The sequence below is a fragment of the Heterocephalus glaber genome, unplaced genomic scaffold (genome assembly GCF_053883595.1).
Source record: "Heterocephalus glaber isolate CG9 unplaced genomic scaffold, H.glaber_assembly_v1.0 deba00001428, whole genome shotgun sequence".
Taxonomy (NCBI): domain Eukaryota; kingdom Metazoa; phylum Chordata; class Mammalia; order Rodentia; family Bathyergidae; genus Heterocephalus; species Heterocephalus glaber.
In genome coordinates, this window is record NW_028258293.1 from 11799185 (window position 1) to 11906200 (window position 107016).

The window sequence follows — 107016 nt, forward strand, 5'->3', positions numbered from 1 at the left end:
AGTCAGAAAACACAAAAATGTGGTTGAGCTCATTTGGACATCCCATATTCATGTCTGCCTATGCACATTTTGCAGATGGAAGCTTCTGTTTTCTGCTTTTAGCTGAAAGAATTACCATTTCTTCATAAATGTGTTACCCCACAGGTGGAAATACAAGGGTGTGGCCTAAAAGAGAATAGTATAATGGAAAATCTGACAGTCTTGTATCTATGCTTAGCTGACCCTTGCTGATGGCAAAGAGCCATTCTCAGATTGAAGGACAGCAGAACACATCTTTCTTTGTTCTCTAAATTAGGGGATGACCACAGGAGCTAAAGTGAAAGCTGGTGGCTAAGAGAGGCTCAGGAAAATCCTGGATGGATCCTGTGATTTCTATTGGAAGGATTGGGAGAAAATCAAGAACAGAGTTATTTGAGATACTGTTCTCCTTTTACAAGATGTTTCATCTGCCTATTTCCACTCACACATGTCTGTCTCCCTTTCTACCCTATCTGGTCTACCTCCCTGTAAGCAATTGTTGTTCTGTCAGTTAATTTGCAACTCAAGCCTAGGTAGCAGAGTAAAAATGTTAGCTTTCTTAGTCAGGTTTTACATTAATGAATAATGTAAATCATCAGATCACTCAAGGCTCACCATGGCTTCACTCCACTTGGTTATTTGGGTACCTTCCTTATCATAGCAAGAACGCGTTCACATGCACACAGCAGTCCAGATGACAGAGAGGTCAGAGTCTCCCTGATTCCCATTTTGCTGGGCCTATGATTGTTACCCTTACTTTATATTTTATTATTATTAGCTGTCAATAGTTGTTTATATTCTTATATTTAATTTATTAATATGAAGAGCTGGATGTTTTGACTTCTTTTATAAATATCTTTTACTTTCCATAGCGTATTATCCTTTTCCTCTTTCCATTTCATGCATGCATAAAAATACCATATTCAAACCCAAATTTTTGTAAAACTATATATACTAACAAAAACTTATTAAAAACAAAACAAAGTTAAAATACCTATCTACGCTGAATTCCCTTTTTGTTTCTCATGCTTCAGTGAGTAGCAGTGCAGTACTGATAACTACTTGTTATTTTGAAAATCATAATTTCAACTAGAAGCAGAATTAAACATGAGCTCTGGGAGTCAGGAGTGAAATATTACAATTTTCATTTCATTTAAATATTTTACCCTAGGAATCCTGCCATTAGAGCTTGGGTCCTCTAGGTGAAAATTTTGAGAAAATCTGTTTAAAAATTTCAGAGATGGGACCTACTTGGAGTCCTTAGGTAATTAGAGACCTGCCCTTAGAAGTTTGTTCTCCTGTGACCCATTCAGTGCCAGGAAGAGGGAGGGTTAATATAAAGGTAGTAAGCCTGGCCGCACCCAGATCTCCATGCTTAATAGTAGGCGATTTTTCTGTTATTTCACTATAATGAAGAACACCTAACTAATATAGAGACCATTAAAAATATTCAGCAATAGTCTTTAATAGTTGAATGTGTCAAATATTTAGTAAGGAATATGCTATGGGTTGGATTGGGACCTCTCAATATTTATACGTGCAAGTACTAATCCCCCTTATCTCAGTATATCACAAGATTTGGAGGTGAAATGTTTATATGCAGACGAGGTCGTTGGATGAGCCTTAGTCCAACATGAATAGTTTCCCTATAAGTAGATAAGATTAGAATACACACATGGAAACATAGACAACATTGGAAGATAGAGAGTGAAGAAAATACCATGCAAACCAAGGATAGAAACTTCAAATAAAACCATGATGAGGTACAACCACATGACCCAGAAAATGGTTAAATTTTTTAAATTCATAGTTTCAAATTTTAGTAAACATTTGAAAAAACAATTTTTCATTCTTTCTTGATTGTAAAGTAAAATGATTCCCCTACTCTGAACTGTAAAATTTTATCAACCCTGGTAGATATCCCAGAAAATGAAAAATTACATTCCTTAAAAATCTCTAGACAGGTGTTTCCTGAAGGTTTATTTATAATAGCCTATCTGGAAACAAACAAATGTCCATCTATTTGTGAACAGCGAAGACAAGGCTTAGCACATCCACAAAACAGAATATTACTCTGCAGCTTTAAAAATCAACAAAGGAGATTCAAGATGGCTGAGTAGAGATGCTTCACACTTAACTCCTCCAGAAAGAAGAAAGGAAGAAACAGGTCTATAGCTGCACTTGGATGTGAAGGACCACAGGAGAACACTGGAAATTATCAAGAAAGAGACTATAGGAAGTGAGAGGGTGAAGGGAAAGGAAAAAATACAAGAAAAGGAAAAAATGGAAACAAAGTCTTTGTAAATAGGAAGGCATGGAGGGATTGAAGGGAGGTCAGTGGAATAGGGAAAAAATAAGACCCAAGATACATCATGTAAAGGTACAAATTCCCAAAGATGAATGTCTTCGCACTGTATACCTAAAATGTACCAATAAACTTACTGAAAAAAAAGAAAGAGACAATAAGTTTATAAGATTCAGAGACCTATGAAAACAGTGCAGTAAGTGAAATAAAATGCCTTGGTCCATTCACTCCTGTGTCCACAGCTAATAGAGCAAGAGATCCCTGTGCCAGGAATAAGGGTAAAAGTGATTCCCAGTAACACTTTCAGTAAGGATAATGATAATCTCAGCTAGGAGATATTTTGCAACCACAACAGGCCTGCATTCAACTTAGATAACCTGAAATCTGCACAATAGCCTGACTTTGAAGAAAGAATTTCCTAGCTTCTCTCAGGGTGCCATAGCCAAGAACTATCTTGAGATGTGAGCTATTATCTTAAGTTTGTTTTGCTCCATGGCTGATAAGCACATAGCTATTCCCATCTCTGGAGTTCCACTGATGCTCCACTGCTTGGGTTTGGTAGTAGCGGTCTCACAAATGCACCTTGGACAAGCAGAGTGACTGTGAACTAAGCCTGCTGGGTGCCTGCATTGTCAGGGACAGGTGTTGCAACATAGAGGGAAATGGAGGGTGCCACCCTCAAGAAGTAAGGATCAGATCACTTGCCTTCTACCGCCATGTCCAAGTGCCACATAGGGATGAAACCGTGCTGGCACTGAAGTCTGATGCTCACATGGTTTCTGCCACCCCTGCTGCCTATGCCAATTTAGGCAGAATTATTGAAGGGCTGAAGGTAACAGAAGTTTCCAATGTTACTCTGTCCACAGGAAGCTGAGGAAGCTCTGAGTCATTCTCTGTCTCCAACTCTTACAATGTGGTTAGGGGATTGGGAGAGAGAAGCTCTGGCTTTAACCTTCCCCCATCTGTGGGTCTGCAAGGCCAAAGAGAGCCAAGAGGAGCTTTGACTAGTCCTAGCTGCAGTCCTTCTTTGGGGAGTGCACTGCCTTCAACAGAAAGGAACATCTTGATTCCTGCTGCCACCCACAATCTAGTTCCTGGTTTTGATTTTACCACTTCTTATCCTTGCATTTGTCTAAATATCCAGTACTGTGAGGACTTGGTATGAGAGTACTACAGATGGATGACAAAAGATGAATTCTGCAAGGTCACCAGAGAGGTCGCTAAAGAAATCAAACCTTACATATCCTTCATCTCAGACTTCTATTCCAGAATTGTGAGAGTATACATTTCTATTGTTTAAATCACCTAATCTGAGGTATTTTGTCACAATAGACACAGCAAACTAAAACTGATCTACTGTGCCTCTGGAATTACTTCAGTTATAGTAAGATAAACTTAATTTATTATTATGTGATAGCCAACCTGACTCCATCTTGAGCCTCAATATCAACTTATACCTGTGCTTGGACGAAGTGCTTGTACTTGGACAAAGCACCCAAAACCCCCACATCCTGTTTGGCCATAAACTTGCTGTAGTTGCAGGACATTTTGTAGCTCACCTGGTGTGTGAAACTTCCTTGTGCCCCTCACTAACCTGGCATGGTTCTGCTTCTGTAAGATTCTGCTTGTTCTGCACTGAGCCCACCCTAACTGAAGGCATGATTTAAAAGGAGAAATCAAACTTCTTCCTGTTGCTGAGAAAACTTTCTGGGCACTAGCACCGCTCAGCTGCTGGCTTAATAAATGGGCTCAAATCTGTCACAGAGTGTGGCACACCTCCATTGTTCTAACTCACTTGTCCATAACAGCTGGAGGCCCCAGCGAGATGGCCACAATATGTGGACTGGCCTCACTGTGATCCCTCCCACCCGCAACAGCAAACTATATGGGAGGCGCCCCTGAGACATTCCAGGGCCCCATTGTAGTCTCACTGCCGAAACACGAGGGGACTGCAGAGATGCCTGTGACACCCTCCAAGTTTTCTGGAGTCCATCTGGTCTGGTCTGGTAAGGATCCTTCTGGTTCTGGTGGGGAACAATAGTTCTTGATGAAGCAATTCTCTGGGCCCCTGCTAAGGTCAGGATGCTGACTGAGGTGGCCCTTTGGTCTGGTCTGGTCTGGTTGCAAGTCAGCCAACCTGGTATGTCCCTGGGGATGTGTGTTTTTAGCCTCTGAATGATTGCTGTTTGAATGGGTGAATGAATGATAATGGACAGTCTAAACTATAGACTGTTCTGTCTGTGTCCCACGAGAAAGAGGGGGATTCCCCCTCAGAGTTACAGGATCTGAATGAGGTCATACTGCAATTCCATGGATGCACCTAAGAAAGTCCAAGTGGGTGCTCTTACAATGAGATAAATATACCATAAAGCCTGGATGGTCCTTAAAGTGGCTGAGAAGCCCGAGACCAGTCAACTGACTGAGTAGTTCCTCCTCACAGAGGAATACCCCCTTCCTTTGTCTGTCGAGACATCGTTGAAAGATGCACCACATGAATAGTAAGGCTTTTTTTCTCTATGTCCAGATGTCTTCTTCTCTTTTTATTTGTTCTTGCAGCTCCTGTTCTTGGGCATCTCCTGCCTGCCCTAAGTCTCTCTACCATGGCATTGTCATCTTCACAACCTGTTACAACCCTGGTCTGCATGCTTAGAAATTTTTCCTCAGGATTTTCTGATGATTATGGAGTGGAAATGTCAAAGAACAAGCCACACTTTTTGTGAGCTCGAGTGGTCCTCTTTTGGTATGGGCTGGCCCTCTGAGGGCTCCCTCGACCCTGCCTTGGTTCAAGCAGTTTGGAATGTTGTTGCTGGATCACCAGTACACCCCAGTCAGTTCCCTTACATCAACTCCTGATTTACTCTAGTGCAGCACCCACCTTCATGGCTAAAGACTTGCACTGCAAAGGTCTATTCAAAGTTGCTCGTTTCCAAAAGCTGTTGTCCTCCTTGTAGGCAAACTCCAGAGAGACAGACACCAATTCTGTAGCAATCAGATGCTGAGGAAATGCTCCCCTGTCCACCTCCATATAACCATAGTTCTTTCCAACAACTCCAGTAAATATTGGATATATTTTCCTCTATTGATTGGCTTAGCATGGTTTTTCTATTGATTGGCTTAGCATGGTTTATCATACATTGTCAGTCTCTAGAGAATAACTTCAAAAAGTAAGTGAAATAATTAAACCTGGGTTGACTTCAGTTCAGCTCTGATATGCAAGGCCCATGGGTCAACTTGTAACTTAAATAAATTTTAAGAGGAAGCATTTTCCCTAGGAAAGGAGAATGGTATGAGAATAAAGTGGAAAATGTGTGGAAATGTATTGAAATAAAAAATGATTTGGATAACCCCATAGAGACATACTTAGTCAAGGTTGCCAGCACCATTTTTAGAAGGAGGTTTCATGTCTCCTTCTTTTCCCTGAAGGAAACTTCTCAATCCTGAATGTAGCATCCAGTGTAGAAAATAGGCTTATGAACTTGGAATAAAATCTTTAACACACTCTGGTAATAAGATTGGTCTTGGTATGTACCCTTACCTTTTGTCCATTATTCTCTCTGGATGTGGAGAGTAGACCCTCATAGAAGAGGATGTGCTTTTCTGAGCATGAGTGACAGCTGAGTACCTACCTCTGTCCTCTCAAAGAAGAAAAGCCAATAGGCGCTGGAGTCAAAGTGGATGACCAAGCCAGACTTATCAAATGCTTAAATGGCCCTTGTGATTTCTTGCATAGGGACTCTGGGCAAATCAGAGACCAGAGCAGTTCGTGACACAATTCCTCATAGAGATGTTTCTGGATATCTGCCTAATTTGCACTCACATCTCACCTTAATTGGTTTATCTTCCTATAAGTAATTGCTATTCTGAAGCCTTTGATTGCAAATGATGAATCCGGACCAGAAGCAATGGCAGCAAATGAGAGCTTGCCTGTGAAGCTGTGTAATAAAAATAAAGCATTTTAAAATTTAGAATACATAAAGAATTTAATGAAGAATGTAGAAAGGGAATTCCATAAAAATAGGCAACAGTCTTGAACAGGCAATTCGTAAAATGGTACATATTGTCATGATGATGGCCAAAATGTATTACTTGTAGAGATAGTATGTTTTGAAGTATACACTGGACAGTTATACCAAAACAGAGAAAGCCTTGGCATTGTCTTTATTTGTAATTGTCTATGGTATAAAGAGGGTAAAAAGTCATCAAGTTGACAAGGAATAGGCTGGGATTATTTGAAAGTGTCAACTGACCTAGACTAACTACATTTCTGAGATTTCCTTTTTGTTAAATTTCTAGTTAGGTTGAGGATCAAGATTTCCTTATTGGACTGAAAACAGCAGCGATATAGTTTTCATTTGCTTTAGCTGGCGCAAACATACTAAGATGCTCGTGCATGTTGTTGCTTCTCTGTTGGCTGCCTCATTGGCATGAACCTACAGCTGGTCCCACAACCACTCTACTTACTCTTCGTCAGCCTCTGATTTTCTTTAACTGCTGGACATGGTGTGTGTTTAGCTCTTTCATGAAAGGAGCCAAATTCACCTAAAGAACCCTCATATTATCAAATCTGCAGGCAATGAGAGAGACTGGAAGGGGTTGTAGTTGGTTTTTCTGAGTCTTGGCTTATGTTTATTGGTACTAGCTTGCTGTAGATTAGAAGCTCCTGCCTGAGAGAAAGAGACAACATCCTTACCAGATAATGTATCCAGAACTTATGGTTGTGTTATAAAAAGCATTCATATGTGCCTTTGGGTGGGCATGCATGTGCACGAGCATGTACAGAGAGAGAGAGAGAGAGAGAGAGAGAGAGAGAGAGAGAGAGAGAGAGAGAGAGAGAGCACAGTTAGTAAATATTTTAATCATTGCAGTAATATGGCCTCTACTACTACCATTCAACTGCTGTTGCACGTGAAAGCTGCCACATACAATGCATAGATAAATGGGGAAATGCCTCTATTTGTATCTTTATAAATCTATATACTTTTTCTCTATATCAGAGTGTGACCTTTCACAGTTATATATGTAATCTTCTAGAGGGACTACTTCTCTGAGTGACTGATGGTAGATACAGAATCACTGCATTAAGGAGATCCTGACATCTCAGTATTTTCCTGGGGAAGATTTTCTCCAGTTTTCTCTCCCTCAGCCATATCCTCCAAGGCCTTCTGGAGAACCAGCTTTAGGGACTGCTGCTGCTGCCTCTGTTGCTGTTTCTGCCTAAAGGAGCCAACAAAGAAGTAAATGATGGGGTTGGCGCTGCTGTTAATACTAGACAGCAAAAAAGCAGCCCTTTCAAGGACCTTAAAGGTTGAAAAGTGAGTGTAAAAAGCAACTGTGCCTGCCAAAGCCCACATGATGCCCACAGGGAGGCCACAGAGGAGGAAGACCAGCACTGACAGCCCTATGGTCACATACAACCTGGTCAGTGGCAACCTGCTGAAGCCACAGAGAATCCTGACCAGCAAGGCCAGGTTGGACCCACAGAGAATAACAAATGGAAGGATCAGACATGGGGCTATGATGAAATGTATTCTCAAACATAGCTCATCGTTCTCAAACAGAGAGCTACATGAGATGTGTACAAGAATGGTGAGCAGTAGGGACAGAGCCCAGAGCAGGGCACATGTGACAGCTGACATGTGTCTTGGGTGGCCACAGCAGTACCAGATGGGGAACAGGACTGCAAGGCAATGCTTGACGCTAATGGCACTGAGCATGAACAGGCGCATGGTGTATGACAACATTCCCGCTGGATGTATGTAGATGTAGTACTTGAAGTCAGAGTGGTCAATGAGTTTCCATAGGTAGAATATAAGAAGGCAGCAGAGGTAAAGGAAGTCTGATGCAGCCAGGTTGAGGATGTAGACTGAAATGGGGTTCCTGCTCACACAGAAGCACAGGAGTCAGAGCACAACCATGTTTCCAGGCAGCCCTGCCATGGCACGGATGACTGTCACTATCTCTGGGATTATGTTCAGTAATGTAGAAGATCAAAGAAAAGTTGAGTGGCCTCTCAGGATGGTTTCATTCATGCTCAGAAGCTCTCCACTGGTGCCCTTGGGAACATAAACAAGTGCTGAGTACCCGCTGCATCATCTATAATTCTAGGACCATGACAGTATTGGGGAGGGACTATCCTTCTGTCACAGGGGAGGAAACAAGGGTCTGTAGAGATTAAGGGATCTACAAAGTCTGGGAGTCCTAAAATCTAGACCAACTCCAGTTTTTATTGACTATTTTTGATTTTTATTAATACATGTTTGAAGTTTATAAAGATTGCATTCACTGTAGAGGATTGGTACACATAAATAATACATTTCAATTCCCATTTTCCCCCACACTTGCCCTCTTTAATTTTTTAGCATCAGATTCATTTATTTATCTTTTAAGACCTTATAAATTTAATCATGAAATATACACATTGAAAACCAGACTAATAAGCCAAAGAACATATAAAACATGTAAGACAATTGTGCTAAATCAAGGTACACTTTTATATACATTATCTACAATGGATTAAAATGCATTTTTTCTTCTTTTTTCCTTATTAACTGTCATATATATATAGTTTTTTGTATAAGAGAAATGATGTGATATTCAAGATTGTGTGTATCAGTTTCTTCACTTAACTTTATGATCTCAATGTACATCCATTTTCTTACAAATGACTCATTTATCCTTTTTATGATAGAGTGGTACTTCTTTGTGTACATGTACTATATCACTTTCTATCCATTTGATATGTTGATGAACATATAGGCTGTTTCCTAGATTAGCTATTATGAACTGTGGTGCTATATACATGGGTATATACATATATATACATGTGCTATATACATGGGGTTGGCTCTATTGTTAACATAGGAGAAGGCAACTAACCATAGACAAGATAAAAGGAAGCATTTATCACGGGATCAGAAGTCCAAGGATTAAGAACAAATGGCTATCAAAATGCAGGCAACAAGGAGGGACACCAGCACCCTGGGCAGGATGGTCACACACAGCCTGTCAGCTGCCTCTATCAGGAGCCGTAGAAGAGTCTAAACAATAGGGCCAGGCGGGACACAAAGAAACCAATAAAACTAGACATAATGTTTTGATAAGAGCAACTGCCCTTCACCAATCATCTTCTAAATCCCAAGCAGGACATACAAATATTAGAACTATTCCAGTGTGGTCTGCACAGTGGCAGAGCCCACAGCAGATGCCCATGATAGCTGAGTGGTTTCTTACATGGAGGCAGCAGAAGCAGAGAGGGTACAGGCAGTATTTGGTGCTAATGGTGAGATATTGAATGATGTGGATAATGGATATAGATGGAATGGAAGAAGTTGATCTAATTCACAGAATGAATAATGTGTCTGCAGAGGACATAGTAAACCATGGCACATTTTAAAATTTAGACACAGAAGGCTTTCCTATGCAGGCAGAGCCAAGGAACTAGAGCATAAATACTGTATGCTTCCTATCACCCACCCCTAACCCCCATCAGGGCAGTCATGAGAATCAGCCAATCCAAGGCAGGATCTTCTTGACACCAGTTGGGGAGGGGCCAGGTTATTTCCATATGTGTGCTGTTCCCTAGGCAGGGATGGTTTGAGCCATGCTCAGAGCCCCTCTGCTGGAGCCCAAGGGAACAGAAACAAGACTTGAGATCTGCTTGATGATCTCTAATCTGCAGGGGCTCCCTGCTACATAGGAATTACTGTCTCCATTTGGAGGAGGAGGAACAAAGGAGTGGAGAGATGAAGTAACTTCAAGAGCTCAGGATTCTTGAAATATGGACTCAAATCCAGCTGTCTGCTGAATTTTGTCTTTTACTGCTACTAGTTTGGTCATTATGATTGCTGTATTATGTTGTGGTGAATTCCTCTATGATATCAATTTTATTGTAGAACTTTTTCACATTCCATAGCTTGATATAGCCTCTTTCCTCAGATTAGGAAATTTTTTCATTTATTACTTTTTGAAATATGCTTTGTGGTTATTTTTTGTCTTTCATCTCCTTTTTGGCTACATATTCTCCATATATTATGTCTCTGATGGTATCCTACAATTCCCATGTGTTTTATTCATTTTTTCATTATTTTATTCTAAGAGCCTCTGTGATAGATTATATCAAATATATTGTCTTTATTTTCACTATTTCTTCAACTTGATTAAAGGAACTGTTGAAAGATTCTATGTTTTGCTTTTTTATTGCATTAATGGTCATTTGAGTTTTTGTTGTCATAATTTCTTCTCAAATATCTTGTTTTGTTGTGTATTTTTCTTTGTATTGTTTATTAAAAAATCAACACAAAAATTAGACATATCTTAGAGTACTCTGTGATATTTTGATACATGTTTAGTTTTCATAAAGTCAAACTAGGATATGAATATCTATGTTCTAGGGTATCATTACTTCATGGTTAAACTTTCAAACTCTTCCAATTTTTGAAACATTTACAGTATATCATTATTATCTTCAGTCATCTTACTGTGCAATAGAATATCAGAGTGATTTCTCCTAACTTAGTGCACATTGTTCAAACGTTCCCTGTCCTTTTCTCCTCTCTAGTCTTCCTAGGCTCTGCTACCATTCTGCTCTTAAGTTCTGTAAGATCAGCTTTATTAGGTTCCACATATTAGTGACATCATGAAGCAATGGTCTTTCAGTTCTTTTCTTGACTTAATTCAAGTAATGCAAGTGTCCTCTGATTCCATTCATTTTATCAGAAATAACTACTTATTTTTCATTAGTCAGGATTGAGCACAGGAGTTTTACACTGCCTTATAACCACAGCCCCTTTTTTACTTTTTCCTCTGAGCCAGGGCCTTTCTAAGTCTCTAAATCGCCCAGGCTGGGCACAAGCTGAAATTTTCCTTTATTTTTAAAATTCTTATATTCTTGAAATTCACTGACCTTTTTAAAGAGGGTTATTCTGAATTATTTTTACATCAATTCATAGATTGCCCTTTGTTTATAGCCCATGTTGGGGCTTGCCTAGTTACTTTTGACAGTTTCTTGATTTCCCTAGTCTTTGTAATTCTTATGTCACTTGTTTGGGTTGTTGGGTATTTGTAGAAATAGTTATCCTTCTACACTGATGTTTTATAGTATTGCTGGAGTTCTGTGGAAGAGTAGACCTTCACTATGTGGTCTAAACTGTCATCACCAGTGAATAAGCTAATAATGACCCAGGAAAGGCAAATCATGTCTGCAGCTTGTGCAGATGGCTGGCCACTATCTTTGCTCTAAATTCGGGTTGGGCAGCTTATGGGCCTCTCTGACTTTGCAAAACTTGGCTCAGATCTGCAATTAGGCTGAGCTACCTGATGTGCACTACAATTGCCTTACATCTGGCTGAGCCAAAATGTCTAATTCCCTGAAGAGAAAGTACTATTCTTTGTGCTCAGCAGCTGGACAGAATTCCCAGAGAAACTATAAGATTAACTAGATCAGGATGGATCCTGATTGTCCATCTTGATTATCAGATTTGAATCCCTCACTGTCACCCTGTCAACAGTAAAATTACCAGGAGGGATCTTTCAGGTCTTCTGTCTATTCTTCCTGTAGGCCTTGTGGCTCACTGAATACTCCTCTCTAGTGAGGATTTATGTAAATTTTGCCTAAATAGAAAGTACCAAGTCTGGCTTTAAAAACTTGTACACAAACTCTTGCCTTTCCCACATTCTTCTTGCTGGATGTGGCAAGGTGGCCTGGATTGACTCCTGTGGAACTTTTCTTCTCTAAAGGACACAACTCTGCCCTTGAGATGTGCCTTCAGGGGCAGGAGAGATGTTTAGTACTTAAATGAGACTTATCAGGATACTGGACAGCCCTTTGTTTTCCTGTGCAGAGACTTGCTAGAAAATAAGTGCGTGGAGTGTGTTGCATCATGTTCCTCATGAGATACTTTTCATCATTTGGTTTAAAGTTGCTTCTGTATCTCAGATTCTGTCTATCTCCACCACATCCTGTCATCTGGCCTGTAAGCAGTTATTGTGCAGATTCTTGCTTGCCAGTAATGCCAAGGGATGAGAACTATGCTGGACACCTCTACTAACTAAGAACGAGCTCTTAGTTTTCACTCAAGGCCCTCCATGCATTGGCCTCCTTTTTTATGTTCGAGCAGCAATGTGGGCCAATTTAAAGTTTCTTTCTACATGGCACAGAGATGTGTCAAAATAAAGGTGAATGTTTCCAGAGATGCTATTCTCTAAAGAAACAATTTATTACAGAATTCCTTCTTAAATCTTTTTCTCTTAGTTAAGACTATAGCTGTGAACAGTAATTATTTCTCTTTTCAAATTTATCTGTGTTAAGAAATGGATAGTTTCCACCCAGGAGCTGAATGAATGCAGCACAACTCTGGCCACACAGACTCCAGGATACACAGGGGGTGAGTGAGAACTGGATTAAACCAGATGAGTTGTGTGTGTCAAATTGGCAGCAGGGAGTGAGACAAGTGGGTGGGGAGCTCGTGCAAGGTGGTGATTGTAACAGATGACAGAAGCTAAATGTGGCAAGGAAGCAAGTGGTGTCAAGTGAGCCATGTTGGGTCAAGAGACTTGATGGAATGTGGATGGATTAGGAAGGACCTCGGAGCTGAGGCTCAGGAGAAGGAGTTTTATGGGTGGGGGATGAGTGTCGGGCAGTGTGATCTCATATTTGAGACTCTGAGTCCATACCAGTGTGGGTGATGACAAGATGAAGACTCAGTGGTCAGAATGAATGGTCAGAATGGACTGGATGACAGGTTAAAGGAAGACAATGAAGATGATAGAGAAGTTTGATGTTGAATTAATCATCTAAGAGAATATTATACTTATTACAAATGTACATAGGGTTGATTGGGGGATGTCTATGAATTAGGCATTCAGGCCACAAAATAATATAGTAAACTTTTATGTTCTGCTAGAAACCTTAGGCATATATTGAAATTTTTGTTTGCTACTAGTTTCTCTTTACAAGTGAAGAAATAAGAGTACAAGGTACAAAGTAAGTGAAAAAATGTTCAACATCACTCATCATTTGAGAGATGCAGATGAAAAAAACACTGAGATTTCATCTCACCCCAGAAAGAATGGCTGCTATCAAGAAATCAACAAATAACTAATGCTGGCTGGTTTGTGGGGAGAAAGGAACCCTTCTTCATTGTTGGTGGGAGTACAGACTGGTGCAACCACTGTGGAAATCAGTATGGAGATATCTCAAAGAACTAGGACTAGAGGTTCCATTTGACCCAGCTATTCCCCTGCTGGGTATCTTCCCAAAAGAATTAAAAGAATCATACCACAGTGATATATGCGCATCCATGTTCATAGCAGCACAGTTTGTAATAGTTAAAGCTTGGAAGCAGCCCAAGTGCCCATCAACTGGAAACTGGATAAAGAAAATGTGGGGTTTTTTAATAAAATGGAGTACTACTCAGCCATAAAGAATGAAAAACTATAGTCATTTATAGCTAAATGGATGCATATCGAGGCCATACTCTTAAGTGAAATAAATAGGACACGTATAAATACCGAATAGTTTCACTAGTGTGAGAAACTGATAGTGTAAACAAGGGTTAAAATGATTAAAAGGAATAATTGATAATTTAAAATAGGAATAAAGGTCCAAAGATGAAGGAGTGAAGGGAGGGGAAGGGGAAAGGAAAAGAGGGAAAGGAAAAACTATGAGAAAAGAAAAAAAATGGAAATGAAATCTATGTAAATAGGAAAGGGCCGAGTGGGTGAAGGGTGGACAGGTAATGGGGAAAAAAATAAGGACCAAGATATATCATGTACAGGTACAAACACCCAATGATAAATGTGAGTGAATTGTATACCTAAAATGTACCAATAAAAGAACTAAAAAGAAAAAGAGTACAAGGCACAAGGCATGGCCCAGTCTGCATCTCCTCTCTCTTTGTGGTTCCTCCCAGATTCTGAAATTTGTGACTATTATATTTTCAAATGTGTAACATGATGTGAGAAATGCAAGGTTATCTATCTAAAAGTCAACGTACTATAGCCAACACATTTTGAAAGCTTTTCAACAAGACTCGCTAAATTTATTTCCTAAATTTCTAATTACTAGTTAGCACGAATGTGAATATATCCTCCCTATCAAAGTACAAAAGACTTAATGTTTAATTTTGGTAAGAAATATAATGTTGATTTACATTAGCAATGAATCATCTCTTTCTTCCTCTCCTACAATTCATGCACAGTGCTATTTATGAAGGAAAATTCTTTAGCCAAAGCTACATAAATGAGGAAGTCATAAGACTCCTATGACTTACTATGTAATAATCCTCAGACTGAGATAACCACATCAAGACAAAGCAGTCTGCCTGTGCATACACTGGAACTCCTATCATTTCTTTTTCTCAGATCTGGAGGATCCTTCACTTGTAGCTAAACTGTAGTGTGTGGATACTGTGTATGGTAGAGGTTACACATTGGTGGACTGGGGAGACCATTTTATCTGGATCTAGGGAAACAGAGTTCTGTATACTGTGCTGGGTTATAACAATGAATACATTTGGTTGGGAACATTGAAAACTACATGTGGTATTGTTTTTCAAAGCTACACATCACTGTCTCCTGGATTCTCAGAGTTTATTTTTCAACTCCCCTCTCTGAGGTGTATCTAGGGGCAGCCTCAAAGCTGTGATCTGCAGAGATTTGCTGAGTTTCTATACCATGTCACGTGGTTCTTTCTGTGTGCTTGAGAATGAGTAGCCACTGGTGCCTAATAATCCTAAACCCTATCTTGCACCTAAGTTTTATCAATATAATTTATATGATGATGGATAGATCAGCTGTTTTTAATTCTACCTTCCATGAGGCCTGAGAACTGGAGTTAAGGAAAGCCAGCCAAAACAACTGCTACTAAATCTTAAGACTTACTTCATCTTTTGAAACTTAATAGATCATTAAACTGTTGATAAATGTTATCCAAGACATTTCTCACTTTGACATAAACATTAAAAGTAAAATGTCAAACTGTGACTTATTCTGTTACTTCTAGACTTACATCACTCCGGGTCAGACCTAATTGAACATCATTTTCAATGATAAAGGACTTGGTTTTTATAACCAGATTCCAAGAACGGCTAGTCACCCTTTCAGGGACAAGTGACTCCAGATTTCTGGACAACCTACTGAACTGTTCAGATGCAGGCAAAAGTTATGGTTAAGTACATTGTTTCCCAAAAGACCTGATGATCTAGTGAGCCTTATAGACTCATTCACTCTGAATCAAGCTGTTTACTTCCATCAATGCCCCAGTCACAGGTTGGAATATGACTCACAAGAATAGAGTCTAGCAGAAATAAGGAATTATTTCTTTAAAACTATCATATATATGGCAATTATCAGTAGAGTTTTCTATCTGAGGAAGTGACTATTTCCACTGTAATGAAACTAAAAATGAAAAATTCTAAGAAAAGATTTAGAGAAGATAATGTATCTTTTAACAGAGAGCCACACACTATTCTACTTTTAAAGTAAAGTAGAGCTTTTTCTGAAGAAACTTGACATTCTATGTTAAAGTAATCAATTGAAGACACTGAGGAATCACTGAGATACTTCGGAGGCATGAGCCTGGGAGAAGAGGAGAGAACCATCAAGTGTGGCAGAGTAATATTCACATCTGGTCACATCCAGTGACCAGGAAGAGGCTCCTCAGCACTGCTCCCTGCTGCTTCCCAGGTGTCCAGGGTTCCCTGAGGAAGGCTTATTCACAGTCCTGCTCCCCAGGAGAGTCCGACAGATCCCCTGTGGAAGCAGATTGAGAGCTGCTCTTACAGTGAGTGCTTAAAGGAGCAAAAAAAAAGGGGGGGGGGCGGAGCTGGGGATTTAGCTCAGTGGTTCTGGCGCCTGCCTCACAAGTGCAAGGTCCTGAGTTCAATCCTCAGTACCAAAAAAAAAAAAGGGAAATGATGGATTTGTGCAGCCGTTAACATGGGCCAAAAATTTTCTCTCTATTGCAGAATTCAAAGAGAAGAAGTGATTTTGATAGCTTTGTGTCTAAGATGAGTGCATGCAGAATAGGGCAAATAGATCATGGTCTAGGAACAGGAGGACAGTATGGCTTCTTGCTATGACAGGTGTAAAGATGACAATTCCTAGGGGGGCTATAAATACCTCAGTAAGTCTCTGATTGAAGACTGAAGGCCTTTTAATATCCACGTTTTCAAGCTCCAGCTACTGCACATTCTGTATTCAGTAGTAATTCAGTGAATGAATTCATGAATGATATACGTGATACTTGTGAAAGATTTATTATACATGGCAAAATAAAAAGAAAAATACAATGAAAGCTATGAGAAAACATACTGTACTTGGAATGAAATGAAAGGAATTGTATTCATCATAATTCTTTTTGTGAACACTTCTGGATGTGCTTAGAATTATTATGTGGGCCCAAGTAACTTAGGATGACCATTGGGTATTGTGGTGTGTATGTGTGTGTGTGTGTGCATTCACATGCATATGTGTGTCACTAGAGACTGAATCCAGGAGGCATATCAGCTGTGTTAGAACTATTCAATTCTCTTGTTGTCCTGTGAAAAGAGCCACAGACAATATGTAAATAAAAGGTCCAGGCATGTGTATGTGTGTATGTATATGTTTACCTTTATATATATATATCTCTATCTGTATCTATCTATATCTGTGTCAGGGTTTGATCTTACACTATTATGTTGGTAATCTTGTAGAGGTTCAACTTCCAGGAGTGAACACTTGTAGAAACAAAAACACTAAAAGGAAGGAATCCTGACCTCTCCATGCTATCCTGAGGAAGTCTATTTTTGTTTACTTTTCTCCACCTCAGTTACACTCTCTAAGCCCTTCTTGAGAATCAACTTCAGGGACTTTCCCTGCTGCCACTGATGCTGATTCTGCTTAAAGGAGACAACAAAGAAGTAAATTAAGGGGTTGGTGCTGGTGTAGATACCAGACATGAACACAGCAATGATACTATAATAAAAAAAAGTCTCTGGTATTTGTAAATCAGGACAACAAAGACACAGGATACCTACAGGGAGGCCCCAGAAGAGGAAGACCAGCACTGCAAGCCTGATTTTCACATACAGCCTGGTCATTTGCAACCTCCTGGAGCCACAGAGCATCCTGACCAGCAAGGCCAGGATGGACCCACACAGAACCACAATTGAAAAGATCAGCCATGCAGCAGTGATGAAAGACATTGTAGGACATGGATAACAGGAAAACTTAAAGGAGAAGTAACAGTATACATGTACCAGGATGCTCAGTAGCAAGAACAAGGCCCAGAGCAGGGCACATATGACAGCTGACATGTGTCTTGGGTGGTGGAGTCTATGCCAGATGGGCCACAGGACAGACAGGCAGCGCTCAGCACTAATTGCACTGAGCATGCTCAGGCTGGTGATGTAGGAGCACATAATCACAGGGAATAAGAACTTGTAAATAGTGAGAGAGGTGAAATCGAAGGCATAGAAGAGGTCATTCACAGAACCTGTAATGTGGCAGCCCAGGAAGAAAAAGTCAGCTCCTGCCAGACTGAGACCATGTTCCTGTGCACACAGAAGCCCAAACCAGAGCACAACTGCATTTCCTGCCAGCCCAACCAGAGCAAAGATAACGTTCAGCAACTCTAAGATCAGTATTATCATGGCAAAGGGAAAATCCAGAACACTCCCATCCATTGGTGTGATTTCCTGTTGAATTCATGTTCAGAGACTCTCCACTGTTGTTCCTAGGAATACAAAAAAAAACAAACTGAGCACCTGTTGCATGGTCTCTTATTCTTGGGCCTCCTGCTATGTGAGAATTGCTGTCTTTGGGTTACAGAGGAAGAAACAGAGTCTTTCAGAGCTTAAGCATTTAATGATTGGGAGTCCTGGAACCAAAATGCAAACAAGTTCCAGGGATTCTTAATACTAGGCTTTCTCTACTCCAATATAGATACTCTAGGAGAGGCAAATATTCTATAATCTAATTGTACACAATGACCCAACCAATTCCTGCCAGTGGTTAGGACATGTCTCAGAAGTTCTTTCTAAGGAAGAGAACAGTCAAGAAAACTATCTCAAATATGAAAAAAGGATAGGGGACCCAGTTATTACTCTGTCCTGGGCCAGAAACTATCACTAGGTGAGGCATTGCAAAAAGACAGAGATGAACCAGAACATGCTCATGATGAGAATTGTCTAACCAAGTGGGAGAGGTCATAGAGGCATAAAAGGAATGTAACCTCTTACTAGTACAGTTGTGATGATGGCTGGTCATGGTGGGCTTGCAATGGCTCAGTGTGTCAGCCATTAAAGATGGAGGACTGCTGTTTCCCCAGGGTGTAAAGTAGTGTGTGACATACTGTGTTCTCAATAGTAACTCGGTGAAGGAATGCATGAAGGAAGAGTATCATGGCTGTAGAACATTTGGATTAAATGGAAAAAATTTTTAAAGGTAACCTAATTAAAGATATTAGAATGTTCAGTTAAAATAAGATGATCAAATTTTATATATCATGGTTATTTTTGAGGAAAGTATTGTCTTTAAAATAATTACTTAAGTGTGTGAAATTCAGTCAGTGAAGGCACAATCATCATCAACATCCCACCCATGACACTATCCCGAACATTCCAGTTCATTGGTGTGTGTTCTGTGTAACCACTGCAATGGTTACACTCATGTTCAGAAGCTCTTTTCTGGTACCCCTAGGCTCACAAACAAATGGTTGACCACTGATGCACATTCATATAGTGAGTTTATAAAGTGGCTTTGTGGAGGACATAGAAGCATTTTAATGTACAGTGTTGGGTAGGAGTTGAGTTCACACTGAAATTCCAATGATATATAGGATAAAAGAGTAACAGAGGTTGAGGTTGGACTTCCACTGAAAAGAAGTATTTCAAGTATAAAAGTATTCAAAGGAAGACTACTAAGTGTTGTGCTGTGAGGTGTGCAATGTAAATTGACACTGTATTGTGTCCTTGGAGATTTTCATGCTGTTTTGTACATAAACACTTTTGTGAGTGGAATCTTTGAAAGGAAAAAGAAATGCAGGGTATGAAATGTAAAAGATCATGCTCATGTGGATTTTATCTGGAACAAGAGGACCACTTTATATCTGAGTGACTATTAACAAGTGATTGAGAGATACAGTCTTTTGAATCCTCTGAAATACCTATAGGATGAGAGTAGTATTTCCATTTTACTGAAGATGGAACTAGAGCTCAGAGAATGAATGATTTGTCCTTGTCTCACACTATGAACGGAACCCAGCAGTGCTGCTCAGAATCCATCCATTGGACCAACAGACTCAGCACCAGAGAGCTGTTAATTACAAACACATGAGGGCAAATGCAGACCAATAAATTCTAAGTTAAATCCAAGTTAGTCCTCATCTTTATGAACTAAATAAAATCTAGAATTAATAAACACTAGAGAGAAAGGGAAGACATGAAATGGGGTTGGGGAAAATTGTGTGTGGAGGCTAAATAGGAATAGATATCAAAATCCAGAAACCCTTTCCTTCCTAACAAAGGCAGTCATGGTATTAGAATCCTGATGACTTGCTTAGAAGAGAGGCCTCTACAGGTGGAAAAAGGATACATCCTCCCCCTGTGCTGCAGAGGCATCAGAAGTGAGTGCATCTATCATGCTCTCTTTAACACAGCCAAGGTTCCATAGCCTTGGCTGGACCGAAGAAAATATGTTTGGAAAACTAGAAATTCTATTCCCACCCAGGACGGTTTATTTTGCATATGTGTTTTTCGAGCCACTGGGAAAAACTACCAGGACCATGGAGGGCATAAGGAGAAGGATTTTAGATCTATCTCAATATTTCTTATGATCAATCTTTTATTTTGCTCTTTATTTTCTCTCTGCTATTGTGATGGTGAGTTGGACAGAGGATTGCTTCCTCACCTGCCTGATCATCCTCTCCTATTGCTAAAACTGGTGCTATGGCTCTGGTCTCCTTCCAGAAACTACTCCATCCCTTGTCTTTATAATTGTAGGGCTGGATATCCTGCTTCACTGTTGCTTGCATTGATACTGTAGATTATCAATTTCCCTTAATCCTGTCTTTCTTTGCAAATAGTCAACTAGAGAAATACTTCTGAATTATTTCAGTTTGGGATAACCTTTTCCTTTGGGCACCTTCACAAGTATATGAAGGAGAATAACTTTAAAAGCAAATAAACTAATGAAAATTAGGTTTCAGAATCCTCAGCTCTTGAGTTAAATCCCTGGAGGTAACCTTGCTTTTTACATAAGGAAAAAGTAGGATTACTCCTATGACTGCAGATTTGAATGGTTGAAATAATGGGAAGGAGGAGGGAGATGGATCAAAATGGAGAATCATCTGGAGAACGCCATTATGAACACCCACATGTGATGCTCCCAGCACTCACTTTTCAAATGAAAGCCTCATGTCTTCTCCCTTTCTCTGAAGGAAGCTCTTTGACCCCCGTCTACAACACCCAAAAGTGGGACAGAGGATTATGAACCTAGGCAAAAATTGACATGCTTGGAAAATAGGAAATAGGATGTTATATGCACTTACCTTCGTTGTAGTCTTCTTTCTAGAGTTAGAAAGCTCATCTGTGCTGAAGAAGGAAAGTCTTTCTGGACTGACTGACACCAGAGGACTCTTCTCTGTCCTCTAATTCAGAGGCTGCCTGCAGGACCTGGAATACAACCTGGAGGACAAGTTGCCTTTATCACGAAGCTATATGGCTCATGTGATTTCCTACACAGGGACTGTGGGCAAATCAGAGAACACAGGATTTTGATACATGCACTCTTACAGAAGTATTTCTGGGCATCTGTCCAATTTCCACTCACAAATCAACTTCTCTCATTATATCTTATGTGGTTTATGTTCCTTTAAGTAATTGCTATCCTGAAGCCTTTAATTGCCAACTCTGAGCCTAGGCAGCAGCAATGTCCAGCAAAGTGAAATGGCTTGTGAAGCTTTATAAATAAAGAATGAGGTATATCCTAGGGTCATTGAAGTCACATTATGTCTTAATTTTTCTTTCATGTTTTCTTTATTTAGCAGTAATTCATTAATGTAAATGCTTTAAGTCTAAATGACACCTACGTAAAAGTCTACCTGAGTCCCATTCTACACAGACCACTTCTTCTATACTTTATATTTGTATTTGTTGTCTCTCAATATTAAATTTTTCTAATTCATTAATCTTATTGGTATGTTTTAGGTTACAATATGCTGACATTCATTATTGGGAATCTGTACCTTTATACTATATATCTTGGTTCTTATTTTTGCCCTTATTTCATTCCCCTGCCTTCCCTTCAACACCTTCATCCCTCCCTCTCAATATTAAATTTTATTTCTGGTTGTATTCTCCATATTAACAGAAGGATCAAATGCCTTCCATTGCAAAATGTAAACAGTTCAGATCACACAACATTTCCTTATTTCTGCCTCCTTCTTATCCTTGCGAAGAATTGGTACAGGTACATAATGCATATTAATTTTTTGGTATTTTTAATAAAGTTTACTGATACATTTTAGATATACATAATGATCACATTCATCATAGGGAATTTGTACCTGTGCATGATATATCTTCCTTTTTCCCCCATTCACCTACCTTCCCTTTAATCCCTCTTCCCCTCCTTATTTACAAAAATTTTATTTCCATTTTTCCTTCTTTTCTCATTTTCTTTTATTCTTTTTTTTTTTTTTGCATGTGAACAACTTTTTTTATTAAATTCTATTATTGGTACATTGTAGGTATACAACATAATTACATTTCTCATTGGGAATTGTACCTTTACATGATGCATCTTGGTTCTTATTTTTTCCCCATTCCTAGCCCTCCCTTCATCCCCTCCACTCTTCCCTATTTACAAAGACTTTATTTCCATTTTTTCCATTTCTCAGCATTTTTCCTTTCCCTTCTTTCCTTTCCCCTGCCCCTCCCAACAGCCCTACCCCTTTGGACCTTTTCTTCCTATTTTACATTTTCGATTATTCATTCTAATTATTGGTACACTTTAGGTATGCAATATAATGACATTCATCATTGGAAATTTGCACCTTTACATAGTCTCTCTTGGTTCTTATTTTTCACCCTTGCCCAGCCCTCCCTTCGACCCCTCCAGTCCGCCTTATTTACAAAGATTTTGTTCCTATTTTTCCATTTTCTCATATTAATCCCATTCCCTTCTATCCTTTCCCCTAGCCCTCCCACTTCCTTCCCCTTTGCCCCTTTCTTCCTATTTCACATTACCTGTTATACATTTCATCCTTATTTACACTTTCAGTTTCTCACACCAGAGAAACTCTTCAGAATTTATTCATGTGTGTCCTATTTATTTCACTTAAGAGTATTGCCTCAATGTGCATCCACTTAGCTATAAATGTCTCTAATTTCTCATTTTTTATGGCTGAGTTTTTTTATAAAAAACCCCACATTTTCTTTATCCAGTCTCCAGTTGATGGGCATTTGGGTTGTTTCCAAGTTTTAGCTGTCACAAACTGTGCTGCTATGAACATGGGTGCACATATGTCACTGTGGTATGATTCTTTTAATTCTTTGGGGAAGATCCCCAGCAGTGGAATAGCGGGGTCAAATGGGACTTCCAGTCCTAGTTCTTTGAGGTATCTCCATACTGATTTCCACAGTGGTTGCACCAGTCTATGCTCCCATCAGCAGTGGAGCAGGGTTCCTTTTTCCCCACATCCCTGCTAGCATTGGTTACTGGTTGATTTCGTGATAGCAGCCATTCTTTGTGGGGTGAGGTGGAATCTCAGCATTGTTTTCATTTGCATCTCTCAAATAACCAATGATGTTGAACATTTTTTCATATGTTCATTTGCTATTTCTACTTCTTTGTCTGAGAAATGTCTGTTCATTTCAGATGCCCATTTTTGGATTGAGTCTTGAAATTTGGGAGGTCTGATTTTTTTAAGTTCTTTATAGATTCTAGGTAGTACAACTTTGTCTGAGGAACAGCAGGTGAAAAATTTTTCCCACATTGTGGGTTGCTCTTCACTCTGTTGGTGGTTTCTCTTGCTGTGCAGAAGCTTTTTAATAAGAAGAGATCCCACTTGTTGATTGTTTGTACTAGTTCACGTGTAACTGAGGTTTTGTTTGTAAAATCTTTTCCTACACCCATGTCTTCAAGAGTTCTACCTAACTCCTTCCAGTCGGCTCAGCATTTCTGTTTTAATATTTAGATCTTTAATCCATTTCAATTTTAGTTTAGTGCATGGTGAGAGATATAGCTCTAGTTTTAATCTTTGGCACGTTTAAACCCAATTTTTCCAGCCCCATTTATTAAAGAGGCTATCTTTCCTCCATTGAGGGTGTTTGGCTCCTTTATCAAAGATAAGATGGCTGAGTGTGTCTGGAGTTGTTTCTGCATCTTTAATCTGTTCCACTGGTCCTCAGGTCTGTTTCTTTGCCAGCACCATGCTGTTTTTATCACAGTACTTTGTAGTATGGTTTCAAGTTGGGAGTTGTAATACCCCCTGCCATGTCTCTGTTACCTAGAATTGCTTTTGCAATTCTGGGTCTCTTCTTCTTTCAAATGAATTTTTGGATTTTTTTTCTCAAGATCTGTGAAATACGCTGCTGGGATTTCAATTGGGATTGCCTTGAATCTATATAGCAGTTTTGGAAGTATGGCCGTTTTCACTACATTGATCCTTCCTACCCAGGAGCAGGGGATGTTTTCCATTTCCTAATGTCATCTTCAATCTCTCTTTCCAGAGTGCTGCAGTTTTCAGAAAATAGACCTTTGATTTCTTTTGTTAGGTTGATTCCTAGGTATTTCAGTTTTTTGGATGCTATTGTGAAAGGAATCGTTTGCCCTATTTTTTCTCAGTGAGTCTGTTGTACATAATGTTTACTTTCTTCATGGGGAATTGGTACATGAACATAATCTATGTCAGTTCCTTATCATCCCCTTTCTCTTCCCTCTTTCTCCATCCTTGGATCCCATTCCTCTGAGAAAGATTTATCTCCCTGCTTCCTATTAGCTGTCTTTTATTTTACTCTAGAGACAAAAGTAATTCTTCCTAACAGGCAGATCTCTCCACAAAGAGAATTATAATCAATTACATTTTTTGTCAAATTATATGGGTTTCCTAGAAGCTTTAATTTTGTTTTCATTTTTATTTTTCCATTCAACCCAAGTAATAGCACTCTTTAGGATCTTTCTTATTCATGCATCCATTTGTTGAAGAGATATTGATAGAGATCACAGTGTAATGCACTGGGAGCAAGACACTGGGGATTTAAGAAGTGCTTCTGTCTTCAACTGGCAACACACTGATCCATTTGCTGCTCACCAAGCTCTTCATAATTATTTCAGAAGAGGACAAATTTCTCTCATCTCCCTTAATATTGTTTCCTTTATCCTCCGTGTATTGAAGATGTTTTAGGTACAAAGGAGCTGCAGCTAACCAATGAGTGTTTCTGACTTGTTTGGACTTCCCTTTTATAGTCACACCCATCATTGTCACACTTCTTATAGGTGTAGCAACTGTGTAACTTGCTTCTATATCTATAATTTTATCATGTGAAAAGATTTACAACCATGCAATTTTGCAGAATTGAATCTTTTAATGTTCTCCTTTCACTTAGTATGATGTCCTAAAGTTCCATCTACATTCTGGCAAGTATGAATATTTTTTGTTCATTTTTTTTAAACTGCTTAGTTGTAGTCCACTGTATAGATGTACTTAATTTTGTTTCTTTATTTACAAAGAAGAAGACTTTTGGTTGGTTTTCACTTTAGCTGTTATAAACAAAGCATGTATAAACTCAAGATTTACAAATGAATCTAATATTCCAATCTCCTGCATAAATGCAAAGAAGGATTGCTGTGTTGTGTGGCAAGTATTTTTTAATCATTTAAGAAAATCCAAGAATATTTTCCAGACTGGTTGTACAATTGTGCTAGCCCCCTGGAAATTTAGAAAAGTCCTAGTATTCCAAATTCTTGGCAACAACTGAAGCTACCTGTGTTTTTTATTTTAGCCATTCAAAGAGGTATACTGTATTTCATTGTGGTTCCTACCTGTGTCCCTAATGGTAGTGATATGGAACATTCATCATGAATGTTTCTTTTTTAGTGAAAATCACCTCATTGAATCCAACTCAGTCCACTCAATATCTATTTGTTTGGCACTAAGTGTGTCTGGAGAACACCCATAAAAACACCCAATTGTGGCATCTTAAATTTGTGACCAAAAAGCTCCAGTGCTGTCTTAGTTCTGTCAAGAATCACATAGGTTCAACATAATTACTCTACAAGGTAAATAGTTCAGAGTGTTTCCTCTCTCCTAAAACTGCTATCTTATACTTTTTTTACTCTCAGTGATACTCTCTTGAGAAGTTCCAGTTCTCTGTATACATAAGATACCCTCCAATCTTGCTCCAAGCCAATTTCTCACAAAAATCATCACTGCTCCAGCATTACTGAAAATTCCAAGTTTAAAGTCTCCTCTGAGATGCAAGGCAAATTTTTAACTGTGAACCGCTCTAAAAATCAGAAAGAAATTTAAATACTTCCAGCATAAAAAGGCACAAGTTAAGCATTCCCTTTCCCAAACAATTCCCAACAGAATTTTATTTTATCACTGTTCAGGATGGTAGAAATCTGAGATCATGGCATTGGCAGGGTTTTTTTCTTCTGAAATCTTTCTCTTTGTCATACAGATGGTGTCTCTTCCTTTTGTCTTCCCTCTATGTGTCTATGTCCTCCTCTCTTCTTATGAGGACATCAGTCATACTGCATTAGGACTCACCCTAATGAGCTCATCTTAACTTTATATATAGTCCCCACCTCTTTTCTAAATACCACCTTATTCTGATGTACATGTGCACTTGGAAAGAACTCAGTCCAGTTCATTACAAAATAGTTAAAAATATCTGCAGAATGAATGAATCCATGAAGAAATTTTCTCCATACTAGATTATAATGTGACTCACATTTCTACATTGTTGGTGGGAATGTAAAGTAGAACAATCACTACATATTTCTCAATACAACTAAAGGTAGAAATTCCACTATGTCCCTTCCAGGGATCTTCCTGAAAGACTTAAAGATATCACATAAGAGAGACTCATGTTTATAACAGCACAGTTTATAATAGCTAAATCTTGGAAGGATCCTATATATCCATCAACAAATAAATAGATAAAGAAAATGTGGTATTTGTACACAATGAAATACTATTCTCCTATATGAGAAACCCAAAATATAAATAAAGAGTAAAATAAAAGGCAGATACTAGGAAATAAGGAGATCAATCTTTTGCAGATGGGATAAGGATCAAGAGTTGGAGGGAAGGGTAAAGGAGGGGAGGGAAAAGGGTGAAAAAAATTAAGATGTATTATATAACTGTACTAATTCTCCAAAGATAAAAGGAAGGGAGCAGTAAAGATATCTTAAGTCATCCAAACTGTTTATAATCTGTAATGGAAGCCATTTGATCCACCTGTTAATATGGCGAATAGAAACAGAAATATAAATTTATTATTGAGAGATAATAATAATAAATAAAAATAGAAAGTATAGGAAGAGGTGGCTTGTGCAGAATGGGATTGGGGGGAGATTTTTGCCTAGCTGTCATTTAGACTTAAAGCATTTACATGAATGAATTACTGCTAGATAAAGAAAACATGAAGAAAAAATTATGACATAGCAAGACTTAAGTGACCCTAGAACATAGCTCATTCTTTATTTATAAAGCTTCATTAGCCATTTCACTCTGCTGGACATTGCTGATGCCTAGGCTCAGAGTTGGCAATTAAAGGCTTCAGGATAGCAATTACTTAAAGGAACATAAACCACATAAGATATAATGAGAGAAGTTGATTTGTGAGTGGAAATTGGACAGATGCCCAGAAATACTTCTGTAAGAGTGCATGTATCAAAATCCTCTGTTATTGATTTGCCCACAGTCCCTGTGTAGGAAATCACATGAGCCATATAGCTTCGTGATAAAGGCAACTTGTTCTCCAGGTTGTATTCCAGGTCCCGCAGGCAGCTCCTGAATTAGAGGACAGAGAAGAGTCCTCTGGTGTCAGTCAGTCCAGAAAGACTTTCCTTCTTCAGCACAGATCAGCTTTCTAACTCCAGATAGAAGACTGCAAGAAATGTAAGTGCATACAACAGCATATTTCTTATTTTCAAAGCTTGTAAATATTTTTTCTAGGTTTATAATCCTCTGTTTCCACTTGATGTGGTAGACAGGGCATCATGGAGCTCCCTTCAGAGAAAGGGAGAAGACATGAGGCTTTCATCTGAAAAGTGGATGCTGGGAGCATCCATCACATGTGGATGTTCATAATGGCGTTCTCCAGATGATTCTCCATTTTGATCCATCTCCCTCCTCCTTCCCATTATTTCAACCATTCAAATCTGCAGTCATAGGAGTAATCCTACTTTTTCCTTATGTAAAAAGCAAGGTTACCTCCAGGGATTTAACTCAAGAGCTGAGGATTCTGAAACCTAATTTTCATTAGTTTTTTTGCCTTCAAAGTTATTCTCCTTCATATACTTGTGAAGGTGCCCAAAGGAAAAGGTTATCCCAAACTGAAATAATTCAGAAGTATTTCTCTAGTTGACTATTTGCAAAGAAAGACAGGATTAAGGAAAATTGATAATCTATGGTATCAATGCAAGCAACCGTGAAGCAGGATATACAACCCTATGATTATAAAAACAAGGGATGAAGTAGTTTCTGGAAGGAGACCAGAGCCATAGCCCCAGTTTATCAGTCGGAGAGGGTGATCAGGCAGGCAAGAAAGCACTCCTTTGTCCAACTCACAACCACAAAGGCACAGAGCAAATAGAGCAAAATAAATGACAGATCATAGGAAATAGGGAGATTGATCTAAAATCCTCTCCTTATGTCCTCCAGGGTCCTGGTAGTATTTTCCAGGGGCTCTAAAAACATGTATGCAAAATACACTGTCCTGGGTGGGAATAGAATGTCTAGTTTTCCAAACATATTTTCTTTGGTTCAGTGAAGGCTATGGAATCTTGGCTCTGTAAGAGAGAGAATCATAGATGCATTCACTTCTGATGTCTCTGCAGCACAGGGGGAGGATTCATCCTCTTTCCACCTGGAGAGACTTTTCTTCTAAGTGGATCAGCAGGATTCCCATACCATGACTACCTCCATTAGGAAGGAGGGAGTTTCTGGATTTGTATATCTATTCCTATTTTACTTTCACATACGACTCTCCCCATTCACATTTCATTGTCTTCCCTTTCTCTCCAGTGTCTATTAATTCTATATTTTATGTAATCCATAATTTTGAGGGTCAACTTGGATTTAACTTGGAAATTATTGCTCTGCTTTTGCCCTCATGTGTTTGTAATTAACGGCTCTCTGGTGCTGAGTCTGTTGGTCAAACAGATGGATCCTGAGCAGCACTACTGGGTTCCGTTCACAGTGTGAGACCAGGACAAATCATTCATTCTCCAATTCTATCTTCAGTAAAATTGAAATAATACTGTCATTCTATAAGTATTTCAGAGGCTTCAAAAAGACAATATGTCTCTCAATCACTTGTTAATAGTCACTCAGATATAAAGTGGTCCTCTTGTTTCAGATAAAATCCACATGAGCATTTTCTTTTACATTTCCTGCCCTGCATTTCTATTTCCTTTCAAAGATTCCACTCACACAAAAGTGTTTATGTACAAACCAGAATTAAAATCTCCAGGGATATAATATGGAGTCAATTTACATTGCACACCTCACAGCACAACACTTAGTAGTCTTCCTTTGAATACTTTTATACTTCAAATACTTCTTTTCATTGACAGTCCAAGCCCAACCTCAGTTACTTTTATCCTATATATTACTCGGCATTTCAGTTTGAACTCCAATCCTACCCCAACTGTACATTAAAATGCTTATGTCCTCAACAAAGCCACCTTATAAACTCACTTAAGAATGCGCATCAGTGGTCAACCATTTGTTTGTGTGCCTAGGGACACCACAGAAGAGCTTCTGAACATGAGTGCAACCACTGCCGCTGGTCACACAGAACTCACCTCGATGGATTGGAGAGCTCCAGAGGTCCAGATAACAATGCCGATGTTTGTGGGGACGCTGACTGAAAGGACCAAACCTAAGTAATTCTTTTAAACACAATATTCTCCTCAAGAATAACTATGATAAATGAAATTTTCATCATCGTATTTTAACTGAGCATTCTAATACTTTTAATTAGGTTTCTATTTTTTGTTTTTCCATTTGATACAAATTATCTGCTACCGGAGACCCCTGCAGTTAGGTTCCAATTTCCTGCCCGGTATATGATGCAGGCCTGTGAAATCAAACTAAAAGACAGAACTAGGACAGAAAGTGGGGTGCCAGAACAACCATGCTGCTGCAACCAACAAAGGTGCTGGCCAACCAAAGCCACTGATTTTTATTAGCAATCAATTGGGGTAAAGGTGAGTTACATGAAAGGGCAGGAATACAAGAGAGGATGTGCAATCATAGGGTTTCTGTGGAAATTAATATAAGCAAGACTCATAAAGGACAAGATAAAGTACTCTCAAATTAGGAACAGAATAGACAAACTACATGGCTATAATTAGAACACTGTCCTTTTAGTAAGAAGATTTTAATTGTGGAAATGAAATTTAGGTGTGAGTTACTCTGACCTCGACACGTAGTCTTCGGCCAGACTCGCTACTCAAAACAAGATAATTACGGGACTAACACTTTACACCCTGCACTGCTTACAGGCTGCTTTGGGGCATAATAAATATTGCAGTCTCTCACAGTCTACTACCATTATCCTCTCCCTTCATAAATTTATTATTGGGAACACAATATGTCACACACCACATTACACTCTAGGGAAACGGAAGTCCTCCATCTTTAATGGCAGATACACTGAGCCATTTCAAGCCTACCATGACCAGCCATCATCACAACTGTACTATTAAGAGCTACATTCCTTTCAGATATCTATGACCTCTCCCACATGGATAGACAGCTCTGGTCATGAGCATGGTCTGGTCCGTCTTTGCGTTTTTACAATGCTTCATTTATTGATAGTTTCTGGCCCAGGACAGAATAATAACTGGGTTCACTGTCCTTTCTTTGTCTCTTATATCCTGTCCTTGACTATTCTCTTCCTTAGAAAGAAATTCTGGGACATGCCCTAACCACTGGCAGGAATTGGTTGGGTCATTGTGTACAATTAGACTATAGAATGTTTGCCTCTCTTAGGACACACACATGTATAAATACCGAATAGTTTCTCTGGTGTGAGAAACTGAAAGTGTAAATAAGGACTAAAATGTATAATAGGTAATGAGAAATAGGAAGAAAAGGGGCAAAGAGGAAGGAAGTGGGAGGGGTAGGGGAAAGGAAAGAAGGGAATGGAATTAATATGAGAAAATGGAAAAATTGGAACAAAATCTTTGTAAATATGGGGGAATGGAGGAGTTGAAGGGAGGGCTGGGCAAGGGTGAAAAATAAGAACCAAGAGAGATTATGTAAAGATGCAAATTTCCAATGCTGAATGCCATTATATTGTATACCTAAAATGTACCTATGATTAGAATGAATAATCGATAATGCAAAATAGGAAGAAAAGGTCCAAAGGGGTAGGGGTAGTGGGAGGGGCAGGAGAAAGGAAAGAAGGGAAAGGAAAAATGCTGAGAAATGGAAAAAATGGAAATAAAGTCTTTGTAAATAGGGAAGGGTAGAGGGGGTGGAGGGAGGGCTAGGAATGGGGAAAAAATAAGAACCAAGATGCATCATGTAAAGGTACAAGTTCCCAATGAGAAATGTAATTGTGTTGTATACCTACAATGTACCAATAAAAGAATTTAAGAAAAAAAAAACAGAATGTTTGCCTCTCCTAGAAGATCTATATTGGAGTAGAGAGAGCCTAGTATTCAGAATCCCCAGAACTGACTTGCATCTTGGTTCCAGGACTCCCATCCACTAATTACTTAATCTCTGCCAGACTTTGCTTCTTCCCCTGTAACACAAAGATAGCAATTCTCATATACTAGGGGCCTCAAGAATAAAAGAGCATACAGCAGGTGCTCAATTTTGGTTTGTATTCCTAGGGTCTGCAACGGAGACTCTCTGAACATGAATTCAACCATTCAACAGGAAATCATATCGATGGATGGGAGTGTTCTGGATTTTCCCTTTGACACGACAATGCTGATCCTGACTTGGCTGAATATTATCTTTTCTCTGGTTGGGCTGGCAGGTAATGCAGTTGTGCTCTGGCTCCTGGGCTTCTGCATGCACAGGAATGTGGTCTCCGTCTACATCCTCAACCTGGCAGGAGCTGACTTCCTCTTCCTGGGCTGCCACATTACAGGTTGTGTAAACGACCTTATCTATGCCTTCAATTTCACCTCTCTCGCTATTTACAAGTTCTTATTCCCTGTGATTATGTGCTCCTACATCACTGGCCTGAGCATGCTCAGTGCAATTAGTGCTGAGCGCTGCCTGTCTGTCCTGTGGCCCATCTGGCATAGACTCCACCGCCCAAGACACATGTCAGCTGTCATATGTGCCCTGCTCTGGGCCTTGTCCTTGCTACTGAGCATCCTGGCATATGTATACTGTTACTTATCACTTAGGTTTTCCTGTTATCCATGTCCTACAATGTCTTTCATCACTGCTGCCTGGCTGCTCTTTTTATTTGTGGTTCTGTGTGGATCCAGCCTGGCCTTGCTGGTCAGGATGCTCTGTGGCTCCACGAGGTTGCAACTAACCAGGCTGTATGTGACCATCGGGCTCACAGTGCTGGTCTTCCTCCTCTGTGGCCTCCCTGCAGGCATCCTTGTGTCTCTGTTGCCCTGGTTTACAAATACCAGAGACTATTTTTATTATGCTCTCATCGCTGTGTTCATGTCTGGTATCAACAGCAGCATTAACCCCTTCATTTACTTCTTTGTTGGCTCCTTTAAGCAGAATCAGCATCAGTGGCAGCAGGGAAAGTCCCTGAAGTTGATTCTCAAGAAAGCCTTAGAAAGCATAACTGAGGTTGACAAAAGTAGTGTAAAAATGTCAGGATTCCCTCCTTTTAGTGTTTCTGTTTCTACAAATGTTCATTCATAGAAGTGGAACCTCTACAAGATTACAAACATGATTGTGTAAGGTCAAACCCTGACACAGATATAGATAGATACAAATATGGATATAAATAAAGGTATCTGTATACATACACATATACATATGCCCGACCTTTTATTTACTTATTGTCCGTAGCTGTTTTAACATGACAACAACAGAATCGATTATTTGCGACACAGTCAAATGCCTGCTGGATTCAGTTCCCTATGACACACACATGCACACACACACACACACACACACGCCACAATACACAATGGTCAATTTAAGTTACTTGGGCCCACATAATAATTCTAAATGTACACAGAAATGTTCACAAAGAGAATGATGATGAATGTAATTCCCTTCATTTCATTCCAAGTACAGTATGGGTTGCGATAACTTTCATGGTATTTTTCTTTTTATTTTTCCATTTAAACCAAGTCTTTCACAACTATCAGGCATATCACACATGAACTCGTTCAATGAATTACTACTGAGGACAGGATGTGCAGTAGCTGGAGTTTGTAAATGTGGATATTAAAAGAGCTTAGTCTTCAATGACTTACTGAGGTATTTATAATAAAGCCCCCCAAGAACAGCCATCTTTACACCTGTCATAGCAAGAAGCCATACTCTCCTCACGTTCTATTTTAAAATAAACCATGATCTATTTTCCCTATTCTGCATGCACTCATCTTAGACACAAAGCTATCAAGATCACTTCTTCTCTTTGAATTCCTGCAATTAATAGATAATTTTGGGGCCATGTTAACAGCTGTGCAAATCCATCATTTCCCTTTTTATTGGTTCCTTTAAGCACTCACGGGAAGAGCAGGCCTCAATCTGCTTCCACAGGGGGCTCTATCGGACTCTCCTGAGGAGAATGGAGCCTTCCTCAGGGAACCCTGGACACCTGGGAAGCAGCAGGGAGCAATGATGAGGAGCCTCTTCCTGGTCACTGGATGTGGCTTTGGGAATGAACACTGCCCGGCCACACTTGATGGTTCTCTGCTCTTCTCCCAGCCTCACACTTCCAAAATACCTCAGTGATTCCTCAGTGTCTTCAACTGATTTATTTTATTGTGGAATGTCAGGTTTCTTCAGAGAAAGCTCTACTTTAGCGTGCTCTACTTTACTTTAAAACCAGAATACTGTGTACCTCTCTTTTAAAAAGTATGTTATCTTCTCTAAATTTTTTCTCATAATTTTTCTGTTTCAGTTTCATTGCAATAGAAATAATCACTCCCTCAAGATAGAAACCTCTACCGATAATTGCCATAGATACGATAGTTTAAAAGAAATAATTCCTTACTTCTGCTAGTCTCTATTTTTATGAGAACCCTATTCCATCCTGTGATTGGGGCATTGATGAAAGTAAATCCCTGGTTCAGAGTGAATGAGTTTATAAGGCTCACTAGATCATCAGGTCTTCTGGAAAACAATGTACTTAGTGAAAACCTTTGCCTGCATTTGAACAGTTCAGTAGGTTGGTGAGAAATCAGGAGTCATGAGTCCCTGATAGGGTGAAAAGCTACCTTTCGTTATAAAAGGTTATAAAAGACAAGTCTTTTATCTTTGAAAACAGGTGTTCAGTTAGGTGTTACCCAGAGGGATATCAGTCTAGAAGTGACAGAACAAGTTATAGTTTGACATTTTACTTTTTTACTAAGTTTATTGGTATATTTTGGGTATACATTATGATCACATTTATCACTGGTTATCTGTACCTGTACATATCTTGGTTCTTATTTTTTCCCATTCCCCTTTCCTCCCTTCCACCCCTCCCTATTTACATAGGCTTTGTTTCCATTTTTTCCTTCTTTTCTCATTTTTCTCTTTCCCTTCTTTCCTTTCCCCCGCCCCCTTAGTTCCCGTTACCTTTTGAACATTTTCTCCTATTTCCCAATATCCATTATACCTTTTAGTCCTCATTTACACCTTCAGTTTCTCATACCCGAGAAACAATTTGGTATTTACACATGTGTGTCCTTTTTATTTCACTTAAGAGTATGTTGACATTTTACTTTAATGTTTATGTCAATGGGAATAATATCTTGGAAAACATTTATTAACAGTTTAAAGACCGATTAATTTTCAAAAAATGAAGTAAGTCTCAAAATGTAGCAGCAGTTGTTTTGGCCAACTTTCCTTCAATCCAGTTCTCAGGCCTCATGGAGGGTAGAATTAAAGACAACTGATCTTCCCATAGTTATATAAGTTAAATTGACAGAACCTAGGTCCAGGACAGGGTTTAGAGTTGTTTGGCACCAGTGGCTACTCATTCTACCAAGAACTCCAGCACGAAAGAAAAGAACCACCGCGAACATGATAAATGCACACAGCAAAGCTCTGCATATCACAGCTTTGAGGCTGCCACTCAAACACACCTCGGAGAAGGGAGCTGAAAATGAACTCTGAGAATCCAGAAGAAAGTAAAATGTAGCTTTGACAATGACACTATGCATAGTTTTCAATGTTCCCAACCAAATGTATTCCTTGCTGTTATAACCCACCACAGCGCACAGAACTCAGGGTCCCTGGCTCCAGATCAAATGGTCTCCCCAGTCCAGCACTGTGTATCCTCCACATACTCTATTGTTTTCCACACAGCATAATACAGTTTGGCTATAAGTGAGGCATTCCTATAGATCTGAGCAAAAGAATTATAGTAGTTACAATGTATTCACAGGCAGACTGCTTTGTTTTGATGTGGTCAGCTCAGCCTGAGGATTATTAAATAGTAAGTCATTGTAGTCTTACAATTTCCTCATTTATATAGTTTGGTTAAAGAATTCTCCTTCATAAAGAGCACTGTGGTCGAACTACAGGAGAGGAGAAAGAGATGATGCATTGCTAATGTAAATCATCGTTACATTGCACACCAAAAAATACACATTAAGCCTTTTGTACTTGGGTAGGGAGGATATACTGACATTAGTGTAACTAGTAATTAGAAATTTAGGAATTAAATTCATTAAATCTTATTCAAACTTGTTTAAAATGTGTTTGCTATAGTACCTTGATTTTTAGATAACCTTGCATTTCTCACGTCACATTACACGTTTGAAAAAATAATAGGCACAAATTTCAGAATCTCTGAGGAGCCACAAAGAGAGACATGATGCAGACTGGGCCATTCCTTGTATTTTTGTCATCTTATTTCTTTACTTCTAAAGAGAAATTAGTGGCAAAAAAGTTTTTCAATGTATGCTTAATGTTACTGATGGAGCATAAATGTTTGCTATATTATTTGTGGCCTGAATGCCTAATTCACAGACTTCCCCACAATCAACCATGCGCACATTTGAAATAACTATAATATTCACTTAGATGGTTAATTCACCACCCAAGCTCCTCCATCATCTCCACCATCCTCCTTTAACCTGTCATCCAGTCCATTCTGACCATTCATTCTGACCACTGAGTCTTCATCTTGTCATCACCCACACTGGTATGAACTCAGAGTCTCAAATATGAGATCACACTGCCCGACACTCATCCCCCACCCATAAAACTCCTTCTCCTGAGCCTCAGCTCCGAGGTCCTTCCTAATCCATCCACATTCCATCAAGTCTCTTGACCCAACATGGCTCACTTGACACCACTTGCTTCCTTGCCACATTTAGCTTCTGTCATCTGTTACAATCACCACCTTGCACGAGTTCCCCACCCACTTGTCTCACTCCCTGCTGCCATTTGACACACACAACTCATCTGGTTTAATCCAGTTCTCACTCACCCCCTGTGTATCCTGGAGTCTGTGTGGCCAGAGTTGTGCTGCATTCATTCAGCTCCTGGGTGGAAACTATCCATTTCTTAACACAGATAAATTTGAAAAGAGAAATAATTACTGTTCACAGCTATAGTCTTAACTAATAAAAGATTTAAGAACAAAGTCTCTAACGAGTTGTTTCTTTAAAGAATAGCATTTTGGAAGACATTCACTTATTCTGATGCATCTCTGTGCCATTTGGAAAGAAACTTTAAATTGGCACACATTGCTGCTTTGACATAAAAGAGGAGGGCCCAGACAAAGAGAGCCTTGAGTGACAACCAAGAGCTTAGGCTTAGTTATTAGTTAGAAGGTTTCCCAGCACAGTTCATGCCTCTTGGTGTTACTGGCAAGCAAGAAGCTCCACAATAGCTGCTTACAGGATGGAAGACAGGACATGGTAGTAATGGACAGAAGTTGAGATATAGAAGCAAATTTAGACCAAATGTTGAAAGACATCTCATGAGGATCATGATGCAACAAATTCCACACACTTATTTTCTAGCAAGTCTCTGCACAGGAAACCAAAGGGCTGTCCAGTATCTTGATAAATCTCATTTAAGTATTAAACATCTCTCCACCCATGAAGGCATTTCTCAAGGGCAGAGTCATGGGCTTTAGAGATGAAAAGTTCCACAGGAGTCAACACAGGCCACCTTGCCATATCCAGTAAGAAGAATGGAGGAAAGGTAAGAGTTTGTGCACAATGTTTGGTTTTTCTTTTTTAAACCAGAGTTGTGATTTTCTACTTAGTCAAATTTACATAAATCCTCATTGGAGAGGAGTATTCAGGATGCCACAGGGCCTACAGGAGGAATAGACAGAAGACCTGAAAGCTCCCTCCTCGTACTTTTAGTGCCGATAGGATGACAGTGAAGGATTCAAATCTGATAGCCAACAAGGATTGAATCAGGATCCATCCTGATCCAATTAATCTTATATCTCCTCTGGCAAGCCCCAGCAATGGGCTATTCATAATGGGAAATCTATGAAATGATCTACAAATAATTCAGAATAACCTTCTTTAAAAAGGTCATTGAACTTCAAGAATATAACAGTTTTCTGGGCTGGGGATTTAGCTCAGTGGCTCTGCTGCCTGCCTCGCAAGCACAAGGTCCAGAGTTTGATTCCCAGTACCAAAAAAAAAAGAATATAACAATTTTTAAATAAAGGAAATTTTCAGGTTGTGCCTATCCTGATCAATTTAAAGACTTAGTGAAACCCTATCTCAAAGTAAAAAATGAAAAAGGTTCTGTGAAAACAGCACAGTGGAAAGGCCCTGGGTTCAATCCTGACTAATGCAAAAGGAAAATACTGTTATTTCTAATAAAATGGATGGAATCAGAGAACATTTATATTACTTGAATTAAGTCATGAACAGAAATACCATTGCTTCATGATTTCACTAATATGTGGAAGCTAAAAAAGTTGAAAAAGCTAAAAAATTTGATCTTACAGAAGTTAAGAGCTAAATGGTAGTCAGCAGAGTCTAGGCAGACTAGAAAGGAGAAAAGGACAGGGAAAGTTTGGTCAACATGTACTAAGTTAGATAGGAGAAATCACTCTGATATTCTATTGCACAGTAAGATGACTGCAGATAATAATGATGTGCTGTATATTTTTCAAAAACTCCAAGACAGGGCCCGGGATTTAGCTCAGTGGTTCTGTCACCTGCCTTGCAAGCACAAGCACCCGAGTTTGATCCACGGTACCAAAAAAAAAAAAAAAAAACTCCAAGAGTTTGAAAGCTTCACCGTAAAGTAATGATACTCTAGAATATAGATATTCTTAACCTAGTTTGACCTTATAAAAAGTATACCTGTATCAAAACATCACAGAGTCCCCCTCATATATGTATGATTTTTGTCAATTTTTTGAAAAATAAATATGAAGAACAATACACAAACAAAACAAGATATTTACAAAGAAATTAGGAAAATAAAAATCCAAGTGATCATTAATGCAACAAAAAAAGCAAAACATAAAATGGAATGTTACAACAGCTGGTTTAATCAAGTTGAAGAACTAATAAGTGAGACTAAAGACAGTACATTTGATGTAGTCTATCAGGAAAGTACCTAGAAAAAAGCAATGAAAAAATGAATAAAACACATGGGAAGTATGAGATACAATCAAGAGACATAATATATACCTAATATATAGCCACAAAAGGAGAAGAAAAACAAAAATGATCAGAAAGCACACTTTAAAAATAATGAAAAACTTTTCTAATCTGAGGAAAGAGGATGAGTCAAGGTACAGAATGTGCAGGTATGCAATAAAATTGATTTCCAAGAGGGGTTCGTCAAAACATAATACAGCAATCATAATGACCAAACTAGCAGCAATAACAGACAAAGACAAAACTCATCAGAGAGCTGGATTTGAGTCCATATTCCAAGAATCCTGAGCTCTTGAGGTTACTTCTTCTCTCCAATCTTTAAAATGGAGACAGTAATTCCTATGTAGCAGGAACCCCCTGAAGATTAGAGATAATCAAGCAGATCTCAAGTCTTGTTCCTATTCCTTTGGGCTCCAGCAGAGGGGCTCTGAGCATGGATCCACCCCTCCCTGCCTGAGAACAGCAAGCACATCAATGTATGGAAATAACCTGGCCCCTCCCCAACTGGTGTCAAGAAGATCCTGCCTTGGATTGGCTGATTCTCATGACTGCCCTGATTGGGGGTTAGGGGTGGGTGATATGAAGCATACAGTATTTGTGCTCTAGTTCCTGGGCTCTGCCTGCATAGAGCAGCCTTCTGGGTCTAAACTTTAAAATGTGCATGGCTTACTATGTCCTCTGCAAACACATTATTCATTCTGTGAATTAGATCAACTTCTTCCATGCCATCTATATCCATTATCCACATCATTCAATATCTCACCATTAGAACCAAATACCACCTGTCCACCCTGGACCCACTCTGCTTCTGCTGCCTCCACGTAAGAAACCACTCAGCTGTTATGGGTGTCTACTGTGGGCCCTGACACTGTGCACACCCTCCTGGAACAGTTCTAATACTAGCATGTCCTGCTTGGGAATTTTGAAGATGATTGGTGAAAGAAAAAAAGTTGCTTTTATTAAAACATTGTGACTCATTTTATTGGTGTTTCTCTGTGTCCAGTCTGGTCCTATTGGTCAGACTCTCCTATGGCTCCTGATAGAGACAGCTGACAGGCTGTGTGTGACCATCCTGCCCATGGTGCTGGGGTCCCTCCTTGCCTGCATTTTCATAGCCATTTGTTCTTAATCCTTGGACTTCTGATCCCGTGATATAAGCTCCCTTTTATCATTTTCTATGGTTAGTTGCCTTCTCCTATGTTAACAATGGAGCCCCTCCCTTCATATAATTTCTCCTTGTGACATTGAGGCAGTGGTTGCATCTGCATGACCTCAAGCTGGGGGCTCTGCAGGACACTCCTGAGATGGATGTATGTGGAGGATGTGAATGGAGGCAGCTGCCATCAGGGAACTCAGTAGACCTCAGAAAGATTAGCTCAGTGAGGAAGGCTTTGTCTTAGACAGGTGTGGATTTGTGGATCCAGGATTCAGCTCAGTGGCATAGTACCTGCCTCGAAAGCACAAGGTCCTAAGTTCAATTCCTGGTACTGGAAAGAATAATAATAGTAAAATATGAGTTTCCACCCTGCCCTGATAAATCCAACACTGAAGCCTGCAAAATGCCTCAGTGAGTCCCTGAAGTTATCAGACTTATTTTAACCTACACTTTCTTCTTTTTCTTGGAAAAAAACAGTCTGAAATGAGCACATCCTCATTCTTTTTGACATCAACAAACTTCTTTTTCCACAGAGATATTGATACTTCTCTTTGCAAATTTGGTTCCAGTGCAAAGAATTTCACTGCCTGTCTGTGTACTTACTGTTCCTTACTGTTCCTTACTGTGACTTTACTAATAGTATTGGATTAAGTCTCAAAATAGTAGCCTTATTTAAACTTACCTAATTATTTTTTTTCTTAAATTCTTTTATTGGTACATTGTAGGTATACAACACAATTACATTTCTCATTGGGAATTGTACCTTTACATAACGCATCTTGGTTCTTATTTTTTTCCCATTCCTAGCCCTCCCTTCATGCCCTCCACTCTTCCCTATTTACAAAGACTTTATTTCCATTTTTTCCATTTCTCAGCATTTTTCTTTTCCCTTCTTTCCTTTCTCCTGCCCCCCCGCCACTACCCCTACCCCTTTGGACCTTTTCTTCCTATTTTACATTTTCGATTATTCATTCTAATCATTGGTACATTTTAGGTATACAATATAATGGCATTCAGCATTGGAAATTTGCACCTTTACAGAGTCTCTCTTGGTTCTTATTTTTCACCCTTGCCCAGCCCTCCCTTCAACCCCTCCAGTCCTCCCTATTTACAAAGATTTTGTTCCTATTTTTCCATTTTCTCATATTAATCCCATTCCCCTCTATCCTTTCCTCTAGCCCTCCCACTTCCTTTCCCTTTGCCCCTTTTCTTCCTATTTCACATTACCTATTATACCTTTTAGTCCTTATTTACACTTTCAGTTTCTCACACCAGAGACACTACTCAGTATTTACACATGTGTGTCCTATTTATTTCACTTAAGAGTATTGCCTCAATGTGCATCCACTTAGCTATAAATGTCTCTAATTTCTCATTTTGTATGGCTGAGTAGTATTCCATTTTATAAAAAAACCACATTTTCTTTATCGAGCCTCCAGTTGACGGGCATTTGGGCTGTTTCCAAGTTTTAGCTATTACAAACTGCGCTGCTATGAACATGGGCACACATATATCACTGTGGTATGATACTTTTAATTCTTTGGGGAAGATCCCCAGCAGTGGAATAGCAGGGTCAAATGGGACTTCCAGTCCTAGTTCTTTGAGGTATCTCCATATTGATTTCCACAGTGCTTGCACCAGTCTACACTCCCACCAGCAGTGGAGCAGAGTTCCTCTTTCCCCACGGCCCCACCAGCATTTGTTATTGGTTGATTTCATGATAGCAGCCATTCTTTCTGGAGTGAAGTGGAATCTCAGCATTGTTTTCATTTGCATCTCTCGAATTACAAGTGAGGTTGAACATTTTTTCATATGTTTATTTGCTATTTCTACTTCTTTGTCTGAGAAATGTCTGTTCATTTCAGATGCCCATTTTTCGACTGGGTCTTTGAATTTGAGAGGTCTGATCTTTTTAAGTTCTTTATAGATTCAAGATAGTAGACCTTTGTCTGAGGAAGAGCAGGTGAAGATTTTTTCCCAGATTGTGGGTTGTCTCTTCACACTGCTGGTGGTTACTCTTGCTGTGCAGAAGCCTTTTAATAAGAAGAGATCCCACTTGTTGATTGTTTGTGCTAGTTCACAGGCAACTGAGGTTTTGTTCATAAAATCTTTTCCTACACCAATGTCTTCAAGGGTTCTACCTAAACCCTGTTCCAACTGGTTCAGAGTTTCTATTTTAATGTTTAGATCTTTAATCCATTTTGATTTTAGTTTAGTGCACAGTGAGAGATACAGGTCCAGTTTTAATCTTTGGCAAGTTGAAGCCCAATTTTTCCAGCACCATTTATTAAAGAGGCTATCTTTCCTCCAGTGAGGGTGTTTGGCTCCTTTATCGAAGATGAGATGGCTGAGTGTGTCTGGCATTGTTTCTGCATCTTCTAATCTGTTCCACTGGTCCTCAAGTCTGTTTCTTTGCCAGGACCATGCTGTTTTTATCACAGTAGATTTGTAGTATAGTTGCAGGTTGGGGATTATGATACCCCCTGCCATGTCTCTGTTACCTAGAATTGCTTTTGCTATTCTGGGTCTCTTCTTGTTCCAAATGAATTTTTGGATTGTTTTCTCAAGGTCCATGAAGTATGCTGCTGGGTTCTCAATTGGAATTGCATTAAATCTATATAGCAGTTTTGGAAGTATGGCCATTTTCACTATATTAATCCTTCCTACCCAGGAGCAGGGGATGTCTGTCCATTTTCTGATATCATCTTCAATCTCTCTTTTCAGAGTGCCATAGTTTTCAGAGAAGAGGTCTTTGCTTTCTTTTGTTAGGATGATTCCTAGGTATTTCAGTTTTTTGGATGCTATTGTGAAAGGAATTATTTGCCCTATTTCTGTCTCAGTGAGTCTGTCATTTGTGTAGAGGAAAGCTATTGATTTTTGTGTGTTGACCTTGTAAGCAGCTACTTGACTGAATTTGGTTATTAAGTCTAGAAGACTTTTGGTGGAGTTCTTGCAGTCTTCCATATAGAGGATCATGTCATCTGCAAATAATGACAATTTGACTTCTTCATTTCCTATCTTTATTCCCTTTATTTCTTTCTCTTGTCTAATTGCTGTGGCTAATGTTTCCAGAACTATATTGAACACGAGTGGTGACAGTGGACATCCTTGTCTTGTTCCTGATTTTAGTGTGAAGGATTTCAGTTTTTGACCATTTAGTATGATACTGGCTGTTGGTTTTTCATAGATGGCTTTTATCAGATTGAGGTAGAGACCATCTATTCCAATTTTTTGTAGGGTTTTTATCATAAATGCATGTTGGATTTTGTCAAACGCTTTTTCTGCATCTATGGAGATAATCATATGGTTTTTGTCTTTGGCTCTATTGATATAGTGTATTACATTGATTGATTTGCATATACTGAACCATCCCTGCATCCCTGGGATGAATCCCACTTGATCAGGGTGTATGATCTTCTTGATGATCTTCTGCATTCTGTTTGCCAGTATCTTATTAAGGATTTTTCCATCTATGTTCATTAGTGAGATTGGCCTATAGTTCTCTTTTTCAGTTGGGTCTTTCTCTGCTTTGGGGATCAAGGTGATGCTTGCTTCCAGGAATGAATTTAGGAGTATTGCTTCCCTTTCAATTTCATTGAAGAGTTTAAACAGTAGTGGCAGCAGTTCCTCTCTAAATGTCTTGTAGAATTCAGCAGTGAAGCCATCAGGGCCCGGCCTTTTCTTAGTTGATAAGTTTTTAATTACATTTTCAATTTCACTGGTTGATATTGGGTTGTTCAGAATTTTTAAGTCTTCTTCATTCAACTTTGGTAATTCATACGTATCTAGGAATCAGTCCATTTCTTCTGTGTTGTCCATCTTATTGGCGTATAGGTTCTGGAAGTAGATATTGATGATCCTCTGGATTTCTGCTGGGTCTGTTGTAATTTCACCCTTTTCATTGCTAATTAATGGATTTGGGCCTTTTCTTTCCTTTTTCTGACAAGGTTGGCTAAAGATTTATCAATTTTGTTGATTCTTTCAAAGAACCAACTCTTGGCTTCACTGATTTTTTGTATCATTCTCTTAGTCTCAATTGCATTGATTTCTCCTCTGATCTTTATAATTTCCTCCCTTGTATGAGCTTTGGGGTTGTCCTGCTCTTCTTTTTCTAGAAGCTTGAGGTTCAGCATCAGGTTGTTTAATTGGGCTCATTCTGTTTTCCTAATATGCATATTCACTGCTATGAATTTCCCTTGTAAGACTGCTTTCATTGTTTCCCATAGATTCCGATATGTTGTATTGTCATTGTCATTTAATTGAAGGAACTGTCTGATTTCTTCTTTAATTTCCTCTGTGACCCATTGGTTATTCAGAAGTGTGTTGTTCAATTTCCATGTGTTTATGAAATTTTTTGAGTTTCTTTTGCTATGGATCTCCAATTTGATTGCACTATGGTCTGATAATATACAGGGGATAACTTCAATTCTTTTGCACTTACTTAAACATGTTCTATGCACAAGTATGTGGTCTATTTTGGAGGATGAGCCATGTGCAGCTGAGAAGAATGTGTATTCTGATTTTGTGAGGCACAACACTCTGTAAACATCTGTTAAGTTCATTTGTTCAAGAGTTCAATTGAGTCCTAGTATTTCATTACTTATTTTTTGTCTAGTTGATCTATCTATTTGTGACAGTGGGGTACTGAGGTCCCCTACTACAATTATACTAGTGCATATATGACTTTTCATGTCCGTTAGTATTTGTATTATATAGTTGGGTGCACTAGAGTTTGGTGCATAGATATTTATGATTGTCATCTCTTCCTCTTGGATTCTTCCCTTTACAAGGATGTAGTGTCCTTCTTTGTCTCTCTTAATCAGTGTTGGTTTGAAATCTACTTGATCTGCAAAGAGGATAACTACTCCTGCTTTTTTGGGGGTTCCTGTCCCATAGAATATTGTTTTCCACCCTTTAACTTTCAGTCTATGAGTTTCCTTTTGAATTAAGTGTGTTTCTTGTATGCAGCATATTGTTGGATTTTGCTTCTTAACCCATTCTGCCAGTCTATTTCTTTTGATTGGTGAATTGAGACCATTAACATTGATGGTTATAACTGAAATGTATTGACTTGTCATTGCCATGAGTTTTTCTTTTCATTGGGTTCTCCCCCTTTCCATTTAATTTCTTGTCATGCCAGATGGGTTCATTCTGCTTTGCTTCCTGGGGTTGTGATCCTCAATGTCTGTTCCTAGGATATTGTGTAAAATTCTTTGGAGTGCTGGTTTGGTATTCACAAAGTTCCTAAGGTGCTCTTTGTCATGAAAGTATCTTATTTCTCCATCAGTTTTGAAAGATAGTTTTGCAGGGTACATCAATCTGGGTTGGAGGCTGTTTTCTTTTAGGGCTTGGAACATGTCACTCCAAGGTCTTCTTGCCTTGATGGTTTGTGTTGAGAAGTCTGCTGTGATTCTGATGGGCTTTCCTTTGTAGGTGATTTGTTTCTTTTCTCTGACTGCTTGTAGAACTTTGTTCTTCTGTTGAGTTTCTGGAATCTTAACAATTATATACCTATATGTAGATTTTTTTTGATCAAGGCTATTTGGAGTCCTATATGCCTCACTTATCTGTATGTCAAGCTCTTTTCCCCTGCTTGGGAAGTTTTCTGACATTACTTTTGTGAAGAGTTTTTTTTTATGTCATCTGCACTCTCTCCTTTTTTTTCATTGACTCCAATCAGTCTTATGTTATTCTTCTTTGCATCATCTAGCAGCTGCTGGATTGATTTCTCATGTTCCCTTACAATTTTGAAGCAATTTTTCTTTTCCTGGTCACTAATTGCAATCTTATCTTCTATATCTGAAATTCTGTCCTCACATTGGCTCATTCTGCTGTGTAGACTTTCAGTGGAGTTTTTCATCTCCTGGAAATCTATTTGCATCTGTTTTACGGATTCCATTTGTTTCCTATGTTGGGATTCCATCATGTTCCTCAGCTCCTCTCTAGATTTATTAATCATGTCTTGCACTAGGGGCACAATTTCTCCTGTTATCTGAGAAATTATTTCTGATTTTACTTTTTCCAGATCCCCTTTTGTTGCCAGTTCAGTGGGTCCAGATGGTTGAGTATCAGAGTGTTCCATCTCATTTCCCTTTGGGGTTGCTGCAGGTGATCTGGAAGTCTGGTTTTGAGACTTATTTATGTGTTTTCTCATTTTGACTGGGGTGGTGGGCTGTGAGTGCCTGCACGGATTACCTCCTCTGAGCTGGGTGAGGTGGGACAGGGGCCGGGAGCAACAGTAGGGATGGTGACCCAAAAGCCCTTTCCTGTGGACTGGGAGCAGCAGGAGGGATGGTGGCCAGGGAAGCCCCTTCCTCTGGACCAGGAGCAGTGGGATGGTGGCTCAGAAGCCCCTCCCTCTGGGCCGGGAACAGTGGGACTCAATACCTTGGTCTGGTGGTCTGGTGTCTTCTGTGTCTTTGTAGTGTAGAACCAAGTGGCTGCCTGTGTACAGCAGGGTGAATCGGTGTCTTCCGTGTGACTCAGGACCTCGGTAGGGCATGGGCAGACCTCCCTGTCTGCAGCAGGGTGATTCGGCGTCTTCTGTGCGACCCACTTACCTAATTATTTAAGCACATCATCTCCAAATATATTTACATTCAGAGATGCTTTGTAGTTAGGATTTTAACATCTGAATTCTATAGAAACAAAATCCTATGTATCAAAGGTCTTTAATATTTGCAAAATTAATCTGTTGTATAATTTTCTTATTAATTGAAAAAATGTAATTCAAATGTCATTACTAAAAATGATGATAAACGTGCTTGAAGCATAAAGCACAAAATGGGAAAGACACTGTTCTAAAAATCAATATGAAGTGAAAGTAAATAAGTAACAAATTTCATTAATTTCTGAGAAGAAAAAGATTACCTTATATATGCTAAATGCTACATTTCCTAAGGAGAATCAATTAATCCACTTTCCATATATTTTCCTTCTTTTTTTTTGGTACCAGGGATCAAACTCAGGTTCTTGTGCTTGTGCAGCAGGTGGCAAAACCACTGAGGTAAATCTCTGGCCCTTCCATATATTTTCTTAAAAATGGAAATGCAAGTTCACCATTCAGAACAAAGGTAATAAAAGAAACAACACTGACAAGGGAAGCAAGCATTGGCCTGTTGAGAAAGAGATTCAGGGAGAGTGTAACCTTGTATTCACATCGCTGAATGTTAAAACATGCATGTGAATTAATTACCATCATATCAGAAAACACACCACAAAAAAGGGAGTCAGACCATGGTGAACCTCGAATGACACTAAGATAGACTTTATCCTTTAGTTTTCTGGGCTTATAGTCAAGGTCTTGGTGCGAGCCATTGCTTCTGCCATGGGCTCATCATTAGAAATTAAGGCTCCAGCGTAGCAATTACTTGCAAAGAAGCAGACCAGATAAGGTGAGATGGGAGAGGCTGGTACACAAGAGGTAATGGACTACAGAATATTATTCATATTGTCATAAAGGACCTGTGAAGCAGTAGAGAGAATCCAATATTTAGAGTCAACAAAAACTGTGCCCAGCAAAGGAAACCATTAACAGAGTGAAGACACAATCTACAGAATGGGAAAAAAAGTTTTCCAGCTACTCCTCAGACAAAGGATTATATCTAGAATATATAAAGAACTCAAAAATATGAGATTCCCAAAATTTAAAGATCCAATTTAAAAATGGGCTTCTGGCATCTGAAATGAATAGACACTTCTCAGATGAAGAAACACAAATGGCTAAATACATGAGCAATTGTTTAACATTCCTTACCATTCTAGAAATGCAAATTAAAACCATACTTAAATTCCATCTCACTACAGAAAGAATGGCTACCATCAAGAAATCAACCAATAGTCCCACCGCTTGCCACCCAGAGGTAGGGGCTTCTGAGCCACTGTCCCACTGCTCCTGGCCCAGAGGAAGGGGCTTCCCGGCCACCATCCATTCCACCACTCCCAGCCCAGAGGAAAAAGCATTGGGCCCACCATCCTTCCCGCTGCTCCTGGCCCAGAGGAAGGGGCTTCTGAGCCACTGTCCCACCTCTCCCAAATCAGAGGTGAGTCACGTGGGCAACAACAGTACCACCCCTCCCCCAGGCCAAAATGAGAAGACACATAAATAAGTCTCAAAACCAGACTTCCAGATCACCTACAGCAATCCCAAAGGGAAATGAGATGGAACACTCTGATACTCAACCATCTGGACCCACTGAACTGGCAACAAAAGAAGATCTGGAAAAAATGAAATCAGAAATAATTTCTCAGATAACAGCAGAGATTGTGCTCGTAGTGCAAGACATGATTAATAAATCTAGAGAGGAGCTGAGGAACATGATGGAATCCCAACATAGGAAACAAATGGAATCCATAAAACAGATACAAACAGATTTCCAGGAGATGAAAAACTCCACTGAAAGTCTACACAGCAGAATGAGCCAATGTGAGGACAGAATTTCAGATATAGAAGATAAGATTGCAATTAGTGACCAGGAAAAGAAAAATTGCTTCAAAATTGTAAGGGAACATGAGAAATCAATCCAGCAGCTGCTAGATGATGCAAAGAAGAATAACATAAGACTGATTGGAGTCAATGAAAAAAAAGGAGAGAGTGCAGATGACATAAAAAAAAACTCTTCACAAAAGTAATGTCAGAAAACTTCCCAAGCAGGGGAAAAGAGCTTGACATACAGATAAGTGAGGCATATAGGACTCCAAATAGCCTTGATCAAAAAAAATCTACATATAGGTATATAATTGTTAAGATTCCAGAAACTCAACAGAAGAACAAAGTTCTACAAGCAGTCAGAGAAAAGAAACAAATCACCTACAAAGGAAAGCCCATCAGAATCACAGCAGACTTCTCAACACAAACCATCAAGGCAAGAAGACCTTGGAGTGACATGTTCCAAGCCCTAAAAGAAAACAGCCTCCAACCCAGATTGATGTACCCTGCAAAACTATCTTTCAAAACTGATGGAGAAATAAGATACTTTCATGACAAAGAGCACCTTAGGAACTTTGTGAATACCAAACCAGCACTCCAAAGAATTTTACACAATATCCTAGGAACAGACATTGAGGATCACAACCCCAGGAAGCAAAGCAGAATGAACCCATCTGGCATGACAAGAAATTAAGTGGAAAGGGGGAGAACCTAACAAAAAGAAAAAGTCATGACAATGATAAGTCAATACGTTTCACTTGTAACCATCAATGTTAATGGTCTCAATTCACCAATCAAAAGAAATAGACTGGCAGAATGGGTTAAGAAGCAAAATCCAACAATATGCTGCATACAAGAAACACACTTAATTCAAAAGGAAACTCATAGACTGAAAGTTAAAGGGTGGAAAACAATATTCTATGGGACAGGAACCCCCAAAAAAGCAGGAGTAGCTATCCTCTTTGCAGATCAAGTAGATTTCAAACCAACACTGATTAAGAGAGACAAAGAAGGACACTACATCCTTGTAAAGGGAAGAATCCAAGAGGAAGAGATGACAATCATAAATATCTATGCACCAAACTCTAGTGCACCCAACTATATAATACAAATACTAACGGACATGAAAAGTCATATATGCACTAATACAATTGTAGTAGGGGACCTCAGTACCCCACTGTCACAAATAGACACATCAACTGGACAAAAAATAAGTAATGAAATACTAGGACTCAATTGAACTCTTGAACAAATGAACTTAACAGATGTTTACAGAGTGTTGTGCCTCACAAAATCAGAATACACATTCTTCTCAGCTGCACATGGGTCATTCTCCAAAATAGACCACATACTTGTGCATAGAACATGTTTAAGTAAGTGCAAAGGAATTGAAGTTATCCCCTTTATATTATCAGACCATGATGTGATGAAATTGGAGATCCATAGCAAAAGAAACAGGAAAAATTTCATAAACATGTGGAAAGTGAACAACACACTTCTGAATAACCAATGGGTCACAGAGGAAATTAAAGAAGAAATCAGACAGTTCCTTTATTTAAATGACTGTGACAATACAACATATCAGAATCTATGGGACACAATGAAAGCAGTCTTATGAGGGAAATTCATAGCACTGAATATACATATTAGGAAAATAGAATGAGCCCAATTAAACAACCTGATGCTGAACCTCAAGCTTCTGGAAAAAGAAGAGCAGAAATCACGCCAGCAGGCTGCATGAGGCACACTGTTTCTGGGCTCAGCTGTGGTGGATCTGTCGGTAGCACTCTGTCTGCAGCCGATCTGCTGCAGGAAGTTCATCCCTTTGTGGGGGGTGGGAAGTAAAAGGATAATTCTTTGACTAAAACTACATCCATAGTGCTGAAAACTTGAAGAGCTTTCTCTCTTTGTCTCATAACCATGTCCACCAATGAGAATGCTAATGCACCAGCTGCCCAGCTGAACAGATTCAAGAACAAGGGAAAAGACAGTACAGAAATGAGGCAGCAAAGAATAGAAGTTAATGTGGAGCTAAGGAAAGCTAAGAAGGATGATCAGATGCTGAAAAGGAGGAATGTCAGCTCATTTCCTGTTGATGCTACTTCACCACTGCAGGAAAACCGAAACACCCAGGGTACTGTGAATTGGACTGTTGATGACATTGTCAAAGTCATAAATAGCAATAATCTGGAAGGCCAGCTCCAAGCTACTCAAGCTGCCAGGAAACGGCTTTCTCAAGAAAAACAGCCCCCCATTGACCACATAATCTGGGCTGGTTTGATTCCAAAATTTGCGTCCTTCTTGGACAGAACTGATTGTAGTCCCATCCAGTTTGAGTCTGCTTAGGCACCCACTAACATTGCTTCTGGGTCTTCAGAACAGACCAAGGCTGTGGTGGACGGAGGCGCTATCCCAGCACTCATTTCTCTCTCGGCATCTCCCCATGCTCACATCAGTGAACAAGCTGTATGGGCTCTAGGAAACATTGCAGGTGATGGTTCAGTTTTCTGAGACTTGGTTGTCAAATATGGTACAGTTTACCCACTCTTGGCTCTTCTTGGAGTTCCTGGTATATCATCTTTAGCAGGTGGTTGCTTACATAACCTTACCTGGACACTTTCAAACCTCTGCCTTAACAAGAATCCTGCACCCCCGTTAGATGCTGTTGAGCAAATTCTTCCTACTTTGGTTCGTCTCCTGCATCACAATGATCTGGAAGTATTAGCGGATACTTGCTGGGCTATTTCTTACCTTACAGATGGTCCAAATTAATGTATTGAAATGGTTGTAAAAATGGGGGTTGTGCCCCATCTGGTGAAGCTTCTAGGATCAAAAGAATTGCCTATTATGACTCCCACGCTAAGAGCCATAGGGAATATTGTCACTGGAACAGATGAACAGACTCAGATTGTGATAGATGCAGGAGCACTTGCTGTCTTTCCCAGCCTGCTCACCCACCCCAAAACCAATATTCAGAAGGAAGCTGCCTGGACAATGTCAAACATCACAGCTGGCCATGAGGACCAGATGCAGCAAGTTGCGAATCATGGTAGTCCCATTCCTCGTCAGTGTCCTCTCTAAGGCAGATGTTAAGAAAGAAAAGGAAGCTGTGTGGGCTGTGACCAACTACACAAGTGGTGAGACAGTTGAACAGATTGCCTATCTTGTTCACTGTGGTATAATAGAACCACTGATGAACCTCTTAACTGCGAAAGATACGAAAATTATTCTGGTTATTCTGGATGCCATTTCAAATATCTTCCACGCTGCTGAGAAACTAAGTGAAACTGAGAAGCTTAGTATAATGATTGAAGAATGTGGTGGCTTGGACAAAATTGAAGCTCTACAGAACCATGAAAATGAGTCTGTGTACAAGGCCTCATTAAACTTCATTGAGAAGTATTTCTCACTAGAGGAAGAAGAAGATCAAAATGTTGTGCCAAAACGACCTCTGAAGGCTATACCTTCCAAGTTCAGGATGGGGCTTCTGGTACCTTTAACATCTAGATGGTGCAGCTGAGGAAGGCATCAAATTTTTGTTGTGTACTATGTTCGGTATAAGTTTGTCTTCTGTTTCTCTACTAAGAACTCTTTTTAAATGTGTTTTGTTATTGTAGCACTTTGTACAACGAAACTATACTTGAACAGTTCCAAACTGTACACACTGTTTGAAGCTTATCCTCTGAAGGGGTTTCTTATTTCTATGTGGAATTTCATATTTTGCAGTGTCCTGTAAACAAAGATTAAATTCCACCAAAAAAAAAAAAGAAACTAAAAGAAGAGCAGGACAAACCCAAAGCTCATACAAGGGAGGAAATTATAAAGATGAGAGGAGAAATCAATGCAATGGAGACTAAGAGACTCATACAAAAAAACCAATGAAGCCAGGAGTTGGTTCTTCGAAAGAATCAACAAAATTGACAAACCCTTAGCCAACCTTATCAGAAAAAGGAAAGAAAAGGCCCAAATCCATGCAATTAGGAAAGAAAAGGGTGAAATTACAACAGACCCAGCAGAAATCCAGAGGATCATCAATACCTACTTCCAGAACCTATACACCAATAAGATGGACAACACAGAAGATATGGACAGATTCCTAGATACATATGAATTACCAAAGTTGAACGAAGAAGACCTAAAAATTCTGAACAACCCAATATCAACCAATGAAATTGAAAACGTAATTAAAAACTTATCAACTAAGAAAAGCCTGCATCCCAATTGCTTCATTGCTGAATTCTACAAGACATTTAGAGAGGAACTACTGCAACACTCCCTACTGCTGTTTGACACATAAAACCTACCTGGTTAAATTCAATTCTCACCTCTCCCTGCCTGTTGTTGGGAGTCATGTGACTATAATGTGTGCTCATTTCTTTTTATCTCATGGGAGAAGTTGGTTTGTATATTTCTTAATACAAACAAATAGAAAAATAGAAATAAACATTCATTGGTCAAGCTATAATTTTAAGTAATAAGAGATTTAAGAAAAAACTCTACTAATTTGTTACTTCTAGAGAATAGCAGATTTTGCAAGACATTTCGCTTTTTACTTGATACATTTATTTGTGATTTGAAAAGAAGTTGTAAATATGCGTGCATTTCTGCTGTGATTTAAAAAATGCCAGGACAAGACCATAAAGGGCCTTGAGGGACAACTAAAGAGTGTGTACTTTGTTTTTATTACAGAGCTTCCCAGCACAGCTTACACAACTTTCCGTTAGTGGTCAGCAAGAGCCCCAAAACAACAATCAGTTACAGAAAGGAAGGCAGTGTGGGGTGGAGATACACAAAGGATGAGAGACAGAAGTAGCATCAGACTAAATGTTGACAAACGTCTTGTGAGAAACATGACTCAGTGCATCCCATACTCTCATTTGCTAGCTGGGATCTGCACAGGAAACCACAGGGCTGTCCAGCATCTTGCTAAGGCTCGCCTAGGCACCACACTTCCTTCTGGCTCCTGAAGGTTCTTCACCAAGGCCAACAAGTGCTCTTTAATGACTGACAATCCCACAGGAGTCTCTTCCCTTCAACACAGGACAGTTTGTCATCTCCAGCAAGAAGAATGGAGGGAAGGTAAGAGTTTATCCAGAACTTATTTCCAAAGCCACTGTTGAATATTTCTGTTTAGTCCATATCCACATAGCTCCACATTGGAGTCGAGTTTTGCTAATCAGAGAGGCAACAGAAGGAAAACCTGATGCTCCCTCCTGATGATTTTGGTACTGATAGGGCATTCAAATCTGATAACCAAGATTGATAATCAGGGTCCATCCTGATCCAGTTAACCTTAAAACCTGTTCAACTGATGAACTCAACCACTATACCTTCTGACCCAGGACTATATGCTATGGCCCGGCCAGATGTGAGGCACTTGCAGTACACATCTACTAGCCCAGCCTAATCACAGATCTCAGCCAGTTCTTACCAGATACTAGAGCCCAGTAAGCTGTCCCACCCACTTTAAGAGCAAAGGCAATAATAGTCCGGCCATCTAGAAAAACTAAAAAGTATGCTCTGCCTGCCTGGGGTGATTAGCAGCTAGTCCACTCAGAATCATATGTGGGACCAGAGTAAATATGTACCCCTGCCATAGAAGAAGAGTAAAACCATAAAAAAGAACCTGAAAGAGAATAGTTACTAGTCTCTGTAAATGCCCCAAAATCGAAAAAGGTTACAGGATGTATAAGAGGCTGGAGACTTAGCTCAGTGGCACCGCACCTTCCTCGCAAGCACAAGGTCCTGAGTTCAATCCCCGGTACCGAAAAAAAAAAAAAAAAACCTCAGGAAATATAATATCTTCAAAAGAAACTAGAAAAGTTCCAATATTGGACTCTGAACAAAGAGAGAGCTATGAAATGACAGAAAAGTAATTCAGAATAATCCTCTTTTTTAAATCCTCTTTACGCTAAGCCTGGCAGCATAAACCTGTAATCTCAACTCTCGAGAGGCTGAGGCAGGAGCATCGCTGCAAGTTCAAGGCCAGCCTGTTCTACCTAGTGAGTTCATGGCTGACCTGAACAGCATAGCAAGGTCCTGTCTCAAAAAGAAGCAAAAACAAAAAACTTCTCTTTAAGTGAACTGCAGGAATTTAAGGATAAAGATAATGGCTGAGTAAGCAATCATCCCCCACAGAGAGACAACATTGAACTGCTAGTCATTCACCAAAGGACCTGCACAAGAGCTGAGGAAACCAGGTGGGAGACCACAGTGCCTTGTTTAAGTGTGATAAGAAAACACGCATTAAAGGAGGAAGGAAAGACTTGCCTGTGTCACACTTCCCCACCCCTAAGAAGCACAGCGTACAGGGAAATATCTGCCTTTCGAGGGAGGGGAAGAGAATTAATTCAAGCCTCAGAATTAGAATCCAGTAACAAGCCTTTTACAGACTTGGAAAACCCTTGGAAAAGTCCCCAAAGACTGAGCCTCTGGACATGCATTAGCCAGGTGACCAGGAGACTGTCCCCATCATTCATGGCCCAACCTCGGGCAGTACTTCTTGGAAGACTCCATCTGCCTGGTGGTAGTTAGGAAAGTGAGCATGAGACTTTGCCTTGGAGCTCAGGGCAAGATATACTGAGTGAGACCCAGCAGCAGGCAGAGCCAAATATCCCTAAGCCCAGGCCAAGGTTTGCCAACAGTCTCTACAACGGCCTTTACACCAAGCAGAGATCCATGCCCTACAGCGAGACTTCTTTTCCAGCCTCAGTATGGGTGTCAGTTTACCCTTAGATTGTGAAGGTCCTCATAGCTATGTGGCTGTATCATTCAGCTTTCCTGTTACTAAGACACTGTACCCAACACCTGCAACTTAGAGGAGCAAAAGTTTAATTTGGCTCATGATTTCAGGTCTGCTACCTCAGAGGCAGAAAAATCATGCTAGAAGGGCAGGGCAGAGTAAAGATGGTTTGTTCATGGTTGCCAGGAAGCAAAGCATTGGAGCAGTGCCAGAGAGGAAGGGGTCAGGGATCCCATATAGGACCCAAGCTTCCACCTTCATGACCCACCCAAATATACCCATAAGTGTACTTCACTAATCCCACAAAAGGCTCCCAAACCAAACAAGTTGACAGTTAATCTTACTCATCACAGTGACTCAAGTGTAACCTAGCTTACTGTCAGCATTGAGAGTTAAGCAACTACTTCCTCCACCAACACCCCTGGCCTCAGAGAATAGAACTTGGACAAAACTCCACCCAGTGGAGACAGAGCAGTAAGCATGGGACTTTGCCTTGGAACTCAGTATCAGATCCCTGAACCCTAACATTAGTCAGATGCCAACAACCTGTGTCACCAAACAAGTGCCCTTGGATGGAGCCTCTGGACCTTGCCTGTTACCAGGCAGAGAGACACACGGCCCCAACTGACTGAACTTATACCCTGACCAGCATTGTCTGTGGCTGACTGCAGGGATCTCAACCATGAGTTTACCACAGCAGCAGGTAGACTGTTTTGGGTAGTGGTCTTCCCTTGTGCTGCACTGGTCTCAATGGGCTGTCGGCTCTGAGTGTGACCCAGAATTGTGGCAATGGGAGCAGTATCCTTTCCATCCTTCTCCCAGTCCCATCTTGTACAATGCAGGGAGTAATAGTCTGCTTGAGGGAAAAAAAAGGTTAGAGTCAAGTTATTACATAGTAGACTGGGGCTGATCCATCTCTGATGAGGCCCAGAGCCACAAGAAACTCAGCGTGTCACATATTGATTAGACAAGGTGCCTTTGCCTACCATGACACATGGCAGAGGCTTGTAGAGACAAACCCCACTTTTTAGGCACTAGACATATCAAGTGTAGTTTCAGACAAACTTGTATTTGGCTCACTCTCTAGTGGAGAAACAGCAACAACACACCAACAGTGAAATCATTTCAAACCCAGAATTAGAGTGCTTTCTAGTGTTAAAATATCAGAAGTGACACTGGCTCAGAGAAAATATGCAGTCTGCTTAGTTTCTGGAAGGATAGACACAAGGTCAGATTACAAGCACTAAAACAAATCATAATCTTTCATTGTGCTGTTGATGTAGTCATACAACAGCAAACATCAAGAATTTTTAGGGAGGTCTGGGGTAGAATGCTTGTTTAACATGTATGACACATCAGGTTCAATCCACACCATAAAAACAAATAAATGAATAAGAAATAGAAGAAAGAGGAGGAGGAAAAGAAGAAAATAAAACCTTCAGGGCACCATGGTCTCCTCTGAAGAACAAATTAAAGTGCCAAGATATGACCAAATGGTAAACTATATGTTTAAACTCAGGGATATAAAATTCAAAAAAGTTGTTTTAATGCAACTGAAAAAAATTTTAAGAAAGTAGAGAAGAACAAATCAGTGTTCTATCAGAGAACAGAGAAATTGAAGTAATTATTAAAATCTAAGCAAAGTCTTGGAGCACAAAAGTGCACTAAATAAAATTAAAACCAAAGTAGAAGGCACCAATCACAGAGTAGATCAAAATAAATAACAATCAATGACTCAAAGACAGGCCTTTTCACAATACAGAGTTCAAGGGCAAAACAGTAACAATGATGAAGAGGAGTTTTTTAAAACTTATGAGCCTGCCTCAAAAGTGCAAGGACCCCAGTTTGATCCCTGGTACCAAAAATTAAAATTAAAATTTAAAAAAAATAAAAGCTTATGAGAATATTATGACAGCATTAAATAACAAGTTTAATAACAAAATAATTTGGGTGACTGGATTCAAGAGATATTTAAGACTGCTCAAAGAATAAAAAGCTCATTCAAAGAGATAACAGGAGAAAACTTCCCAAACCTAGAGCAGATACAAATAGCCAAGTACATTAATATCAAAAATCACTAATCAGGTTCAGCTTAACAAAGACATTAAGTTAAGCTGTCAAATGTTAAAGACAAAGATAGCATTCTCAAACAACAAGAGGAAAGGAAAAATAAAGATGTCTAATTTGATGACAGTAGAGAAGGAGCAATATAAGATTTACACCATTGTGAAGGATTGTACCAAGCAAACACTGTACCAACCAAAGGTATACTTTTAAAAGGAAGGAGAAATAATATGATTCTCAGACAAACAAAAAGCTGAAAGAAAAAAAAAAAGCTGAGAGAATTTATCAACACCCGACAAGGCCTACAAGAAATTCTAAAGAGAATTCTTCAAACAAAAAGGAAGAAATGTTAGTAAGTAAGAAGAAATCATCAGAACTTATGAAACTCATTGGTAAGAGCAATATATAGACAAGTTCAGAATGCTCTAATATTTTAAACATGGAGATTAAACCATTCATATAGTTAGAATGAAGATTTAGTACTCTGCTGTTATAAAGGAAGATAAACTGGAGACATTTATAAGTGAAGAGATGTAAGATGAGAACGCAATGTTAGGTGAAATACGTGAGGCACACAAGCTTAAATATTGCATGGTTTCTCTTATATTAGAAACACTAATGTGTGTGTGTGTGGTATAAACAAAGAGCAAAATAGAAGAGAAATACATAGAAAATTGGGAGAATTTCAAATACTTCACAAAATTACCTATTCCATTGTTTTAAAACTATTTTAATATATATGCTAATTTGTTTCATTGATACTACCACTTTATCTTAGTTCATCGAAAAGAAAGCTTTGTGTTATTAACTGTTTGTTTCTTCTTTTTAAGAATCTTTTTGGTCTATGTCTTGTATTCCAAGTAACTACTCTGAAGACAATGAAGACAAGGTTGTTATTCTCTTATTATTTTGCTATGAAATTTTTTATAAAATTAAAAATATTAATAACTACAATGATACATTCAGAGATAAGCAATATAGAAAGATGTAAAATGGGACACCCAAAACCTAAAATATGTGGGAAGTAATAGAGTTGAAGCATAGATTTTTTATTAGCATTTTTTCTTTGTTGTTTCTTTTTTATTTTTGTAAAATTCAGTTGCTATCATTTTTAAATATTTCATTATAATAAAAAGATAAAGTATGTTTTTGTGAATCACATTTATTTTTGCTCTAATCTTAGCCTTTCCTTTTTTAATAAATATGGTGTTTGATTTTTTTTCTTCTGTCTCTGGTTCTTTAAAGTACATTGATAGGTTATTTACTAGAGTCTTTTCTTAACTAAAGTCTTTTTTAAATTTTGTTTTATTTTATTAGTATATATTTGCAATACATAATGATTACATTCCTTGTGGGGAGTTCATACAAGCACATAATACATCTCAACTCCTTTTTTCATCCCATTCTCTCCCCTCACTCCACCCTTCCTTCATCCCTTCCCATTTCAGAAAGAGCTATCTCCCTACTTTCTGTTATCTATCTTTTCTTTTGCTCTTTACTTATAATTTGGGTTTCTCTTATTAGAGAAACAATGTGATTTTTAAACTTGTGGGTTCTAGTTTATTTCACTTAAAATTATGGTCTCAAGGTGCATCCATTTTCCTACAAGAAACCCAAGTTTCTTTCTTTACGGCAGAGTTGTGCTCTGTTGTGTGGAAATACCTCATTTTCTTTATCCATTCATCTGTTGATGGACATAGGCTGCTTCCAGGATTTAACTATTATGAACTGTGCTACTATAAACATGGGTATGTATATATTACTGAAATATGATGTTTATAACTCTTTCAGGAAGCTACCCAGAAGAGGAATCACTGGGTCAAATACATTTTCTAGTTTTAGTTTTTTGAGGAATCTCCATACTGGTTTCCATAGTAATTGTACTTGCTTACATTCCCACCAATAATGTTAAAAGGTTCCTTTGTCCCCACAACCTTGCTAGCATTTGTTATTATTTGATTTCCTGATGATAGCTATTCTTTCTGGAGTAATATGGAATCTCAGTGTTGTTTTAAATTGCATTTCTCTAGTGACCAGAGATGTTGAGCATTTCTTCAGTAGTTATGGGTCTTACATACTTCTGTGAGGTAACTATTCATTTCACTTGCCCATTTTTGATAGGGTCTTTTATTTTGGAGAGTCTAATTTTTTTAGGTATTTATATATTCTAAATATTAGTCCTCTGTCAAAAGAATAGCTGGCAAAAAAAAATTTCCCATTCTGCAGGATTTCTTTTCACCCTCTTTGTTTCTTTTGCTGTGTAGAAGCTTTCTAATTTGATATGATCACATTTGCTGATTCTTGGTAATTATTCCTGAGCAACCAGAGTTCTGTTCAGAAAATGTTTGCCTATGCCTATGATTTCAAGAGTTTTGCCTTATTATAGCTTGTGGCTAGATGTCCCCCGAAAGCCTCATACAGTTATAGATGGGGCCTTTCAGAGGTGGCTGGATCTAGAGTGTGTGATGCTGGGATTGATTCAAGGTGCAATGCTAGGATCAAGGGCACTAGAATTAAGGGTGTGAGTGCTACTCACCCTAAGTGTGGGTAGCCTGGAGAAGCTACAAGGGACAGAAAGGAGGCTTGTAGCTTGTCTCTTGCTTGCTTTTGCTATATTCTGCCTGCCATGAATGGTTTCTCCTCTGCAATGCCCCTCTGGCATGCCTTGGAGCTATCCGATTATAGACTGAAACTGCTACACATTGTGAGCCAAATAATCCTTTTCTCCTTTAACTTTAGGTGTCATGTATTTTGTCTCAGCAACAAGAAGAGTAACTAAGACAGATCTATCTGGTATTATCTTCCAGTGGGTTAAGTGTTTCTGCTTTAACATTCAGATCTTTGATGCATTTTTATTTTAGTTTAGTATATGGTGAGACATAAAGGTCTAGATATATGAGTCAATCTTCTCCATGTGGATAGCCAATTTCCCAACATATTTTTAAGAGGCTATCTTTTCTCCAGTGTATGTTTCTGGCCTCTTTATCAAAGATCAAATTGGTGCGATGTAATTATCAATGCTAGAGATGCCATTCTGACTTCACCAGTTTTTGTGTGCACTCACTTTTCTTTTGAGAAGTTGACCTCTGTGTGCCACATTTTGACACATGCACAACAACCATCCCATGAGATACAGAACTCTCTTCACCATGCAAAAACTCCTGTGGCCTCTCCTTGTAATCAAACTCACCTGACTCCTACTTCCCAAACCCATGGCAATATTTGACCTGTTCTCCATCTCTAATTTTATCGTTTTAAAGCTGTTATATAAATTGTATACACTTTCTAACCTTTTGTGTTTGGATTTTTCACTCAGCATAATGTCTTCAAGATCCATCCTAATACTTATGTATATTGATCATCTGTTGCTTTCCTTTCTGAGTGCTATCCCATTGTATGGGTATACAATACTATGCTCAGTTTCACTAGTCACTAAAGGAAGGACATTCGTTTGTTTCCAGTTTATTATAAATAATGCTTGTATAAACATTTGTGCACAGGTTTTTAAGTGAATATAAATTTCCTTTCTCTAGGAAAAATGCCTATTGTAGACTTCTAGTGGTACTGTGGTATATGTTTAACTTTTTCAGAAAATTAAAAAGTTTTCTAGAGTATACCATTTTATTATCTCACCAGCAATGTATGATTAATCTACTTTCTCTAAATCCTTGTCAACATTCAAATGTTCGAGTTTCAAAACTCTGAGTATTTTTCCATTTATCCACTCCTACATTAAATCTGTTCCTCTAGAGAGCACTGACTGATACACAGCTCTAAAAGGTATGTAGCGATATCTGATGTGAGTTTTGCTTTGTCTGAGGCTTCTATGCTTGGTTTATAGTTGGGGTCTTCTCCCATCTCACATGGTGATCTCTCTGTGTGTCTGTGTCCTAATCTCCTCTTCTTATCAATGCATTGCTCACATTGAATTAAGTCTCCACCAACTGGCATCATTTTAACTTAATTGAACTTTTAACATTTCATCTCTAAATACAGTCATATTCAGAGATGTTTGGGGTTAGGATTTTAGCATTTGAATATTGGAAGGATAAATTTCTGCATATAAGAATGTCCTTAATAATATTTGCAGAATAAATCCATTATATAATTTTTTCATGGTTAAAATAAATTTAATGCAAATGACATTACTAAAAATGACAAGTAACTTAATTTGCCTGTAGCATAAAAAATGAAAATGAAAATCACAAAGACTTAATATTCTGAATATTTGCACTAAATGAGAATAAATAAATAACAGGTATTAATTTGAGGGAAAAAAGGATATATCATGTAAGTTGAACTCTATATTGCATAAGGGAAGTCAACTGATCCACTCTTTCATATGATAAAATAAAAATTGAAATACACATTTACTATTGTCTTGGTCACTTTCTTCATTGCTAGGACACAAAACCCAACACACACAACTTAATAGAAGAGAGGTTTATTTTTACCTGCATTTTAGTCCATAGTTGATTGGCTCCAAGGCAGAAAACCATGGTGTAAGGGCCTAGGCAGAAGAAAGCTGCTCACATGGTGGCCAGGAAGCAGAGAGAGAAGAGAGGGGCCAGGGAGGAAGATACTCCCTTTCAGGTCATGCTTCCAGTGACCTACCTCTAACCAGGGCTCACCTCCTAACAGAAAGTTAGCTGTAGTGCCCCGTAATTAAGTCACCTTCCAAAAGCCTTGCCTATGAGTAAGTGAGGCTCTTAGGGGACATCTAGATATCAGTCAGAACAACTATTCAGAGCTAATGATAATAAAAGGAATAAAAATGGTAGCAGTAGCAAGCAGTGACCACTGGACAATGGGATCGAGGGACACTGTCAACTTGCACTTACTTGTCTGGCATTTGGAATGAAGACACACACTACTCTGTTACTACTAGATCAGGAAAACATGCAAAGAAAAAAAGAAACAGATCTTGGTGATACTAAGATAAAAATGACTAAGATAAATGACACTAAGGTAAATGACACTAAGATAAAATTTATTCTTTAGATATAAAGCCTCACAGGCAAGCTCATATTGCTTGCTATTGCTGTTGGCCTAGTCATATTTTTGGCAATTAAAGGCTCCAGAATAGCAACTATTGATAGAGAAGTAATGTCATATTATGGGATGGGAGAGGCTAATATGTGAGTAGAATTTGGAAATACCCAGAAACATCTCTGTGAAGAATCACATCACAAACCTCTCTAGTCTCCGATTTGTCTGTGCAGGAAATCATAGGGGCTGCCCAGCATTTTGATAAGCCTTGCTTGGTTTCCAGCTTTTACTCCAACTCCTGTAAGCATCTCTCACTTGAGTAGACATAGAAGGGTACTCTGATATTATTTAGTCCAAGAAAGGTTCTTCCTCTTCTGCACAGGTCAGCTCTTCACCTCCAGAGTAGAAGACAAGTAAGAGTATATGTCAAGACCTACCTTATTTATAAAATTTGTTAAGGTTTTTATCTGTTTATATTTTTCCACTCTGGATACTACATACATGGAGTCCTAAAACTTCCTTCAGAGAATGGGAGGAGACATGAAGCTTCCTTCTGAAAACTGGGTACTGGTAGCCTCAACTTCATGGGGTTATTCATAACACTGTCCATTCTGATCCATCTCCCCACTTCTCTCTTTTCCAGCCATTCAAATCTGCTGCTATCACAGGGAGACTACTGCTTCTTAAATTCATTTAATAAGCAAGGTGAATGTGGGCATTGCATCCCAGATCTGAGCTGCTGTAAACCCAGGTTTCATTGTTTTACATCTTTCCAATGTTATTCTCCATGGAACATTTGAAAAGACACCGGAAAGAAGTGGTTAGCCAAAACTGAAATAAATGACAAGTTTTTTTAGTTGACTGTTTACAAAGCTAGCCATAGTTAAGAGAAATTAATGATGCATAGTAAAGCACCCTAAGGCAAGCAAGAAAGAAAAATACATACACCCAGCTACTGGAATGACTAGAAAGATGAGCAGTTGATGGAGTAAGAACATATTTATGGCTACAGGTGAAGCAGGAGAGGATGACCAGGCAGGTGGAGAAAAACTGTCATTGCCAACACACAGCTCTGCAGGCAGAAATCCACATGGCATGAATCTTGCCACATGCCATCCAGTCTCCTGGTGGCATCTCCAGCAGCTCTAAAAGCAGATGTTCAAACTGAAGTTCCCTGAACATGAACAACAGAGATTCTCATTGTCCTCCCACATCTTCATTGGGCTATGTAAGAATGGAAGATTGTCTCTCTAAGGGAGCTCATGATGAATGGATTTATATCTGGATGCCTCTCTGCACCCTCAGAGGAGGATGTGTGGTCTTTCCAGCTGGGGCCTTTTGTCCAAATGACACTGCTAAGTCAGACAGCCATGGCTGCCTTTGTGAGGCAAGGGAGGCTTCAGGGCCCTAACTAATATTTGCTCTTATTTGGTTTCTGTCCACTTGTCATTTTTCTCCTCACATATTGTATTGGCTTCCCTTCCCCTCATTCTTGGAGGTTTTCATGATAGATCTTATTTAATACACAATTTGGGCAGCCAACTGGATTTACCCTTGAAATTACTGCTTTGCTTTCCCCTGGGTGCTGTCCGCAGTTCTGTGGTGCTGAGTCTGCAGTCAGAACAGTGGACCCTGAGGCAACAGTGCTGGGTTCATCCCACAGTGTTAAATCAGGACAAATCACTCCTCCTCTTGTGTTCCAACCCAATCTACTGTAAAATGGAATGAATGCTCGCACCTTGTAGGTCCTTGAGAGGATTCAAAGATGAAATATCTGGTAAACTCTCAATCACATTGTATTTCTCATTCAGATGTAAAGTGCTGCACTCTCCATTAAAATCTCAATGAACTTGTGGCTTTATATTCCAAGCTTTGCACTTCTGTTTCACTCAAAGATGCCTCACCTAAAAGCTTTCATCTGCAGAGAAAATTTTACAAAACATCTTCTGGGAAAAGAAATTGAGTAGGTTTGTAGTGTACATGCCACAGCACAACACTTATTATTCTTTCTTTAAATATTTCCATACTTCAAGTAGCTCTTTCAGTGGTTCTTAGACCTCAAGCTCACTTACTCTTTGACCATTATATTCCTGGCCAACTCAGCTCCAGCTCAAATCCTACTCCCACACTGCACCAAAATCCTCCTAGGTGCTCAACAAAGCTATTTTATGTCCTCACCTAAAAGGAACATTAGTGGCCAACTTCAATCATTTAAGAACACATTAGTAATTCTTCCTAACACACAGAGCTGTCCGCAAAAAGAATTATAATAAATGAAATTTTATTCCTTTCATTTTTATTTGAATGCTCTAATAGCTTTAATTATGCTTTCTTCTTTATTTTCTATTTAACCCAAAGCTTCTACTACCATTATGCTCCTCATTCATGAATTCATTCATTAAATAAATATTGAGAACACAGCATGCTGCACGTGAAGCTAGACATTAGGGAAACAGAAGTGCTCCTGACTTCGATCACTGACACACTGAGCTATTTAACTGTTATGATTTAGATCTAAAATACCCGCTGAAAGTCTCATGTGCTCAGAGATGATACTTTTGAAAGGTAATTGTACTCATCAATGCATTAGTCCATTCCTGAGTTCATAGCTGAATGTGCTCTTAGGAGAGAGTACCTGGCCTTCCTTTGGAGAGTGTATCTCCCTCTCACTACTCATCTCCCTCTGCTTGCTGGCTTCCATGAGATGAGCAACTATCCTCTGCCAGGCCTTTCCACCATGCTGTTTCTGCCAGCTAAGGATAGAACTCACTGGAAACTATGAGTCAAATACATCTCCTTTCCTTTAAATTGTGGGTGTTGGGTATTTATTTTGTCCCACATTGGGAAAATAGCTAATACATGAGTGCACCGGGACCAGCCATCCTCATACCTGTTTGAGCAAGTGGTAACATTCCCCTCATGCCCCGAAGCAAGGTTTCTTTATTCTACATGGACAGGGCACACTTAGTCACAAACATGGTCCAGAGTCTTTGTATTTTTCCATTTTTTACCTAAGAGAAAATTTCTGGCCCAGGACAGCACAATGCCTCGGTCCATAGTTCTTTCTTATTCTCACAGACCCCACCTTAGATTTTTCTCTTCCTTCCTCAATAAATTCTGGACACATAGCATAGCTTCTGGAAGGAATTGCTGAGATCCATGTGCATGACTGGAGTACAGAATTTTACTCTGTCTGTAGACCTGTGCAACAGTAGAGAGACCCAGCACTTACAGTCAATAATAATTGGTTTTGAATACAGGTTTTATGGGTCTCCAGCCTTTGACAGATTCCTTAACTTCTACAAGCCTTTGTTTGTTCCTGGGAAAACAGGAACAGTGATTCCCACATAGCACGGTGGACCTGAAAATCAGGCATCATGCAGCAGTTTCTCAATTCTTGTTTCTGTTCCCAGGGGCACAAGCGGAGAGTTTGTGAGCATGAATCCAACCACCCAGCTGGTGGCATGGAACCCACAATGGTGAATACAAGTAGCTCAACTGTTCTTCCACCTGTCAACAATGAGCTCCTGATCCCAGAATGGCTGATCTTCATCATTGCCCTGATTGGGCTCGCTGGAAATGCAATTGTGCTGTGGTTCCTGGGATTCCGCATATCCAGGAACGCCATCTCAGTCTACATCCTCAACCTAGCTGCCGCTGACTTCCATTTCCTCTGTAGCTTCATCATATTCTACCTGGGGAAACTCACTGGCAACATTAACCACATGTACTACCTATACGTACAGTCCATGGGGTTGTCTTCCTACATCACAGGCCTCAGCATGATCAGTGCCATCAGCTCCGAGTGCTGCCTGTCAGTCCTGTTCCCCATCTGGTACCACTACCACCGCCCAAGATACATGTCAGCTGTCGCATGTGCCCTGCTCTGGGCTCTGTCCCTGCTTCTTATCATTCTGATACACACCTTCTGCAGCTTATTGTTTAACAATAAATATGATCTATGTTCGATAATGCACTTCATCACAGCTGCATGGCCGATCTTTTTATTAGTGATTCTCTCTGGGTCCAGCCTGGCCCTGATGGTCAGGATCCTATGTGGATCCAAGAGGTTGTGACTGACCAGGCTGTATGTGACCCTTGGGCTCTCAGTGCTGGTTTTCTTCCTCTGTGGCCTGCCTGTAGGCATCCTGTGGTTTATGTCCTACAGGATTCGTCTTAGGATTTCAAATGATCTTTGAAGTATTTCTTTTTTCCTTTCTAGCATTAATAGCAGTGCCAACCCCATCATTTACTTCTTTGTTGGGTCCTTTAGGCAGAAACAGCATCAGTGGCTGCAGCAGAAGTCTCTGAAGCTGGTTCTGCAGAAGGCCTTGGAGGACACAACTGAGGAGGAAAAGAAAAGTGAAGAAAGTCTTCCTCAATAAAGTGTGGAAATGTCAGTATACCTTTAATGTACTAATTCTGTATCTACTAGGGTTCACTCAGAGAAGAAATACCTTTAGAAGATTACATAAATAATTGTGAAGGACCATAACCCTTTACAGATATAGATATACATTTACATACCAAGAGATATATTTGTAGAAATAGAGACAGAGAGACATAGATACAGACATATGTCCACATATCTATGATTCTCTGGGGCTAGTTTCACAAACAACAGCAGAACTAAATTATTGTAACATAGACCATATGGCTATAAAAACTAAAATATTTACAAACCTGTGCTTTCTCTCACCATGTGTATGTTTGTGTATCTGTGTGCATATGTGCCAAGTTATTTCAGGCTGTTGGCAATTTACCTGAACACCAGGCTGAAACTGTGCATAATCAGAGAGTTATTTATTAATAGCCATCACTCAACATTTTTCAATCAGTCAACAAATTATTCAAACAATTTAAATAAAATAATTTCTTGCTAAATGGCTATTTCTTTATTTTAACCATTCATCATATTTTTTTCATTCATTGATTTTATTGGTACATTTTAAGTATACAATATGCTGACATTCATTATTGGGAATTTGTACCTTTACATAATATATCTTGGCTCTTATTTTTTCTCCATTGCCCTGCACTCCCTTCAACTCCTCCACCCCTCCCTATTTACAAAGACTTTGTTCCCATGTTTTTCCTTTTCTCACATTTATTCCTTTCCCTTCTATCCTTTCCCCTACCCCTCACAATTCCCCTTCCCCTTTGCCACTTTTCTTCCTATTTCATATTATCTATTATACATTTTGATCCTTATTTACACTTTCAGTTTCTCACACCAGAGACACTGTTTTGTTTTGTTTTTTGTACATCCTTTTATTGGTACATTTAGGTGTACAATATAATGACATTCATCACTGGAGATATGCACCTTTACATACACTCTTGGTTCTTATTTTTCCCCCTTCCCCTGCCCTCCCTTCAACCCCTCCATCCCTCACTATTTGGTATTTACACAAGTGTGTCCTATTTATTTCACGTACCTCAATGTGCAACCATTTAGCTGGAAATGTCTCTAGTTTCTCATTCTTTATGGCTGAGTAGTTCTCCATCTTGTAAAAAGCGCGCACACACACACACACACTCACATTTTCTTTATTCAGTCTCCAGTTGATGGGCATTTGGGCTGTTTCCAAGTTTTAGCTATCACAAACTGTGCTGCTATGAACATGGGTGCACATATATCACTGTGGTGAGATTCTTTTAATTCTTTTGGGAAGATACTCATCAGGGGAATAGCTGGGTCCAATGGGACCTCTAATCCTAGTTTTTTGAGATATCATACACTGATTTCCACTGTGGTTGCACCAATCTACACTCCCACCAACAGTGGAGAAGGGTTCCTTTTTCCCCACAGCCCCAACAGAATTTGTTATTGGTTGATTTCATGATAGCAGCCATTCTTTCTGTGGTGAGGTGGAATCTCAGCATTGTTTTCATTTGCAATTCTCAAATGACCAGTGATGCTGAACATTTTTTCATGCGTTTATTTGCTATTTCTATTTCTTTGAGAAATGTCTGTTCATTTCAGATGCCCATTTTTGGATTGACTTCTTAAATTTGGGTGGTCTGGTTTTTTTTTAAGTTCTTTATAGATTGAAGATAGTAGACCTTTATCTGAGGAACAGCTGGTAAAAATTTTTCCCACATTGTGGGTTGTCTCTTCACTCTGTTGGTGGTTTCTCTTGCTGTGAGAAGCTTTTTAATAAGAAGAGATCCCATTTGTTGATTCTTTGTGCTAGTGCATATGTGACTGAGGTTTTGTTCATGAAATCTTTTCCTATGTCAATGTCTTCAAGAGTTCTACCTACTAACCACTCTTCCACCCAGTTTAATGTTTCTGTTTTAAGATTTAGATCTTTACTCCATTTATATTTTAGTTTAGTGCACAGTGAGAGATATAGGTATAGTTTTAATCTTTGGCAAGTTGGAATCCAATTTTTCCAGCATCATTTATTTTTTTTCTTAAATTCTTTTAGTGGTACATTTTAGGTATACAACACAATTACATTTCTCATTGGGAACTTGTACCTTTACATGATGCATCTTGGTTCTTATTTTTTCCCCATTCCTAGCCCACCCTTCACACCTTCCACTCTTCCCTATTTACAAAGACTTTATTTCCATTTTTTCCATTTCTCAGCATTTTTCTTTCCCTTCTTTCCTTTCCCCTGCCCCTCCCACTACCCCTACCCCTTGGACCTTTTCTTCCTATTTTGCATTATCGATTATTCATTCTAATCATAGGTACATTTTAGGTATACAATATAATGACATTCATCATTGGAAATTTGCACCTTTACATAATCTCTCTTGGTTCTTATTTTTCCTCCTTCCCCTGCCCTCCCTTCAACCACTCCATCCCTCCCTATTTACAGAGATTTTGTTCCAATTTTTCCATTTTCTCATATTAATTCCATTCCCTTCTTTCCTTTTCCCTACCCCTCCCACTTCCTTCCCCTTTGCCCCTTTTCTTCCTATTTCACATTACCTATTACACATTTTAGTCCTTATTTACACTTTCAGTTTCTCACTCCAGAGAAACTATTTGGTGTTTATACATGTGTGTCCTACTTATTTCACTTAAGAGTCTCGCCTCAATGTGCATCCATTTAGCTATATATGTCTCCAATTTCTCTTTTTTATGGCTGAGTAGTACTCCATTTTATTTAAAACCCACATTTTCTTTATCCAGTCTCCAGTTGATGGGCATTTGGGCTGTTTCCAAGTTTTAGCTATTACAAACTGTGTTGCTATGAACATGGGTGCACATATATCACTGTGGTATGATTCTTTTAATTCTTTGGGGAAGATCCCCAGCAGTGGAATAGTGGGGTCAAATGGGACTTCCAGTCCTAGTTCCCTGAGGTATCTCCATACTGATTTCCACAGTGGTTGCACCAGTCTACACTCCCACCAGCAGTGGAGCAGGGTTCCTCTTTCCTCACAACCCCACTAGCATTTGTTATTGGTTGATTTCATGATAGCAGCCATTCTTTCTGGAGTGAGGTGGAATCTCAGCATTGTTTTCATTTGCATCTCTCAAATGATCAGTGATGTTGAACATTTTTTCATGTATTTATTTGCTATTTCTACTTTTTTGTCTGAGAAATGTGTGTTCATTTCAGATGCCCATTTTCAGATTGGGACTTTAAATTTGGGATGTCTGATCTTTTTAAGTTCTTTATAGATTCAAGATAGTAGACCTTTGTCTGAGGAAAAGCAGGTGAAGATTTTTTCCCACATTGTGGGTTGTATCTTCACACTGCTGGTGGTTTCTCTTGCTGGGCGGAAGCTTTTTAATAAGAAGAGATCCCACTTGTTAATTGTTTAGCACTATTTATTTTAATAGGCCATCTTTCCTCCAGTGAGGGTGTTTGGCTCCTTTGTCAAAGATGAGATGGCTAATTATGTCTGTACTTCTTTCAGCATCTTCTAATCTGTTCTACGGATCCTTGGATCTGTTCCTTTGCCAGTACCATGCTGATTTTTTTTTTTCCACTAAGTTTAGCGGTACATTTTTGGTATAAAATGCAGTTACATTCATCATTGGGAACTTGTACCTTTACATGATGTATCTTGGTTCTTTTTTTTCCCCTTCCCTTGCCCTCCCTTCACCTCCCCCTTCCCTATTTGCAAAGACTTTGTTTCCATTTTTTTCCTTTTCTCATATTTTTTCTTTTCCCTTTTTCCCTTTCCCCTACCCCTCCCACTTCCCCTGCTCCTTTAGACCTTTTCTTCCTGTTACACAATATCAATTATACATTTTTTAAATTACAATAGCAAGATCTAGGTGACATTACCACAGGTTTTACAGAATTTAAAAGGATATAGAAAGCATATTTCAAAAATCTTTTTGAAATAAATTTGACAACTTCTAAGAAGTACCTTGGAAGACAAATTAATGAAACTAACTCTGGAGGAAAAATAAAATTTGAATAGCACCTATTAAAGAAAGTATATTCCTAGCTTGAAAACCTACCTATATGACAACAGCAGGCTCATAAACATTTTAACTGATAAATTATATCAAACAATTAAAGCAGAAAAAAGAAGGAACACTTCTCCCCTCATTTTAGGAAATCAATATTGTGCTAATCCTAAAACTGGATAAAGATAATAGAAGAAAAAGTATGAACATAGATAGAAATTTGTTTAACAAATCAAACTATTGGAAGTCAGATCTGGCAGTATGTAGAAAGTGGTTTTGTTATAGGGATGGCAGTGTTGGTTCAGCACTGGAAGATCCACCCCCAAAAGTCATCAGTTTAACAGAGGAAAGGAAAAAGCCATACGATCCTGTCACTAGTTGGAGAAAAAGTATTGGACTAAATTCTACAGCTGTTCGTGGTAAAAGCTATCAGGAGACTAGAAGTAGAACAGAAACTTCTCAACAATTAAAGGCATGTACTCCATACTTCCAGTGAGAACGCCTTATATGAATGGAGAAGATACAATGTTTTCTCCTTAAGGTGGGGAACAAGGGCAGATATGCTTAATCTTTATCTGTCCATTAAACTTTGAAACCTAAGCCCCACCAAAATAGTCTGGCAATAAAATGACACAACTAGGATAGGATTGGCAAGGTAGAAGCAAAATCTTTATATGTAGATGAAACGATCATCTACAGAGAAAATACTAAGAAAGCTCTAGGAGCCTCTAGAACTTGTACTTGAATTTAGCAGGATTAGAAAACACAAGGTATATATAAAAATTCAGGTCTGTGTATACTTGCTATAAATGAAGAATTGGATATTGAAATTTAAAACTTATGTAGGAGTACAAAGGACCTAGAAAAGTTAAAAAAAAATAGTGTTGGAATAGTGTTTAGTACCTAATTTTAAGACTTCTTCTAAAGCTACAGTAATCAAGGCAGTTTTGGTGTAAGGAAAGACATATAGATCATTTGAATAAAACAGAGAATCTAGAAATACAACCACACATATATGGTCCACTGAGTTTTGAAAGATTATTTAACATTAGCATTTTATAGAATACAAACTCAATTCAAGACCTGAGGAAGACATAATGTTTTCAGCAAATGGCACTAGAACACCTGGTTTCTGTATGTAAAAAATTAACCTCAACCCTTTATTTCCATACATGAAAATAACTTGAAGGGATCTAGGAACCTAAATATGAAAGCCTAAAAGTATAAAACTTTAAGAAGAAATTATAAGGGAAAAAGATTATGAATTCAGGGTAGGCAAGAACTACCTAGGATACAAAAGACATGATGTATAAAAGAAAAAAATGATAAATGAGATCCATCAAAATTTAGAGCTTTAAATGACATCATTAAAATGAAAAGTAGTCCTTAAACAGACCATATTTACAATGCATATAACCTATGACCAGAATATATAAAGAATTCTTAGAGCTCATTAATAGACAACCCAATTAAAAACTAGACATAAGAAGATGATAAATAGCCAATATAGCACAAGGAAAGGTGTGCAACTCTAGAATCAGAAAAATACTAATCAGTACAATAATAAGATTGAATTATACACTCATTAGGGAGAAGAAGTTAAAAGTTTTAAAAGCCTTATCATGACTTTTTCTTTTTGTTGGATTCTCCTCCTTTGCATTTAATTTGTCACGCCCAATGGATTCATTCTGCTGGGTTTCCTGGGGTTGTGATCCTCATTGTCTTTTCCTAGGGTATTGTCTAAAATTTTTTGGAGTGCTGATTTGGTATTCATGAAGTTCCTGAGGTGCTCTTTATCATGAAAGTATCTTATTTCTCCATCAATTTTGAAAGATAGTTTTGCAGGGTACATCAATCTGGGTTGGAGGCTGTTTTCCTTTAGGGCTTGAAATACATCCCTCCAAGCTCTTCTTGCCTTGAGGCTTTGCATTGAGAAGTCTTCTGTGATTCTAATGGGCTTTCCTTTGTATGTGATTTGTTTCTTTTCTCTCACTGCTTGTAGAATTTTGTTCTTCTGTTGGATTTCTGGAATCCTAAACTATTATATGTCTATGTGTAGATATTTTTTGATCAAGGCTGTATGGAGTCCTATATGCCTCACTTATCTGTATGTCAAGTTCTTTTCCCCTCCTTGGGATGTTTTCTGCCATCACTTCTGTGAACAGTTTTTTATGTCATCTGCACTCTCTCCTCTTTTTTCATTGACTCCAATCAGTCTTATGTTCTTCTTTGCATTGTCTAGCAGCTGCTGGATTGATTTCTCATGTTCCTTTACAATTTTAAAGCAATTTTTCTTTTCCCCCTCACTAATTGCAATCTTTTCTTCTATATCTGAAATTCTATCCTCACATTGGTTCATTCTGCTGCGCAGACTTTCGATGAAGTTTTTAATCTCTTGGAAATCTGTTTGTATCTGTTTTATGGATTCCATTTGTTTCCTATGTTGGGATTCCATCATGTTCCTCAGATCCTCTATTTTTTTATCTGTGTCCTCTCTAGATTTATTAATCATGTCTTGCGCCATGAGAAAAATCTTTGCTGTTATCTGAGTAATTATTTCTGATTTCATTTTTCCCAGATCCTCTTTTGTTGCCAGTTCAGAGAGTCCAGGTGGTTGAGTATCAGAGTGTTCCATCTTGTTTCCCTTTGGGGTTGCTGTAGGTGATCCAGAAGTCTGTTTTTGAGGCTTGTTCACGTGTCTTCTCATTTCCATGGTGGGGGGGGTGCTTCTGGCACCTGTGTGGCTTACCTTCTCTGCCTTAGGAGCTTGGGATGGCAGCGGGGAAGCTTCCTTCCGGGTTCTGGGACGGGCTCACCTTCTCTGCCCTAGGAGCTTGGGATCCCGGCAGGATCCTTTTCAAAGCCTGTCCTGCCTCACACCCCATGAGTCTAGTCCTCTCCACACTACTGAGGCTGCTTCTGAAGGCCCTATGACAGACAGAGGTCGCTCAGCTACTCGCTGATTTTATCACAGTAGCTTTGTAATATACTTTCAAGTTTGGGATTGTGATATCCCCTACCTTGTCTTTGTTACCTAGAATTGCTTTTGCTATTCTAGGTCTCTTCTTATTCCAAATGAATTTTTGGATTGTTTTCTCATCGTCTGTGAAGTATGCTGCTCAAATTTCAATTGGGATTGCATTGAATCTATATAGCAGTTTTGAAGTATGGCCATTTTCACTGCATTGGTTCTTCCTACTCAGGAGCAAGGGATGCCTTTCCATTTTCTGATATCTTCTTGGATCTCTTTTTTCCAAGTGCTGTAGTTTTCAGAGTAGAGGTCTTTGATTTCTTTCATCAGGTTGATTTCTAGGTATTTTGGTTTTTCAGATGATATTGTGAAAGGAGTTGTTTCTCTAGTTCCACTTTCAGAGAATCCTGTTCATGTACAGAAAAGCTATTGATTTTTGTGGGTTGATCTTGAATTCAGCTACTCTACTGAATTTGGTTATCAAGTCTAGAAGACTTTTGGTGGAGTTCTTGCTCTCTTCTATGTAGAGTATCATGTCATCTGCAAAGAATGACAATTCAACTTATTCATTTCCTATCTTTATTCCTTTTATTTCTTTCTCTTGTCTAACTGCTGTGGCTAATGTTTCCAAAACCATATTGAACAGGAGTGGTGATAGTGGACATCCTTGTCTTATTCCTGATTTTAGTGTGAAGGATTTCAGTTTTTGACCATTTAGTATGATGTTGACTGCTGGTTTTTCATAAATGTCTTTTATCAGGTAGAGGTAGAAATCATCTATTCCAATTTTCTGTAGGGCTTTTATCATGAATGGGTGTTGGATTTTGTCAAACACTTATTCTCCATCTATTGAGATGATCATATGGTTTTTGTTCTTGGCTCTATTAATACATTACATTTATTGATTTGTGTATGTTGAACCATCTCTACATCCCTGGGATGAATCTCACTTGTTCAGGGTGTATGATCTTCTTGATGATCTTCTGCATTCTGTTTGCCAGTATCTTTTTCAGGATTTTTGCATCTATGTTCATTAGTGAGATTGGCCTATAGTTCTCTTTTTCAGTTGGGTCTTTCTCTGCTTTGGGGATCAAGGTGATGCATGCTTCCAGGAATGAATTTCAGAGTATTGCTTCCCTTTTAATTTCACCAAAGAGTTTAAACAGTAGTGGCAATAGTTCCTCACTAAATGTCTTGTAGAATTCAGCAATGAAGCAATTGGGATGCAGGCTTTTCTTAGTTGGTAAGTTTTTAATTATCTTTTCACTTTCTTTGATTGATATTGGATTGTTTAGAATATTTAGGTCTTCTTTCAACTTTGGTAATTCATATGTATCTAGGAATCTGTCCATTTCTTCTGTGATTTCCATCTTATTGGGATATAGATTCTCAAAGTAGGTATCGATGATCCTTTGGATTTCTGCTGGGTCCATTGTAATTTCATCCTTTTCATTCCTAATGGCATGGATTTGGGCCTTCTCTTTCCTTTTTCTGATAAGATTGGCTAAAGGTTTGTCAAATCTGTTTATTCTTTTGAAGAACCAACTCTTGCTTCATTGATTTTCTGTATTGTTCTTTTAGTATATTGCATAGATTTCTGCTCTAATCTTTATAATTTCCTCCCTTGAATGAGGTTTGGGTTTGTCCTGCTCTTCTTTCTCTAGAAGCTTGAGGTTCAGCATCAGGTTGTTTAATTGGTCTTGCTCTGTTTTCCTAATATGAGTGTTCACTGTTATGAATTTCCCTCATAAGATTGCTTTCATTGTGTCCCATAGATTCCAATATGTTGTATTGTCATTGTCATTTAATTGAAGAAACTGTCTGATTTCTTCTTTAATTTCCTCTGTGACCCACTGGTTATTCAGAAATGTGTTGTTCAATTTCCTTGTGTTTACTAAATTCTTGCAGTTTCTTTTGCTATTGATCTCCAATTTTATCACACTGTGGTGTGATAACATACAGGGGATAACTTCAATCCCATAGCACTTACTGAAAAATGTTCTATGAGCAAATATGTGGTCTATTTTGGAGAACAACACATGTGCAGCTGAAAAGAATGTGTATTCTGATTTTGTGGGGTAGAACATTCTGTAAACATCTGTTAAGTCCATTTGTTCAAGAATTTTATAGGGTTCTACTACTTCATTGTTGATCTTTTGTCTAGTTTATCTATTTGTGACAGTGATGTGTTGAGGGCCCCCACTACTACTGTATTAGTGCTTATTTGATTTTTCATGTCCATTAGTATTTGTTTTATATAGTTGGGTCCACTAGCATTCGCTTCATATATGTCTATGATTGTTATCTCTTTCTGTTGGATTTTTCCCTTTACAAGGATATAGTGTCCTTCTCTATCTCTCTTAATCAGTGTTGGTTTGAAATCTACTTGATCTGCCAAGAGGATAGCTACTCCTGCTTTTTGGGAGGTTCCAGTCACATGGAGTATTGTTTTCCACCCTTTTACTTTCAGTCTGTGAGCTTCTTTTTTAATTAAGTGTGTTTCATGTATGCAGCATATTGTTGGATCTTGCTTCTTGACCCATTCTGCCAGTCTATTTATTTTGATGGGTGAAATGAGACCATTTACAGTGATAGTTATAACTGATATGTATTGACTTATCCTTGTCATGCCTTTTTCTTTTTGTTGGATTCTTCCCCTTTGCATTTAATTTCTTGTCTTGCCTGATGTATTCATTCTGCTGGGCTTCCTGGGGTTGTGATCCTCATTGCCTTTTTCTAGGATAATGTCTAAAATTTTTTGGAGTGCTGGTTTGGAATTCATGAAGTTCCTCAGGTGCTGTTTGTCATGAAAGTATCTTCTTTCTCCATCAATTTTGAAAGATAGTTTTGCAGGGTACATCAATCTGGGTCGGAGGTTGTTTTCTTTTAGGGCTTGAAACATTTCACACCAGGCTCTTCTTGACTTGAGGGTTTGTGCTGAGAAATCTTTTATGACTCTGATGGAATTTCCTTTGTATGTGATTTGTTCCTTTTCTCTAACTGCTTGTAGAATTTTGTTCTTCTGTTGGGTTTCTGGAATCTTAACTATTATATGCCTAGATGTAGTTTTTTTTAATTAGGGGTAGTCAGAGTTCTGTATGCTTCACTTGCCTTTATGTCAAGTTCTATTCCCCTGCTTGGGAATTTTGCTGCCATTACTTCTGTGAACTGTTTTTTATGTCATTTGCATTCTCCCCTGTTTCTTCATTGACTCCAGTCAGTCTTTTGTTATTCTTCTTTGCATCATTTAGCAACTGCTGGATTGATTTCTCATGTTCCCTTACTATTTTTAAGAAATTTTTCTTTTCCTGGTCACTAATTGCAATCCCATCTTCTATATTTTATATTCTGTCCTCACATTGGCTCATTCTGCTTTTTAAATTTTCAGTGGAGTTTTTAATGTCCTGGATATCTGTTTGAATCTATTTTATGGATTCCATTTGTTTCCTATGTTGGGAATGCATCATGTTCCTCACTCCTCCATGTTTTTTATCTGTGTCTGCTCTAGAGTTATTAATCACATCTTGCACTATGGGCACAATCTCTGCTGTTATCTGAGAAATTATTTCTGATTTCATTTCTTTCCAGATCCTCTTTCATTGCCAGTTCAGGGAGTCCAGCTGGTTGAGTATCAGATTTTTCCATCTCACTGCCCATTAAGGTTGCCTTAGGTCTTCTGGAAGTCTTGTTTTGAGACTTGTTTACATGTCTTTTCATTTCAAAAGATGCAGCCTGCTGTGCCTTTGTTGAGGCTACTTTTTGCTTGCCCAGAGGGTTTAGTTTCTCAGCAAACCATGAGAGGCCTTTTCTCTGCTGCTCACCACTGTGCCAATACCAGGGTTCAGAATGGTGGTCTTCTGCATCCCTGCACTGCACTGTTGTCCACGCAGAGTTCTGGCGGGGGCCTGTGCACACTCAGGATGGTATCTTGTGGGCCTCTGGCTAGGGCCTCCCCCTGCATAGGTGTTGACTGGGAGGGCCTTTGCCTGGGGGCTGTGCACCCAAGTCTCTGGTGTCTGAATGGACTTCTAGCTGGTGTCTGCATGCACTTACCAATGGTATCTGGCTGGGCCTGTGGTTGTTGCTTGTCTGCCTGCATTGCTCTTTTCTAAGCAGGCCTTTGTCTGGGGACTGGGCCCAAGTTACTTGTGTCTGGGAAGGGCCCTGACTGGGACCTGCATGCACCCACACTGCTCTGGTCCATGCACCTAGATGGCTATATTTTCATAATAGGTAAAAGGTTGTGGTGTATCTTTTGCTGCAGCTTAACATCTCCAGGGAGAGACAGAACCAGGAAGCATGAACTAAAACCAATGAGGACTAACTGGACCTCCTATCAGCCTCCCTCTCTCCCTGCAAGTTTGATAATACAAGGTTTCTGCAGGAGTATTTGGCTCCCTTCATCACAGAGCTACACACACACAGGGTCCAGCAATCAGGGAAGTTGAAAGATTTAGAAAGGCTAGGTGGAGAGGTTGTAGACCCAGCTGTTGGCTCATTCCAATGCAGCAGCCAACAGGAAAGCACAATATGGGCATTCTAGTATGCTTTTACCAACCACGGCAAATAGGCTGCTGCTTTGTATCTAATCACCAAATCTTGAGGCTCAATGTAACCATAAATTTATTTTTTGTTTTGTTTTGTTTTTTGTTTTTGGTACCGGGTATCGACCTCAGGACCTTAAGCTTGTGAGGCAAGTGGTGGAACCACTGAGCTAAATCCCCGGCCAACCATAAATTTAAAGAGAAGAAAACCTGGGAAACATAGTTCAACCTATACAAATTGATGCTTTGAAATGATCACAGCATATCACTTGTAAAATGTAAATTTCAGAATCATAAAGGAGGAGAGTCAGTAAGGTCTTCAATTTAAAAAATGTAAATGGAGGGCTGGTGACTTAGCTCAGTGGCAGTGCCCCTGCCTCACAAGCAGAAGGCCCTGAGTTCAACCCCTGGTGCAAAGAAAAAGAAAAAGAAAATAAATGGAGACTAAAATACATAAATGGAGTCATCGGGAAAAGCAAATTGTCCAATATTCTTATTTTCAAAGATGCAGCCACGAGGGAAATCAGCAAAGGACTGTCACATGAAGAACTCGGGGTAAAAAGAAGAACATAGAATAATCTAAGAGCTGAGGAGCTGGCAGAAACAATGAAGAGCCCATTATGAGATCTCTCAGTGTCACAAGATCTTGACCAAAACCCTCTACCAGTTGGTTGTTTTAGCCTATGCCTAAGGTCTCAAAAGGTCACAGGGATGAAAATTCCCCATTTCACGCCTAAAGGGCACCATCTATATCACTTAGTATCATTTGGCCATATTTACATATTAAACACTAAGTGATATTATTATATTGCTAAGGTTCATTTTCCCCATTGGATTTGAGGCTGACAGCAACTGTGTTTGTCCTTTCTCAGTGGTGTTCCCAGGTCTGGTGACAGTGTGTGGCATTTACCACAATCTCACTAAATGTTCCCAGACTAAAAGAATGACTAACAAACAGTAAACAAACCTTACAAATTCAGAACATTAGAAGTAGAACATACTTTCAATAGAGAAAAACTTTATAATTTTATAAGGTAGTATAACTTTATATCAGGTAGAGTGGAGAAGTGGTGTGGTCAAGGTCACACAAGACAGAAACAAGTATGAGATTTGAGCCTAGCTAACACTTTTAGGGCAACATTTATTCTCCAATCCTGACATTTCTTGCTAACCAAAGAAGAATCTCAAGTTTTCTCCTTTCCTCCCCCTCACTTTCTCCTCCCCTGAGAAGAAAGATAGTTTTTCTGATCACACAGTTTGGGATAAACAATTAAGGTGTTTGTAGTTCTTGTTTAGCCAATCTCTATTTGGGATCTGGCTACCACTAAAGAGCATGCATTCTGATCTCCTCTCAGAAGCTCTTTTGGATCCTAGCAGTAAATGTTTTTCTGCTCAGGTAGAGGGTGAGAAGATACTGGTCTGCACGGTGGCTGGGAGCTTATGTTTACCTAACACAGGCATTGAGCTGAGGTTGGATCATTGAGGCGGGGCCCAAAGACAGCAGCTTCAGGGAAGTGTTGGAATTTGAGGGAAGAAGTTCTTTATACAGCCCATTTACAGAGGGAATTCCTGACAAGTTTTTTTTATGCTCATGACAGTTCTTAGACTTGCATAAGTTGAGGATAAGAAAATTTTCAACAACAAGACATACTGACAGGCAAAGAAATCTAAACATGGGATAGTTTCAGAAAAGGCACAAAACAACTTAGGGAGTCAATAATTTGGAGAAGAATGATTGTTTCTTCAATCTCATTAGATTTGCCAGGAGTAAAGCCCTGTAACAAAAGACAAATTAACAAGAGAAACCCCAACAAATGTTATTAACATGATCATTTAATGTATACAAGGGAGACACCAAGAGAATCAGTAGTACTCAAAGAAATATCTCTGAAGTCCAGCTTACACAGGACCTTCAACAAAGAACAGTGACTTTTTAGAGAATTGACAAGAAGACAAAGAATTTTGAATCTTCACAGGTAGCTATTTGTGGAAAGCTGAATAAGAGGAAAATAAAGAATATTCATTAAAGCTTGTAAAATCCTCTAGTACAATCTCTGGAGGACAGAGGTCTAAAGTAATCTTCACTGTTTATCCTTTGGTTTCCCTCATAGAAGGGGGATAGGATAAATCTACATCCCGCTTCTAGTCTAATAAAGGACAGATAGCTTTCCTGTATTTGCTTCTTCTTGGTTGTTTTCAGCTCAACAATCCTTCACATTATAAGGTGGTGTGCACTGATCTCCCATAGAAGCACTGAATCAGGCAGAGGTTTCCTCTGTGTTAATACCAATTGATTGATTGAGTGTGGGGAGAGGTGTCTCCTGAAGAATTCTAAAGCTCCAGCCAGTCTCAGAGTAACAAAGCTTTGAGATCCACTAACTATGTCTGCCATGGGTGAAGTTTTGGAGGACAATACCAGAAAACAGGAGAAAGGTAGAATAATACCCAAGAATTCAAAGGTAAATAAAAGCCAGACTGCTAAATGTCAGAAGGTCTAGAAAATTGACCAACCATCTTGTTTACGGAGATGCAAAAAAATCTCATTTCCATTAAATTATATCAAAATATGTGAGCTGATCCTGCATCTCCAATAACTCAAAGTAAGAAATCAGTACCAATTTCATTACCACTACATTGGCTTTTGTGCATCTACAGACTTAGTCTCTCAGCTCCGCCTGCTGAACACTCTGAGGCTCACATTAAGGTAGATGTGTGTGACAGCTGCCTTCACAACACAGAAGCTTGTTTCTATCCTTACAGATCTCTACAGTTCTCTATGAACGGAGGGCGGAACAGAATCCTATCCTCAATGTAAATACTCATCAATGTAATCGTGGCACAGAAATATGTTTGTTTCTTTTTTTTTTTTACTTAAATTCTTTTATTGGTACATTTTAGGTATACAATACATTTACATTTATCTTTGGGTGCTTGTACCTGTACATGATGTATCTTGGTTCTTATTTTTTCCCCATTACCTATGGACCCTTCACCCCTCCACCCTTCCCTATTTACATAGACTTCGTTTCCATTTTTTTTTCTTTTCTCATAATTTTTCCTTTCCATTCTCTCCTTTCCCCATCTCCTCCCACCACTCCTACCCCTTTGGACCTTTTCCTATTTCAAAGTATCAATTATTAGTTATTAATCCTTTTAGTCCTTATTTACACTCTCAGTTTCTCACACTAGAGAAACTATTCGGTATTTACACATGTGTGTCTTATTTATTTCACTTAAGAGTATGGCCTCATTTGAAATAGGAAAAGGTCCAAGCATTTGGGGATGGCAGGAGGGGAAGGGGAAAGGGAAGAAGGGAAAGGAAAAATTATGTGAAAGAAAAAAAATGGAATCAAACTCTGTGTAAATAGGGAAGGGTGGAGGGGGTGAAGGGTGCACAGGTAATGGGAGAAAAAATAAGAACTAAGATATATCATGTTCTGGTACAAACACTCAATGATAAATGGAAATGTATTTTATACCTAAAAATGTACCAATAAATATATATATAAATAAATAAATAAAAGAGTATGGCCTCAATATGCATCCATTTAGCTATAAATGACTCTAGTTTCTCATTCTTTATGGCTGAGTAGTATTCCATTTTATTAAAAAATCCACATCTTCTTTATCCAGTTTCCAGTTGATGGGCACTTGGGCTGTTTCCAAGCTTTATCTATTACAAACTGTGCCGCAATAAACATGGGTGCACATATATTGCTGTGGTATGATTCTTTTAATTCTTTTGGGAAGATACCCAGCAGGGGAATAGCTGGGCCAAATGGGACCTCTAGCCCTAGTTCTTTGAGGTATCTCCACACTGATTTCCACAGTGGTTGCACCAGTCTGCACTCCCACCAACAATGGAGAAGGGTTCCTTCCTCTCCCCACAGCCTTGCCAACATTTGTTATTGATTGATTTCTTAATAGTAGCCATTCTTTCTGGGGTGAGGTGGAATCTCAGGGTTGTTTTCATCTGCATCTCTCATGGTCATCTCTCGAATGACCAGTGATGTTGAACATTTTTTCATATGTTTATTTGCTGCTTTTACTTCTTTGTCTGAGGAATGTCTGTTCATTTCAGATGCCCATTTTTGAATTGGGTCTTTGAATTTGGGGGGGTCTGATTTTTTTCAATTCTTTATATATTCTAGATAGTAGTCCTTTTTCTGAGGTACAGTTGCTAAAAATTTTTTCCCACATTGTAGGTTGTCTCTTAGGTCTGTTGGTGATTTCTCTTGAAGTGCAGAAGCTTTTTAATAAGATGACATCCCAGTTGTTGATTCTTTCTACTAGCTCCCATGCTACTGAGGTTTTGTTCATAAAGTCTTTTCCTATGCCAATGTCTTCAAGAGTTCTACCTAACTTATCTTCCACCAAGTTTAGTGTTTCTGTCTTAATATTTAGATCTTTAATCCACTTAGACCTTAGTTTAGTGCATGGTGATAGATATGGGTCTAATTTTAATCTCTGACAGGTTGGGAAAAAAAATGTTTGTTTCAAGGGTATTCCCAAGGGAGAAAGATCTAAAACTTTTCCCAAAGTTGTAACCACAATATATAAGTACTATTGTGTGGATATTAACCATAAATAAAAGAAAATTTCTCACTGAATAGTAACCAACATGCAAGATGCTGTGTGGATGAGCTGATCTTTCCACACTGGGTTCTGTTACATAATAGTCAGTTCCTCTGTCCCTGGCAAAGCAAATTTCTACCATTTCATAAACACAGGTCCAAACTCTTAACAGAAACCCTTGCTGCCAAATATGGTCATAAATTAAAGTTCATATGTGATGCTATGCTAAATTTTTTAACCCTCTAGTGCAGTCTGAGACAATACCATATAATCAAAAACATTGATATTTCTACAAAGAAACTTATGCATATGTATTCTAAGAGCAATTAACAAAGATCACATTCTGCCTCACACTATTATAGGTCAATGTGTATTGGTGCCAAACTTAAAAAAAGAACTTCTGGTTATCAGAACTTGGGGAGGTTAGGAATTGTAGATCAGAGAATATGAACCTGTTTTGTGAATAAATTAATTGATTTGAACTGGTTTGATAACCACGGTAGTGAACAATTTCTTCTGCTTCCTGAGAGTAAATAGGCTGAGTTAATGACTAAACTTTAAGGGAAGGGGTCCTTCCAGTAACTCCCACCACTGAGCTCCTTCTAGTAAACTCTTCTCACCATACAGGCTGATGTCATTATAATCATCACCATCATTGTTATCATCCTCTCTGTTTTTGATAAGCATTTCCTATGGGCTTTGCTCGTTGTTGCTGTGGGGTTTTTTTACTATAAATTTTATTGCATTTGATAACCACATTAGCCCTGTGATTTTTAGGTAATTACTATTCAAACATTGTTAATAAAGAATCTAATATTTAGGGAGAATAAAAATGTTCCCAAAATAACACATAATAGTAATTTGCAGAACATGATCTCAGTCTCTCTTGTCTGACTCTAAAATCCACTCATAGCCAATGTTAGCACTGCCTGCCTGCATCTCTGTTTCCAAGAGAATGCTACCTTGCCTCTAACCCACACCACAAGACCCTCTAGAGAACCAACTTAGAGTCTTCCAATAATGACGCTGTCTAAAGGAACCAACAAAAAATAAATGATGGGAGTGGTGCAACATCAAACAGGACAGCAGGAACACTAATAAGGCACTAGCAGATGCCAAGTGTCAGATCACAGAGGAGAAAGACCAGAAGCATGAAGAGGAGGATCACATGGAGGCTGGCAAATTGTGTTTTCTGGGAGACACATTGTATGCCAACTAGAAGAGTTGGGTTAGACCTAGTGAAGATCATACACAGAAAAGTCACCTACCTGGCAGGGATAATGTCAAAAGCCTGCCACAGCATGTCTTTATCAACCCTCAACAGTAAGCCACAGAGTTCCTTCCCAGGAAGCGCAGCTGTCAAGACCTGACATATGACCTTAGTGGCAGTAGCAGTAACATGGATGTCACAGGTCAGACAGGGAGCACTTGGTACTAATGGTGCTGAGCATGTTCACATCCAAGATATAGAGAAGCTTCAAAGTGTTCATGATATACTTGCATACTGAAAGAATGTGGACTATCCAGACAAGGTCCTTTACAAATTGTAAGACCAACATAGGAGGAGCACATCAGCCTTGACCAGGTGCAGATGGAGAAGGTGTTCCTCCTCATGCAGAAGTCCAAGAATCAAAGGATGTCCAACAACATGCTGAGGGCAGTGATGAGGGTCTAAAGTCCAGGACAAAGTACCTAAATAAGTATTTGGAGTAAAGTCCATGCAACATGAAGCTCTCAGTGGTTGTTATAACATAACAGGAACCAACATGCCATGATGCCCATGGGAACAAAAACTAAAACAGACACCTATTACATAACTGCTAATCTCCACAATCAATTGCAGGATAGGCATTGTAGCAGGATGAAATTTTTGGATAGTTAATTGGGTTTCTCATTTCCCACCTCCACCATAATTGCTCTATTAACTTCTCCCCAATAATTCAAAGATATGTATTATCTCAGGGAAAGGTGTTATTATTATCATTAAAGTACAGAAGGTCCCAGCCACAACTTAGCTCTTGTCTTTCAAAACAGGCTACTACAAAATTTAAATCTTATGATCATCTCTATGAATGCTGAGGTCATTTGAAAATATTCAGGAATACAGTGGACCCTCGAGTTACAACCAGCCTGACATACGAACAACTTGGGTTATGACCAGAATTAGTTTTAACTTATGAACAAAGTCTTGAGTTATGACCCAAATGCCGGCTGCTTATACTTCCAGATTATCTCAGATACAGATTTAACACTTAAAACAGTTCTGCAAGGAACATGACAATGCCCTTTCCTGTGTGGGGTTGAGAAATCCTGGGCCAGTGTCTCTCTAAGGACACTGAGATCTGCCAGTATATAAGAGAGATACTTTGAAGGCTGTGTAGAGGAGCCTGAGCCTTCAACTGACCACCTTGAGTTACAACCAGCCCTTGGAAACAAATAGAGTTCATAAGTCAAGGGTCCACTGTAACTTCTTTCTTTTTTTTTTTCCGGTACCAGGGATCAAACTCAGGACCTTGCTCTTGCAAGGCAGGCATAGCACCACTGAGGTAAACCCCTGGCCCTACACTGTAGTTTCTGACTAAAACACTCAAAAAATAGTAATTGACAGATCCTTAATTTGAATTGGATATATAATGTTGGGTGGAAAGACACTAGATAAATTCTTGCTAATATCAGAAACAAAGAAAGAATGCTTACTATTGTCATTGCAATAGTGTACATTTTAGAGGTATTCACCAGAACATTTAGATAAAAGGAATCAAAGTTATAAGAATCTAAAATAGAGAGAGAAAATTATCTCTGTTTGCATAAGATATATTTTTATTTTGCCTGGAAACCCAGAGAATATAAATGAAAATGTTATTAACAGAATTGAAACTTCAGTCAGGTATTTATTTATATGATATTTGGCAAGGTTAACTAACATACAAAAATCATATCCTTCATGTGTAGCCAATAAGCAGTTAGAAAATATAATAAAGGAGATCTCATTTACATGGCCAAAAGAATATAAAACATTTAGCAAGACACTGGACAGAATTGTATATAATCTATATGAGGAAAACAGATTTTTCCAGAGAAACACAAAAATAGACTTGAATAAATAGAAACACGCATTGTGCTGTTGGGTAGAAAGACTCAATATCATGAAGATGCTCATTTTCTCCCAAGTTAATGTGTACATTTCGTACAAATTCACTAAAAATACAAACAGGATTATATTTCAGACAAATTTAGTCTAAAGCGCACAAGAAAATAGTGAGCAATCAAAAATAATCAAATCATCTTGAAGAAAGATGAATGGAAGAAAGTAGCCAGAATTCCCAAGCACAAAAATATAATGAAGCTTTTATCATTAAAATATTGTAGCACTGGTATATGAATAGACCAAGTATGAGCAGATCTACACAGAAAGTCAAAAAATAAATTCAAATACATACAAAACTTTAGTATATGGTAAATATGACATATCAAATCACTACAAAAATGATTTTTAAATGTTGCTGAAAAACAGAAAGACTATTTGGGAAAATGACACAGTTGGATTTCTACCTCACACCAGACTCTAGTATAGATCCCAAATAAATCAGAGTGCCAAGTCTACAAGTTGAATATATACACATTAGAATAAAACAAGAATTCTTTTATCACCTAGAACTGAGGAAACCCTTCTAACTATATCTGAAATCTAGGAGTATTGAATATTGATAAATTCCATTACACATGTTTTAATTTTATATAGCAAATAACAAGGCAAACAGTCAAAGGACAAATCCAAAATGTAAAAAATAAATGCAACTTATCTCAACAAATTAATTCCCTATTATAAAAGGAATTCCTAAGTGGAAGGGCTAGGGGAAAGGATAGAAGGGAATGGGATTAATATGAGAAAATGGAAAAATAGGAACAAAATCTTTGTAAATAGGGAGGACTGGAGGGGTTGAAGGGAGGGTTGCGCAATGGTGAAAAATAAGAACCAAGAGAGACTATGTAAAGGTGCAAATTTCCAATGATGAATGTCATTATATTGTATACCTAAAATGTACCAATGATTAGAATGAATAATCAATAATGTAAAATAGGAAGAAAAGGTCCAAATGGGTAGGGGTAGTGGGAGGGGCAGGAGAAAGGAAAGAAGGGAAAGGAAAAATGATGAGAAATGGAAAAAATGGAAATAAAGTCTTTGTAAATAGGGAAGGGTGGAGGGGGTGAAGGGAGGACTAGGAATGGGGAAAAAATAAGAATCAAGATGCATTATGTAAAGGTACAATTCCCAATGAGAAATGTAATTGTGTTATATATCTAAAATGTACCAATAAAAGAATTTAACAAAAAAAAAAGGAATTCCTGAAATAAAGAGGTAAAAGACCAAGAATCCAAAACAAAAAATATGCAAAGAAAATTCACACAAAAAATAACAGTAAACTCTTAAAACACATGAAAGATGATCAACTTAATCACCATAAAGGAAATGTAAATGTTTTTTACAATGTCACTGAGCTACCATTTCTCACTTGTTAAATTGGTAAAAAAAATTCAAAAGTTGGACAAAAGCTTCTGTTGGTGAAACTGTGGAGAAACAGGCATTCCCACACTAATCACTGCTGGTGCAGGTAAGAAGCCACTGTGGAACCCAATTAGCAACATCCAAAGTTATTTTTAGTAACTACCAACCTTTAAATCCAGATATCTAACTTCTAGGAATATATCCCAAAGACATAGCTACACAAACACAAAATAATTATCACAAGATTACTCAAATGGCATTATCTAATAGGAAAAGATTGGAAAGTGGTCAAATAAAATATTACTCACCAGTTTTAAGAAAAGAGATGAAGAGAAAGACAGAGAGGAGGAAGAAGAGAAGAAAGGAAAATTGGTGGAAAAAAGCTGTATGCTAATATGTGATGAAAATCAAGATATATAAAGAAAAAATGAAACCAGTGAACAGTATTCAATGATACCTTTTGTGTAAGAAAGGAAGAATAAGAAGACTCTACGTAGGGCTGGGGATTTAGCTCAGTGGCACCACACTTGCCTCTCAAGCATGAGGTCCTGAGTTCGATCCCTGGTACAAAAAAAAAAAAAGACTGGATGTATATAATTGATTTTATTTGAAAAATACACCATAAACATAAATCTGAAAGTAATGAAAACTTTAAGCATGGGAAATAGGTTACAGATTCCTGGGAATATTTTTATATAGTTTTCACTATTGAACAACATGAATTTTTAACATACTCAAGTAGTGAATTAGGTTGAAAAGCAAGATGTAAAATCAAAAACAAACAGAAATAAATGTAACTAACTATATCAACTGAGAAAAATACCTCTCAGAAAAAAAATATTTCAAGTTAATTTAGGACACAATACTTTGGATAGTCTCAGTGAAATGTAAAAATGACAAAGAAATCTATAACCAATCATTTGATTAGAAGTAGAACATCATCAATGTTTTATTTTATTTATGATATGGAATAAAGCAAAAGAATTATTGTCAATGTTGTCCTGCAATATATCCAAATATAAAATCAAGACATTTAAGTAAAACCCAGGAGTTTTAATTAGAAATACCTATACTACAGTGAGGTCCCAGGGCCATCTTGCAGCCCCACCCCCATCCGACGCTCTCTAAATTGGACCCGCTAGGTGAGAGGAGCAGCTTGAAGCTCCACGGCTGTCCAGGGCCCGGCCCACGCCATAGTGAGGTCTGCTTAGCCGCGCGGGCGCCTCCAAGGCCCAGTCCCCGTTCCCGTCTACCCCCACCCCACCCCCACCCAGTGTGCCTCTGGGCTTCTGGCTTTTCTGCTACCTGGTCCCACACTACAGAGGCACAGGAGATTAGAAAGACCCTTGTCCTGAGCGCCACAAGATAGAGCAGAAGTTAGTAACAGAAAGAGGGCTTCTCAGGCTCCTCCATGAAAACTGAAGCACAGCGGAAAAGTAAAGAGAACCTCTGCAATAAAAGGCACAGCAGACCACTGTACTTGGTCTACTGCTGGCTTGCTGAGACTCATTGACTCGTTCGTATATGCACAGGGATTCCTACGTTGCCTACTGTGACAGCAGAGACATAGCCTGAAGGAGCCCATAATTTCCATTGCTATTTGCAAAAAAGAAAAAAAATTTTTTTTCTCTTATTTTTAATTCTTAATTTTTACCTTTTTTTCTACCCTTCAAAGTTTTACTTTTCTTTCTTTTCTTTCTTTTATCTTTTCTTTCTCTCTCTCATTCTTTCACTGTCCCACATTGCTCCTCATCTCCTCATTTGTTCCTTTCTGCACTGAATTCGGATTTCTCTCTTATTGTTTTTTTCTTCTCTTTTTCCTTCTCTTATCATTAGGTTTAAAGGAAAGTAAATTCGGTATCTAGCCTCCCTGTTGCTGTTAGGTGATTGTATTCACATCTTTGATCTTTCATTCTGCCTTTTTCTCTTGCCTTTAACAACTTCTTAGAGTTTGTGTGATCTTTCTGTGTCTTCTGGCCTCACCGCTAATCTTACCTGTTCTTTCTACCTGTCCCTCCCTCCCCAACTCCTTTTAACTCCCCACCCCGAAGGGGAAAGATGCTATATTGAAGAGTTTATTCATTATAAACTTATGTTGGGTTAGTCCTCGGTTTTAATTTAACTCACATAGTTAAAAGTGGTAGATTACCACAAATTGTCATTTTCTAAGCTGTGCTTGATGCTATGGCATTACTGACTATGTCATTTGGGCTAACATGTTGTGATTGATCTAATTAGTTATCCTTCCTGGTATAAGGAAAATAAAATAGCCTCAGAGTCATTAGAGTCTCAAAACCCAAACACAAGCTATATCTGGAAGACACCTCTGAAAAGCAATCATTCCACAAGGATTTTAAACACAAACAACAAAGATACCTACATAAAGCAATTTTGAAATATCAACCCAGGAATTAAATTAAGGACAGTACCAAAAACAAAAATGAGAAGACACTTAAGCAAGGTACAAACACATTCTTCCACGCCACAAAAAGGAAATTCTGGGGGAAATGAGGTGGAAAACTCTGATAAGCAACCACTTGGACACCCTGAACTGATAGCACAGGAAGTAACAAAGCAGATGCATGAGGCTCTAGAAAACTTCAGAACAGAAGTAATCTCCCAGATAAATACAGACAAGGTGAGCAGAGTGAAAGACATGATTAGAAGCTCTAGAGCAGAAACAGATAAGAAAATAGATGAGATCAGAAACATGCTGGAAGCCATGAATGCCCAGCATAAGAAAGAAATGGAAAACATGATCACCCAACATAAGAAAGAAATGGAATCCATGAAACAGATTCAAACAGATATTCAGGAGATTAAAAACTCCATTGAATGCATGCAGAGCAGACTAAGAGAATCTGAAGACAGAATATCAGATATAGAAGACAGGATTGTGGTTAAGGACCAAGAAAACAGAGATTTCTTAAAGATAGTAAAGGACCATGAGAAATCAATCCAACAGCTGCTAGATGATGCAAAGAAGAATAACATAAGACTCATAGGATTCCATGAAAAAACAGGAGAAAGCACAATTGACATAAAAAAAAAAAACTGTTCACACAAGTAATAGTAGAAAACTTCCCAGAGAGAGGTGGAGAATTGGACATACAGATAAGTGAGGCATATAGAACTCCAACCAGCTATGATCAAAAAAATCTACACCTAGACATTTAATAGTCAAGATCCCAGAAACCCAACATAAGAACAAAATTCTACAAGCAGTTACAGAAAAGAAACAAATCACCTACAAAAGAAAGCCCATCAGAATCATGGCAGACTTCTCAACAAAACCCTCAAATCAAGGACAGCCTGGAGTGAAGTATTTCAAGCCTTAAAAGAAAATAACTTCCAACCTAGACTGTTGTATCCTAAAAACTTATCTTTCAAAATCAATGGAGAAATTAGATACTTTCACGACAAAGAACACCTGAGAAATTTCATGAACACCAAACCAGCACTCCACACAATTTTATGCAATATCATAGAAAAAGACAATGAAAGTCACAACTCCACGAGGCCCAGTAGAGAGAAGGCACCATGCAAGGTAAGACACTAAAGGGAAAGGGGGAAAACAAGAAATAAAAGAGCCAACAACAGTAAAACCTCATGACAAGGATGAGGCAATATCTCTCAAATATAACTATCAATGTTAATGCCCTCAATTCACCAATCAAAAGAAATAGACTGACAGAATGGATTAAGAAGCAAAATCCAGCAATATGCTGTGTACAAGAAACACACCTAACTCAAAAAGAAACTCATATACTGAAAGTAAAAGGATGGAAAACAGTTCTCCACACCACAGGAACCCAGAAGAAAGCAGGGGTAGCAATCTTATTTGCAGGCAAAGTAGATTTCAAACCAAAACTAATTAAGAGAGACAAAGATGGTCACTACATCCTTGTGAAGGGAACAATCCAAGAGGAAGAGATGACAATCCTAAATATTTATGAACCAAATATGAATGCCCTCAACTATACAAAACAAATATTAATTGACATGAAAAACCAAATAAGCACTAATACAGTTTTAGTGAGGGACCTCAACACCCTTCTATCACAAATAGACAGATCAACTAGAAAAAAATTAACAATGAAATTCTAGAACTGAACCAAGCTATTGAACAAATGGACTTAATAGATGCTTACAAAGTGTTCCACCCCAAAAAATCAGAATACACATTCTTTTCAGCTGCACACTGATCATTCTCCAAAACAGATCACATGCTAGCTCATAGGACATATCTAAGTAAATGTAAAAGAATCAAAGTTATCCCCTGTATATTATCAGATCATAGTGCAATACAATTGGAGATCAATAACATAAGAAATTGCAAAACTCCCACAAATACATGGAAATTGAACAACACCCTCATGAACAACAAATGGGTGACAGAGGAAATTAAAGAAGAAATTAGACAGTTTCTACAAGTAAATAATAATGCCAGTACAATGTACAAGAATCTGTGGGACACAATGAAAGCATTTCTACATGGGAAATTCATAGCAGTGAATGCCAATATTAGGACAACAGAGAGAACTCAGTTAATTAACATAATGCAGAGCCTCAAGGTCCTAGAAAAAGAAGAGCATAACAAACCCAAACCTCATACAAGAAAGGAAATTATAAAGATCCGAGCAGAAATCAATGCAATGGAGACTAAGAGAATGATACAAAAAAATCAATGAATCAAAGAGTTGGGTTTTTTGAAAGAATAAATAAAATTGATAAACCTTTAGCCAACCTTATCAAAAAAAGGAAAGAAAAGGCACAAATCCATGCAATTAAGAATAAAAAAGGTGAAGCCACAACACATCCAGCAGAAATCCAGAGAATCATCAATACCTATTTTGAGAACCTGTACTCTGATAAAATGGAAAACACAGAAGAAATGGACAGATTCCTAGATACATACAAATTGTCAAAATTAAATGAAGAAGATATAGAAATTCTAAACACCCCAATTACAGTGAGTGAAATTGAAAATTAATAAAAAAACTTATCAACAAAGAAAAGCCCAGGTCCTGATTTCTTCACTGCTGAATTCTACAAGACATTAAAAGAAGAACTATTACTCGCCATTACTCTTAAAACTCATCAAGGAAATTGAAAGAGAAGCAAGGCTTCCAAATTCATTCCTGGAAGCAAGTGTTACTTTGATCCCAAAACCAGGGAAAGACCCAACCCAAAAAGACAACTACAGGCCAATCTCCCTAATGAGCATAGATGCAAAAATCCTCAACAAGATACTGGCAAACAGAATACAGAGTGTCATCAAGAAGATCATACACCCTGACCAAGTGAGATTTATCCCAGGGATGCAAGGATGGTTCAAAATCCATAAATCAATAAATGTAATACACTATATTAACAGAGTCAAGGACAAAAACCGCATGATCATCTCAATAGATGCAGAAAAAGCATTCAACAAAATCCAACACCCATTCATGATAAAAACACTACAGAAAATTGGAATAGAAGATCTTTATCTTAACCTGATTAAGGCTATCTAACAGCCAACATCATACTAAATAGTCAAAAACTGAAAACTTTGATGCTAAAATCAGGAACAAGACAAGGATGCCCACTATCACCACTCCTGTTCACTATTGTTCTGGAAACATTAGCCATAGCAATTAGAAAAGAGAAAGAAATAAAAGGAATAAAGATAGGAAAGGAAGAAGTAAACTGTCATTATTTGCTGATGATATGATACTTTACATAGAAGATCCAAAAAGCTCAGTCAAAAGTCTTCTAGACCTAATTGACAGATTCAGTAGAGTAGCTGGATACAAGGTCAACACTCAAAAAACAATAACCTCCAGCACCCGGAAGGAAGCTCCCCCACCGCCATCCCAGGCTCCTAGGGCAATGAAGCTCAGCCAGTGCTAGCACCCAGAAGGAAGCTCCCTGCCTCCATCCCAGGCTTCTAGGGCAGAGAAGCTGAGCCGGTCCCAGCACCCGGAAGGAAGCTCCCCCACCACCATCCCAAGCTCCTAGGGCAGAGAAGGTGAGCCGGTCCCAGCACCCAGAAGGAAGCTCCCCTGCTGCCATCCCAAGCTCCTAGAGCAGAGAAGGTAAGCTGCGTGGCTGCCAGAAGAACCCCTACTCATGTGGAAATGAGAGGACACATAAACAAGCCTCAAAAACAGACTTCTGGATCACCTAGAGCAACCCCAAAGGGAAACAAGATGGAACAATCTGATACTCAACCACCTGGACTCTCTGAACTGGCAACAAAAGAGGATCTGGGAAAAATGAAATCAGAAATAATTACTCAGATAACAGCAAAGATTGTGCTCATGGTGCAAGACATGATTAATAAATCTAGAGAGGACACAGATAAAAAAAACAGAGGATCTGAGGAATATGATGGAATCCCAACAAAGGAAACAAATGAAATCCATAAAACAGATACAAACAGATTTCCAAGAGATTAAAAACTTCATCGAAAGTCTGCGCAGCAGAATGAACCAATGTGAGGATAGAATTTCAGATATAGAAGAAAAGATTGCAATTAGTGAGGGGGAAAAGAAAAATTGCTTTAAAATTGTAAAGGAACATGAGAAACCAATCCAGCAGCTGCTAGACGATGCAAAGAAGAATAACATAAGACTGATTGGAGTCAATAAAGAAACAGGAGAGAGTGCAGATGACATAAGAAAACTGTTCACAGAAGTTATGGCAGAAAACTCCCCAAGGAGGGGAAAGAACTTGACATACAGATAAGTGAGGCATATAGGATTCGAGCTAGCCTTAATCAAAAAATATCTACACATAGACATATAATAGGATTCCAGAAATCCAACAGAAGAACAAAATTCTACAAGCAGTGAGAGAAAAGAAACAAATCACATACAAAGAAAGCCCATCAGAATCACAGAAGACTTCTCAATACAAACCCTCAAGGCAAGAAGAGCTTGGAGGGATGTATTTCAAGCCCTAAAGGAAAACAGCCTCCAACCCAGATTGATGTACCCTGCAAAACTATCTTTCAAAATTGATGGAGAAATAAGATACTTTCATGATAAAGAGCACCTCAGGAACTTCATGAATACCAAACCGGCACTCCAAAAAATTTTAGACAATACCCTAGGAAAAGACAATGAGGATCACAACCCCAGGAAACCCAGCAGAATGAATCCATTGAGCATGACAAATTAAATGCAAAGGAGGAGAATCCAACAAAAAGAAAAAGTCATGACAAGGCTTTTAAAACTTTTAACTTCATCTCCCTAATGAGTGTATAATTCAATATTATTATTGTACTGATTAGCATTTTTCTGATTCTGGAGTTGCACACCACCCTTGTGCTATACCGGCTATTTTTCATCTTATGTCTAATTTTTAATTGGGTTGTCTATTAATGAGCTCTAAGAATTCTTTATATATTCTGGTCATAGGTTATATGTATTGTAAATATGGTCTGTTTAAGGACTACTTTTCATTTTAATGATGTCATTTAAAGCTCTAAATTTTGATGGATCTCATTTATCAATTTTTTTCTTTTATACATCATGTTTTTTGTATCCTAGGTAGTTCTTGCCTACCCTGAATTCATAATCTTTTTCCCTTATAATTTCTTCTCAACATTTTATACTTTTAGGCTTTCTTATTTAGGTTCATAGATACCTTCAAGTTATTTTCATGTATGGAAAAAACGGCTGAGGTTAATTTTTTATGTATGGATACCAAGTGTTCTAGTGCCGTTTGCTGAAAACACTATCTGTTCCTCGGCTCTTGAATCAAGTTTATAATCTATAAAATGCTAATGTTAAATAATCTTTCAAAACTCAGTGGACCATATATGTGTGGCTCTATTTCTAGATCCTCTGTTTTATTAAAGTGATCTATATGTCTTTCCTTACACCAACACTGCCTTAATTACTGTAGCTTTAGAAGAAGTCTTAAAATTGGGTGCTAAACGTCTTCCAACACTGTTTTTGTTTTTGTTTTTGTTTTTGCCTTTTCTGGGTCCTTTGTACTCCTACATAACTTTAAAATTTCAATATCCAATTCTTCACTTATAGCAAGTATACACAAACCTGAATTTTATATATACCTTGTGTTTTCTAATCCTGCTAAATTCAAGTACAAGTTCTAGGGACTCCTAGAGATTTCTTAGTATTTTTTCTGTAGATGATCATTTCATCTTCATATAAAGATTTTGCTTCTACCTTGTCAATCCCATCCTAGTTGTGTCATTTTATTGCCAGACTATTTTGGTGGTGACTAGGTTTCAAAGTTTAATGGACAGATAAAGAGTAAGCATATCTGCCCTTGTTCCCCACCTTAAGGAGAAAGTATTGTATCTTCTCCATTCATATAAGGCATTCTCACTGGAAGTATGGAGTACATGCCTTTAATTAGTTGAGAAGTTTCTGTTCTACTTCTAGTCTCCTGATAGCTTTTACCATGAACAGCTGTAGAATTTAGTCCAATACTTTTTCTCCAACTACTGACAGGATCATATGGCTTTTTTCTTTCCTCTGTTAAACTGATGACTTTTGGGGGTGGATCTTCCAATGCTGAACCAACACTGCCATCCCTATAACAAAACCACTTTCTACATACTGCCAGATCTTACTTCTAACAGTTTGTTTTGTTAAACAAATTTCTATCAATGTTCATACTTTTTTCTTGTATTATCTTTATCCAATTTTAGGATTAGCACAATGTTGAGTTCCTAAAATGAGGGGAGAAGTGTTCCTTTTTTTTCTGCCTTAATTGTTTGATATAATTTATCAGTTAAAATGTTTATGAGCCTGCTGTTGTCATATAGGTAGGTCTTCAAGCTAAGAATATACTTTCTTTAATAGGTTCTATTCAAATTTTATATTTCCTCCAGAGTTAGTTTCATTATTTTGTCTTCTAAGTTACTTCTTAGAAGTTGTCAAATTTACTTCAAAAAAGAATTTTGTAATATGCTTTCTATATCTTTCTAAATTCTGTAAAATCTGTGATAATGTCTCCTAGATCTTAATATTGTAATTTTAAAAATGTGTAACTGATATTGTGTAACAGGAAGAAAAGGTCTAAAAGAGCAGGGGAATTGGGAGGGGTAGGGGAAGGGAAAAAGGGGAAAGGAAAAAATATGAGAAGAGGAAAAAAATGGAAACAAGGTCTTTGAAAATAGGGAAAGGTGGAGGGGGTGAAGGGAGGGCAAGTGAAGGGGAAAAAAATAAGAACCAAGAGACTCATGTAATGGTACAAGATCCCAATGATGAATGTAACTGTATTGTATACCTACAATGTGCCAATAAAGTTAATGGGGAAAAAAAGAACAATAGCCTTCTTATACACAAATAGCAGACCCATTGAGAGAGAAATTCAGGAAATAATTCCTTTTACACTAGCATCTAAAAAAATGAAATATCTAGGAATCAACCTAACAAAGGAAACAAAAGACCTCTACACTGAAAATTACAGCTCTCTGATAAGGGAGATCGAAGAAGATATAAGAAAATGGAAAGATATCCCTTACTCCTGGGTAGGAAGAACCAATATAGTGAAAATGGCCATACTTCCAAAACTACTATATAGATTCAATGCAATGCCAATTGAAATTCCAATATACTTCACAGAACTAGAGAAAACAATCCAAAAATTCATTTGGAAGCAGAAGAAACCTAGAATAGCAAAAGCAATTCTAGGCAACAGAGACATGGCTGGGGGTATCACAATCCCCAACTTGAAACTATACTACAAAGCTACTGTGATGAAAACAGCATGGTACTGGCAAAGAAACAGACCCAAGGATCAGTGGAATAGATTAGAAGATGCAGAAACAACTCCAGACATACTCAGCCACCTCATCTTTGACAAAAGAGCCAACCACCCTCATTGGAGAAAAGATAGCCTATTTAATAAATGGTGTTGGAAAAACTGGATTTCAACCTGCCAAAGATTAAAACTAGACCCATACCTATCACTGTTCACTAAAATAAGATCGAAGTGGATTAAAGATCTAAATATTAAGTCAGAAACACTAAACTTGCTGGAAGATAAGTTAGGTAGAACTCTTGATGACACTGGCATAGGAAAAGACTTTATGAACCAATCTTCAGTAGCACAGGAGCTAGCACAAAGAGTTAACAACTGGGATCTCATCATATTAAACAGCTTCTGCACTGCAGGAGAAACTACCAACAGAGCTAAGAGACAACCTACAATGTGGGAAGAAATTTTTAGCAGCTGTACCTCAGACAAAGGTCTACTATCGAGACTATATAAAGAACTGAAAAAAATCAGACCCCCCAAATTCAAAGACCCAATTCAAAAATGGGCATCTGAAATGAACAGACATTTCTCAGACAAAGAAATAAAAACAGCAAATAAATATATGAAAAAATGTTCAATATCACTGGTCATTCAAGAAATGCAGATGAAAACACTGAGATTCCACCTCACCCCAGAAAGAATAGCTGCTATCAAGAAATCAACCAATAGCAAATGCTGATGGGGGTGTGGGGAGAGAGGAACCCTTCTCCATTGTTGGTGGGAATGTAGATTGGTCCAACCACTGTGGAAATCAGTATGGAGATACCTCAAAGAACTAGGACTACAGGTCCCATTTGACCCAGCTATTCCCCTACTGGGAATCTTCCCCAAAGAATTTTTTAAAATCATACCACAGCAATATATGTGCACCTATGTTTATAGCAGCACAGTTTTTGATAGCTAAAGCTTGGAAACAGCCCATGTGCCCATCGACTGGAAACTGGATAAAGAAGATGTGGGGGTTTTTTATAAAATGGAGTAGTACTCAGCCATAAAGAATGAGAAACTAGAGACATTTATATCTAAATGGATACATATTGAGGCCATACTCTTAAGTGAAGTAAATAGGACACACATGTGTAAATACTGAATTGTTTCTCTAGTGTGAGAAATTGAAAGTGTAAATAAGGATGAAAATGATTAAAATGAATAATTGATAATTTGAAATAAGAAAAAGTCCAAGGGTTTGGGGATGTTGGAAGGGTAAGGGGAAAGGGAAGAAGGGAAAGCAACGTCGCCAGTGGAGCGGAATGCGCCGAATCAGCCCACCTCTCCCACTCTTCTGTACAGCCACCTGGTTCCACACTACAAAGATGCAGAGGACACCGGACCACCAGACCACTGGACTGGGTAAGTTGGAGTCATCTTCACCTCCCATCAGGACCACGACTATCTTCAGGGGAAGGGCAGCTGGAACCTGCATGCAACTCTACAGAGTTCAACCCTGCAGGAGGACAGGGAGCTCAACTTGGGACTTGCAGCCAGAAATCTGCCTGAATCTCATGGGTCTGCAACTAGCTTGCTGAGACTCATTGACTTACATCTGCACACTGCTACCCACGTTGTCTATTATGACAGCAGAGACATACACTGAAAGAGGCCCTTCATCTTCATAGTTATTGTTTATTCCCAGAATTAGTTTTATAATTTTGGGTTTTTTCTCTTTTCTTTTCTTTCGCTCCTCTTATCTTTAATTTTTTTCCCTACTCTTTGCAAACATTTGTTTTTCTCTCCTTTTTTCTCTTTTCTTTTCTTCTTTCTTTTCTCTTTCCTTTCTTTCTCTCTTGCACTCACTCTCTTGCTCTCCCACATTGTTCATCTTCACTTTTTGTCCCTGTTTTGGTCCTCATTCGGAGTTCTTCTTTATTTTCCTAGTGTTGTGTTTTTCCTTCTCACCTGTGTCCTCTGGCCACACTGCTAACCTTCCCCTATCCTTCTTCCCATCTATCCCTCCCTCCCCAACCCTTCTAACTCCCCATCCCAAAGGGTAAAGTTGTTGTATTGAAGAGTTTATTCACTATATGTGGGGTTGGTCCTCAATCTTGATTTAAGTCACACAGCTAAAGGTGATAGATTAATAACTACCACAAAATGTCATTCTTTAAGAGGTATTTGAGGCTACGGGGTTGCTGATTGTATGACTTGGGCTAAGGTGTCGTGATTGATCTAAACAGTTTTCCTTCCTGGTATAATGAAAATGAGATAGCCTCAGAGTCATTACAGATTCAAAACCTAAAGAACAGCTATATCCAGTAGACACCTCTGAGAAACAATCATTCCATAAGGGTTTTAAATAGATCAACAAAGATACTTAAAATAAACAACTTCATACTATCAACCCAGGAACTAAACCAGGGACAGTACCAAAAACAAAAATGAGAAGGCATTTAAGCAAGTCACAAACCCAGACTTCCACCCCACAAAAGGCAATTTCTGGGGGAAATGAGGTACAAAAGTCTGATAATCAACCACCTGGACACCCTGAACTGATAGCACAGGAAGTAACAAAACAGATGAATGAGGCTGTAGAAAAATTCAAAGCAGAAATAATCTCCCAGATATCCACAGAGACAGTGAGCAGAGCGAAAGACATGATTAGAGGATCTAGAACAGAAACAGATAAAAAAAATAGATGAGCTCAGAAAAATGCTGGAAGCCATGAATACCCAGCATAAGAAAGAAATGGAAACTATGATCGCCCAACATAAGAAAGAAATGGAATCCATGAAACAGATTCAAACAGACATTCAGGAGATCAAAAACTCCACTGAAAGTATCCACAGCAGATTAAGGGAATCTGAAGATAGAATATCAGATATAGAAGACAGGATTGCGGTTAGAGACCATGAAAATAGAGATTTCTTAAAAATAGTAAGGGGCCACAAGAAATCAATCCAACAACTGCTAGACGATGCAAACAAGAATAACATAAGACTGATAGGAATCCATGAAAAAACAGGAGAAAGCACAATTGACGTAAAAAAAACTGTTCACAGAAGTAATAGTGGAAAACTTCCCAGACAGAAGTAGAGAATTGGACATACAGATAAGTGAGGCATATAGAACTCCAACTAGCCATGATCAAAAAAAAATCTACATCTAAACATATAACAGTCAAGAGCTCAGAAACCCAACAGAAACACAAAATCCTACAAGCAGTTAGAGAAAGAAAACAAATCACTTACAAAGGAAAGCCCATCAGAATCACAGCAGATTTCTCAACACAAACCTTCAAATCAAGGAGAGCCTGGAGTGAAGTATTTCAAGCCCTAAAAGAAAATAACTTCCAACCTAGACTGTTGTATCCTGAAAAATTATCTTTCAAAATCAATGGGGAAATTAGATACTTCCACAACAAAGAACACCTGAGAAATTTCATGAACACCAAATCAGCACTACAAGCAATTCTAAACAATATCCTAGAAGAAAGCAATGAAGGTCACAACTCCATGAGGCCCAACAAAGGGAAGCCACCAGGCAAGGTAAGACACTAAAGGGAAAGGGGGGAAAAATAAGAAATAAAAGAGCCAACAAAAGTAAAACATCATGACAAGGATAAATCAATATCTATCAACTATAACCCTCAATGTTAATGGCCTCAATTCACCAATCAAAAGAAATAGACTGGCAGAATGGATTTAAAAGGAAAATGCAACAATATGCTGTATACAAGAAACACACCTAACTCAAAAAGAAACTCATATACTGAAAGTAAAAGGATGGAAAACAGTTCTCCATGCCACAGAAACCCAGAAGAAAGCAGGGGTAGCAATCTTATTTGCAGACAAAGTAGATTTCAAACCAAAACTAATTAAAAGAGACAAAGATGGTCATTACATCCTTGTGAAGGGAACAATCCAAGAGGAAGAGATTACAATCCTAAATATATATGCACCAAATACTAATGCCCCCAACTACACAAAACAAATATTAATAGACATGGAAAACCAAATAAACACTAACACAATTGTAGTGGGGGACCTCAATACCCCACTATCACAAATAGACAGATCATCTAGACAAAAAGTTAACAAGGAAATTCTAGAACTGAATCAAGCTATTGAACAAATGGACTTAATAGATGTTTACAGAGTGTTCCACCCCACAAAATTGGAATACACATTCTTTTCAGCTGCAAACGGGTCATTCTCCAGAATAGACCACATGCTAGCTCATAGGACATATATAAGTAAATGTAAAAGAATTGAAGTTACCCCCTGTATATTATCAGACCATAGTGCAATAAAATTGGAGATCAATAACATAAGAAACTGCAAAACCCCAACAAACACATGGAAACTGAATAACACCCTCCTGAACAACCAATTGGTCACAGAAGTAATTAAAGAAGAAATTAAACCGTTTCTACAAGTAAATGAAAATGCCAGTACAACATACAGGAATCTATGCGACACAATGAAAGCAGTTCTACGTGGGAAGCTCATAGCAGTGAATGCCCATATTAGGAAAACAGAGAAAACTCAGATAAATAACCTACTGCAGAGCCTCAAGCTCCTAGACAAAGAAGAGCACAATGAATCCAAAGCTCATACAAGAAAGGAAATCATAAAGATTAGGGCAGAAATCAATGCAATGGAGACTAAGAGAATGATACAAAAAATCAATGAATCAAAGAGTTGGTTTTTTGAAAGAATAAATAAAATCGATAAACCTTTAGCCAACCTTATCAAAAAAAAGGAAAGAAAAGGCACAAATACAAGCAATTAAGAATGAAAAAGGTGAAGTCACGACAGATCCAACAGAAATCCAGAGGATCATCACTACCTACTTCAAGAACCTCTACTCCAATAAAATGGAAAACACAGAAGAAATGGGCAGATTCCTAGATAACATATGAATTGCCAAAGTTAAATGAAGAAGATATAGAAATTCTAAACACCCCAATTACAATGAGTGAAATTTAAAATCTAATAAAAAATTTATCAACAAAGAAAAGCCCAGTTCCAGATGTCTTCACTGCTGAATTTTACAAGACATTTAAAGAAGAACTAATGCCATTACTCTTTAAACTCATCAAGGAAATTGAAAGGGAAGCAATACTTCCAAACTCATTCATGGAAGCAAGTGTTACTTTGACTCCAAAACCAGGGAAAGACCCAACCCAAAAAGACAACTACAGGCCAATCTCCCTATTGAACATAGATGCAAAAATCCTCAACAAGTTACTGGCAAACAGAATACAGAGGGTCATCAAGAAGATCATACACCCTGACCAAGTGAGATTTATCCCAGGGATGCAAGGATGGTTCAACATGCGTAAATCAATAAATGTAATACACCATATTAACAGAGTCAGGGACAAAAACCATATGATCATCTCAGTAGATGCAGAAAAAGCATTCAACAAAATCCAACACCCATTCATGATAAAAACCCTACAGGAAATTGTAATAGAAGGTCTTTATCTCAACCTGATTAAGGCTATCTATGAAAAACCAACAGCCAACATCATACTAATGGTCAAAAACTGAAAACTTTGATGCTAAAATCAAGAACAAGACAAGGATGCCCACTACCACCACTCCTGTTCACTATTGTTCTGGAAACATTAGCCATAGCAATTAGAAAAGAGAAAGAAATAAAAGGAATAAAGATAGGAAAGGAAGAAGTTAAACTGTCATTATTTGCTGATGATATGATACTTTACATAGAAGACTCAAAACACTCTGCCAAAAGACTTCTAGACTGAAATGATAGATTCAGTAGAGTTGCTGGATACAAGGTCAACACTCAAAAAACAACAGCCTTCTTGTACACAAATAACAGACTCACTGAGAGAGAAATTAGGGAAACAATTCCTTTTACAATACCATCCAAAAAAATGAAATATCTAGGAATCAACCTAACAAAGGAAGCAAAGGACTTCTACACTGAAAACGACAGCACTCTGAAAAAAGAGATCGAAGAGGATACAAGAAAATGGAAAGACATCCCTTGGTCCTGGGTAGGAGGAACCAATATAGTGCAAATGGCCATACTTCCAAAACTACTACATAGATTTAATGCAATGCCAATTGAAATTCCAAAAATATACTTCACATAACTAGAGAAAACAATCCAAAAATTCGTTTGGAACCATAAGAGACCTAGAATAGCTAAAGCAATTCTAAGCAACAGAGACATGGCTGGGGGTATCACAATCCCCAACTTGAAACTATACTACAAACCTACTGTGATAAAATCAGCATGGTACTGGCAAAGGAACAGACCCAAGGATCAGTGGAATAGATTAGAAGATGCAGAAACAACTCCAGACATGCTCAGCCACCTCATCTTCAACAAAGGAACCAACCACCCTCATTGGAGGATAGATAGCCTATTTAATAAATGGTGTGGGGGGGCTGGGGATTTAGCTCAGTGTTTTCGCTGCCTGCTGCACAAGCACAAGGACCTGAGTTCAATCCCTGGTACCAAAAAAAAAAATAAATAAATGGCGTTGGAAAAACTGTATTTCAACCTGCCAAAGATTGAAACTAGACCCATACCTATCACCATGCACTAAACTAAGATCGAAGTAGATTAAAGACATAAATATTAAGACAGAAACACTAAACTTGCTGGAAGATAAGTTAGGTAGAACTCTTGAAGACATTGGCATAGGAAAACACTTCATGAACAAAACCGCAGCAGCACGGGAACTAGCACAAAAAATCAACAACTGGGATCTCATCTTATTAAAAAGCTTCTGCACTGCAAAAGAAACCAACAGAGCTAACAGACAACCTACAATATGGGAAAAAAATTTTAGCAGTTGTACCTCAGAAAAAGGACTACTATCTAGAATATATAAAGAATTGAAAAAATTCAGACCCCCCAAATTCAAAGACCCAGTTCAAAAATGGGCATCTGAAATGAACAGACATCTCTCAGACAAGGAAATAAAAGCAGCAAACAAATATATGAAAAAATGTTCAACATCACTGGTCATTTGAGAGATGCAGATGAAAACAACACTGAGATTTCACCTCACCCCAGAAAAAATGGCTGCTATCAAGAAATCAACAAATAACAAATGCTGGCGGGGTTGTGAGGAGAAAGGAACCCTTCTCCATTGCTGGTGGGAGTGCAGACTGGTGCAACCACTGTGGAAGTCAGTATGGAGATACCTCAAAGAACTAGGACTAGAGGTTCCATTTGACCCAGCTATTCCCCTACTGGGTATCTTCCCAAAAGAATTAAAAGAATCATACCACAGTGATATATGTGCACCCATGTTCATAGCAGCACAGTTTGTAATAGCTAAAGCTTGGAAGCAGCCCAAGTGCCCATCAACTGGAAATTGGATAAAGAAAATGTGGTGTTTTTTATAAAATGGAGTACTAGTCAGCCTTAAAGAACGATTTACTAGAGTCATTTATAGCTAAATGGATGCATATTGAATCCATACTCTCAAGTGAAATAAATAGGACACACATGTGTAAATACCGAATAGTTTCACTAGTGTGAGAAACTGATAGTGTAAACAAGGGTTAAAATGATTAAAATGAATAACTGATAATTTGAAATAGGAAAAAAGGTCCAAAGATGAAGGAGTGAAGGGAGGGGAAGGGGAAAGGAAAAGAGGGAAAGCAAAAACTATGAGAAAAGAAAGAAAAATGGAAACAAAATCTATGTAAACAGGGAAGGGTGGAGGGGGTGAAGGATGCACAGGTAATGGGGGGAAAAAATAAGAACTAAGATACATCATGTACAGGTACAAGCACCCAATGATAAATGTAAATGAATTGTATACCTAAAATGTTCCAATAAAAGAATAAAAAAAAAGAAAGAGAAGAAGGGAAAGGAAAAATTATGAGAAAGAAGAAAAATGGAATCAAACTCTGTGTAAATAGGGAAGGGTGGAGGGGGTGAATGGTGCACAGGTAATGAGAGAAAAAATAAGAACTAAGATACATCATGTTCTGGTACAAACACCCAATGATAAATGGAAATGTATTTTATACCTAAAATGTACCAATAAATATATTTTTAAAAAAAGAAATACCAATACTAGCTCATGACTTCTTTACATTTGCTATTTCTGTCTACTCAGAGAAACAATGATACTCGAATGTAGATTTTAGTTTCTCTAAATAACATTCTTCAGTAAAACAAAATATGTTAAGAGAACGAAAAGACAAATTAGGCTGGAAAATTTATTTGCAAATAGCTTGTATTAGAGGTTTCCAGAAAAAAATCATATGTGTGTGTGTGTAAATTTATTTTCTAAAATTTGGTTACCATGATTGTGGGCATTGGGAGATCCAAATTCTACAAACCAAGCAAGAGCATTAGACACTCATCAAAGAGCAGATGTTGCAGCTGGAGTCTGAATACCAAATCCCTTCAGTCAACCTCAGCCTTTTTCTCTTAGACCCTTCAACTGATTAGATGAGGCCCACCCTTGTCAGAGAGGGTGATCTGCTATATTCAGTGTGTACTGATTTAAATGTCAATTACATCTAGAAAGCAATATCTAGACTAGTGTTTAACAAGATATCTGCACCCCAAAGCCTAGCCAAGTTGATAGTTAAAATGAACTATATCGCATATCCAGTGAAGGAGTTGTATCTAGTATACATGACAAACATTTAAAATTAAGAAGACAAACAATATACCTTTTAAAATAAACAGAAGTTTTCAACACTTTATCAGAGAAAAAAAATCCAAAAAGTAAATTAACACAGAAAAGAAGTCCAACATCTTTCGGCATTAAGAAATAGAAATTAGGTCCATTGTGAGATAGCACCACACACTTAGGAGACACAGCTAAGAGTACGACAACATCAAGAGGTCACAAAGACACGGAACCACTAGCACTTTCATTTGTCATTGCCAATAATGCAAAGTGGTCCAGCCACTCTGAAAAATAGAATATATATATATATATATATCATATGACTCATCAATCCCAAAATTAACTATTCATCCCAGAGAAATTAAAATCTAGGTTTACACAAAAAAAATGTACATGAAAGTTAAATCAGCTTACTTCATAATGAGCAAAAAACTAAGAAGCAGAATCTCTGCTCACATGAGAATTCTATTGTAGCAGATAGGGGAGAACCAGTAAAACAGACAGAACAAAGTTAAATAGTATTTTCATTGAACACAGTGAAAAGAAATAAGCAAGAAAAGCAGACAGGACAGATTGGGAAAGGATCTAGAGATGAGGGAGGGGAAGGGAAGAGAGGAGAAGGGGAAGTAAAAAGAATTAGGATGTATTGTGTACATGTACCAATCCCACCCCATGATGTGCATGATGTACTACAAACATACACTATTTTAAAACATTTTTTAAAGAAAAGCAAAGACAGGGAGTTAGAGAGTTGAGATTATATGATATTCATGGTAGACCAAGAAAGTTAGTCTGAGAAAAATTTCCACTCAACAACGGTAGGAATTGAATGCAATCAGTATCTGTGGCAAGAGGACGCAGCAAATGCCTACAGCAGTGATGGTGAAACCCTTAGAGCTTTCAATGGTACAAACAACCCACTGTGGCATGTGTGTCATAGGTTCAGCACCACTGGAAGAATGTCCTGGGAGCAGCTGAGAGGTCAGTGTGGCTAGGTTGAACTGGCCAAGGGCACAGACTGAGAAAGGACAGCAGAGAGGTAATGGGACCAAACACATGAACAAATTGGCTTTACCTTTGAGCTCTTTAAGCAGAGAAGTGATCGTTCAACAGCTTCACTCTCTACTGTGTTGTTAAAATACACCAAAGAATGGAAGCAGAGGCAGGTTGTGAACTGTTGCAGCCAACTAGTGATGAAACAGAGGAGCCTGTCATCCTAGAGGGGGCAGTAGAGGTGATCAGACTCTTCTGAAAGTAGAACCAACAAGTTTTGATAAACATGAGATGAAGGGGAGGAGGGAAGGTGAAGAGACAAGATGACTCCGGGATTTGGAGACCGAGCAACAAGAGAGCGGCCATTGCCATTAACTGAGACTTGTACATAGGCAGGATCTTTAATTTATTTTAACCAGTGGAATATGATGGAACATGTCTCCCTTGATTGTTATATTACGTAACTCATTATTAACTCATTGCAATTAAGTTAATCCAAGGGAGAGATGGCATATGTGCCTGACCTAGTCAGGAGAGGCCTTTTCAAGGGGGTCTCATGGTCAGAAAAGAAACATCAGGGACACTCAACTGTTGACCAGTGAAGGGGAGTGCTGTGTTGTAAAGAAGGCTAAACTCGGCCAGTAGCCAGCTTCAAAGAAGACCCTAAGCTTCAGCTGAGACCCACGGGCCAAACCAACACTTTGTGGCCTGTTAGACCTTCAGCAGACCACATTCTAAACCAGATCTATGGAAACATTAAGACAACAAATGTGCTGTTTTAAGCCTTTAAACTCAAGGTAATTTTAAAAAATGCAACAAGCAGCTAGATGTGACTCTGGATTAGAAGGTCTTGGTGGAGGTCATCAGTACAGATCACATTTGTGCCACTTATTATCTATTTGCCCCTCTTCCACCAATCTCTATTTGCCCCACTCTCATGCTCCTCCATCTCTCCCTGGGCCCCATGAAGCCAGCACCTACTGGTTACCCACACAAGCTTCCTGGAGCCAGAC

General features: G+C 38.5%; 3 protein-coding genes and 2 pseudogenes across 5 annotated transcripts; 3 read left to right on the forward strand and 2 right to left on the reverse strand.

Moving 5' to 3' along the window:
• Positions 1 to 7345: 7345 nt before the first annotated feature.
• Positions 7346 to 17087, reverse strand: LOC101712746 (mas-related G protein-coupled receptor member X1-like). Its single transcript, XM_004851786.2, has 2 exons — positions 17080 to 17087; positions 7346 to 8200 (listed from the first exon to the last, which is right to left on the reverse strand). Exons 1-2 carry the CDS (start codon positions 17085 to 17087, stop codon positions 7402 to 7404), a joined length of 807 nt encoding a protein of 268 aa, XP_004851843.2. The 3' UTR covers positions 7346 to 7401.
• On the reverse strand, positions 16997 to 17988 carry LOC147827970 (mas-related G protein-coupled receptor member X1-like). The gene has a single exon (XM_087212028.1). It carries the CDS (start codon positions 17986 to 17988, stop codon positions 17104 to 17106), a length of 885 nt encoding a protein of 294 aa, XP_087068154.1. The 3' UTR covers positions 16997 to 17103.
• A 9241-nt stretch (positions 17989 to 27229) lies between these two features.
• On the forward strand, positions 27230 to 36268 carry LOC101712050 (mas-related G protein-coupled receptor member X1-like). 2 transcript variants are annotated; one of them, XM_087211553.1, is made up of 4 exons: positions 27231 to 27434; positions 29282 to 29425; positions 31388 to 31536; positions 33211 to 36268. In XM_087211553.1, coding segments are annotated over exons 1-4 (528 nt in total). In that variant the 5' UTR covers positions 27231 to 27432; the 3' UTR covers positions 33444 to 36268. The 2 variants fall into 2 exon arrangements, with proteins under 2 accessions (XP_087067678.1, XP_087067679.1); XM_087211552.1 differs by having other exon boundaries at positions 27230 to 27434; positions 31388 to 36268.
• A 13378-nt stretch (positions 36269 to 49646) lies between these two features.
• Positions 49647 to 51740, forward strand: LOC101719846 (importin subunit alpha-1 pseudogene; annotated as a pseudogene).
• A 557-nt stretch (positions 51741 to 52297) lies between these two features.
• Positions 52298 to 66504, forward strand: LOC101711680 (mas-related G protein-coupled receptor member X2-like; annotated as a pseudogene). Its single transcript, XR_015451419.1, has 3 exons — positions 52298 to 52950; positions 57508 to 57566; positions 65080 to 66504. The product of XR_015451419.1 is annotated as a mas-related G protein-coupled receptor member X2-like (transcript).
• Positions 66505 to 107016: the final 40512 nt, after the last annotated feature.

Bases quoted from the DNA above. Each gene is read 5' to 3' on its own strand.
- LOC147827970 (XM_087212028.1), bottom strand. From the start codon at position 17,988: ATGGATGGGAGTGTTCTGGATTTTCCCTTTGCCATGATAATACTGATC.
- LOC101712050 (XM_087211552.1), top strand. The intron at 29,426-31,387 runs GTAATTCTTTTA...TTGTATTCCTAG, and splicing joins ACTGAAAGGACCAAACCTAA to GGTCTGCAACGGAGACTCTC.